Source organism: Protopterus annectens, chromosome 13.part0 (genome assembly GCF_019279795.1).
Source record: "Protopterus annectens isolate FY-2018-M chromosome 13.part0, PAN1.0, whole genome shotgun sequence".
Lineage (NCBI taxonomy): Eukaryota > Metazoa > Chordata > Ceratodontiformes > Protopteridae > Protopterus > Protopterus annectens.
Window position 1 is genome coordinate 128,964,563 of NC_056747.1, and position 144,179 is coordinate 129,108,741.

Below are 144,179 nucleotides of genomic sequence, written 5' to 3' on the forward strand. Positions count from 1 at the left end.
GGAAGCACATTAAAACATGAGATTAAGTGGGGGGCTTCACCCCCCCCCACCTCCCCTACTTAAATATACCAACTCCAAGAATGCACTAAAGTGCCGAAAACAGCAAAGTACGAAAGCGGCAAAGCAAATTCTTTCGCAGGGAAAGAATTCACTTGCCATTTCGATATTTTGCAGTTTTGGTTTTGTCAGTTCAACCAAGACGCATTCGAAAAGATGCATCTTTGGTCTGCTGATAGGAACCCTCTAAATAGGCTATGTTGACATCATTGGTTTCATGGGTAAATTGTAAAAAATCAGTTGTAGAATTAATATATTCTATACACAATGGTATCTTCCCTCTTTTATCATCCCATACAACAAAGATGTTATCCAGGTATCTGATAAATAGTTTGCATGAGGTCATAAAACTACTATTAAACAAAAATCTTCTTTCCCACAAAATCATTGTGATGTTAGCAAAAAGAGCCTCACAAGCAGAGCCCATTGCTACCCCTTTACTTTTCAGATAATACTGCCCTTCAAACATAAAGAAGTGATTCTTTAATACAATTTCCATCAGGCTCTCATATAAGTTATTTCTTTCTTGTGGAAGCCCTTTCTTAAATAGAAAATCAGCAAACCATTCTAGTCCAACAGTATGTGGGATGACAGTATAAAGGTCCTTTACATCAATAGTGATAAACGTGTGACTGCTGTGTTTTACCTTTAAGGCTTCTGACATAGCTGTAGAAGGTACTGTTGTTGTCTTTAGCCTAAAAGGCTATCTTGACTTCATAATTGGCCTTGTTGCATTTAATTAGTACTCTATTTCATGTTTAGTTTAATTAGTGAGCTCTTGTCATTATGGGAGTGATTTTGGCCATGGCTTTTTTTCCTTTTGTTATATACTCTGTTAAGATTAGGATTCCATTGGTGTGGTTTGTTTTGGGGGGTTTGTTTTTTTTGCTTATTTCTAGCAGGTACAGCAGCCTCTATGCTGCCATTTACATGGTTGTACAAGATTTCTGTGAACAATTTATCATAGGTTGCTGTAAACTCAGGGTTTGGAGGGGTATTGAATGTTGACAAACTGTCACTTAATAGGATGCAGTTTGCTTTAGAAAAGTTCCTAACTGTTACAGGTGTTTCATGTTGATTTTTATTTTGAAGAGGACAGCTTTGTAATCCAACTTCCCAGTGCGGATGTGAGACGGACAGTGCAATGCTCTTCCACACTGTAGTGAGTAGTAGATCTAGTATGTTTGAACCTCTAATTGGAGTGTTCACTATCTGGTCAAGGGTATTTGTGTTAATAAGTCCAGAAATGTTGTGCCTGCAAGTTGGAGGCAGTATATATTTCCCAGTCTATAGATGGGTAGTTGAAGTCTCCCTTGAATAGGTTATTTAATTGGATGGTGAGTGCTTCTAGCAGGTCTAGGTATGAGTTATGGGATGCTTGGTGCATAGGGGTCTATATTATAACATCGAAATCTACAAAGATCGAATGTTATAATATCGAACCCTAAACACAGAAATCTGCAAACATCAAACAGTCAGAATAGCGATTTTTTTTCCCAGGGAAAAAAATCGCTATTCCGAGAAACATACACACAACACAAACACACACAAAAAGCAGCAATCCACACACATACACTTAAAATTCTACACCTAAACCTAAACTAAACTTTACATACACTACTAGCTATCAACTTACCTTAACCTGACCCTAACTCTAAGGTCCGTCACTATCGCACACTCACCTCACCCGTGCCCTAACACTAACTCACCTAACCCGCCCCCTAACCCTAACCTACACACAACCGAACACTTACCTGACCTGCGCCCTAACCCTAACTCACCTAACCCACCCTCTAACCTACACACAACCGCACACTTACCTGACCCACGCCCTAACCCTAACGTCCACACAACCGCACACTTACCTGACCCGCTCCCTAACCCTAACTCACCTAACCCCCCCCTTAACCTACACACAATCGCACACTTACCTGGACCCAACCCGTAACGTTCCTACATATCAAACACTGAAAACAATGAAGCCACAGCAACGGCCCACCGAATTCTTTCTTTGGGAAAGAATTCGGTGTCCTGCATCTTTGTTGTTTTCAGCGTTCGACAAAACTGTTTCGATATTACAACATTCGAACTTTATAAAATTCTATGTTATAATATAGACCCGATGCATAGATGGTGACCTATAGCTTCCTAGGATATAGTAAGGGACTTTATCGATGGTAATTTGCACATCGCACAGGGATTCATCCTGTTTAACCAACCTAGAGGTATACTTTTTGCTATTGTAGATGAGACACCACCACCTTTAGTCCTTGTCTGCATGGTTAATTGTCTTAATGTGTGGAAGGCACAGAAGCCTTCACTGACAGAGTGTTTCTGTGACTTTAAATCATAACTCAGGAATGGCACAGTTGTCTATATTCTACAGAGTGAGGAGAGTTTGAAAGGGTAGAGCTTCTTGTTAAGTCTCCTAGCATTTTGCAGCAAAATCTTTAGGGTCTTTTGGGTTTTAAAAGTTGGTAATTCTGTCAATTTGGCATTGCCTAAAAGAGTCTTTAAGGGGGTGAGTAAAAGTTTAGCCAATATCTGAAAGTCCAGGGGGGTCAGGTGCAGACCATCCTTGGCAAAGCAACATGGTCTATTACCCATGTCCTCCCGTGCTGACAAATGTTGAATCTACATGGAATGACACCAGAAACTACGCCAATTGTTAAAGTCAATCATTTTATGTTCATACTGTGGCATTATCCTTAGTGAAGGCAAAATGCAGTTCAGTAGGACCATAGGAAGTTACTAGGCTAATGGCCCTAGGGCTCTTATAAGCCTAGCCAAGTTCTACCCTTATTTCCATGATTAGTACCTATTACTCCTGTTCAAGAGGGACACAGGTGGAACCACCAGGGTAAATTTACGGTTACCCATCCAATCATCCAGAGTGTGTTTGAAGAGGGCTAATGAAGTGCTCTGTTTGACCTGAAGTGGGACTCTGTTCTGAAAGTGTGGTAACCTCTGGGAGACAAATCTGTCCCTCCAGCAGGTTCTATTAGTTCCACATACTAGGCTAAGTTCTTTAGAATGAGTAACCTGTGTACAATTTGACTTATACAGCATTTCCAGTAAAGCAGGACCAGAGATTGCCTTGTATGCAAGACAGAGATTGCTTCTGAGTAGTCTGTATGAAACAGAATAAAGTGTCAGTGATTTCATATGATCCACATAGGACAGATGCTGAATTCCTTGAATTTTCCTTATAAAGAACCTTTGTGGTCTGTCCAATTGCTGCAGGTGCTTGGAAAGGTACATACCAAAAGGGGCATTGTACTCAATTATTGGCTTGATAAGGGAAGGGTACAGGGAGGTTATAACTTTTTTTTTCTGGAGGCAATTCCCTTACTTATGACATGAGCAATATAGCATGCCCTTCTTTCCACCATGGACACCTGGTGGTCAAAGGTAAGGTTGCTGTCAACCTGTGTGCCCAGGTCTCTCACCACTGAGTGTGTACTTAAGGTGTTGCTATTGTTGTGGTGGTTAGCAGGAACATTGTTACTGAAAGGGATGATAATACTTTTTTCCATTGAGTTTAAGGCAATGACTTTGGCACCAATCATTTGTTTGTGTAAGACCCTCCTGTGGAATGTTCACATCATTTGAAGATTCTATGACCACTCCCAGTTTGCAGTCATCAGCAAACTTTGTCAGCTACAGACCTTAAGTTTTGCTTGTACTTCAAAGAAATAGATTCCAAACAGTAGAGGTCCCAGGACTGATCCCTGTGGAACACTACTGGTTACAGGTCTGCTGTTGGAGTCCCCTATTTTGAGTATATGGGTTCTATCAGTGAGCCAGTTAGCGACCCATCTAATGATATAAGAGTTGATACCTAGCTGGGTGAGTTTGTTAATGATGCCTGAGTGGGCGATAGTGTCAAACACCTTGGCTAAGTCTAGGTAGGCTGTATGCACAGATTTCCCCTCATCCAGGGCCTTGGTGACTGTCTCGAAGAAGTCCAATAGGTTTAACAGGCATGATCTCCCTTTGACAAATCCAAACTGAGTAGGGTCAAGTGTTTGGAGATTACCTATATCTTTGTTGATAAGGTCCATGATAATTCATTCCATGGCCTTGCAGATAAAGGCTAGTCAGGCTAATAGATCTATAGTTCCTGGGGTCAGTGGAAGCACCACCTTTCTTCAAGGGAATAACTGTGGCAATTTTCAATTCAGCTGGGATAAAGCTGGTGCTTAGGCTAATGATTGAAAAGAGTACCCAATGGTGTTGCCAAGTCTTGTTGGAGCCCATGTAAGACGCAGTCTGGGATGTTATCAGTTTTCATAGATGCTGTGTTTTTGGCCTTAGGGCATTTACAACCTGCTGTTTAGAAATACAAGGTAGGGGACAGGTGGTATGGATGTCATGGGATACATGTGGTGGGGATAGGGGATTGAAGTTTTCACAGAACTGGTCAGCCAACAGTTAGCTATGTCCACAGGGTCAGTGCATGTGGTATCATTAACTACCAGTTTGACACAAATCTGGGCCTTTCTTTTTAGGTTACAGATGTAACTAAAGAATGCCTTATGGTTATCCTTAGTTGAGGAAGCTAATTTATATTCGTAGTTTGCTTTGGAGTACTTCACAAGAAGTCTTATTTGCTTGTTTCAGCTGAGGAAGGAGTTTTTCCAGTTTAGGGCTCACTCCCTCTTACTCTTGGTCAGCAAATTCTTCATCTTATTATAAAGCCTCTTAATGGCAGTTGTCCCCAGGTAGGTTTGCTCTTTCTTGGAGTTTGTTTGGTCCTATGAGGTACAGCTGAGTCAATGCAGTTATACAGGTGTTTGTATAAAGCATTAGTATAGAATTCATCATAGTTGCCAGTTCCACCTGAAGGCGGAGGTGCAGTGAAGCTGTTTATAACATCCTGTAAGAGGTTATAATATGCTTTGGAGAAGTTTTTTATTTCAGTTGCTGTTGGGGGGGGGGGGAGTCAGTTGTGATAGTTTGAGACTGATCTGTGGTCAGATCTCACCAGCAAAGACCTCACTGAGGGGGGTGCTACAGTGGTCCCCCATATTGGTAAACACCAGATCCAGGATGTTGTCACCCCTTGTGGGGGTGTCAACCAGTTGGTCCATGGCACTGGAGGTAAAGAAGTCTAGGAACCTTTGGGTGAGTTTGAGCACGAGTAATTTACACAGTAAATTTAAAGTTGCCCAAAACTATGGTGTTCGGATGTATCTTGATAGACTCAAGTAGATCCAAATAGGCAGAGTGGGTGTCCTGATTCATGGATGGGGTCCTGTAGCTGGCAATGAGTTTAATAGGTGTCCTACCAACAGTTAATTGCACCTGGAAGTATCTCCAGGGAATCATACCGTTTAACCAATCTGGAGGTGGATTTATCTTTAATGAATATTGATACAATGCCTCCTTTAATTTTCACACCTTCAGTTTGTGGTCTGAACATGTTGAAGGAGGTGTAACCTGGTATGGTTGGGGTGCTCTCCACAGCCTTGAACCAGGTCTCTGTGACTGCATAAATGTCTGAGTCTTCCAAGGTGAGGACTGCTTCCAGTGAGTGAGTTTCATGTTAAGACTTCTAGTGTTTAGCAGCATAACCTTGACGTTGTTTTTAGATGGAGTTTTTATGTCAGGAATTTTGTCCTTGAGACACTGCCTAAAAAAGGCACTATGGGGGTGGAAAGAGCCTTACACAGTAGCTGAAATACCAGAGGTGGCAGATGAATACCATCTCTGGCAAAGCATCGAGGTCTGTCGATCATGTCATCCCTGGATGACAGATAGTGGATCCCCTTAGAATGACACCAGAAACTAAGCCAAGTATTGAAGTCAATCATTTTCTGTTTGTATTGAGGCATCATCCTAGGTGAAGGTAAAATGCTACTTAAGGCTATGGACATACCAGCCTGAGACACACAGTCTGAGTGCACAGTCATGTCTGTCTTCATATAGTCCAGTGAGGTATGTCTCAAGTTGTTCACACCAACAAGGACTATGACAGAGTCATAATAGTGCCTGTTGCTGAGAGACTTGAGTGTATGTGTGATATGGTGGATCCTGGCACCTGACAGACAGCTGACTGTGACCTTTTCCTTATCCAGCCTGCTGAGAGGGACATCTGTGTGTCTCACAATGGAATAACCTATGACTAATATGTTTGGTTTTGTGTTTTGCCTCAAGGGCTTGACAGGTGAAACACTGGTGTGTGAGCTGTTGTGTGTATTGTCTTCTGCAGAGGAAGTATTATGTGTAGTATGTTTGTGTTTGGAAGGTCTCTGGTGTTTAGGTATGTTTCTGGTGAGGACCTCCGCATATGTAGGTATGTGTGATGTGGGTTTGGGTGGAGTAGTAGGTGAGCTGTACATGCTGATAACCCGCTCATAGTCATAAGTACTGACTAGTGTGTGCTAGAGCATGGATTCAAGGTTCTTAATATAGTTGCATCTCTCACATGTTGAGTTTGTGTGGACTAGGAGTAGAGGGTTGTCGGTGAACATGATGCTGTTGCTACACTGCATCAGGATGCCCATGTCAACCAAGCTGGCTAGAGAAACTGTGGGATATTGTCCATCCATAGTGTTAGGTAAATTTATATGGTCAGGAAAAGAGGTCACACCTAGGAATGGCTAGTGGGTGAGAGGTGTGTTGGTACCTCTGAGGCTAGGCTTAGTGTTCCACCTGACACTAGAGCAGGGCTGTGAAAAACCTCTGGAGGACCACAAGCAAAGTGCTAACAAAAAATTTAGCAAGCAACATGTTTACATCTATAACCACCAATGGTAACCACTGCTAAGTGGCAGTGCACGATGGTGCGCTACATGCAAACAAGCAAGCAAGCACAAATGTGGGGCTTAAATAAAACAAGAAATAACCATTTTAACTCAAACTAGCCAATAAGGATACTCTCTCTGAGTTCTAGTCTGATCACACTTGATTAGATGGGACCCAGACAGCAATCTCCTTCCACAAGGGTGCAGAAGGGCCGTCACCAACAAAGAGGCTTAAATTTGATGCTCAGAAGTTACATAACAGAGGCAGGAACAGCAAACTTGGAACTGGGCTATGCTACAACTGAACGAGTACAGTATACAGTAAAATGTTGAAAAAAACCAGTTCAGACAATTCAAACAGGCAGTAGAATGCAAATACAAATTAAAAGGGCACTATAAGAGCAAATCAGGCACTTATAGTTAGCTGGAAGCAATGGATGCCTCATATCTTTCATTATCTCAGTGAAGAGCTGGTTTTAGTGCTCAGGTGATACCAAACAGTCTAGATTCAGCAAGTCTGAATCTAGCCTATGCTATAAAATGCAGAAGTACTAGAAATTCAAAGTGCAATGCAAGGCACATACCTCCCTGAGGCACATATTCAGAGAGATCCAGAATCTCTCTCTTCGTATAGTCCCATGAGGTATGCCTCAGATCATTTATACCCACATGGACTATGATAGAATCATACTGGTACCTGTGGTGCATTAACTTGAGTTCATGCATAACCTGTGGGATCCTTGCTCCATATAGACAACTAACCATTATCTTGTGTTTGTTCTGTCTGGTGAATGGGACATCTGTGTGTCATACAATTAAGTCCCCTGTGCCAAGAGTCTTGAGTAAAGTGTTTGCTTGCCTTATGGGCTTCATTCTTGGAGGCCCATTGGGTGTAGGTGCATGTGTGGTGTTTGGTGTTGCTTTGGTGAGGATAGGCATTGCCATTTGTAGGTTTAGGAGGTTTTGAAATTTGGAAAGATTGCTTTTTAGTGTCTCAGCATAAGACGGTCTATCTGTGTTGTGGATGTTAGTTTGAGTGGTCATAACAACCTTGTCTGTAAGCAAGATTGTTGCCTCCAAGGAAATTGTGTAACTGCATCTGTTGCATAGTGTGTTAGTTTCTTTAAAGAATAAATTATTGTCTGTGAACATGAAACAATTCCTACATTGCCTCAGGATTCCCATATTTACCAAACCGGCTATGGAGATATTTGGAAATTGCATATCTATGTTGTCCGGGCCTGTATTAGGGTAGGCTTTTTTGGTTTGAGGACAGGGTTATACAGTTGTCAGCATTATTGTATTGTAGTACCCCACACGGATGTGAAATAGGAAGGCTGACACAAAACCCACCCACTATCCAACACATTTTTCTTCTGAAAACCAAAAGCTGCCAATAAAACATAAAGAAAATGGAAATCAAAGTCTAAACTGACCGTACCTGAAGTACTGAATATTGTAACAGAGATACAAGAACAGGAAGTGGGATGTTTAGAAAAGGGCAGGAGCAAATTACCTAGGGAAAAAAACAGAAACTGTGGTAACAATGCATGCAGAAAACATTGTGGAGGAATGAGGTTCAAGGAAAGGCAGGAATTAAACAATGTATGTAATGTTACATGTTATTATATTGTATGGAAGAATATATGTGATGTATAATGTTTGCAAATGTGAACTTTTAATATGGTTTGTTTACTGTTATATAAATGTTAGTTTGCCTTTATCACAAGTGAAAATTCAATAAAGGAGTTTAAAAAAGGAAATGCAAAAACACTTTATATTTAAAAATACAGAAAGTGTAATAAATAATTAAAAAATATGGAAGTAGTCTTCAGAAATAATAAAATGGCCTTCTGCTTCTTCTCTCACCAGGAGAAAAATAGAAGTACCCAATCCCAAGCTAATTCTAAAAAGCAGTCCCCAGGCTCTCCAGTAATTGGTAGTCTCGTCCCAGGTGTTACAGATTTAAAAAGTAAGCTGGAAAGAAGGGAATAAAACTCTCAGTATTGCAGTGTGCACTAACTGAGTGGAGTGATATGAAACAGGTTAACATATGCTTTAAGAGTTTAAGGGAAAGGCCTTCCCAGTTTGATCTTTCAGTGCTCAGTAGAATGAGTGGATGAAATAAAATGGGGAGGGGCTTCTAATGCTAAATTGAGAGTAAGTTGATTTTAGTAACCTAAATTTAGAGGGGTGGTCAATTAAAAAGCCACCAAGTTTACAATACACAACAAGAAATGGGTGGGTGGGAAAACTTCAGGCCTACAGATTTCTCAAAACTAGAAAACAAAGTAGTAACTAAATAAAAAAAAAAAAAAAAAAAAAACAGAACAGACTCTGCAGGAGGTAGATCTAAATGGCTGAAAAATAAGTGCAGACACAAAATCAAATAAAATTACCTCCCTTGTTTATTTTCAGTTTTTAAAAATCTGGCAGGGGCCCAAATAATTGTTTGCTTGCAAATGTAGCCCAAGCTGTATTGAAAGACCAGGCCAGGATACAGAGTTGTGTATTAAATACCAGTCAATGAAGCAAAACAACCAATGAAAAAAGCAGTGAACTATGAAGCCCAAGTGTTAAAAGTTTTCCCTGTATCAGCAATATATCAAGCTCACACCTAGATATACACAATCTCAGGCAACCCCAAAACTTCAGGCCTACATATTTCTAAATAATTGTTTGCTTGCGAATGAAGCTCAAGCCTTGTGGATGTGCAGGAGATTGAATAGACTTGGATCTTTCATGACTCAAAAAAAGGAAGCAAATGTGTGGAAAAGTGTTTTGGATTTGTTCGTGAAACAATGAAATTAGAGTACCAAAGGAATATTGAAATAGTCTTGCATTTTTTAAAGTGATTTCCTTTTGAAAAGAATGCATGGTGTTTATAAAACTGCCATGAAGGTGAGAAATAGCTGAATGTCTCCAGCCTACAGGAAGGGGATAGGGCAAACTATAGTCACTTGAAAAAAAATACTTCATCAAACAAACTTTAGTACTCCTCCAAAAGATCGAGAATGTTGTTTGTCTTTTCCTGGTTAGGGGTCGCCACAGTGAGTTGCCAGCCCGATGCCCAACCTTCAGCGAAGGCACACCCATTCACGCATGTCTTTCGGAGGCCACTCGACTGCTGGGAGGGCATGCAGACTCCACACAGAAGGCACTCCAGCTGAGAATCGAACAGGAGAACCTCTTGCTGTGAGGCAACAATGCTACCGCTGTACCACCGTGGCTTTCCAAAACATCGAGAATAATAACATTTATTTTTATTTGAAAAGAAGTGCTCCTCTGACAGAAGGTAAAACACCTTGTAAAAGCTGTTTCATTACTTTGTTCTGCCACCCTTTTTGTTTGTGTGTGTGACAGAGTGAAGCTCTAATAGCTTTTAAAGGCTGTTTTCCCTTCTGTCACTGTTTTTTTTTTCTGTCTAGCACTGTCCCTAGCAGGAGACCAGATCTTTTATTATGCACCCCTAATGATGTTACAACCGGATCTTGTATTAGGAAGGACTTAACAACTTTACCTTTCCCCCTGATATTAAAGTGTAATACAGGTGCTCCATGCACTACATAATTATTCAATAACTGCAATAATTTGTGCATAGATAAGAAAAACAGTCACCACTGCTTTCCATTAATGAAGTCAAAAATAGTCCCTTGATGTTTATGTAAATATAACCGTAAACCTGTCATGCTGATTGACATAACACTGCATCCACTATCGGCACTTCAAAGTGTTTCCTGTTGTCCTTACACCTCTTCTGTGCAGTTTAAGTTGGATATGCTCAAAGGATCTGGAGACATCTATGTCATGCATGATTTAACAGCACAACTGTAGGCTCATAAAACATACAAAATCTACATTTAACACATACAGGCAGGCTGTAAACACCCATCAAGCCATCCATTTTAATACCCATTTTAATGTATAACATGCTTTTTTGTCCCATACCCAAAATCATCCCGATGGCATTTCTACCCAGTGTGCACATCCATGCAAGGTCTACCAACTGTTGCTAACTATCCCAGCCTTACTCTGTATCTTATGGGGCCAGTTGTGGATCCTAAGGCCATCCAGGGATTCTTGGCTGTCCACACTTTGCTTGGAGGGGTTTATGACCTACCCAATTTCCCGCCCCCTGCTCATTGTTTATGCTCAAGCACAGCTTCCTTTTTTGGACCATGCCTCCGCTTAAGAAGGATCATCAACAAAGTCACTCCCCCATCCCTTGCTGTTGCTCCAGCTGCTAGTCAAACCTGTGTTGCCTGGGCTGCAGTCAGGGCTGTAGCCCTCTATGCCACCGTAGCGACTAATGTATAAACTTTTTTAGCAGATAACAGTGACGGCTAGGAATGCTAAAGCATTTATATTTCTCAGTGGGGAAGACGGAAACAGTCATGACAGAAACTTTTCTATGCTTCTCAAGCTTTGAATGGCCTGATTACTGGTCAGCAGCTGTGTTATGGAGGACAAACTACAAGAGCAGAGAGATTCATGGAAAAAAAAATCTTTGAAATATGCTAGTAATTATCTGCATCGACATCCAAATTTTTCACAGTTGTGAATTTTCTGCCTTACATTTTTAATTTGCCCATGAAATTAAACACTCATTTACTACTTTGGATAGTATTTTAAAGCACAGATGTAGCTAGCAATTTCTGATGCATACATTTATTAAAATATTACCAGTAAGTCGTGTATTTTTTTAAACTCCTTGTTGAAGCAGCCATGTTAAATTATATGGCAGTACGGTCTATAGGGGTATTCTTTTTCTGCCCTGCCTTCAGATGTAGCAGAAGTTTGCTGAGTACATTAGCACAGATGACAGAATCTTATTATTAAATCATCTTTAATACCACAGTTTACCATAATTGCTTATTAATTGTTGTATGACAGTAAAATAGTTGTCTTTTTAATTTTAGACTGAATTAATCTTGATGAAATGTCCTACAACTTTTGTTGTACGTCAGATTATCTGAGTACCTTGTTTTCACTTGTAGTTACATGGTTTTGCTTAGGGCACACTATTGTCTATGTTGTTTGCGTGTTATTTGGAAATATTTTTTCATGGAATTCCAAAAAGCAGTATTTCTCAATTATCCAAATACAGTCATCATATTTTAAAAACTCCCACACACACAGCATTTAGTTTCAGAAGTAAATGCAATCAATTTTCACATTTAAGTCAACAGAGGAACTTGTTATGACAATAGTTTTACAATGCCAACATCTCTGAAACCATCCTTACAAAATACAAGTGAGTCATTTCAAAGAGTGAATTTAAAAACAGCACCTGTCCTGGAACCTACCTGGTTGTGGATCCCATGGCTTTTCAGTTAAAAGTCAGGGAAGGTACTGAGGCCAAGATGAATAAAATCAGAATCCTTTTTGCACCATCTGAACTTTGCATATTCTGTCAGCTGTAAAGCAGAGAGTACGTTCAAATAGTATTCAAACCTGCTGTCATGCTACTTTGTACTGTTTCCTTAAACTTACAAAAATGAAGGTGTAGATACTGTAATTTGTAACACTGCATAGCTTTGCCCTTAACGTCTAACTTGCATAGAGATTAGAAATTACACATGCGCGCATACACACACACTTTTCCCTTTTGCACAGAAATTAGAAATTACACACACACACATATAACATGTTGAATATAGGAACTAGTTATTTTTTATTTATTTATTTAACATTTGTTAACCGGGAAAGTCCAACTTGGAACGAAGCCAGTTTTTAGCGGAGGCCCAGGGAGAAATGCTCCAGACGCATGTATTTGTAATGTGGGAGGAAACCCACACGAACGCAGAGAGGACATGCAGACTCCGCACAAAAGGCACCCCAGCCGAGAATCGAACTAGAGAACCTCTTGCTGTGAGGCGACAACGCTACCGCTGCACCACTGCGCCGTCCATGCTATTAAATGTGTGCCACAGTGTAGAGTTTTAGTCAAGAATATATTCTGCTTTATTCAGTAATGAACTCATAATTACCATTTACCATTATTATTATTATGGAAGCAAGCTCCATTCCTAAGACCTTCAGAAAGTTAGGTCATCATCTGGACATAAGACTCTGGAAGTGTGGACTACATCAGCACACTTGGGGCTAAGTTATGAGACACTGGAAATGTGGAGTACATTGGCCCACTTGGGGATAAGTCATGGAACACGAAGTGTGGAGTACAGAGGCTCACTTGGGGCTAAGTCATGGGACTCTGGAAGTGTGGCATAAATCACCCGCTTGGTGCTAAGTCATGTAGTATAAGGGGAACACATCTGACCGAGAGCTAAAACCGAGGTTTAAGGGAAGCCTGCAGTGTGAACATCCTATAACAGCTTATATTCTGGTGAGGTTCTGTGGACTATATGAAGATACCAGAGAGGTACTGTCTTATGGAAATGTAAGCCAAAGGGCTGTGTTTCTTTTATTTAATTTTTGGGACTGAGACGCCAAGAAGTGCTGTTGTTTTGATTTCATGTTAAAATAGAGAAATCAAGAAGTGTTGCTATTTTTTTCATGATTAGATGTATACAATAAACCTATAGTTTTTGTGTAACTTAGTGGCACACACACACACACACACACACACACACACACACACACACACACACACACACACACACACACACACACACACACACACACACACACACACATTATGCATGTGATAGGAGAGAATGGGCTTTGATCTGATTAGCTCAAACAACCTGAACTGCATAAGAATATCTATGATCCTTTTCACCTTATGCTATGAATCACACTAGGGAGATTTACAATGCTTTACTTTATAAAGAGCATACTTTCCACATACTCTTAGCTATAAAGCACAGATTACATTCAAATAGTATGCAAAACTATTGTCATGGTATTTCTTGCTGTTTCTGACTATATAAAGTACTGATTTGTTTCTATGGTACAGGACTATGAGACATGAGTACCTGCTATAATTCCAGTACCCTAAAATTTCAAGTTCAGCATTTTAAATGGGGCCTCTGATTCATTCCTTAACAAAAGGTGCATCAGGCTTGGAGATGGTATATTTGGAATACATCATGTAGTTCTTGAATTGATTTTTCTCAGTTTCCACTTGCAATGAGTGACTTGAGCAAGTCAGTTAACCAGACGATACTCGTCAGAGTGTAAAAAAAAAAAAAAAGTTGGTGATATGAGGGTGAAGCTCCACTCCCTCATAGGGGGATGGAGGCATGGTTGTCCAGCAAGAAAAAATATGGAAATAGTTTTAATTTGATCACTTGATCACATTGCAATTATTAGCAGCATTTGAAACACTCAGCCACTTACCAAAGAAATATTCCCTCAGCTTACCAAACTAGTTTAGTTTGTTACTGCCCTGACATTAAGAATTGCAAGTCTTTCAGTCTCAAAAAACAAAAAGTACCCCTCCCTACAAACCACAGACATTTTATTTTCAGCATTCGTAAATGCTGAAGACATAACAGGATGCAAGCAATGGAGAAATGAAAATGGCATGCAAGTGTGGAAGAGAGATTTATTCTAATGAAGCAGAGGTTGGTGGATAGAGAAATGCAGTTCACTACATTTGGAATAGTGTAGGTTGATCCTAGCAAATGGCACAATGCTTATTTATTATTTATTTATCTAGTTATTTTATGCTTGTTGACCAGGTTAGTCCGACTGAGCTGAAGTGCCCTTTTCAGTGGAGGCCTGGGGAGAAAACCTCCAGTACATTATACAGTAAAATTAGCAGAAGTAATTTACATAAAGATTACAAAGAATTATTTACACATCATAATTCCACAGGTGGTTGTGAAGGCTGCCAGCCCAGCTAGCTGGAATTTTGTATGTAAGTCTATGTCATTTATGAATAGTAATATGATTTGTATGCTTGTCTTACAAATGTAAGAAAACTATATGTTATGTGTATATTAAACTGCTTGTGCAGAAGTGTGTGTTAAATTCTATGTTATGTGCTGAGCTTCAAGAATGTAACCACAGTGTACCCTACTGGAAAAGAACAGAGTTAACTTTCAACTCTAAGAAAATAAATGAATTGTTTACAATGGTATTTATCTCAGCTAGGATATAGAATGTCTGTAGCTAGAATTTCTTTCTATTGTCTGGAAACAGAAATGATTGCAGGTTTCAAAGGTAAAAGTGTGTAACTGTTTTACGACTTGCAGTTCCGACAAGCTTCTAAGAGATAAGTATTTTTGACACAGAGGTGCTAAATGTTAAGTTTCTGTTAGCCTGGAAACTGAAGGCAGAGGTGTCAAAGAATTATGTAATCTGAGATAACCCAGCAGAAATGTTTGATAGTAATTTAAGAACTATATCAGAGAGTAAGTCAGTGCATTTTGTATTTGTCTTTGGACCTAGAAACATTCTCTCATCAGCACATCTCATCTGTATTTGCCTTGCTCTGTAACTAAGTCATTTAGGGCATAGTATCTCTTAGATATAGATAGGAATACAGTAAAGATTAGTTTAGATGTTTTCTGCATTTATGTGAGACTGTCCTGCAAAGTTGTTTTAAAGTATTTCCTGTGATTCTGAACTCTGTTGTCACTGTGTTAAGTTATTGAGTATTGTCTTGTTCCTTTATTATTTATTGTTAAATATATTTAAACATTTTAATTGTGGCTGGTTTGCTTAGAGATATTTAAGCTCAGAGTACTTGCATATGTACTTGGTGACACTGTACAGGCCACTCTTAAATAGCCTTGCTGTTGGTCACACTTACCATTTGGATAACAGTAACATTGCACAGTAGAACTGGTCACCCTTTTGTAAGGGCTTTATAGTAGCTGATATGTAAGGGTAGTTGGTGACAGTGATTTCTACTTTATAGTATGGGCAGAAGGGGGCATAGCTGGTGAACCTGTGCCCACCTTCCCCAGGAGTGTCTGTGTGTTTGTATATAAATCAAATCTCAAAGTGTGTGTGTGTGTTTGTGTGTGTGTGTGTGTATGTGTCAGCTACTTGGACAAGGACATAACGAACTGGTTGGACAGAGAGGGTGCTGGAGGTTTTGGCTTGACCACTCAGCTGACATCTTAACCCTATAGCTGTGTCAGTGGGGAGTCTTACTGGGGATCTGGAGAGAGATGAAGAAACCATCCCCAGACTGATTGTGATCTCTGTGTGCTTTTAAGGGAAATTGTACTTTACTGTGTGTGTACTTGTCATCCTCCCAATGTGCATGTCACTCATTGGTGTTAGTGATAAATCAAGGCTAATTGATTACTGGGCCAGTGCAGGGGCATCACAGTGGTAATGAAAATAAAAACATATTTATACATTTGAGAAAAGCAATAAATTCATTTTAACATTGGTTACTATCAAGTGTAGACATAGAGGAGATAAATGAGAGATGGTTAGAATGAATATTGGACTAAGGCGTAGAAAGACTGAGGTTTGAAGTGCCCGGTATTAGACTTGATTGGAGGGGCAGAGAGTATTGGCTGATACCAAGACTATGAGATGGATAAAAGGTAGTGGGTGAAATAGAGGACAATTTAGGGGCTAATTTAAGGTTTAAGGAGGGTCAGTACAGTGGCATTACCAGACAGTTTGTAGGTGTTCTTTAGCAGCAACTTTGAATTGTTTAGGTTGTTTTAGTGATCTAATTTGTAGTGGGAGCCTGTTCCAAGAAACTGTTGGATGATCGCTATAGAGGTTGCATCCAATTTTAGTCTTGGGTTTAGAGAAAAGTAGGAGGTCTTGGTTGGAGCTACGGAAAGATTTAGTGAGAGAATAGCGGGAGGTAAGAGGAGATATGTTTGGACAGTAGGAAGGCTGGTAAAGGATACAGTGTATGATTTGAAGCCAAGAGAGAAGAAGCTGGTGAGGTAGTTCAAGCCAGTTTAAGTGAGAGGCAATGATGGGTTTTGATAGTGTGGTGTGCTGAGAATCTAGCTACCTTGTTGTAGATTGAGTCTAGTTTAGCTAGGACTGTGGAGTTAAGATTTATTAGAATTTGAGAGCCATATAGTAGACTGGGTAGTAGATAACTATGAGAGAGGGTTACTTTAGCTTAGGAAGTGAGAAACATTTTGTTTCTGTATAGAAGGCTTAGTTTCTGATGAGTCTTTCTGATACAATTGTTGATGTGTAAACCAAAGTTAAGTTGATCATCTATAGTGATGCCTAAGAGGTTTGTGTTAGGTTCCACTACAATTGGAGTGTTATTGAGAGACAGTATAGAGAAGGTAGGTTTAAGATGGTTAAAGTTTTAGGCAGAAAGAGCAAGAGTTTAGTTTTTGGGGGTGGGGTTCAGAATTAGTTGGTTATTGGATAGCCAGGTTTCAATTGATATAAAGGAAGCCTATAGTAGCAGAGAGGAGTTTGGAGGGAGAGTCAGAGATGGTGATGACTGTAGAGTCATCTGCATATTGTACAAGGGATGACTGAGGGCAAGAAGTATAGAGTAGATTACTAAAGATATTAAACAGTAATGGGCCAGGAATATCTCCTTAGGGAATGCCCATTTTGACAGGGAGACAAGGGGAAAGTGCAGAGTGCCATCTCACTGATTGTAGTCGGTCAGTGAGATAGCTAGAAAACCAAGCAACAGTAGTGAGGGAGAAGTTAAGGTTGGTCAGTTTTGTCAGAAGTAGAGAGTGAGAGACAGTGTCGAATGCTTTTGAAAGATCAAAAAATAAGCAAGAGATGAGTTTGTTGTTATCTCTGGCCAGGGAAATAGTGTTAGTAAAGGAAATAGGGCAGTGGTAGTACTGTGTTTATGTTGAAAGCCATGTTGTGTGGGAGTGAGCAGGTCTTTCCTAAAGTAGGTGTTGCATGGTTTGCTTGTGAATGCATTTTTCCAGTACTTTAGAGAGTGGTGACAGGATAGCAATGGATCTAAAGGTAGATATTTCAGTGATGTTACCTCCTTTATGAATAGGTACAGTGTAAAATTCTTTCTAGATACATGGGACTTTTGACTTCTAAGATAGAGAGGTTAATCAAGATGGATACAGGGAGAGCAAGAGAGTCAGCTGCTTGCTGTAGAAAGAAGGGAGGGATGTTGTAAGTTGATGTAGAGCACGGTTTTAATTTGGAGAGCAGAGATTTAATAAAGATAGTGGATACAGGTTTGAGGTGAAAAGTATTGGAGGAGTTGATGGTAAGAGAAGGTTCCAGAGATATTAGAAATGTTAGTTGTAGAGGGGTTAGTGTTACTAATCTTAGATATGGATTCAATAAAGTAGGTGTTAAAGATGGAGGCAGTTTTTTCAGGTGTCTTGTTAGGGTAGGGATTAGGGGAAGAATGGTTGCCAGGATGCAATGTTTGGTTGATTGAATTCCAACATTTTTTGGATTAAATTTTAGTGCTGTAGGAGGGATAAAGTAGAAATCCTTTTTGTCATTAGTAATGTGTTTTTGTCAGATTTCTGAGTTTCTTGTATTTTTGCAAATCTGGAGGGAGCTTGGTCCTTAGTCAGGTTTTCCACATCCTGTCTCTAGTTTTCATTAGGGTGTGAGTAGCCTTGGTTAGCCATGGGGATATATTGGATTTTATACGGACTGTGCGGAGAGATGCTAGAGAGTTAAGTATGTTAAAGAAGGTAGCGTTGAATGATTGGACTGCTTCATTGAGGGGAAGTTCTCTAAGATAATTCCAGGTAATGTTCAAGAGGAGGGTTTTAAAAGTGTCAGGGCAGAAGTTAGATAGTTTGCAACAAGTTATGTATCTATGTGGCCTGGTGAAGTGAGGAGTGAATCTAAGGACTTTTATTGGGGAGTGATAACTTAAGGAGTTGTGTAGGGTTTCTGGGTTGTGATATTTGGAGGGATCAGAGACTAGTATCAAATCTATTAGAGTGTATGGATGTGTGAGTCACTGGAATAGGTAGGTTCTATGATTAATTGTGTAAAGTCATGTAAGTTAATGCAGGAAGTAGACTTAGGGGAGTTTACAGTTAGCCAGTTAATATTAACATCCTGTAGGATTATGGTTTCATTTGGACAGTGTTCAGAGAGGTATGAGAGAATGTTTTCCAGAAGAGGGGGGGGGGTATTGTCACCTGGAGAAATATATATAGCTGCTACAGTGATGGTAGAATAGTTATTAAGTTTAAAGTTAGCTTCCAGGATTTCAGCTGGAGGGAAAGATGGGTTCATTAAGACAAATGAGGGTTAGGTGATTGGAGTAGACAATGACAACTCCACCCCCTTTTTTCTTTTGGCAAGCTAGGTGAAGTATATTATAACCTGGGGGAAGTATTTCTCTATCAGAGGTGTGTGGTTTCAGCCATGTTTCAGTTAGGGTGATTACATTTGGGGTATGGTTGACAATCCAAGCATGGAATTCACTAATTTAGTTTTATTTAGTATACTCCAAATGTTCATTGAGTAGAATGGGATGTGTTTTTTGGGAGGATAGGGATTGGTAGGCTAGGAGAGGTAGCATTGCTGGTTGGGGAGGAAGAGATGAGGCCTGGATTAGGATGAATATCACCTGATAAAAGTAGTGCCTCTGAGAGGAAGTGGAGCTTGTGTTTGTGCAGGTAGTAGCAGAGATATTTTGTTTTAATTTTAGAATAGATGTAGTGGGAGGGAGGAATTTAGATTTTTGGGAGAGGAGTATTTAGAGGGAAGATTGATGGGGAGATGTCAAAAGACTGTGTAGATGAGAAGCCATAGGCTTGAGAATTTGTAGGGTCATTTGTGTACTGGAGTTAAATGGGGATAAAAGGAGGTCAGAGAGGAAAGGTGGAGTAGTGGAGGCAGGCAGAGAATAGAATAGGTTGAGACAGTCATGTTAGGTGTGGTGAAGGAATCTCTCAATTTAAGATATTAGTGGTAGAGTCTTATGGAAGATATCAGTTACAGAGTTATAAGAAGGCATGAGGAGATTATAGGGATGTAACTAGTAGGGGGAGTTGGTGTAAGTGAGGAGTAACTGGTGCAGTATTAATACAGGTGTGGGAGAGAGGAGGAGGAGAATTTCTAGGAGGTGCTCTGGAAGATGGAAAGGGGTAGGATTTTGGTTGTGGGGTGTGCCTGGGGGTTAAGTACAAAGGAAATGATATGGGGGTGGGTGGGAATGAGGGTGGGTAGTGGAACGAAGTGAGCTGAAGCATAGCTGGGTTAGCACCAAAGAAAAACAATCAGTTGCCGACCTGAAAGTGCTGTAAAAGGATAGAGTCAAGCTAGTGAGGAAGCTCAGAGAGGGTGTGATTTAGCAGAGAAATCACAGCCAGCCAGTACCTTCCAGATTTGCAGGCATTTAGAGTGAAATGGAGATTCACAGTAAAATGATAGACAGGCAAGCAGAAAGACTTGGGGAAAGAGTGTAGCAGACAGGAGCAACTATAGAGGAGTCAAGGAAAAAGGACAAAGAGAAATGCGAAAGCAGAAGGCTAATGTATTATAGCATAAGTCTGTAACAACAGGCAAGGAATAAGACAGGCACAGAGTTATGAGCTGTAACGTAGAAATGACAGAGTAAGAGTAAAAAGAGAGGGATGGCGCTAGGCTGCTGGCAATCCTGGCAGGGAGTGAAAAAACTGCCAAACAGGGACAAGGATATTATACTAAGGACTCTTGGGATTCTTTGACAAAACTTAGCGGAGTCAACTATTCAAAAGCATTATGTTTTGTAACAGTTGATGTTAGTTTATTTAATGTTATTCCCCACCAACAGGGTCTTGAATGGTTTAGGGAATTTCTAGTGGATTTAAGAACTTATTCTTTTGATGAAATTGACGTTTTAGTCACATTGATGGAAATACTTTTAGACTATAACTTTGTTTATATTGAAGGACAGTATTTTAAGCAGAAAAGGGGTTTAGCAATGGATCCGGCTTGCACCCCCCCCCCGTATGCTAATATAATTATGGTGCAGTGGGAAAAACAGTACATACTGAGTAACCCAAAATACAGGCATTAAAAATCTATGCCAGATTTTTGGATTATATTTTTTAGCAGGGGAAATGAATGAAGAAGAAGCAACTGACTTGGTAAACTATCTGAACTCCACTACCTCGTTTTTGAAATGTACTTATTCCTACAGCACTGAAAGCATTAGCTACCTAGATGTGCTAATAGCTAAAGATCATGTTAAGGAGAGGCTTACTACTGACATTTATAGGAAACCCCACTATTCAAATTCCCTCTTGCATTACACAAGTTGCCACCCTTGACATGTTAAGAAGGGGGTGGTAAAGGGACAATTTATTCGTCTGGCTAAAATGATTTCTGATGACAATATGTTTGAGCAAGAAAGTGACAAACCTCTTGACATGTTCCAGGCAAGAGGGTATCTTTTGCAACTGATTATTAGTATTTGTAATGAGGTTAGTACTAAAAGTTTAGAAGGCACCATCCTACGTCTTTTTAGGGGTTCCACTAAGATTATAGAGGATGTTAGTTACAGATACGCTATAGGTAACAATACTAAAAATTATGGCAAGGCATTTGTCACAACTTACACTGGACAGTGATGCAATTGGTAACATACTATGCAAGAACTGGAAAATATTTTCTTGTTATGGGAAAGATTTTGAGAAGTTTGGTGATAGACCATGTATAGTATATTGGACAGGGAAGAACTTGAAAAAACTGTTGGAAGTCATTGAAAAACTTGCTTCAAATTCAGCCAAGAGATGGGGAACCTACAAATGTAGACTCTGCAACCAATGCAAATTTATTTTTGAGGGTAACACATTAGTGGTAGGGACCCACAAGTTGGTTATTCCATTCCACTGGACTTGTAATTCAATGGGTTTAATATATGTGGCAAAGTATGTTCAATGTTTGTGTTTCTATGTAGGAAAAAACAAATGGAAATTTAAAGGGAGTATTTATGAGCACAATCTAAATATAAGGAATAAGAATGTTAAACACTCTTTATACAAGCATGTGGAAATGCACCCTGATCATTCTTTTTTATTTTTTGGACTGGATTTTGTACCCCAGAATATGAGGAGAGGGCCATGGGAAGATCTTATCGAATATAGAGAAATGATGTGGCAACTAAGATTGAATGGTTGTGTGCCCCCTGGCCTTAATGAATGTATTTCAATCAGTAGTGTACTGCATTTAAAATCATACAAAGTGTAAGCCCTGCACCTTATGTTCTAACAACTACCTCCTATTGTACTTGATAACACAGGGTTAACACATTTGCTTCGGTTGTTAATTGATGTGGTGTTCATGTGATTTTTTACTATTTAAATACTGTAGACTTTCTTGAATTTTTACATTCTGATGAAATCTTGGTTATAGACTGATGAAAGCACTTAATCTTATTGGCTCATTACTAATACATTTTTCAACGTCTCGCTGGTGTCTTCAGTACCTTCAGTTTACGGATTGTCTGTGTATATATTTAAACTTGGTTATTATTTCACTTCATTGAAGAAAAAAGAAACCAAATAAATTATTTGCAGTTTTTCAAATAAGTTGCTTGTATATAATATGCCTTGATTTCATGGCAGTTTAAGTGTCATTATATGATGTAGTTAGTTCAAGCAGCAAGAAGTGATTTATGCTTTTATATTACCAAATATTAATTCTAAACAAAAAAGTATTGGTTACAAATATGAAAGAAACAGAACTCAAGCTATGATGTGTACTTCCGTTGCATAACTTGTGTAGTTTGTGAGAATATCAGTGTGGTAACAGAGCTATATATTTTTCCTGTGATGCTCTATAATGTTGAACAGAGATTTAAATAAGGCATTACAATTATCCATTAGAGAAACACATTAATCCAGTTATTTAATGGGGGGGCATTACCAGATTTTATTTTTAGATTCATCAATTGATAGATTCTTATTAGACAAAGATTGTATGAAGCCTAACTGTAAGCTCTTGTAGAATATATGTGAGTGCCTGTAGGTAGGAACAGCTGATGAATTTTTTGTGCCCATAGGTGAGAAGAACTAGTTAATTTTTAGATGTGTACATGCTTCCGATATCCATAAGAGACAAAAGTGCTAAACTGTGGGTGAATTTGTGATTTCCCATCTATTCATCCAAGCTGTGTTTGAACAGAGTAAGAGATGTGCATTGCTTAACATGGAATGGAAAGTGGTTCCGTAGAAGCAGCATTCTTTATGATTTATACATATCACTCCAGAAAGTGTTTTGTGTTCTGATTGTGATGGGCATCTCAACAAATACAAACTGAAGGGGGCATTTAACTAAATGGTCGGCATAATGAATGCTGAATATAATGGAGTATTGACATGTCTGGAACCAGGCACCATACCTTTGAATATAAATTATGTGATGGAAATGGATTTTCGTACAATAATGGATATATGGTAATGAACGGATAGGTCATTGTCGATATAGTTTCCCAGACCCCTAACTACAGGATCAACTTTCAGGAGTACGTTCTTAATGTGATAGTTGCACAGGGTGTCCTGTTTGCTGAAGGCTATGATTGTATATTTCTTGGCATTTAGATTTTAGTCCATAGTTCTGACACCAGCTGTTCATTTTGGGACAGACCCTTTTGGAGGATCTTAGTGTCTTTGGGGGAGTTTGTGATGGTTCCAAGTTTGCAGTTACCTGCAGGCTTTGTCACCCTTATGCCCTCTGCACTGGCTGTGACCAATGAGAAATGGAAGCCAAAGAGGTGTGGCCCAAGGACTAAAACCCAGGCACTCAGCTGGTGATAGGTCTTCTGGAGTTGATGGAGCTTCCACCCTTTTGTTCTGGGTTCTGTTTGTGAGCCAGTTCAGTATCCAATGTGTTACATGAGTATTTACATTTAGCTGTGAGATTTTCTGATTGAATGCCATCGTGTTTTCTAGAAATGCAATGTGTGTGCCTTTGCCCTCATCCTTCGTGTTTGTTAGTTTTGCAAAAATATCTACCAGGTTAAGTAGGTAAGATCTGTCCTCGACAAATCCATACTGGCTTGTGTCAAGAATCTGTAAGTTCCCTATATCACTATTTCTTAATTTTATAATGATCTTTTCCATAGATCTATAGATGAGGCTGGTCAGATGTCTGGGTCTGTAGTTACTTAAGTCTGTTGAGGGCGCTTTCCTTTGTTGAGTGGGATAACTGTGGCGATCCTCCATTTGTCTGTTACAAAGCCTGTTCTGAGGCTGATATTGAATATATTTTGCAAGGGTCTGACAGTCAGATTGTGTCAAGATAACCAGTAGACAGCCCTCTATGTTGTCCAACCATAGACTTAGTGCTGCTGATATTTAACGCTGCCTTAATAACATGTCATAACGGGAAGTTGTGTTGTGTGAATACGTAGTGTGCAGAAAGTTGATTGCATTTTGCGTTTGTTTAGATTTTATTTGTGTGACATTATACTGACATAAGACATTGTCTCATTAGTTTTAATCATTAAAATAATTTCAATAGTTAATTCATTGTTAATTTTCACAGCCGTATCATGTGTTATTATGGTGGACACTGAAGGACAAGAGAGTGAAGAAGAGATTCAAGAGAGTAAAGGGACATTTGAGGAAACTGCTGAAACGGACGCTGACACCCCACCTAGGAGAAAAAAAAAACTGAAAAGACAGTGCACTTTTAATAATTCATGGAAATCAGTTTACAGCTTCATGACAGCATTAATGGAAAACCTCACCACGCACACTGTAAAATGTGTCGACGTGAGTTTGGAATAGGCCGCAGAGGGGAATGTGACATAAAAAGTCACATGGCCAGCATGGGTCATACGTTGACAGAAAAAAGCCTTAATCAAGTTTAATAACCAAATTTACAACATCCTCAAAAAAATACAACAGAGCAGCAGGAAGTAACTGCAAGTGAATTGTCAATGGTTTACCATTCAATTATACACGGTCACTTGACTGCATAATGAAACTGTTGCCAGTCATTTTTAATGATTCACAGAAAGCTGTGAAAGTTTTGTGCGGCCAAACTAAAGCAGAAGCTATCTTAACAGACATTTTGGCACCACACACCATTGAATTGATAATTAATGATTTACAGAATGAACATACATACTTCAGCATAGCACCATAGGTTCATAGGTTCATACTAGGCTATCTGCCCAAGGTGCTTGCCGCTATGGTAGCTAGGGGGGCAAACTTGTTTTTTCGAAGGAATGACTATATTTTTCTGGCATTTTTTTTTTTTGCCATGGCTGGCTCTGGCACCAGTTATCCGTTGGCCCTTCTGAAGAAGGATATCTGTGTGAAGTGTTTTTCTACTAGAAGATGCGCCCAGTTTGCAGCAAACTGTCACTGTCAACATAACCCTCCTGTGTTTGTTGTTTGTGTAAAGTAAGAAAGTAGATGCAGAACAAGAGTGGACAGGACTGAGCCTGACAGACACCACTTTGTGACAGGCTTTGAGTCTGACATGGGGCCCCACTCTGACCCCCCTGTGGGTTTAGTCATTTTAAGACAGTTGCAACCCATCTTGTGATGTATGGGTTTACATTCAAGCTGATGAGTTTTTGAGTGATACCTGATGTGGGTATTTGTGGCAAGGCCTTGAGGTGGGCTGTATGGACTGCCTTTCCTTCATCAATGGCCTTGGTGACTGTTTTGAAAAGTCAAAAAAAGTTTAAAAAAGTTGAAAGCCTTTCTGCAAGCCAAAAAAGGTTGTTTCCAAAAAAGTCAAAAAGTTCCCTATGTCTTTCTTATGAGTTTATGATCCTCTCCATTGGCTGCTTTGCGCTGCTCTTGTGGCTAATGGACGGTCCCAGTTATTGTCGGTGGGGTGGAGTGACCGTGAGAATGGGACCAAGTCGCCGTACCACCTCGCGTCGCCACTCCTGAGGTATGTATATATGATGATGCTAGAGCTGTGTTCCATGGCATTTGAGTTTATGAACTCCAGAACCCTTGCAGCTAGAGTGTTGGGCTTGGAGTGTTTCAGTCTTATATTGGGTAGTTGAAGTCACCTAGTATATGATGGTGTTTGGATACATTTAATCCCTCCAGTGTTTTCTGAAAGGCCATGTGGTTTCTGAGTTTTTGAGAGGTGGCTCTAACATGCTAACTAAATTGCAGAGCAGTTGTGGCCTATAGTTAGTACCTGGAATGGTCTCCTCGTGCATTGTGCATTGCCACCAATCTAAGAGGTGGTGGTGTCCTGAATATGGACACCCCCCCTCCTTTTTTGGTGTTGTCCGGATTTTGGGGCCGGAACGCATGATATGAGGTGAAACCTGATAGTGCTGGGGTGCACCCTTTTTCCACTTGTTCTGAGATACTTCAAGCCAAATTATGGGATCGCAATGCAGCTGTTAGACTTTTCTGATGATGCTGATGAATCTGCAGCCAGTATTCATGATAAAATTGTTAATATTTTTGACATCAATGGGCTGAACACGAGTATGATGTCTGCTTACTCTGCAGACAATGCTAGTGTGAATTTCGGCAAACATCATTCAGTGTTTCAATTGCTGAAGGCAGACCACTGGGACATTGTTGCTGCTGGTTGCCCAGCATATGTACTTCACAATACCACTAAAAAGGCATCAGACATGCTAGATTATGATGTCGAGAGTCTTATTCTGAAAGTGTACAATTTATTTTCTGTATCAGCCAAAAGCTGCAGTGAGCTGAAAGAATTTTGATTTTGTTGAAATGGAGTTGGCACAACTTTTTCGTCATGTGCCTACATGATGGCTTTCATTGGTGCCAGCAACTGATCAACTCTTGCGAAACTGGCTAGCAGTTACCGCATTTTTCCAAAGCTTGGGTCGCGATGAAACTCCCAAGGCTATTTGGCCATACATCCAGTTCGAGAGTGGAGAAAGTGAGACTGACGACGAATCGTGCGTACCAGCCTTGTATCTATATTTTTTACAGAACTGTCTTCCAGTTTTCCACAATGCCGTACTCCAACTAGAAAGGGATACCTTAGCTGCAACCGACATTTACAACATAATGTTCTCTGTAAGACACAAACTAAATCAGCGTATTTGTGACAAATTATTTGGCTTCGCAGTCAAAAAGGCTCTCAGAAAACTACCCAGCCAGACAGTTCATAAACTGGAAGACCAATTTTGTTCATTCTACCAATGAGCTGTTATGTATCTTTAACAGTGGTATGATTTTCCCCGAGAATAATTATTTGTACCACATGCAGTGTTTCAATCTGAAGAAACCTACTGAGTACCAGAATCTGTCAATTGCTGTAGAGAAGCTCAAGTTGCAGAAAGTAATATGCATGGACAAGCTTTATTTGGAATTTTGTGATGTCCGTTCTGTACTACAGTCGCACACCAATGCCGACAACAGGAGTTCTGCATTTTCATCTGTCGAAAACATTGAAACTGAGTCTGTTGACAGGAAATGGGTTGCCATGTTTGACAGTGTGGGAGTTGACAGTTTGCCAAATTTGCTTAAACTGGTCTCATTTGTGCTGAGTATTCCAACATTGAACGTACCTGTCGAGCGAATTTTCAGTTTAATGTGCAATTATTTGACAGATGTGAGAAACAGGTGTGCAACTGAAGTAATAAAGGCTGAGTTACAAGTCAAAGTCAATTATGGATTGGATTGTGCGGCATTTTTTCGGTTCGTCAGAAACAATGGCAAACTGCTTGACTGCGCATGATCAAATAAAAAGTATACATTTAAACATGCTGCAGGGAGCAGCTAACTGAACTCATTACAGTTTTCATGTTTCTAAATGCATAGTTATCTTGCATTATGTTCATTTAGTAGTTATTTTTATAATATCACATGTGTATCAACCTGCTCCAGTGACACCGGTGTTAATGTTGATCTTGTCGGTCGAAGCCATAACCGGAATTTGTCTGGACTGTCACAGAATCTCAGTTGACAAAGGTAGTAACCCTAATGCAACCTGATGTCTCTGCCAGTGTTGTGTCCATCTTTTAAACTGCATTTGCAGTTTAGTTGCAGGTTTGCGTGGATGGAAAAGAGGGCACTGCTACAATTGTTAGAGGAGGAAGACATGAAACATTTATGGCTTTGTTGTCTCATTAGTCAGTTTAAGACCTAGAAGTAGGTACACCTGTATAAACTACCCATAAGCAGTCAGGGTTGTTTAGAAGGGTGCAGGTGCAAAAGCCCTTGGAAATGGCAGTAATGAGGTGATGGGCTCTGGGTAATAAGCCAGGCAGTGACAGTCTCAGCAGTCAATCATGTCAATAAGTCATTCAGCTGACAATAAATTTGTTCACTATGAAGAGATCAATATGAGTTCCAGAAATTCTGTGAGGAACTCTGTGGGAACTCCATTATAACAAATGTTTCCTGGGAAATTAAAATTAGAATTTTCCTTGTCAGGGCCAAGCTTCAACAGGTAGGCTGTTCTAGGATCCAAATGCTTCCTGCTTCAAGTCAGTATTCATAAAGCAGGAGCAGCTTCTTGAGATGTCCAAAAGGGAAAGCTCCGAGCCTAGATGATCTATACGGCAAGCTATACTCAGCTCTTGGAGATAGACTATCTCTCTTTGGTTACCTTGATGTTCCAGGCAAATCAGAGAGATAAAACCATGAACCCTATGATTTCCCTGTTGACAATAACTGTCATTCCTAAGCTGGGGAAAAGCAACTCAAAAGTGGGCAATTACCAATCTATATCCTTGATCAATGTCCACAGGAAAAAACATTAAAATAATGTCTGGATTAACAAAACATCTGTGGCAGTTACTCCCGGTATTAATTGGTGACTTGTCTAGTATAAGTTTGCTGTGCCATGACCTTGATAATACAGATATTACAATAATTATATTACAGGATAACCTTGACCCACACATGACAGTTCAAGTCACTTTTGAAAAGGTATTTGACTCCATCAGCTGGGCTATCAAAGAGATTTCCAGTATGATGAAATCTCAGTATGACCAATTAAGTGATAGACATTTTGCAGGCAGACATTTATATCAGACTTTATCTCTGCCCCCTATGGCCTGCTTTGTTTCTTTTGGTGAATGAACCATTGAGTAATGGTACTAACTGGCGCCGTCTGCCTTACTGATTGAAGGTGTTGGGCATGGACGTTAAGACTTTTCCATTAGCAGAACACAATCATTTACAAAAAGAAGAGCCAGTAAAAGTTATTTCCATCCAGTCTGACTTACTTCATGAATTTGCTAATATTTTATGACTAAAGGCTAATACATTTAAAACTATTTTTTTTTCCAGGCAGATAGTCTAAAATATGAGGACATCCTGTTAGAATTTGGCTAGGGTATGGACAGTCCGCAGTATCTAGGGAAACATTCTTCACAAGAATGCAGCCCAGATGCTGTGTATGAATATATAGCCAATTTGGCAGAAGATGTTTGCCTGTTTGGCTTTTCTAAAGAAGCAATGATTTTGTCTAACTGGATAACAACAATAAACTTGCCAAAAGATAAACTGATCAAACATGCCTGGAAGGAAAATAAATAGGTTCTAAGGTGTATAGTAATTCTAACTCTGTAATGTATGGGTCACAAAATGGGCACTGTGCTTCAAATACAATTGTAAAGGCCAATAAAAAACTATACATGCACACATGAATTATGTAAATAATCAAACATTTTTTAAGACCGATTACTTCTATAGCACAAACCAGACAGAATCTTTACACTGTCAAACAAAGGCTGCCTGGAAACACACCATACTTCTCAACTGTCCAGCATTTTGTAGAATGTCCAGATTTTTGCCTCATATTTTTGGTCTGTTCTTCATAATTTTTTACTGGCAAATGATTGAGGATTGAAGTCACTAGATAATGACAGACATTTGCATTTCAGACTTAATATCCTTTATTTAAAATCAGTCCCTGAGTTACCTTTGTCCCTGCATTATTTTTAGCTTTGTACAGAATTCTTGCACTAAGAGGTTGAGAGTTATAAAACACAATGTCGATACTCTACAAAAGGGCCTTACAGAAACAGATGCTTGGTGCCAGAGCCATGGGCTCAAGCTCAATGCCAAGAAATGTATAGTTATCCTCTTTGGGGAAAAAACATGTACCCATGAATTACCACATAGGTGGCAGTACACTAAACACCAAAAGTGTGATAAGATATTTAGGGACACAGGTGGACAGTGGTCTCACCTTCAATAACCACATCGCCACAACAGTCAGGAAATCCTTCTATGTGGCACACCTCATCACCAAGGGCTTTTCATCCAGAAAAAAAGAGGCCATTGTCCCACTGTACTCATCCCTCATTAGACCCATTATAGAATACAATCCCCCATTTGGTATGTACCTCTCAAGACATCTGCAAAAACTGGAAAGGCCGCAGAAATACCTCACTAAAAGAATCACAGGCTTAAAGCAGATGTCCTATGCTGACCACCTTAAAAATCTCCAGCTATACTCTGTCGCATATCGTCTACTCTGAGGCGATCTCTGCTTAACATACAAGGCCATGTCAAACCCAGAGCTGTTGGACATGCTACACTTAAAGAAATCCCAATCCCTCAGAGCCACATGCTCCAGGGATCTAAACCTTGTCATCACAATAAAGAAAACATGCTGGAGGGATAGGTTCCTGACCCAGAGACTCCCCAGACTCTGGAGCAGACTGCCCATACATGTCAAGCAGAGCACCTCTTTGGCCCTCTTCAAAAGGAACCTTGATGATTGGATGGGAGCAAGGAAATTCACCCCAGTTATCACGTCAGTCGCCCTGCTAGACAGGGGTCCAGGGAAGTAAATAGCCAGGGAATTGTTATGGCTAGGCTTCTATAGGCCCTAGGGCTGATAGCCTAGTACCAACGTATGAACACTAAGTCTGAGCCATCCACTTAGAAGAACAGTTACCTACTATTTACTAAAGTCACATATACCACTATTCGTCAGGCAAGATACCTCATCAACAAGAAACCAGGCCAGCACTAAGCAAACAGGAGAACCAGGTGGATGATATGTGTTGGTGGAGGAATAGAACAAGCATTCACAGATACCAACAGTGCAGTGTCGATTCATGGATGGGAGCTGTAACCCAAGAGAGTACATTATCAGAAAAGTTTACTGTTAGGAAAAAAATGCAGTGTGCAATGGTTTAAAACTTCATCTGTCATGTGCCACAATTTTGGAATGAATTCACCTGACAGATTAACAGGAACTCCTCCAAATCAAAGGAAGATGACACCTGCCAATCTTTAAGCCAGTCTTTCAACATTCCAGATGCCTTACCTATATCCACCAGGGAGTAAAGTAACATACAACTATTTCCCAAGTCACTGGAGCATAAGCCAAAGTGCTAGCTCACATCTCAGTAATTTCCACACAAATGTACAAGATTTCAAATTTTAGGAATTCCAGATGGAAATAATAAAATCTGGAATTCTCAGTAAAATGTCAAGAAGTGCTCCAGCTAAAACATAAAAATTGAAGCAAGTGTTTTAGAATCTCAAAGACTACAAAGTCATACTCTCCCAGATAAAGTGAGTCATCATGAAGTGCTGAAAGAAGCCCCGTGGAAGCCTCTGTCCATCAAATGCTCTAGTTATTTTGCCTCACAGCTGTTATCATGCAACATAAAGCTAAAACAGTCTTCGAAGAGAAAGACTAACAATTTGTGTAGCTGAATTATACAGGCCTAAGAATGAATATAATGGAGATCAAATACCAAGCAGGCACATTCTAAAAGGAGCTTTTTAGAAAACAGTCCCTGGTGAAGCTGAGAAGAGGATGGCAGATATGACTGCTGTCAAAATCCACCAGAATGACATTAAAAAAAGTCACTCATGCTACCAGTGTGACTTTCTGTTTTATCTGAGTTCCTTGTGTGCATTTTGTGGCTACATGGGTAATTCCATGTTCCTTGTGTGCATTTTGTGGCTACATTGGTAATTCAATGCACCTTTTCCATAATTTCACTTGTTTAGCATTCATGTCTGTTTTGTGAAGGCACATTATTGTCCAGGTGGTCACATGATCTGTGTTGTTTGTTGACACACTAATACTTGTATACATTAATAAATATGATTATGTGTGTGTGTATGCATGTATGTGTGTGTGTGTGTGTGTGTGTATATATATATATATATATATATATATATATATATATATATATATATATATATATATATATATATATGGGTCTACTTCATATGATCGAAAGACCATTTGATCGAATCCCATTTAATAGAAAGTTCATTTGATCGAAAACCAGTATTCAGGGCATAAAACTTGGATTTGTCCCCCTCCCCAATGTCGTGCGTCCCTGGAGTTGGTATATATAGTTGGGGGGGGGCACAGCCCCCCACCTATTTTCCTTTAAAATCTGTACTTTTTGTTTTTTCTTCTTTTAAAGGAAACTGGGTGGGGCTGCTCCCCCCTTAACTATATATACCAACTCCAGGGTCGCACAACATTGGGGAGGGGGACAAATCCCAGTTTTATGCCTTGAATACTGGTTTTCAATCAAATGAACTTTCGATCAAATGGTCTTTCGATCATATGAAGTAGACCCATATATATATATATATATATAGAGTCTACTTCAGAAGCCTGACAAACCAAAAGACTGAATCCCAAAAGACTGAAAATTCAAAATACTGGACATGTTTTTAATGCAAGGGACTATGCCCCCCACACCCCCTACTTAACTATATATACCAACTCCAAGATCGTACAATGGTGGAAAAAGGGCAAAGTCCATCATTCAGTATTCTGAATTCACAGTCTTTTGGGATTCAGTCTTTTGGTTTGTCAGTCATTTGAACTAGACCCATATGTATATGTGTGTATATATATATATATATATATATATATATATATATATATATATGTGTGTGTGTGTGTGTATAATATATATATATATATATATATATATATATATATATATATATATATATATATATATACACACACACACACACACACACACACACACACACACCAGTCTATTTATATATAATATACATGAGTGTCTCATTGTTTACTTAACTATCAAATCAGTGAATACAAAAATAGTATTTTTAGATTGAATCTAAAAAGACTGAACCAGTAAAAAAAAAGAGCAAGAAACAATATTTTTGCAGGGGTGAGCTCCCAGAACCACCCCCCTTTGGTGGCGCTGTGCCAACCACCCCTCATCCATTACTAACTTGAAATACCTACACAACAGTAGAGCTTAAAGGAATAGAAGATCCACTTTATTGTTAAACACTCCCTTTCTGTAGATGAACATCTCCTTAACGCGTTGCTTACATACCTCTCAACTGTACAGATTTTTGCCTCATATTTTTGCTCAATTTTCATAAAGTTGTAGTTTTCTGGCAAATTAGTGGCAAATCATTAAAGACTAAAGTTGGAAAATAATGACAGATGTTTGAGTTTCAGACTTTATAGGCTTCAGAAAAGTCAAGCTAATGCAAAGGCTGTTGTTCTATCAACTTTCTAAGTTTGTAAAGAAATATCTAAAAAATGTCCCTATTTATGGGCCTTTGACCGACTCTTTTGTTATGGCTTTGTCCAGATTTCTTGCTCTAAGAGGGTAAGAGGTATGATTGCTTAACTTTTTGCTTATGTAGCATGCAGTGTTCCTCGCCTTTAATGTCTTGAGAAAGCATTGTACCAAGCTTTTCTCGGATACAATAGTATAAAGGGTGAGCTCTTTAGTAGAATTAGTAGTCCAAAACACAGGTGCAGAAGATAGGCTCCTTTTTAGCTCATTGAATTCTCTGTCTGACTCAAGAGACCATTGCACATTGCAAGGAACTTTCCCAAAATATTTATTTATTCCTAATTATTTGGTTTCCATAATACACAGTTTACTTTTCTTAGCTTTCACATTGAAGTCTACCACACACATTCTGCTGTTTTGATAATTGAAATTGTCATTCCTCTGAATAAATGGCCATGTCCTTCAGGTATGTCACAACATATCGGGAGTAAGGCTTCAGTATTTTGTCCATCCTACTCTGAAAGATAGCTGGAGTTCCATGTAGGTTTGTTGATGAAAATGTGCATTGAAATAAACCATCAGAGATCACAAAGGCAGTTTCTTCCTTAGTGGATGGGTAAATGGAATCTGCCAGTATCTGTTTACCAAGTCAAATGTTGTCAAGTATCTGGCCTTTCTTAGGTTCTTTCTCAACTTACCAATTACTTGTCTGTAATAGCTACTTGGATATGCATTTAAGTGTTCTAAAATCATTAGAGAATATGGTACTTCCATCAGGTTTAGGCAGTGTTTGTCAATATGAAAATGATGGTAAACATTTTAAGGCTAGTTTTTCCATAAAAACAACTAACAGAATAAGAGGTAATGGGTTTGAAGGAATAATATTCTGGACTTTTGAGTCCTTCTTAAAAAAATGAGAAAGGAGAGAACTAGAAATGGTCTCCAAGTTACTTCTTACTTTGGCACAAGAAAAATCCTTGAGTGAAACCCTTTGCCTCTTTACCTACCTACATGTTTTCTGTCTTTTTTTTCTTCTAGCTAGCAATTTCTCTGTGGCTACACCAGCCAAGACAACCCTCACTGTACCACAACCACTCCAGTCCTCACCTCTGCATGCCAATCAAACGTGGAGCCGCTAAAAAACTTCCAACACCTTACTACTGTGTATGTGGATATTACTATCTAGTACAACTTCTAAACTTGACTGTATGTATACCACCGAACCCACTTTGTGGTAGCCCTGTTTTTACTTTTTCTTGTCACCCTGTTAGCTCTCTAGTTGTTTTTGGTGTTATTGGACATCTGAAAACTGCTATTATAGCTAAAGATGTTGTTTGTCTTTGAGATAATGGTCCAACTAGAAATTAAACTCCCTTTCTTTTTTGAATCAGTAAACCTGTGTCATTTTAATCTAATAGCTATATTATATGACCCCCCACTTACCCATAATTTCACTGATTGTTTTATTTGTGTTTGTTCTTAGCTGGTATCAGCACATTTCTGTGGCTCTTGCTTCAATCCGATCCATTCACCCTTGCTACGCTTGGGCTCACTCCGCTCCCCTACCCCCATTCCCACCCACCCCTGATATCACCAGATTTATACTCTATCCTCATTAGCTACACCCCCTCCGCCTTTCACCTCCACTACCCAGTCAGAGTAATTTACCAAACCTCAAGCCGCTCCTCTTCCCTCTTTTTCTACTACCTATCAATTAATCTCAGCCCTGCTAATAATCTCAGACTCCCCACTCCTCAAACTCCATTCATCATGTCTCACTTTTATCTAGGCATCCCACTCCTTATTCTGCTTATACAACTCTCCACTTACCACATCCCCTACATTTCTCACTTACCTCTCCTACTCTTTCCTACTCTGTCCATGACTATAACATTACCTACTCCTACAACTCACCACCACTCTTTAACACTTCCCTGGTGGGAGGGTGGCCTAATGGTTAAGGTGTTTGCCTTACAAATACAAGGTGCAAAGTTTGAGTCTCCCAAGGGATAATTGGCTAGGCTTAAAATGGCTCGCAAGGGCAGTTAGCTTAGTACTACTAACATATGAACCTATGAAGCATTTTACCTATACAAGACAACATCTCTCTCTAACTTTCACACACCTGACAAACTAAAACTACTCCTCTACAGCCTAACATCACAACACCCACACCTCCATACATCCTCCATTATATCTCTCCTCCTAGCTGGAGATGTACACCCCAACCCAGGACCTACTCCCACCTCACTCCCCCCTCACTCAGCCTAAGGACTCACCGCTTCCCACCCCTTCCTCCACCAAACACATCCCTACATACTCTACACTACTCCACTCACAAAACCCTAAACCTTTTCTCACTCAACATACAAAGCTTTCCCAAAAAAATCACTTTCTTACACTCCTGGATAGCTCAACATTCTCCTCATATTCTAACTTTAACTGAAACTTGGCTAAAACCATATATAGCTAATAATGAAATCTTACCCCCAGACTACAACATATTTCAATTAGATAGAGAGATACAAGAAAAGGTGGTGGGGTTGCAATCCTCTTTTCTGATCTACTAAATCTCTCCCCCTTACCTACACCATTACCTAGTTTTCACTCTGCTGAACTACTTGTACTAAATTGTCACCTGAACTCCCACAAAAAGTTTGCTATAGCCTCAATTTACATCCCACCAGGAAACAACATCCCTGTTCTTGAAAATATACTTCCATGGCTGACAGAAAACATTTCCTATGAAAGTATCATTCTGGGAAATGTTAACATTGACTGGGCAAAACTAATCTCCAACACACACAATATGAGTATTAATCTTCATGGATTTAAACAACTTATTACATCCTCCACTGGTATTAATAAATCTACTGGTACCAGTTCTATCCTTGACTTGGTACTTACTACAGGTGCTAATCTGTACAACAACCCCCGCACCCTGCCCGACTCCCTTAGTGATCACCTACCTATCCACATCCAAAGACTCTAATCCCATACCCAGATCCCACATATACAGAGACTGCCATAAACTATCCTCATTTCATGCTGATTCCTTTAACTATAAACTGTCATCCATTAACTGGTCCTTCCTTCAATACCCTCCCCTTAATGAAGCCATAGAAATATTCAATCAGATCTTCCTCGACATCCTAGACTCACAAGCTCCCAAAGAAAAGTTAGGATAAAAGTCTCCTATGCACCTTGGCTATCAAAAGAAACATGCTCCATCATGCACAAAAGAGAGAGTATTTGGAAAACCTGGCAAATAAAACAAATCCCCAACCCTACTACAAAGCTATAAGGAAATCAGAAACCTAACAAAAAAACACATTTATCAAGATAAGAAAAACTTCTACAATACTGCACAATCCATACACCTCTCCAATCCCAAAAACTTCTGGTCCACCATTAACAATATCCTACACCCCGGCAACCCCTCAATCCCAAATCCATTCCCTAATAGCACTCCACTACAGATTGCTACCATGCTCAATAATCACATCATAGACACCATCCACAAAATGACTCACTCTGATCATAACTCTAGCCAGCCCCAACTTTTCCCCCTCTTCCCCCTCTTCTATGTCCTGTAACAAAACCCCATTCTCCCTTAAACCCATTCCCACCTCCTTCATCCAAATCTCTTCTTTGTAAACTTAAACCTTGCTCCTCATCTGCTGATAAACGACCTCCCTCTTTCTCAGGCTTGCTGCTGATTCCATAGCATTTCCCATTTCTATTCTAATAAATCGGTCTATTCAACAAAACACTGTTCCTAACATCTGCAAAGCCTTCTATACTATTCCACTGCACAAAGGAGGTAACTCCACGGACCCTTCTAACTATCGACCTATAGTCATCCTTTCACCTCTTTCTAAAATTCTAGAAAAATGTATCCACTCCTTAAATACCTTATACAGAGCAACCTCCTAACTCCTACTCAACATGGTTTAGGCCTAACCACAGCACTGCTACAGCCCTCTTATCTTTTACTCATACAGTTGCTGATGCCAGAGATAATAACCAACTTATATCCTGTCTCTTCCTTGACCGTTCCAAAGCTTTTGATACAGTATCTCACACTAAGCTACTAACAAGACTAACTGGACTCAACCTCTCTCCTGACACCATGCAGGAATTCTCCAGCTACATTTCTAACAGATCACAATCTGTTCGATGGCTCGCTTCCTGCTCCCCTTTCTTGCCTGTAAAAACTGGGGTCCCCAGGGTTCTATCCTTGCCCCCCTTCTATTCATTATCTTTACTAACAATCTCTACACTGCTTGCAACCACTCTACTCTCATCCACTATGCAGATGAATTCACCCTCATCACCTCCTCTAATAACATGTCCCATCTCCTTTCCCCTACTCAAAACACATTTAACTCCATCAAAAAATGTCTTAATGAAAACCAGCTTATCCTAAACCCCAAGAAAACCAAACTCCTACTCTTCCTACCTAAATCACTGTCTGACCACAAGTCTTCCTTTTTCATCTCCTCACTAGATAACAGCATCATCACAGCTGACCTTCAAACAAAACTTCTCTGCACTATAATAGATGACCAGTTTAAATTTGACCAGAATATTCACCAATGTATGAAAAAGACACATCAAAAATTAGGATTACTGTATCGTAACAAAAAAATTCCTTACCCCTGAAGCTAAATTATCCCTAGCTAGAGCATTCCTACTACCTGGCCTTCTTTATGCTGCTCTCATACCTGCAAGCATGCAATCCACATTAATCTCACAGCTAGAACAAACCCACAATAAAATCACCAGATTTTCAACAAACCAACCCCACAGATCTCACCATTGCATAGCCTTAAATACAACCGCAATGGACTGAATTCCCCAAGCAACTCCTCCTAGCACAACTACAAATCACCCACACTGTCTTATACAAACCTACTGCTTGCCCCTCCCTCTCTTCTCTTGTCTTCTTCTACACCCCCGCCAGATCATTTAGAAGTTCAGAGCAACAACCACTTCATATACATAAACCCAACAGAAACATAGTTAAACTTTACTACAACTACAATGTGTGTTTAGCCTGGAATAAACTTCCAAACTCCATTAGAAGCACCTCAAACACTGCTCTATTCAAAAAGCAACTAAAACTCTTCCTCCTAAGCTCAAGGATTTGTCCTTGCCAAGATCCTACCTAACCACTTCCATCCTTCCAACTTTACCTCATAACTTTTTTCTCTCCTTCTATGATCAACACCACAGCTACTTGGTCATTCAGAGTCCCTCTGTTCTGTAGTTCTCTATACCAATAATATATCATCTCTTCACCCACTGCCTCTTCTTTCTATTAAACAATATGACTGTGTACGTATGTATTCTATGCTATGTACTTAACTTGTATATTACCTGATATTTTACAGATACTCTCAGAGGTCAATCAGCTTATTTGACCTATGTTGCTGTTCTTACAAAACAATCAGCTATAAATTATTGTCACATTGTCTATGATGCCACTTCCGGTAAAATGTATTCTCTCTTGTAACTGCATTTGTTGGTCTCTTGTAACTACATTTGTTGGTGCTCATTTCAGTTTTTATTTTTGTATTACCTCCTTGATGTCATAATTTTCTCTCTAACTACTATGTATAACAGCATTATATTTTACTGTCAGTTTTAATTATGTATTGTTTAAATACTCTGGAGCTTTTCTCCTTGGGCCTCCACTGAAAATGGGCCTCTGGCCCAGTTGGACCAACCCAGTTAACAAATGTCAAATAAATAAAATAAATCTGGGAGGAAGGCACTGGTTCTATGGCTATTTGTTCCAAAACTGGCAAAAACATGGATATTTTCCCCTAGAAAGGAGATAGGGAATCTCATTGTCAGCTGTAAACCTGTCAAATGACTTTCAGGACCTACTTGTCTGAAATAATCTGATGCCACAATGGAAGATATAGATTCAGAAAATTGGAGAGAGAGAGAGAGAGAGAACCTGAAGAGGCACAACATCATTCTGACTTCTTGGACTGTCCTTGATTTTGAGAGGGTTTACCATGTTTGGAGCCTCTTTTTTATTACTGTTTTAAATCCTGTTTATTGGAACCTTGCTGCTTAAGTTGCTTTTTGAAAAAGGGAATTAGGGTGCAAAGAAAATGTTTATCTTCTTTAAAAAATGAAGGTTGGAAGATTCAACAATTGGTTAAGCTTCTGGTGTCATTCAAAGGGGATCCAGTATCTGTCTGCCTTGAATGACATGATCGACAAACCATGATGCTTTGCCAGAGATGGTCTGCACCTGTCACTCCTGGGATTCAGGTTACTGGCTAAAGCTCTTGCCACCCCTATAGTGCCTTTTTTAGGCAAGGTTCAAATGACAAAACCACCACCATAACAGATACAAGCATGCAAAATCTGAAGGTAATGCTACTCAATGCTAGAAGTCTTAACCTCAAAATGCGCTCTCTCGAGGCACTCCTAAAAATGGAGAACATCGATATCTGTGCAGTAACTGAGACCTGGTTCAAGACTCCAGAGAGTACCCCTGCAATATCAGGCTACAACTCTTACCACACTTTTCGGCCACCAAACCAAGACCAAAATACTAAAGATGGAGGAGTGTCCATATTCACCAAGGATATACACACGTCCAGGCTAGTTGCCCAACACAATGTATCTGAAATTTTCAAGGTACAACTAACACTAGGTAAGACTGCAATCCAAATTGAGGCTTGCTACAGATCACCCACCATGCCTCAAGATTCTCACTACACCTTTCTAAACATACTGGAAAATATTAAGATACAACCAAACACCCTAATACTGTGTGATTTCAACTACCCTGCCATTAACTGGGAAAACTACTCGGGTACCAACACCTTTTCCCAACAGTTCTTGGAATTCATAAATTCTAATGCCCTGGATCAACTAATCCATTGTCGCACCAGGGACTCCAATATCCTAGACCTGGTCATTACCAACATGGGAGATAGATGCTCCACACCAGTGGTCATCCCCTCATTGGTCAGGTCTGACCATAAGCAAATCATCCTTGACATCCACATCCCACCCCCACCCCCCCCCAGTAAGGAAACCTCTGTAAAAAACTTCTCCAAAGCCAACTTCAATCTACTTAAGTCAGAAGTGACAAACTTCATGGCACCCATGCAGACAGGAGCTGAAAGTTCGATTTCTGAATCCTACACTAAGGCACTGTATGAGCACATCCACTCGTGCATGAATCGTGCCATCCCAAATAGAACCAAGAAGCTCTCCTCCAAAAAGAGTAAGCCAATCTGGTGGTCCCCTGCCATAAACAAACTATACAACAGAAGGAAGAAACTATTGCAGAAAAGAGAAAAATCCCAGGATGCAAAAAAACTCCCTTACCAGGCTCAGTAAGAAGTTGAGATCCCTCATAAAATCTTCCAAAGCTAGTTACGAAAATAAAATTGCCAAAGATTCCAAAGACAACCACAAGGCATTCTATAGTTATGTCAAGAATCTAAATGGTAATGCTCAGATCTAGGTAAAAAAATAAACCACTGGTACAATGAACTGTCAAAAAAGTCTACAAGTTTAATAAAACAAAACTGTTTTAAGCACTTTTCGTTTGCCTATCCAGCAAACTTCATCATAAACAAGTTCAAAAAGAAGAAACTCTTCATTATATAGAAACAGCTGGTTAACATTAACCAATTATAACTCATTTAGTTAAATGACTTAAAGGCACCATGACGTTAAACTAGCAACTTCATATAAAAGTTAAAAACAACAATTCACTAGTCTATAATACTGACTCTAAATTTTTTAAACACTCTACATTTACTAACTAATAAAAACATAACCATAAAAATGGCAAACCCCAAGTAAACATCTAAGAAAAAAATCAGCATTTCACCTCTTCAGACTTTTTAATTTCAATATACTGCTGATAGAACATGTATTGTTTAAACCAGGTGGGTTATAGGCATTCAGCCTAACTTGTCAAGTTAATTCAAGTTCTTCTAATTTTAGGGGTCTAGGACCACCCCTACTATCAAACTTGACTTGGTCAATAATAATAAACTTAAAGGCATGATCTTTATTAATAGCAATATGCTTGACTAGGGCATTCTCTAGTTTATGTTTATTAATTGCATATTGATGCTCGTAAATTCTGTCACGGAGCCTCCGCTCCGTTTTTCCTATATAGAAAACAGGGCAGAATTTGCACCTAGCCAGATAGACAATAAAACTAGAGTTACAATTAAATTTGTCCTTAAGTTTATATTGTATACCATTAATATTGAAGTTATTAGTAACCTCCACAAATTTACAATAGTTACAGTTTTCACACTTATTCATACCACTACAGCGAACTATTGAGGTACATTGTTGTTCCAAGAGGGTCTTTAAATTCTTCCCTCTTCTGAATGTCACCCTAGGGAAAACACCTACTTTAGTGTGTATATTTGGGTTTGTTTTGAATAATTCCCAGTTTTTCTGTAATATCCCATTACATGAATAACTATGCGTAGTGTAGGTGGTAGGTGGTGATAAAACTTAGCATAACATCTTTACCTTCACTATTCTGAGTGGTAGGACTTACCACTAAATTCTCCACAACATTGTAACAGTTATCAGAAGAAGTTGGTAAAACTTTTAACCTTCAAAAGTGGTGTATACACTTTGTCTACTCTCTTAGCCTTAACTTCTTTTATAAGGCCATCTAAAAGTGATTCAGGGTAGCCATGGTGCATGAACATACTTTTCAAAAGGGAACATTCTTCAAAAAAGTCTTCATCTAGACTTATCATTCTTGAAGCTCTCACTAATTGACCTTTGATGACTGACCTCTTTTGATAAAAAGGATGGCTACTAGAAAAATGTAGGAACGTGTTAGAATATGTACTTTTCCTATATATTTTTGCTACAAAACAACCTAGATCATAATTTTTTGCTAGCCAGATGTCTAAATATGCTATAACATCCGTGTTGAATGTAGAAGTAAATTGTAGGAAATGAGTTGTACTGTTGAAATAATCCAACACGTTCATGCTAACACGTTCTTCTCCATTAATTAAAATAGAAATATCATCAAGGTAATGTGTATAGAAAACAAGAGAATCACAGATCGTGTCGTTCTTGAATACATATTCCGATTCCCAATATGCCATGACGAAGTTCGCTATACTAGCTCCGCAAGGTGACCCCATCGCTACCCCCACTTTTTGCAGATAGAATTGGTCCTGGAACATAAAAAAATTATTAGATAATACTAGATCGATAAGTTCCATCACCAAACTAATTTCTGCAACTGTAGCATTATTTTTCTTCAACATTAGGTCTACCCATTCTATAGCAATATTGTGGGGAATACACGTGTATAAATCTCTTACATCAATAGTAAGGAAATTAAAGTCCACGTTAAATTCTAGGGTCTCAATCTTTTTCAAAAATGTCCATGAGTCCTTACAAATTTGGTTCTCATGAATTAAGTATTTCTGCAAATTAGCATCTACCACTTTAGTACAAGAGTATGTAGGTGAACCTCGACTATCGACCAATGGTCTTAGTGGGGGGTTTTCCATACTCTTATGAATCTTGGGGATGCCAAATATAAACCGATATCTAGGGTAAGTTGTTGACAAATAATTATAAATCCTCTGTTCGATTCTGCCTTCTATATACATATCTTTTATACAGTTTTTAATTAAACTGTATGCCTTATTAACCCCTGAACGTGAACTCACATCATACGCACTAGTATTCAATAATACATTTATACGTTGTTGATAGTCACCATTGTCAAAAACAACTAAACCCCCACCCTTATCCGGTTTACAAAAGCATAAACCCTGTGACTTGATGTAATGCAAGTATTCACGTTCTTCCCTACTCATATTATGGGAACCTTATGCTTAAACCCATCTTTCACAGCATGTTTGATATCCAATTCACACAATTGTTCAAACATTTGTAAAACTGGATGCAGTGGTTATACGTACTAAGAATATAGAATTTATCGGGATTATCAGTGTTCAAAACATCAATCATAATTAAATTAAAATTCAGCTTCCTAGTAAAAGTTTTAATATCAACTATAGTGTTAACTACATTCAGTGGCTGAGATGGAACAAAAGTAAGGCCTTTAGGCAAAAATTCAACAATATCTGAACAGATCTCAGTAGATGAAAAATTATACAATTTAAAGTCCCCTGTTTTATTCATAACATCATCATCTTTCGGCTTTTCCCATTAGGGGTCACCACAGCGGATCATCTCTTTCCATTTCTTCATATCCTCTGCATCTTGCTCTGTCACACCAACCGCCTGCATGTCCTCTCTCACCACGTCCATAAACCTTATCTTAGGCCTTCCTCTTTTCCTCTTACCTGGCAGTTCCATCCTTAGCATCTTTTCCCAATATACCCATCATCCCTCCTCAGCACATGTCCAAACCAACGCAATCTCGTCTCTCTTGCTTTGTCTCCAAACTGTCCAACATGAGCTGACCCTCTAATATACTGATTTCTAATCCTATCCATCCTAGTCACACCGAGTGCAAATCTTAACATCTTTAGCTCTGCCACATGCAGCTCTGACTCCTGCCTTTTTGTCAATGCCACTGTCTCCAACCCATATAACATAGCTGGTCTCACTACCCTCTTGTAGACCTTCCCTTTCACTCTTACTGGTACCTGTCTGTCACAAATCACTCCTGACACTCTTCTCCACCCATTCCACCCTGCCTGTACTCTCTTCTTCACCTCTCTTCCACATTCCCCATTACTCTGAACTGTTGATCCCAAGTACTTAAACTCGTCCACCTTTACCAACTCTACTCCCTGCATCCTCACCATTTCTCTACCCTCCCTCTCATTTATGCACATATATTCTGTCTTAGCCCTGCTGACCTTCATTCCTCTTCTCTCTAGGGCATATCTCCACCTTTCCAGAGTCTCCTCAACCTGATTCCTACTCTCACTACAGATCACAATTTCATCTGCAAACATCATAGTACACGGGGCCTCCTGTCTGATCTCATCTGTCAACCTATCCATCACCACTGCAAATAAGAAAGGACTCAGAGCTGATCCTTGATGTAATCCCACCTCCACCTTAAATGGATCTGTCACTCCCACTACAGTCCTCACCACTGTCACACTACCCTCGTACATATCCTGTACCACTGTTACATACTTCTCTGCCACTCCCGATTTCCTCATACAATACCACAACTATTCTCTAGGCACCCTGTCATATGCTTTCTCCAAGTCTACAAAGACACAATGCAACTCCTTCTGACCTTCTCTGTATTTCTCCAATAACACTCTCAGAGCAAACATTGCATCTGTAGTGCTCTTGCCTGGCATGAAACCATACTGCTGATCACTAATCATCACCTCCCTTCTTAACCTAGCTTCTACTACTCTTTCCCATAACTTCAAGCTGTGACTGATCAATTTTATTCCTCTGTAGTTACTGCAGCTCTGCACATCACCCTTATTCTTAAAGATAGGTACCAAAACACTTTTTCTCCACTCCTCAGGCATCTTCTGACTTTCCAAAATGTCATTAAACAATCTAGTTAAAAATTCCACTGCCATTTCTCCTAAGCACCTCCATGCTTCCATTGGGATGTCATCTGGGCCAACAGCCTTTCCATTCTTCATCCTCTTGATAGCTGTCCTTACTTCCTCCTTGCTAATCTGTTTCACTTCCTGATTCACTATCCCCACATCATCCAACCTTCTCTCTCTCTCATTCTCTTCATTCATCAGCCTCTCAAAATACTCTTTCCATCTACTCAACACACTCTCCTCTCTTGTTGAGTACCTTTCCCTCACTATCCTTTATCACCCTTACTTGCTGCACATCTTTCCCAGCTCTGTCCCTCTGTCTAGCCAATCGGTACAGGTCCTTTTCTCCCTCTTTAGTGTCCAATCTCTCATACAACTCTCCATACGCCTTATCCTTAGCTTTCTCCATCTCTCCCTTTGCCATGCGCCTCATCTCCTTATACTCATGTCTACTTTCTTCATCTCTTTGACAATCCCACTTCTTCTTCGCCAGCCTCTTCCTCTATATACTCTCCTGTACTTCCTCATTCCACCACCAGGTCTCCTTGTCCTCCTTCCTCTGTCCAGATGTCACACCAAGCACCTTTATAGCAGTCTCTCTTACTAGTTCTGATGTAGTTACCCAGCTATTCGGTAACTCTCCACTGCCTCCCAGTGCCTGTCTTAACTCTTCCCTAAACTCCACTTCACAATCACCCTTTTTTAACTTCCACCATTTAATCCTTGGCACTGCTTTCACACTCCTCCTCCTCTTCTTGATCACCAACGCCATCCTACAGACCATCATTCTATGCTGCTTAACTACACTTTCCCCTGCCACCACTTTACAGTCTCCAATCTCCTTCAGACTGGCCCTCCTACATAGGATATAATCCACCTGTGTGCATCTTCCTCCACTCTTGTACGTCACCCTATGCTCCTCCCTCTTCTTAAAATACGTATTCACCACAGCCATGTTCATCCTTTTCGCAAAATCCACAATCATCTGACCTTCTGCATTCCTCTCCTTAACACCATACCTACCCATCACTTCCTCATCCCCTCTGTTCACTTCACCAACATGTCCATTAAAGTCCGCTCCAATCACTAGTTTCTCACCCTTGGGTACACTCACCACACTTTCATCCAACTCACTCCAAAATTTCTCTTTCTCATCCATCGCACACCCAACTTGTGGAGCATATGCACTAACAACATTCATCATTACACCATCAACTTCGAGCTTCATAAACATCACTCTGTCAGACACTCTCTTCACGTCTAAAACACTCTTGGCATATTGTTCCTTTAGTATAACCCCTACCCCATTTCTCGTGCCATCCACACCATGATAGAACAATTTGAACCCATTTCCTAAACACCTGGCCTTACTTCCCTTCCATCTGGTCTCTTGCACGCACAATATATCAATCTTCCTTCTCTCCATCATATCAGCTAGCTCTCTTCCTATACCAGTCATACTGCCAACATTCAAAGTTCCTACCCTCACTGCTACATTCCTAACCTTCCTCTTCTCTTCCTGCCTTGGGGCATGCCTTCACCCTCCTCTTCTCCTTCGGCCAACAGTAGCCCAATTTCCACCAGCACCCTGTTGGCTAACAGTACTGATGGTGGTCGTTGTTAACCCGGGCCTCGACCGATACGGTATGGCAATATGAAATTTTTGCGCCATAAGTGATGTGGCAGAATTTTTACGCCGGATGCCCTTCCTGACGCAACCCTCCATATTTATCCGGGCTTGGGACCGGCACAAAGAAATGCACTGGCTTGTGCATCCCCAGTGGCTGGGTTTATTCATAACAACTGCTGGATATTGTTGACCACTTCGGCCATCTAAGGTTACAGGACAATCAATGTCCGATTGTTGTTCATCATGTAGAACCTATTAGTTCATTGTTAAACATTGATGCTACGTCAAACAGTTCAACCTGATGATAATGAAAAAACTCATTCAAGTCTTGTTCTGATTGTATTTCTGCTTGACCGTGTTTGGATTCGGTTGAAAGTTTTTCTGTTTTGTCCTGGCTCCTGTATGGGTACCCTGCTGAAAATTCTGCTGTTGGTGAGAATAAACATTGTTACTTTGGCCCTGATGGCCACTCCGTAGTCTCTCACTCCATCGGGCCTCACCTTGGTCTGCAGGATTGCTATTAACACTAGTTGAACTGTGATGATTGTCAGAAGTGGAACTACCTCTGTCCTCATTGTGGTTAGACACCACATTAGAATCATTGCCATGGTTATTAGTAACAAAGTTATTGCCAGAGGACTTTTGCATTTGGCCAGGAGAAACATTATTTTTTCTCCAAACCTGAGCTGGTGAAGGGTCTGGGTATGCAGTACCAAAATGGTACGCTTTACAATCCCTTCCGAGTTTCTTAAGTTTATTCATCTTCAATTTTGACATATACTGATCGATACTTGTAAAGACTCGACCATACTCATTTATATCTAGAGAACTCGAGATCTAATTGTATACTTTTATCAAGTTCAGTTACTAAATGAGATAACTCATCCACCCATAGACTATAATGTTTTACCATCAATTCAAGTAACTCGAATCCTTGATGATCGAATAACTTAATTAAGTCATTATGAAATGCTGAATTAACTTCTAAACCTGTAGGGTAAGAGTGTCGCCGTAGCCCTTTCGGCACAACCTTACGTGTTAAACATTCACGGAAGTATGAAATTTCGAGCTGTAACTTTCTTAATTTTATTAAGTAAGTATCAAAAGTTTTAAGTTTAGACACTATATTATCAGAAATTGAGTTGTTACCTTGATCTAGAACTTGACCGTTTTTATCAGTTCGAAGCTCTCCTGATAAAATAAACCTGTCTGCTAACCATGAAGCCAGTGACAGACAATCAATACAGCTCTCAATCTTATTCGGTGCCAGTGCTCCTTGTTGACCTGGATATGGGGTTTGTAAATGGTTGTCAAATTGGCCTATCGTCACGGATGCTAGAATATTAGGCCTATTTGTTTCCACTAAGCAAGCTTGAACATTTGAAACCAAGTTTAGAGGCTGTTGTAGCTGGTACGAATGCATTTTCAGAAATTAAAGCATTAGGTACCGTTCTGTTGTTCCATAGTACGTTCTCCACAGTATTCTGCGATTCGTTTACTTGGTCCAAACTTCGAATTATAGGACCATTAGATAACCTTCTTGGATTCGCTGATACATTGTCACTAACCATGTCCGCTTGTGTGACCATTCTCACTTCCAAACGATCACTATTAGTAGGAAAATTATGTTACCATGTTAACTCAGGTGCAAAAGATAGAGACTGGTGGATTTCTCGTTGATCCGTATCAAGCCGATCCATTCTCATGTAAATAGATTCGATTTTACCAAATAGAGAATCCAACATGCTGTTAGGAACCAAACTCTTGTTAGAGTCTACCAAGTCACTAATAGTATTAGCATTAGTTTTTAATACCTCCAGTGTTTCACGTGGGTTCAAAGGACTTAGAATAGCAGGCGAACCAGATGCCATACCAAACAAATAACAGAAAAAACAGCAATCAAACTAGGTAAAAAATAAAACACTGGTACGACGAACTGTCAAAAAAGTCCACAAGTGTAATAAAACAAAACTGTTTTAAGCGCTTTTCGTTTGCCTAACCGGCAAACTTCCTCAGAAACAAGTTCAAAAAGAAGAAACTCTTCATTATATAGAAACAGCTGGTTTACATTAACCAATTATAACTCATTTAGTTAAATGACTTAAAGGCACCCTGACATTAAAGTAGCAACTTCATATAAAAGTTAAAAACAACAATTCACTAGTCTATAATACTGACTCTAAAATTTTTAAACACTCTGCATTATTCTATACAACAGAAGGAAGAAACTATTGCAGAAAAGAGGAAAATCCCAGGATGCAAAAAAACTCACTTACCAGGCTCAGTAAGAAGCTGAGATCCCTCATAAAGTCCTCCAAAGCCAGTTACAAAAATAAAATTGCCAATAATTCCAAAGACAACCACAAGGCATTCTATAGTTATGTCAAGAATCTAAATGGTAATGCTCAGATCTGCTCTGGGCTACAACAGAATGGCATTAAATATACTGATCCCAAGGATATTGCCAATATCCCGGCAGATCGACTTAGTGCCAACTTCACCCCCCTCTCACCCCCTAAAGGGCCCATCTCAGTACCAAAAGATTGCCAAATTTCGGTAATCATGGCTACACAAGTAGAAACCGCACTCTCCAAAGCTAAGAATACAGCATCCACGGGACCAGATGACATCCCGGGCTGTGTACTACATGAACTACAAAATTAACTGGCACCTCACCTAAGTGTCATGTTTAATCATAGCCTCACCTCAGGCTTCGTGCTCACCGAGTGGCACATAGCTACAATTACCCCACTCCACAAGGGGGGGATCCATCTTGGATCCTGGGAACTACTGTCCCATCAGTCTGATGAGCCTGATCTGCAAAGGCATGGAGCGCATTATCATGGAACTTATAAACAAAGACATTGGCAACCTTCAAGCACTGGACCCCACCCAGTTTGGGTTCATAAAGGGCCGATCTTGTCTCCTGAACCTGATTGACTTCTTCAAATCAGTCTCCAGAGCTGTGGACGAGGGTAAGGCAGTCCACACAGCCTATCTGGACCTCGCCAAGGCCTTCGACACCATCCCCATTCTGGAATCAAAGGCAAACTTATGAAGCTGGGTATAAATCCCTACATCACTCGATGGGTTGCCAACTGGCTTACTGACAGAACCCAGACTGCAAAAGTAGCTGACTCCAAATCCAGCTCCAGATAAGTGACAAGTGGAGTACCTCAGGGTTCAGTCCTGGGACCGCTCTTGTTTGGCATCTACTTCTCTGAAGTACAGGCCAACAGTAAGGGACTCTGGCTAACAAAGTTCACAGATGACTGCAAACTGGGAGTTGAATCCCCAAATTTTGTGGATATTCTACAAAAGGGCCTTACAGAAACAGATGCTTGGTGCCAGAGCCATGGGCTCAAGCTTAATGCCAAGAAATGTATAGTTATCCCCTTTGGGAAAAAAACATGTACCCATGAATTACCACATAGGTGGCAGTACACTAAACACCGAAAGTGTGATGAGAGACTTAGGGACACAAGTGGACAGTGGTCTCACCTTCGATAACCACATCGCCACAACAGTCAGGAAATCCTATGTGACACACCTCATCACTAAGGGCTTTTCATCCAGGAAAAAGGAGGTCATTGTCCCACTGTGCACACATTATACACATGCCCAAGTATACAACCCCTTTGGGAAAACAGAAAGGCATTTAAACAGAAGGGTTTATGAACATCTGTATGATGTTAGTAAAGGGAAAGAAACAAATGCCTTTTACAAACACTCTCAAAACTGTAAAAATATGTTTTTAAAGTTTTTTGTTTTGAAGCAAGTTTGTATAGATCCCCGGGGCGGCAGCTAGGAATCTAAACTGGAGTATAGAGAGCTGCTTTGGCAACTCAAATTAGATGCGAGGAGAGCACCGGGTTTAAATGACAATATCAATATTAGCAGCGTTTTAAGACTTAGAGCTGCTAGATTATGATTATGAGGGATTGTAATTATGTACACCTACTAGGATGGTAAATTGTTTTTCCTGTTTCAGGAACTACACGTTGCGTTTACAGATAGATTTTGTAGGATTTTGTATCTTTTTCTTTTTCTTTTTATTCTATGTTGTGTACTATTTACTTATTTTAGTGGTCCAGGTCTCGTTGCATAGCATTGTCAGAAGTTTTTCTTCACAGAATTACATTTTTAAAGAAATGTTTTAACATTGGATTTTAAAAGATTTTTAAAATAATTGATGACTTTTTGGGTGGGGTAGTCACATGATGTAATTTAAGCTATTCAAGCTATTTAAGGGGATTGATTTCATTGCACTGAGTTCTGAAGAAGCCTGGTATTTGTACTAGGTGAAAGCGCTTAACTTTACTGTGTCGTGTATTGGTCTGCATTGGATTCATTAAAGAAGTTCTTTTCATTACTGCTTGAGTTTTGGTTGTTGGAACCTTCCTTGGTCGAGTGCTTTTTGTATTGCTGCTTGTTTCAACCTCACTAAAAGAATCACAGGCCTAAAGCAGATGCCCTATGCTGACCATCTAAAAAAACTCCAACTAGACTCGGTGGCATATCGTCTACTCAGAGGTGATCTCTGCTTAACATACAAGGCCATGTCAAACCCTGAGCTGTTGGACATGCTCCACTTAAAGAAATCCCAATCCCTCAGCCACATGCTCTAGGGATCTAAACCTTGTCATCACAATGAACAAAACATGCTGGAGGGATAGGTTCCTGACCCAGAGAATCCCCCTACTCTGGAATAGACTGCCCATACATGTCAAGCAGAGCGCCTCCTTGGCCCTCTTCAAAAGAAACCTTGACGACTGGATGGGAGATAGGAAATTCACCCTGGGGATCACGTCAGTTGACCTGCTAGACAGGGGCCCAGGGAAGTAAATATTATGGGAAGAAATATCTGGGGAATTGTTTGGCTAGGCTTGTGTAGGCCCTAGGGCTGATAGCCTAGTACCAACCTATGAACCCATGCTTTGAATCAGCTTTGTGCTCTCATCAAATATTTTAAGAGCCTTATTTACAGAAAGGCCAATGCTGCGGTGGTACGGCGGTAGCATTGTTACCTCACAGCAAGAGGTTCTCCTGTTCGATTCTCGTCTTGGCTTGGGAGTGCCTTCTGTGTGGAGTCTGCATGTCCTCCCCGCTGTTGGGTAGCGTTCGAAAGACATGCGTGCGTAAATGGGCGTGCCTTCATTGAAGGTTGGCCATCGAGCTGGCACCTCGGCATTTCTTAAAAATCTACTACCAATCATTAGCGGACCGGAGTTCCGCTGTGGCAACCCCTTACCGGGAAAAAGCCGAAAGACAAACAACATTTACAGAAGGGCCAAACAGGACCTCCTTGTCCAGGGGAGAATTTAATCTTAGTCTTAACATCTTCTGGTAAATTCTGGAAATACAACCAAGCAAATCTTCTTATGACTGACACAGAAGCAGCATCTGTGAAGGCAGTGTCAGCAAGCATAATAGAAAACACCTTAGCAAATGTTTACATACATGAAAAGCAGATAAAATTAGAGACATTCAAGAAATACTACATCACAGAAGAAGGAATGTTAACAGTTAACTGTTTCATGTTCTCAAAAGACAAAAGTAAAAACTTTTAAACTGGCAGTTTAAAATTCTGTATGTTAAAGTTGCAGAAGAATATAGTTTTTTTCACAAAACTTTCAATAGCTTTTCAACCCATATGAGGATAACTGGGGTTAGCCTTAGCGTTCTGTTTAACAAAAGTAGTTGTAGATAAGGAAATCACTGTAGGTTTTGCTTTAGAGTGAGAAAACAGATATTTGTTAGTCTGAGGTACCATGTCTAACTTGTTAGACCATCTTGGAGCAGGGAGTTAACTGGCAGGTAAACTACAAGCTGTCTTTAAAATATCCTCAAAATCAGATAAAACTGAAGAGGGACAGCTGCAAGCTGTGGAATAAACAACTGTGATAAATCATAAAATGATTAGTGGGAAAGCATGAATTTTATTTTGTGCCAAGTAAAATACTTTCATATAATTAAAGTCTCAGAAATAGATAGGTCTTCTGGAGGGAAATCAGTCGTAACACTTTCCTCAGAATCTGAGATTGAATTTGTGAGGAAAACACTGAAGGGCAGCATTCTTCCCCCAGTCCAGTTCCTGTTCTTTTGACCAAAGCTCAGAGCCAGAAAGATTGAAAACTTTTTCTGCCAGAGGAGCAGTTAATCAAATTAATAGCAGAAATTAATTTCATAGCAAAATCCCAGTACGTCTTCCCTGTCCATAGAAATCTTTAGCAGAAGATGAGATGTTTTCAATTTTATGTTTTCTTTTCCTTGGGGAGCCCTGGAAAAAGACAGATCCAAGATAGGCACACCAATTTAGGATTCAGACTCTCTTCCATGGGTATGTACATAGCCGGCATTAGGTATAGGCCAACTAGGCGGCCGCCTAGGGCGCCAGTCTAGCAGAGGCACTTTTCTAGTATTTATCTGATGTAGTTAGACCAGGATGGGGGCACCAGGTAGTGTGGTGGGGGGCACCGTGGAGCCCTTTTGCCTAGGGCTCCAGTTGACCTAAGGCTGCTGCTGGGTATGTAGTAGACTTTCATCTGCTCCTTCCTCCTAAACCAACAAGAATGGCCATCCCATGCTTACAGAGGACACATCCAGCTCCTGGCACTTAGTTCCTCAGACGACTCATTTTTTTTTTATCCCTCTGGTGTAGCACCTTCAACCACTAAGTCCAGCTACAATAGAGTCAATCACTGGTCTCTAAGGTAGCAAAGGCACCAGTCTGACAACCAGAGACTCCCTACCAAGGACCATAGTGACATAATGTTTTGACTTTTGACAAGATATGTCAAAATGCTGTAAATAATATTGTTGTGTTTTGTATATAATGAAACACTTAAGAACCACAGGAAGTTCAAGGGTAAGAAGTAATGTGACCATTCTGCTTTGTCAGTTCCCAACCTAGATTGTTCTCCTTTGTCGAGGAGGGCTACGCCTGTCATGCTCTACATGAATTTATAAATACTCATCCAGTTATCCAGGTACCATAGTGTATCACCATCCTTTTATCTACAGGAGTCTATTCCAGAGGTGAGGAGACAATGAGACAATGAGTAATAAATCCATCGCTGCACCCTGTTTTACTGATCTGCTGAGGGAGGTGTAGATCTGTTGTACTAATATTTCTGGGACTGTTTGAGTTGTGAAGGTACAAAAGACCACACACTACTATATCCCTCTGGAGCCTGTGTTTCTCTTTGTTATGAACCTCTGGAGTCTTTCCAACTGTTTGATATAACTGGTGAAGTATATCCCAAAAGGGAGATTGTATTCTATAACTGATCTAACCAGTGCAAAATACAAGAAAACAATAACCTTTTAAGATCTGGAAGATATACCCTTGTTGGTCAACTGCAGTAAGTTAGAAGGATTTCCTGACAACCATTACTACATGGTCATCAAAGAAGACCATATTATCAGTCCAGATTCCCAGTTGTCTGACCACATTCTCATTTTGAAGTTGGACATTGTCAAAGCTATATGCTGGCGAGGGTGCGGTCAGCTAAATGTGACAATGTTGCATTTTTTAGCATTTAATTTAAGCTCATTTTCAATAAACTTGATATTTATAAGTTTAAGTTACTGCTGGAGGGCTTATGTGGTGTCAGAGGGAGCTTTGACCACGACATCCAGTTTGCAGTTATCTGCAGACTTGGCTAGTCATAGGTCTTGTTTTTTTACTCTATAGTTCAGAGAAATAAACACTGAATAAAGGTGGTCCTAGTACTGAGCCTTGTGGGTCACCCATGGTCACCTTCATGTTCTTTGAAGCGGGCCTTACCACCTGCATTGTGTGGGGTCTGTCCTTTAGCCAATTTGTTATCCATTTTACCACATTCAGATTTATTTATAATGCATTTAGTTTATTAATTATGCTAAAATGGGGAATGGTGTCAAATGCCTTAGCCATATCAAAGTAAGGTGTGTGTACATTGTGACAGCTGTCAGCAGCTTGTGTTACTTTCTCAAAGAATTTAACCAAGTTTCTTAGACAGGATTTACCTTTTACTAAACCATATTTCTGTAGATCTAGCCAGATGGTGTTTTTAATGTTGATATTAATCAAGGACTACCTTTATGGAGTGGCATCACCAGTGCTATACCTCCAGGACTGAGACTGTATCCAAGCTCAGGTAAAATAGCTTAGGTACAGGTTGCACCAGGCATGGTTATCAAACAGTCAGGTATGTTATCTGATCCCATGGAAGAAATGTTCTTAATCTTGGACAGCATTTCCAATATATGTTCTTTAATGATGGTGGATGGTTTTAGAGCAAACCTGGGATCACACGGATATAAATCCCAATAGTGGAATCTATTTTCTGGGATATTGTCAATGTCCACTGGGTATAAGTAGATGTGCTTACATTCATGGCTGCAGTATTCAAAACATAAGGGTTCCCCTTTCGGAAGTCCAAAGTCTGGCCAGTCTACTAAATACTCTTGTTATTTTACTGGCACGCTGAATGTCACCAAATGCTCCTGGGTAACATAGGGCATAAAGCTGACATTCAGGCCTACAAAAAACAGAACTTCCTTGCTGCCAGTCTGAACATGTCTTTTACATCATCTGTCTGTTTACCTGAGTCCATTTTCTGCCAGTTGAACGTATTTTCATTCTCCAGTCACTAACACCTGTTTACTGTGCTTGCAAGACAAATGCCCTGTTGGGGGGTTTATTTTTTTCTTGTTTTTGTATTCCTTAGGGTTAAAGTCAACCAGGAATAGTAAATGCCAGTGTGGTAGGCAGATTCCCCATAGAGACTACAACAATAGGTGTCTTTTTTGTCTAGATGCTTCTCTTGACCATACGTCTTGTTCTATTTGTCAGGTGTTTGTCCCATAAACCCCTCACAGTACACTTTCTTCCCTTATCTTGTATCTTGAGAACCCATGTCTTAAGCCACTCGCTAAAGATACAATGGCAGGAATCTCCTGCTCTGAGGGTCAGCTGTTAGGGAAGAAGAAGGTAAAAAAGGTAGAACCAGAATCTTCTGCCGTCCAGTCACTACCACGTGTTTCTCCTGAGATCATTATGAACTCTGAGACTCACCAGGCTGTGTTGTTGGATTTCTTTGCTGAGACCATGTTGGAGGCCGGTGAGGATCTGGCTGGCAGCACATCCAAAGAGGCTTTGCGGATGTCTGTCTCGATGTTCAGAGGGAACCTCAGTTGATTTTTTCCAAGGGGCCTAGGGCAGTTCCTCAGGTTTTGGTTGGGGAAGAAGTTCCTGCTGTGGTTCTTGATTGTTGTCCTGCTTCTGAGCCTTATTAAGATGTCCCCTTAGAAAAGAAACAAAAAATTAAACGTTTCTTCTGCTTCTAGGGATCCTTAACGTGAGTGGCAGGCTTTTACTCAGGGGTTATTTTCTGCCTTAATGCCCTTAAAGCCTCCTCTTGGGGTTTCAGTTCCTACTCCTCCTTGGTCCTCTACTCCTCTTAGAGACCAGGCCTAGAGACCAGAATTCTTCTGAATATGAGTTGGATTCTCCTGATGAATCCCTGACTTATTCTACTCACATTCCTTCTTCTTTGGACTATGGGTCAGAAGAGGAGGATTCTATTAGTCCTGATGTTCCTTCAGAGACACACTCTCTAGGATGATGGATTTTTTCCAGGAGGTACTATGGGTTGCTGCAGTTGGAATCTCCTAAACCTGCAGCTATTCCCCCTGTTTTGCTGGCTGTACTGGATGCGTTCTCCAGTGTCTCTCCTGCCTCTGATTCTTTTCCTCCTACTCCCAAGAAGCCTGACAGGTTTTTCAGGGTTCCTGAGGATCGTTCTTTTTTATATAAATGTTCTGCTGCTGACCCCTCAGTAGTGTGTTAGCCTCTGATAAACCTTCTGAATTACTTCCTTCGCCCATGTTATTGCCTTCTGACAAGGACAGCACAACTATGGACAGGCTGGGTAAAAAGGTTAGCATTTCTGCTACCCTAGCTTTTAAGGCTATTAATTATTAGACCCATATGTCTAGGTACAGGTTGGATCTTCTTTCTCAGGCCTGTCAACTTATTTTTGATTTTCCAACCTCTGAGAAGTCTTTCATCATTCTATTAAATGTAGTTATGATGCAGCAGGTGCCTTTTCTAGGATTGATGTTTTTGGTTCAGTTATGAGGAGGTATTCTTGATTTAGGCTTCAACCTCTACCAGATGATATTAAGGATAAGTTGATGGATGCTTCTCTGGATTCTAAGCTTTTGTTTGGGGAAGCAGCTGCTGGTTTAAGTCCCTTCAGGATAAGGGTAAGGCCTTACAGGAACTTAAACAAGTATTTGTTTCTCCTGTTCCTAAACTATCACACTAAGCCTGCCTTTGTTTGTAGGCCATCTCGCCCTTCTACTAAAGGTAAGAAGAGTGGCAAATGGGCTCCTCGTGCTAAGGCTACTCAATTTTCCAGGACTCTGAAGCCTTCCTTTCTGGACAGAGCATGCACTGTGTGACTCTCCGTCTCTTTCTTTTTCTTTGTCTTTCTCTTTCTCTGCCATTTGGCTTCAGATCAGTCAGGATTCTTGGGTTCTGTCAATCATTCGTTAGGGGTACTTCATGGTGTGGAAATCATGTCCTTTTATGAGCATTCCTCAACCTTCTCAGGAACAACTTCTTTTTTTACCAGAGGTTCTTCAAGATCTCTTCTCTCAGAGTACTATTCAAGTGGTGTCCCAAGGGGGGAAAGGTTTCTACTCCAGACTGTTTCTGTCCAGAAAAGAGGGCACTTGGAGACCTATTCTAGACCTCTCTCATTTAAACACTTTTCTAAAGAAACCTTCCTTTCGAATTTTGTCCCTTCAGATTCTGTTTCCTGTCTTGCTCCCTCAGGCTTATGTGGTGTCTCTGGATCTCAAGGATGCGTATCTTCATGTTTTGATCCATCCTCTTTTCAGGAAGTTTTTACTTTTTTCTGTTGTCTCCTGGCATTTTCAGTTCTGCTTTGCCCTTTGGCCTTTCTATTGCACCAAGGGTGTTCACCAAATGCCTTGCTCCTGTGAGTGCTTTTTGCAAGCTTCAAGGGATCCATATTTTTTTCCTTATTTGGATGACCTGCTGATTCAGGTGGCATATCTAGAGACCCATTTCCCTTCTTCAGACCGTGGGGTTCACTATAAATTTAAAAAAACCTTCTCTGACTCCTTCTCAGGATCATGTTTTTCTGGGTAGCAGGATTCAGACGGTGCGAGTCTTACATCCTTGCCGCCTCTAAAGGCCTTAAATCTCATTTATTTCTTTCACGCTCTGCTTCCTCTGGCTTCCATTACCGCCTGGGAGTTTCTGAGAATTCTGAGTTTCATGGCATCCACTATTCCAATGCTCCCTCTGGCAAACTTCACATGAGAAAGTTTCCGTGGTTTCTGAAGTCAGTGTGGATTCAACATGCTCATCCTTTAGAATTTGTAGTTTCTGTTCTTCCTTGTCTCAGACAGTAACTTCACTGTTGGATTCAACAGTTGTCTCTGAATCCATGGATCCTTTTCACCCCCTCTTCCTTCTCAGGAATTGTTCACAGATGCTTCAGACATGGGGTGGGGGGTGGCTTTTGGTACTATAAAGGTAAGGGGGTGTGGTCATCTTATTAGTAGAAGGGGGCATCAGTGTCAAGACATGAGGGCTTTTCTGCTGGTTTTTCAGGCCTTTCAGTCTCTTCTTCTCCTAGGCCTTTCAAGATTTTAACAGACAATATTACAGTGATATGGAATTTCAACAAGCAGGGAGGAACGAAATCTTATCTTTTTTTCCCAGTTGGCACTTCTGGTATGGGATCTTGCTGCCAAGTGACTGTTCAGGCAGTTTATAGCCCTTCTGGTCAGAACTCCGTGGCAGACACTCTGGGCAGGTGCTTAACTCAATCCCATGTATGGATGCTTCACAGGCATGTGTTTCTGGATATTATCCACCAGTAGGGTACTCCTCAAGTGGATCTTTTTGCCTCCTCTCTGAACAGACAACTTCCTCGGTTTTGTGACAGAGTACCAGGTCCTTAGTATGGAAGATGGACGCCCTCTCATTCTCTGGGAATGGGATGCTTCTTTATGCATTCCCTCCACTTCCTCTTATTCCGAAGGTTCTGTTCAAAATTCAACAGGATGCTCCCAAAATCTTGTTAGTGACTTCCTTTTGGTCGTGACAACACCAGTTTCCACTTCTTCTGCATGTAGCCAGGGCAATCATTACAAGTTACTTCACAGGGTGGATCTACTCACAAGATAAGGGATCTCATATCCATCCCTACCTGTCCACACTTCAATTGATACTGTGGGTTATAGAATAGACACCTAATAATGCAAGTCCTGCAGGAGGCCAGGAAACCTACAACTAGGAAATAATACTTATCCAAATGGAAGAAGTTTTCTTTATGGTGTCTCTCTCTCTCTCGTAACCTGAATCCACATAGTGTGGATGCTTCTTTGGTTCTCCTTTATTTGTATGAGCTGCATAATCCTGGTTTGGCCTAGTCTTCTATTAAGGCCCACCTATCAGTTATCTCTGCTTGTCTCCCTTCTTCTACTCCTTTAGCTGTTAGATTTGAGGTAAACAGTTTATTAAAGGCGTCTTTAATATTAGACCTCCCAAGAAGCCTGTTCCTCCTCCCCCTGGGATCTTAATTTTGTTTTGGAGAAGTTGACTCAGGTTTCTTTTGAGCCTGCTGCTTCAGCTTCCTTACAGCATTGTTTTTAGAAGACTGCTCTTTTGTTAGCACTCACTTCTGCCAAATGGGTGTCTGAGTTGCAGGCCTTTATGGCTTGTCCTCCTTTTTTGATTTTTCATGAGGACAGAGTGTCCTTGCACACTAACCCTTCTTTTATGCCTAAGGTGGTTAATGAGCTATCACTTAATCAGTTTATTAATCTGCCTACTTTTTTCCCCTGTCCGCAAGGTGCCAGTGAGAGGGTGCTGCATAATTTGGATATGCATAGGCAACTCAGGGTTTATTTGGATATGACTAAAGCTATTAGAAAATCTGATCAGTTATGTTTCTTTTCATCCTAGGTCTTTGGGACTTGCTCTATCCAAGGAAACTATTTCTTTTTGGATTTCGACAGCTATTTCTTTTTGTTACACATTTCATGGCAAAAGCTTTAATTTTTCAACTGTCTCATTTTACTAGAGCTATGGGTTCTTCTGGTGCTTTTTTCAAAGGTTTAAATACTATTTATTTTCTTGAAGCAGATACCTGGACTTCTGTGCATACCTTTACCAAGCACTGCAAGTTGGATGGTATCTCTAGAGCTAGGGCTGGTTTTGCTAGCTCAATTCTTCATGGCTTTTTAGGGGACTCTTCTACCCCTTCCTCCTGCCAAGTTTCCTCTTGAGCTTTGGCACCTTCCCACATGTTTTGAATACTGCAGCAGTGAATGCAAAGACATAGTACAGTTGTGTAAAATTTTCCATAACCCTGTAGATGTCCTTGTTTTCACTGCTGCAGTATTCGCTTCCTCTCTCCATCTCCCTAGTTCTTTATCTTCCTGGATGTACATGTCACCTCTTGGGTTCCTTGGACTGGTATTCCTCCTGGGGCAATCAGTTCTGTTTTTGGTAGGTCTGAACATCACCTTTATGCCCTACAGTATGCAGGGAGCATTTGGTGATGTTTGGCATACCTTTAAAATAACAGGAGTCTTTAGTAGACTGGCTGGACATCAGGCTTCAGCAGCAGGGGATCCCTTGTGTTTTAAATACTGCAGCAGTGAAGGCAAGGGCATCTACTGTTACGGTAAGATGTTGCACAACTGTAAAGTTTTGTGAATTAGTATAAGTTCTAGAATTGTTGAGTGTTGTATCTTAGTTCCCTGTCCTAACTAAAGAAGGATTTGTAATTGTCTTTGGCTCCAGGTACCAACCTGAACGGTGAACCATGAGCAGGCTGCCTTAGTAGATGTAAAAGTCTTTTTAAAATTCTTAGTCAAACTCCTAAATAATATGGTTGTAAACAGTGTTGTACAAAGAGCACTTTGTAAATGTTGTGTTACCCTTTCAGGTACACAGGGGCATATTTTTTATCAGCTAGAAAGGTTCTCACAAAGAACATAATTAACAAACAATCAGCTAGGGTGGTGTATAAAAAGTGCTAACACCCTGATAATTACCTAAGCTGGCTTCTTAGTGCATTTATTTTTGTGCAGGAGGCAAGCTCCATGCACACCCCCCCCCCCATGTGCAGGTCATGGTTCCCCAGCATTTCCCTAAATATACCAAATCCAATGTCATACTAGAGTGAAAAGAAGTGAAAAGTGCAATCCCCTTCAGTGAGAATCACTGGCTTCCTTAATACAACAGCATACAGTTTTGACAAACCATTTAAAAAATAAATTGCACAAAATTCATTTGCAGAAATGTACACCATCTGCTTGAAGGTCAGTAGGTTGAAAGATTGACAATGAACGGGGGTCATCAGTGGTGCAAACAGACATACCGTATGCACCACACCTTAACACTAAAGATGCCAGATGGTTAGAACTGCCTAATCACCTTACTTTCACAAAAATTTGAAAATGACCAAAAAATAATTCAAAAACTATGCACATGCCCTTCTCTGCAAAACATTTTCCAAGCACTACTTACCACCATGTTGCCTTTGCTCAGGTGATCAGAGCCTACTAATAACTTTCAAATGCTGTAATGCAACTGGAGACTCATTGTATTCGTCTTTTGTCACCAGACAGTGGAACTCCCTGCCTGTGCCAATAAAACAAGACAGCTGTGCATCTAGCTTTAAGCACAACCTAAAACAGCACCTAAACTCCTCCTGGTTCTGTTACTGTTCAAACCCTGACTAAAATTCTCTCTCTGTCGCTATCTGTCAGATCTCTAGTCTATCACCAAGCCCTAACTCTCCAGCTCTCCTATCTTATCCTGTAAATGATATAAATAAATCTACATATGTAACTATATATACTGCTTTTCATCACTATTATATAAATGCAATTTGTATATTGCTGTATATGTACACTCCTACAGAAATCGAATTGTATCAACTATTGTCTTGATTGTATTACCCACTGCATGATTCTAAAACTCCATTTCAACTGTTAAGAAACTGAAATTCTTTTTTCCCTGTATTTTTTTAAATTTTTGTAAGTTTAATGGAGTTTTTCTTCCTGGGCCTCTGCTGAAAATGGGCCTTGGTGCCCAGTTGGACCATCCCAGTAAACAAAAGGCAGTAAATAAATAAATAATCCCCCTGCCCCCAGCAAGCCAATTAGGGCATCAGATCTGAATTGTGCAAAGGGGTTCCTTCTGCATGGAGGATATTGGTGGAGTTTAATTCCTTATTTAATCAAGACATTCTCTCCAGCATTTTTCAGTATTGGTCAACTGTTGCATTAACTGCTAGTGTTTGTCAAAATGTTTCTCACCTTAGTTATGTCTGAGCATAATAAATCAGCTATATCATAAAGCCAATACGTAGAAGTACAGTAAAATTACCAAGTGTGTCTTAAAACTACAAGGGGAAGAAGACGAGAGGCAGAGACAGAGAGAGCAAGGTAAAAATGCAATAAGAAGAGAAGTCTATTGAACAGCTGATGCATCTTAAGCCGACTGTGGCTTTACAGTTTGTGTTACGTTCTTTTTCTAGCAGAAGTTGCATGAAAGAAGTATGAAGAACAATGTTTTATATATAGCAGATTGCAGATGATCTTGTTCTTGTCTCTTAAAATCAAGCAGTTAAACACACAAAAAGACAATATAGTATACAATATTTGGAAAGCATCCAGGTATTTCAAGTTACTGAATATCCATGAGACTTTTAGTCTTCCGAAAGTCCAACATGACTCATATATATATATATATATATATATATATATATATATATATATATATATATAGGTTTACCTTTGAATATTTGAAAATCATTTAGTCGAGTAGCTGTTTTTAACAGGATAGTGGAAAATCCTTTTATGACATATTTTGAACTTCCCTGTACACCACATAAATCCAGTGCATATAGTGATACATAACTGATCCCAGACACCTGCCACTGTAAGACAAAAGTACTGTACAGAACAGCGTGATTCCGTAACAAGTACGTTAAATGAATGTCACTTCGGCAGTTTAAACAGGATAATGAAAGTGCAATCACATCTATGTAACAACCATTCAACCTCCAGATATGTTGTATACGTTTATAATGCAATGAGTCAAAAAACTTTACAAATCACTTGAATCAGAGCACTGTGTTTAAAAGGAACAGTGTTGTGCAATTAACTTCACAAATCCCCGTGCCATAAATTCAGCCCTGTTACATAACAGTCTTTCAAAAGAAGTTTCCTTATCCATCAGTCGTTTCCGTTTAGGGGACGATGGTAAACACAGCTCCGTAGATCATCTACATGGTTTTGCTCCAACTGGATGGCATGTAACACATCTGATAAGTACAACTGTTTCTTTCCCATTAAACTAAGTAGCCTTCTATGCCATCCTTCAATGGCATTTTGACTACGGGGATAGCCCATTGTATGTGTCATACCGATTCCAGAAGGCTATTTCAAATATTGGTGGCAATCTTTCAGAAGTTGTTCCATGCATTCCATATCTATGTGGGCAACCTAAAATGTAATTCTCTTTGAAAAAATTACATAGTGGCTTTCCATTCTCTGGCATATCTGTCTCAATTTCGGCAAAAGTGCATGTTATGTCTTCTGGGGAAATAAATGCTAGCGCTGGTATTTCCTTGTAAACCATAGCAGAAGCAACATTACTGCCAAATTCAATGGCTAAATGTACTTTCTGAATCTGATGCCAGACAATCTGGCAGAAATGAAACCAGCAACCCTTTGCAGCAGACCTGCTTAAATGCCATTTGATACAATTTAAAGGTGCCCATTCAAAATCAGTGAGGACCACATTTGGCAACAACTGCAGATCATTACACATGTATAACTCCAAAACAATAGTCCAAAACGTATCATAACACTGCTCAGATTTGTTAGGCAAAATGCCATACACCACTGTTTCAACTTTCCGACTATTTGTATTATCCAACGCACAGTGTATACAGTATACTTGGTGACATTCCAAGGTGCTTATCAGAAATGTGCCATCTGCCATTATGTATTCAGAACTACAATGCATTCTCAAGTTATCTAAGGTAGTTATGACTACTAAGTGACTAGCACTCTCACTATCACTGCTATGCTGTCTAAGGTAGTTATGACTACTAAGTGACTAGCACTCTCACTATCACTGCTATGCTGTCTATGGTAGTTATGACTACTAAGTGACTAGCACTCTCTATCACTGCTATGCTGTCTATGGTAGTTATGACTACTAAGTGACTAGCACTCTCACTATCACTGCTATGCTGTCTAAGGTAGTTATGACTACTAAGTGACTAGCACTCTCACTATCACTGCTATGCTGTCTAAGGTAGTTATGACTACTAAGTGACTAGCACTCTCACTATCACTGCTATGTTGTCTAAGGTAGTTATGACTACTAAGTGACTAGCACTCTCACTATCACTGCTATGCTGTCTAAGGTAGTTATGACTACTAAGTGACTAGCACTCTCACTATCACTGCTATGCTGTCTATGGTAGTTATGACTACTAAGTGACTAGCACTCTCACTATCACTGCTATGCTGTCTATGGTAGTTATGACTACTAAGTGACTAGCACTCTCACTATCACTGCTATGCTGTCTAAGGTAGTTATGACTACTAAGTGACTAGCACTCTCACTATCACTGCTATGCTGTCTATGATAGTTATGACTACTAAGTGACTAGCACTCTCACTATCACTGCTATGCTGTCTATGGTAGTTATGACTACTAAGTGACTAGCACTCTCACTATCGCTGTTATGCTGCACAATAAAGGAACCATTCTTAATCGGTAACATGTCAGGACTCAAATCCCTCAAAGAGTGCATTGCTTTAAATGTGGCTGCTTTCTGTTTAAAACTATGTCTGGTAATAGTCTGTTTTAATGCTTTGGTGTTAGGTAATTCATTAATGACATGCAATGAGGTAGTGGCTAGCACTTCAGAAACCACCTTGCATGGGTCTTCTATAGAGTGTTCTACTTGTCATTTCAGTTGGTTGCGAACTCTGAATATTTCTGTTTTAAGTACATGAGAGGCATGATAGTGCTCAGTGCTTTTTAACAACTTGTATCCATCACATTCTCTTTCTGTAACACACCTGCCTTTACATCTTTCTTTATTTTTTCGTATGCAGCACCAATATTGCTTGTAATTTACAGTCTTTTCCAGATAATATTGATAACCATCTAGTACCAACAGCGTCCTTCTTTTTTGTGTAGTAGAGGTTAAATACACAGCATTAATTATTCCCGGTGTATAATCCACCATACCTGCTTCATCAGCCTGTAATAATATACATGACATACTGTTGCGTTATACCCTGTGTACGTATTTACTAATTTACTTCTGCTATTTACCTGCATTTTGTTAGAGTCACTTGATAAAATTTCCAACTCTGTCAGCTACGCTATGGAGATATACAAATCTATCTCAGATTAGGTTAGTGTACCGGATATATGTCCTTTATAGTGCAACACTGCTTTTAATCGCATGCATTTGTGCGAATCGTAATTGTGCAATTTACATTACCCAGTTAATTAAATGCAATTTGCACAATTTGTTTCTCAATGTATTGTACTTTTGCAGACGTACTGTTGATAATGTGCATGTCGATCTTTTGCCATTCTACTAAGTAAAGGTAAACCATATATATACATATATATATATATATATATATATATATATATATATGGATCTACCTGACAAGATAGAAAGCTCACAACACCAACAATCACATGGCCGACACCACATCACCGAGCCCCAAAATCTCAATATTGGAAAAAAAACATGAAAAAGGAACATAAAATTCCCTTTCAACTGCTAGCAGGGGGGCTCCACACCCCTGCACCCCCCATGGGGGGCTCCACTCCCCATACCCCCTGTAACTTTAATATACCAACTCCGAGATCGCACTACAGTGCAGGAATGGAAATCTTTCCATTCCGCACTATAGTGAGATGCCGGTTCCAGTTACAGTTATTGTAAGACATTCCATTTATTCCTATCAGCATGTGGAAAAACGTTCCATTATGCATGGGCTACAGATTGACAGAGGTGTCTAGTTGTCTTACATTCTTCAGACATCCTTTGTGATGATCCTTTAAATTATCATGCCAGGATTTACCATGACCCTGCTTTTGTGGATGTACCAAATGAAATAATTCTTAAGTTGCCTGCAAAGGATTTCCATCAATTAAGCAATTGGGCTCCAATTTGACAAGTGAAAGTACTGCTGAATAAATGAATTTATCGGTCAGTCAGTCAGACTAATCTACTAAGAGGCAAGTCAGTGCCACACCATTCCTTAATCAGGTTGGGTACCTCATAGATTTGGCCTACTCTTTCAAATCATATCACACTGCAAATGGGAAAGCCAAATTGGGTATGTCTGTACTTTGTCAATAGATCAGTACTATAAAAAGTTTGGTTTGATTTACAAATATACAGTAGCAGTTCAGGCCATCTGCAACACTTTAAGAGAAACTTGCTCAGCAAAGCATATCACTTGCACTCTTACAACTCTCTCCTGTTTTCTGCTTGACCATTACTGTTAGCACAATTTGTATTATCACACCTTTGGAAAGAAACAAAACTGCACCTAGAGACAACCTTATCTCTGATATTAATGCCTTGTAGCTGTTACTTTTTAGCTTTCTGCTTTCATAGCTCATGGTGAGATGCATACAGAATGCTCTCCATCAAGAGAATTGTTTGTTGCATTATAATATTCCTGTGTCCTAGCCATCATTAAATAATTAAGCATATCCATTTTTCTTGCATTTTTAAATCTTTAAAACAGAAATTTATTTACACATATTTATTGTACATTTAAATCATTGTAGTGGCTGACTGACTGCCTTCAGGTCAGTATAACATGTTCATAATTGTGATGCCCCTGCACTGGCCCAGTAATCAAGGAGCCTCAGTCCTCACCACTAGCACCAGTGAGGGACGTGTACACTGGGATGATGACAAGTGCACACACAGTAAAGTACAATTTCCCTTAAGAGCACACAGAGATCACAGTCAGTCTGGGGCTGGTTTCTCCCTCTTTTTCCAGATCCCCAGTAAGACTCCCCACTGGCACAGCTATACAGCTGAGTCCTTAGCCAGGGTTCAAAGCCAAGTCCTCCCAGCACTCTTTCTGCCCAACCAGTGTTTCATGTCCCTGCCCAAGTAACTGACACACATGCACACTTTGAGATTTGATCTATACAGAAGCACACAACTGAGAAAAGCTGCTACAGGTTTACTAGCTATGCCCCCTTCTGCCCAGACCATAAGGTAGTTAGCACTGCCACAAGAACCTCTTATCAGCTACTTTAAGGCTCTTCCCAAAGTGTGACCAATCTTACTGTGTAAAGTTACTATTATCCAAATGGTAAGTGTGACCAAGACTTGAAGGCTATTTAGGAGTGGCCTATACAGTGTCCCCATATACATATGCAAGTACTCTAAGAGCTTAAATATCTTTAAACAAACCAGCCACAGTTAAAAGGTTTAAATATATTTAATAATAAATAATAAAAGAACAAGACAATACTCAATAACTCAACAAAGTGAATACGGAGTTCAGAAACACAGGAAGTATTTTAAGACAACATTGCAGGACAGTCTCAAATACAGAAAACATCTAAACTAATCTTTTCTATATTCCTATCTGTATCTAAGAGAAATCACTGTACCCTGATTACTTACTATTAGCAAGACAAAGGCAGAAGTGCTGATGAGTGGGATGTTTCTAGTTCCAAGACAAGATACAAAATGCACAGTATTTCTCTGAGAGAGTTCTTAAATTAATATCAAAACATTACTGCTGGGTCAGCTGGATGCCATCACTATTTGTCACCTGCCCCTAGTTCTCAGGCTAAACAGATACCAACATAATTAAGTATTTTTCACAGAGAAATGTTAATCACTCAGAAGTTTGCTAGAACTGGAAGTCGTAAAACTATTAACACTTTTACATTTGAAACCTAGTAAGTATTTCTGTTTCCAGACAATATGAAAACCTCTAGCTTTAGACATTGTGTCTGCTTGCTGCACTGAAACTAACTTTTTTATAGTACATCATTAAACACTTTTAACTTATTTTCCTGAAGTTTTGCAGATTAACTCTGTATGTTCCAACGTCTGCTATTAATATAGTTTATATAAATTTCAGTTTTTTTTCCAGTAGGGTATACTGTGGTTACAATCTTGAAGCTCAGTGCATAACGTACAGTTCAACACACACTTCTGCACTAGTAGTTTCATATCCACATAACATATAGCTCTCTTACATTTGTAAGACAACCCTATGGATCATATTACTATTCACAAATGACATCTGATTATTTACAAAATTCCAGATAGCTGGGCTGGCATCCTCACAATCATATAGATCACTGCTGCAGTAGCCTTAGCTATATAGGTTATATCCTGCAAGAATATAACAGCTGGCCACCTTCCAAAGCTTCAGGGTACCCACCACATGCCCAAACTGTTAGTCAGCTTGAGCTGAGCTGAATAAAAAACAAATTGGGGTGCCAAACCCTTCAGAGCTTTACTTCTACCAAAAAGTACATTCCTGATCAATTGCTGGCTTGGTGCTATTCCTTTTCTGGGCAGATAAGTTCCCTTTGGGGAAAACCTGCCACTTTCTAAATATTTTTTTTGTGTTTTATCATATTCCACTACAGGAAAGTTATTTTAAAGCTAGGTGTTTTGTGGACTGCCATGACACTATCATACTATTAAACTGGAGCTCTCTTTTTATTCCTGTCAGTTTAAAATTTGTGTAAAGCAACTGAAAAACATTTTTCTGCAGTGAAATTGTGTTTATTTTACTTTTCTGTGACTGGCAAAGTGTTTTAATATGTTTTTTATTGTGGTTTTCTGTAAAAAAATGACTTGTAAAGGCTTGTAGTTTTTACCAGCATTTTACCTGCTTTTGAAAGAGGCATCATTTTTGGCTTGACCATGGAATAAACTACCAATCTCATGGTAGGTCCTTCTTCTAGCCACAAAAGAAAAAGTTAAGCAAACAGCTTTTGCCAATACAGCAGGCCTCAGCCACAGGTAGATGCTTCTCCTGTGGCCATTTGTTGTACCTCTGACCACTCATCTTTTATTCTGGATAATTTTGGTATAGCACTTACAGTCACTATGAACCTGAGGTTAGTCAAAGCCTCTGCAGCTGTTGGGGTCTACTCACTGTGCAAGGGAGAACCATTTTTGTTGGTTCTGGGAGAATGAACAAGGAAGGCTTCCATGTTGTGTCAGTATGCTGTGCCCATCCCTACAGATTCTGCTGTTGCCATTAGTAATGTGATGATGTGAGATAGTGCCAACTGTGCCAGAGGGAGTAGGGCAGTGCCTGTGTAACATATGTCAGCATAGCTAGCTGGAGTTTTGTAAATAATTATATGTCATTTGAATATCAAACTGATTTGTATAGATTATTGTGTTAAACATGTATTTGTAAAGCTGCTTGTGTGAAAATGTATCAACGGTGGGTCCTGCTAGCCAGAAAAGAAATATACATGTGTGCATTGTTGTAACTGCAGAAATGTATATATTTTAACATAGTTCACCAGTAAAAGGGGAAGCCACTAGTTCAGGTACATGGCCAGGATCAAGGTTTAGATTTTTTAAATATAACCAGAGGGGCCATGTAGCATACAAATGTCCATTGAAGCAAGGTGGGGAGCAAAAGGTGCAGGAGCCAGCAAGTGGGAATAACAGTATTCCAGTGGTAAGTTGCCCTGGAGACAACAGGGGTACCAAACAATCACCGGAATTTGTATAATATCTTAGTGGATGGAAAACAGGATACTGCTAAGAGAGACACAGCCTCTGGCATAACCATTGTGAAGCCTGGATTGATTAAAGAGGAGCAGTACTTGCTTGGGCAGAACACTCCAGTCAGAGCTTTAGGAGGGACCACATTCCAAATACCTTTGGCTATTGCTCACCTTTACTGAGGGATGGAAAAGAAAGCAAACAAGTTGGTGTGTTTGAAGATATCCCTGCAGATACCTTGATAGGGAATGATTTTGATAATGCAATACCTTGTGTGCATGCACTTACACACAGTCAGGCTTGGAGACAGACATGTGGATCTGGTAGCCTGGGGGAAATCCAGACAGACCTCACACATGAAGGTGGGCTGATGATGTGGCTATTTCACGGGGGAGCTACCCTGTAGCAGTGAGCCTGAAGGTGTCACAGCTGCTGATATGTACTGATGTTCCCTTGGACAGGGTGACTGCAAAGGCAGAGGTGAGTGGTAGTAAACAGGCTGACAGTGAGGTACCACTGTCAGGAGATACCAGACTTCCTGTGGAATGGGAACTGGGAAGGGTCATAAAAGTAAAGTTGAGACAGGCTCAGCTCTCAGACCCTACACTACAAGCTTGAGGGAGGTAGCTAAGGAGGCACCTGATTCTTAAGGAAAACGGGAGTCTGTATACTGGAACAAAGAGTTACTGCACAGAGAGTGGAACCCTGAAGGAGGTCTAGAGGGTGAGGTAATACAGCAGTTGGTAGTGCCCAGAGCCTACTGTCTGGCACTTGTAGCTGTATTCCATAACATTCCTTTTGCAGGTCATATGGGCATAAAGCATACAAAGAGATGTATTATTGCAGAACTTTTATTGGCCTGGGATTGCAAGAGAATGTAACAGGGTATTGCAGAACATGTAAGCAATGTCAAAAAGTAGGCAAGGCAGGGGACTAGGTCAAGGCTCCTTTGATGCCTTTGCCTGTGAGGAGCCATTTCAGAGGGTAGCTATGGGTATTGTGGAGTCTCTGAGTACCCCAAGTTCCACAGGGAAGAAATATATCCCATTGGTAGTAGATTATGCTACTAGATTCCCTGAGGCAGTGGCTATGTCCTCCATCAAGGCAGAGATGATGGCAAATGCTTTGTTAGAGATTTGTTAGACATTTTGAGCAGGGTAGGTTTCCCAAGAGAAATACTGACTGACAGAGGTGCCAATTTCATGTTAGACCTACTGGCTTGTCTGTGGGAGCACTGTCGAGTGAAGCACCTAAAGATCACCTCCAACCATCTCCAGACTAATGGTTGTATGGAGAGGTTAAAGTCAACACTGAAGATCATGATAAGGGCATTTGCATACCAGTTTAAGAGAAAGTGGGATAAATATTTTCCCCATCTGCTGTTTGCATACAGAGAGGTACCCCAGAAATCCACAGGTTTTTCACCGTTTGAGTTGCTGTATGGGCATAGGGTGAGGGGACCTCTAGATTTGATTTGAGATGAGTGGGAGGGTGAATGAGAATCCCACAAAGAGTCTGTTGTGGCATATGCCATAAACCAAAGGACCAGGCTTAGGGAGCTCATGGGCTTGGCCCAGGAGAAACTGGCAGGAGCCCAGCAGCAGAAAAAGGTCTGGTATGACAGGAATACCCAAGGCCAAGAGTATGCTGTAGGGCAACGGGTAATGGTTCTCATTCTTGTCAGACACAATAAGCTGCAGACAGCTTGGGAGGAACCTTTCAAAGTGGTAAGGAAGATCAGTGATGTTAACTACATGGTAACCCTGCTAGACAGGAGGCAGGGGCACAAACTGTACCATGTTAACATGATGAAGCCTTACAATGATGGGGAGACCCTTGTGCTGAGTATTTGCAGTGGCTGGCAGGAGAAATCTGAGGGGGATCTGGGGACTGATCTCCTCAGTGAGGCTTGGACTGACACCTCAGTGGAAGCAATAGCAGTGTCCCAGTGGCTATCCCCTACCCAGGTTCGAGAAATCCAAGCAGTGTTACAGGAGTTTGGGGACATGTTCACTGGGAAACCTGGGTGCACCCACCTGGTGCAGCACCATGAAGATACAGGACTCCAAAGACCTATCAAGCAGGCCCCTTACAGGATTCTTGAGTGAGTCCGACAGACTCTGAGGGAGGATATACAGGAAAGTTTGGAACTAGGAGTAATCCAGGAGTCGAGCAGTCCCTGGATCTCCCCAGTGGTGCTGGCACCAAAGAAGGATGGCAGCACCAGGTTCTGTTTGCACTACAGAAAACTAAATAGACACTCAGAGTCAGATGCTTACCCCATGCCTAGGACAGATGGAACCTTAGAGCAACTAGGTGGGGCTAAGTGTCTGAACACTCTTGATTTGACCAAAGGCTAATGGCAGGTGCCCTTGACTCCCACCACTAGACAGAGCTCCATTCTTTGTGGCAACTTTCAGATTATGCGAGTTCACAAAGATGCCCTTTGGGATGAAAAATGCCACAGGGACCTTCCAGAGGCTGATAGATCATATTCTAGCAGGAGCAGGAAATTATGCCTTTTCATACCTGGACAAAACTGTCATCTACATCCATTCCTGGCAAGAGCACCTTCAGCATGTCAAGGAGGTCCTGGGCAGACTTCAAAGAGCAGGGTTGACCATCAAGCCCAGTAAGTGTCAGATGGATATGGCAGAGGTCTCCTACCTGGGACATAAAGTAGAGAGTAGTAACATCAGTCCAGAACCTGACAAAGTTGAAGCTAATCAGGCATGGCCTGCCTATATTATCAAAAAGCAGGTGAGGGTATTTTTGGGGACAGCAGGGTGCTAAAGAAAGTTTGTTCCTAATTATAGTGCAATAGCTGCTCCTCTCACAGACCTGATGAGGAAACCCAGGCCAGATAAAGGTGTGTGGACCCAGCCTGCAAGCAGGCATTCCAAAAGCTTAAAGGGGCTTTGGGAGGATCCCCCCTGTGATACAGTCCAGATTACAGCAAAGAATTTGTTGTGCAGGTGGATTCCTCAAACCGTGGGATGGGTGCTGTACTCAGCCAGGTGTCCTCAGAGGGAGAAGAGCACCTTGTTGTATATGTCAGCCATAGACTCCAACACAGGGAGGCATTTTATCCAACTGTAGAAAAAGAATTTCTAGCCATAGTATTGGCAGTGCAAAAACTTCAGCCCTATTTGTATGGAAGGAAATTCACTGTGGTTATAGACCACACATCCCTTAACGTGGTTACACTGAGCCAGCTAGCAAAATGCCAAGTTATTAAGATGTAGCCTAAGGTTGCAGGCATATGACATGACAGTGCATTATTGTAGTGGGGATCAGTAATGCCCATGCAGATGGGATCTCAACACAGGGCATGGGTTAATGTGTTCCCAGACAGGCCCATTTCTCTCATGCAATGTTTCTCCAGGGTCACTTGAGAAGCTAGCTTGAGTTTTCAAAGGGGATAGAGATGCAATGATGTGAGGGAGTGCCAGCTGTGCTAGGGGAAGTAGGGCAATGCACATGTAACATATGCCAGCATAGCTAGCTGGAATGTTGTAAAGAATTATATGTCACTTGAATACCAAACTGATTTGTTTAGATGAAAAATAGCCTGAAATTAAATGACTTAATTTAAGCCATAAAGAATCTATCTCACAGTTCTGAATGCAGCCAGAGACCCAATGTCTATGAAAAGCCTTTCTGCAGGAAGGTTAGAAGTGTTGGAATTGTTTTAGAGCTTTCAGATGCTGTATTAAGCCTTTAGCTAAAATTCTGTGTGTGTCTTGTGACACATCCATGCCAAATCCTGGCTCTGTATCTAGTGAGAGGGTAGTGTGGGAACCAAAGAGTCAGGTGACCATATGTGACATCATCCTGTAGCCAGCACTGAAATTGTATTTAGATACTAGTGAGAGATGTATCAGTAGCACTCAGCACTCTGTTATTGGAACTGACAACAAAGACACTCATCCATTTCATCTTGCCTTGCACTAGCAAGTAAGGAAGGAACAGTAATTCTTCAGTTAGTTAAGAAAATATAGTGTGATTAGTTAAATAATTTTTTGTATCTGACTGAATCTTTCCATCTGTGTTATTTTTACATTTCTTGTGAATTGAAGCTCTGATGTTTATTGTGAATAGATATTCAGTATTGTGTTTTTTTATTTTTTATTAAATATATCTAAACCTTTCATTGTGGCTATTCTTTTAGAAAATATTTTAACCTTTGACAGCACTTGCATTTATTTAGTGGCACTGTGGCTTCACATTCCTGCAAGCCTTCTTGCTTGGAAACACTACCATTTGTATAAATATTAATTTTACTAAGTATAATTAAGTGTCATGGTAATAGCCTTAGACTAACTGGCTTTGGGTGTTCTGGTGGCAGTATCTACCTTATAGTCTGGGTGAAGGTGGTATAGTGGATAAATCTGTAGCAGCCTTTCCCGTGTGTGTGTGTGTGTGTGTGTGTGTGTGTGTGTGTGTGTGTGTGTGTGTGTGTTTGAAAATCAAATCTCAGAGTGTGTGTGTCAGCTACTTGGAACAGAGACACAGCACTGATTTCACACAGAGGATTGTGGAGGACGGGTTGGAACACCCTGCTGAGGACCCAACTCTGAGGTGGTCAACATGAAGTCATATTTGGGGTCTGGAGAGGAACTCCAGCCCCAGGATTGGAGTGTGCATTCCCTTTGTGCTCTAAAGGGAAATTGTACTTGGTGCAGATAGCTGCATCTGAAAATACTGTGTGTGTCTATTATTTTTCTCAGCAAACATTTCCCACTGGTGTCAGTGGTGAGGATTGAGGATCCTTGATCACTGGCCCAAACGAGGGACATCACAAGTAGCATGGTTGGCCTCATTTTTCCTGTCAAAAAGAAGCAGAAACCTAAGCATTATCTACACCTTCTCAAGTTTCCTTACACAGGAGTAGTTTACTGGGTCTATCTCAGGGTTTAATTCGGGCTATTGATACTTCATGTATAGGAGTTTCTGGTAAAAGAAATAGGGCTACCTCTTTTTCTGAAGAGATTTAAGACTCTGAATCTGAATAAGAAGATGAAGGGACAAATACAGGGTTGTCACCTCAGATTTCTAATTTGGATTCAGAAGAGAGCAGAGTTTTTGATTCTCTAAGACTATTGCTAGAATGTGCCAGCATTTTCAGTTGGACAACACTGAGGATTTTCAGTCCCTGAGAAAATACTGTGAGCTTTTAAAACAGGAACTTCCAGAACCTACAGGCATACCTCCTATTCTGTCTGCTTTAGATTGTGTGTGTGTGTGTGTGTGTGTGTGTGTGTGTGTGTGTGTGTGTGTGTGTGTGTTAATACTTGCAATTTTCTGATAGTCAGCCAGCTGCCCCCAAAAAAGGCATATAGGATATATAAAGCTTCCCAGTCTTTTTAATTTTTTTATACACCACTCCCAAACCTGACCCAACAGCTATAGCTTTAGTTGACCCCATTGCTGCTAAATAGTTAAATCCAATCTTTTCTCATAAGGATGGAAAATTAATTGATAAGTATAAGAAATAAGTATATACTTCTGCAATTTTGATTTTCAAAAATTTGAATGGTTAGGCTCATAATCTGATTAAGTATGGAAGTATAAGAAATGTTTAGTGCAGCTTTTTCTTGTGAAGAAATATATGCTTTAAATTATTTAGTTTCTTCTACTGCACATTATATATTTGTGAGCACCTGAATTTGTTTTGTTTTTTTTAAAAATCATACACTGTTTGTTTCATATTTTTCGACTTTATTGTGGATCAGATTGATTTTTCTGTTTTTTTTATATATAGTTCTATATGTAGGAGGTCAACTATTTACACTATTTTACTTTAGACTACATTATACCTCACTTTTTACACTGCATGTTGGATAGTTAATGAATAACAGTTAGTAATTACTCTTTGGAACCAATCCAATGATGTGCACCAATTGTGTGAGTGACCTATTTAAACAGAAACTGATTAATGTGAGACTAGTGCTGATGAAATTCTTGAATGAATGAAGACTCAACTTTATTTTTAATATTTTATTAAAGTATTTAAACCTTGTATTTCGTGCTTGAATCAACTGCTTGCTTCTGCTGACTATGACACTTTTTTGATTACTTGTTATGGCTTTTGTGTCAGACTGTGGTGCACTTTTTCTGGTTACTAGTTGTTCTCTATTTTACAATATTTGTGTGAGTTACTATTTTATGGCCTTTCTGTCAAGGTTCATTTATCCATTTCAACATGTCTGCCCAAGGATTCTCCTCTTTCAAATCAGTCTCATATCAAAATATCTTGAAATGGGTTTTATAGAAGAGGCCTCCAAGTAAACCGGTGGCCTCTCCTTGGGATCTTAATCTTGTGTTAGATAAGCAAACACTTGCTCCATTTGAACCAGTTAACCTGGGTGACTTGATGTTCTTAACATGGAAAACAGTTTTAGTGATTGCCCTACCTCTGCAAGAAGGGTATCTGAGTTGCAGAGTGATCTTATGGTGAGTCAATCCTATTTTATTTTATTTTCCACAGAGACAGGGTTTCTTTGAGAACTAATCCTTCTTTTATGCTTAAAATGGTATCTAATACTTTAAGCCAAACTATACATCTCCCTGTTATCTTTCCCAAATCTAAAAATGATGGAGAAAGGATATTGCATACTTTGGGTGTCCACAGACAACTCGGCTATTATCTTGACAGAAATAAATCTTTCAGATCTTTGGATCAATTGTTAATTTTTTGTGAAGGTAAGAATGGACAAATGTTTGTCTATGGCTATTATCTTTTGTTATAGTAACTATAACAAAACTATTCCAGGCAGGGTCAGGGCTCACTGTACCAGGGCCTTGGCTTTATTGATGGCTTTTTGGAAAGGGTTAGATCACAGGATCATAGGAAGTTACTAGGCTAATGGCCCCAGGGCCCTTACAAGCCTAGCCAAGTTCTAACCTTACTTCCACGATCAGCACATAATGCCAGTGTCTAAGAGGGGCACATGTTGAACCCCCAGGGTGAATTTATGGCTACCCATCCAATTATCCAGATTGCGTTTGAAGAGGGCCAATGAGATGATCTGTTTGACATGAAGTGGGGAGTCTTTTCCAAAGGTGTGGTAACCTCTGGGAGACAAATTGTTCCTCCACCAGGTTCTAGTAATGTCATATACCAGGTTAAGGTCTTTAGAGTGAGTAACCAGTAAACCATTTGGTTTATGGATATGCAGCATTTCTAATAAAGCAGGGTCAGAGATTGCCTTATATGCAAGGCAGAGATTGCCTCTGAGTAGTCTGCATGAAACCTAATAAAGTGACAGTGATTTCAGATGATCCACATAAAATAGCTGCTGAAGACCTTGAATTTTTCTTGTGAGGACCTTTGTGTTTTTTTTCCATTTGCTGCAGGTGCTTGGAAAGATACATACCAAAAGGGGCATTGTACTCAGTTATTGGCCTGATGAGGGAAGAGTACATGGAGGTTATAACTTTTTTTTTTCTGGAGGCAGTACCCTTACTTATGAGATGAGCAATATGGAAGGCCATTCCACTTCACTCCCTCCACTGTGGAGAGATAGTGATCAAAGGTAAGATTGCTTTCAACCTGTGTGCCCAGGTCTCTCACCACTGAGTGCGTACTTAGGGTGTTGCTATTGATGTGGCAGTTAGCAGGAACATTGCTCCTAATGAAAGGGGTGATAATACATTTTTTGCATTGAGGTTAAGGCCAAGACTTTGGCACCAATCATTTGTTTGTGTAAGACCTGCTGGTAGGATGTTGACATCATTTGGAGATTCTATGTCCTGATTTGCAGTCATAGGCAAACTTTGTCAGCCACAGACCTTTAGTTTTTGCATGTACTTCTGAGAAATAGATTCCAAACACCAGAGGTCCCAGGACTGATCCCTGTGAAACACCACTGGTTACAGGTCTGCTGTTAGAGGTGAATTCCCTTATTTTGACTATATGTGTTCTATCAGTGAGCCAGTTAGTGACCCATCTAATGATATAAGGGTTGATACCTAGCTGGGTGAGTTTGTCAATGATGCTTGAGTGGGGGATAGTGTTAAAAGTCTTACATAAGTCTAGGTAGGCTGTATGCACAGATTTCTCCTCATCCAGGGCCTTGGTGACTCTCTCGAAGTCGTCCAACAGGTTTAACAGGCATGATCTTCCTTTGACAAATTCAAACTGAGCGGGGTCAAGTGTTTGGAGATAATCTATATCTTTGTTGATAAGGTCCATGGTGATTCGCTTCATGGCCTTGCAGATAAGGGTAGTCAGGCTAATAAGTCAATAGTTATTTATTTGTTTATTTTATTGTCATTTGTTCATTTGTTAACCAGGTTGGTCCAACTGAGCCAATGGACCATTTTCAGTGGAAACCTGAGGAGAAAAGCTCCAATTACAAATACAATCATTCCAAAAAGAAGTTAGATGTCAAAAAAAGAATTTATACAGCACAAGATGTTAACACCATTACATTGTTTTTGTACAGATTTTTGTATACATGAATTTATGTACAGTATCTCTATAATGGTGTGGAAGCTAGGAGAAAAAAAAGGAATAATTTACACAACAGAAGGAGTAGGAAAATGTTTTCCAAGTAAGAGGAGTAAGAGGAGAAGAAAGAGAAAAGTTGGTGGGTATAAGGAAGAGGTATAAGGAATCAGGTAGGAGCACAACAGAGACAGGACCAGGTGTTCTGAAGGTAGTGCTTGAGTGCTAGTTTGAATTGGGACTTATGGGGGATATTTCTTATATTATTAAGAAGGGAGTTCCAGGAGTGAGAAACTGAGTATTTATATAATGATTTGCCAATATTTTTAGATGGTTTGTATATGTTCAGCAGATGTTTGTCTGATGAGCAAAGTTGACTTCGGGTCTATAGTTCTCAGGGTCAGTCGAAGTATAACCCTTGTGCAAGGGAATAACAGTGGCCATTTTCCATTCACCTGGGATGAAGCTGGTGCTTAGACTATGATTGAAAAGAGTACCCAATGGTGTTACTAATTCTTGTTCGAGCACAAGTAGGATGTAGCCTGGGATGTTATCAGGTCCCATAGATGCTGTTTTTGGCCTTAGAGAGGGAATTTACAACCTGCTCTTTAGAGATACAAGGTGGACAGCTGGTAGGAATGTCATGGGGCATGCGTGGTGGGGACAGGGAAGTGAAGTTTTCACAGAACCAGTCGGCCAACAGGTTAGTTATGTCCACAAGCTCAGTATATGTGGTATCATTAATTACCAGTTCGGCACAAATCTGGGCCTTTCCTTTTAGGTTATGGATATAACTAAAAAATACCTTATGGTTGTCTCTAGTTTAGGAAGCTAATTTGTGTTCATATTTTGCTTTGGAGGATTTCACAAGAAGTCTTATTTGCTTGTTTAAGCTGAGGAGGGACTGTTTCCAGTTTAAGGGTCTCTCCCTCTTACTCTTAGACAGCAATTTCTTCCTCTTATTGTAAAGCCTGTTAATGGCAGTTGTCTACCAGGCAGGTTTTCTCTTCCTTGAGGAGCTTGTTTTGGTCCTATTAGTTACGGCTGAATCATTGCAGTTATACATCTGTTTGTATAAAACATTGATGTACAGCTCGGCATAGTTGCCAATTCGGGGGGGGAGGTGTAGTGAAGCTATTTATACCATCCTCTAAGATGTTATAATCTGCTTTAGAGAAGTTTTTAGTTTAGTTGCTGCAGGGGGGGGGGGGGAGTCAGGTGTGATACTTCAAATGAGGCTGATTTGTGGTCAGATCTCACCAGATCTTCGATTCTAGAAGCTGTCACTTGTTCCTCTGTACATACTCTTCCAAAGAACTATAAGCTTGATTCCTTCTCTATGTCCAGGTCAGTCTTTTCTAGGACCATTCTCAAGGGGCTCCAGGACCCTTCTCCTTCCACCTTCCAAATGTAGTTAGCTATGGTAATCTACCCATATAGTAAGGCTATTGCAGCAATTACCAATATGATGAATACAGTACAGTTGTATATGTAAACTTATCATAACAGTAGATGTTCGAATGACCACTGCTGCAGTAGCCACTCCATACCCCTTGTTTTTTGGTGTGTTTTTACACCCGAATATGGACATTTATTTTTGTTGTTCCTAGCATTGTCCTTTTGAAACTCAGCCTACTCTCTTTGTTGGCACAAAAGATCTGAAGGTCTTTGCACCCACACTAGTCTTTTAGTCAGCTCAGTTCAAGCTGACTGACAATTTGGGCATGCAGAAAGTGCCCTGAAGCTTTGGAAGATGGCTGGCTATTATATACTTGTCAGGATATAACCCATATAGCTAAGGCTACTGCAGCAGTGATCATTTGAACATCTACTGTAATGGTAAGTTGACTTACACAAAAGTACTTTCTGTTCTTTAAGTATTGTAAACTAGAAATTTGTCCTTAGGTTCACGGAGTCATAGCTTATTACTTGGCATCTGATTTTGTGTGGGTCATCTGAAACCTAGCAAAAGCAATGGACACTACATATTACACTTTCCATGTAGGGAACAGCCCAGACATATGTTTTCAGTTTCCAATCTATTCTAAAGACCATATTTGAATAGGGTTGGGAGCTACTTTTTATTTTTAATAATGAGAGTGCGTCTTTTTCAGAGGATGGAGATTCATTGGGAAAGGTAACTATCATGCTGGTTCTGTTTTATATTGCGGCGGAAGTTTAGATCTCTAGTATCGGTGTTTGTGGTGTTGTTTTGTGAACTGGTAGAAGGTCACATAGGCAGGGTCATTAGAGGTCTTGTAACCTAGGCAGAAGTCACCATGCAGGAGCCTGTATAAGAGTGAAAAAAGTGAAAGAGCAAAGGAAGCATTATATTCAGTTATGGGTCTAATAAAGGTAGAGTACAAAGGGAAAATAATAATCCTGGCTCTAGTAAATATATTTGTAAATCAGCTGGGTTAGGCAGGAGGACTTTCTAATGGTTACAGGCACAAGTCTATTGGTTTATATTTTAATAGGTTCATAGGTAAACTCTAGGTTATCTGTCTACAGATTATTATAAGTCTAGCCAATAACCAGAGGTCAAACTCAGACCCTGTACCTTGCATCTCTAAGGTAAAGACCTTAGCCATTATGCCAACCCTTCCTCTGTGGTTGTCGAAGGGAAGCTTGCTGTTTGTGAAAGTGCCTCGCTCTCTAATAAATGTATCAGTTTTGATGGGGTGTCTTCTATATGGTAGGTACAAGGGTGCCTGTATTTTCCAAAGGGGACACTTCTCTACTTTTCTGCACTTAGTCTTAGGCCTCGGTCCTGGCATGAAGTGTTTGTACATGATCTTGTAAGATTCAGGTGTTCTCAAAAGAGTTGGCAATGGCTCCAAGTTTGCAGTCATCCACATACATAGACAAAGACCCTTGACATCAATTTGGCCATTGCAGAAATAACTACCATATAGGATTGGTCTCAGTACAGACCTCTATGAGACCACATTAATAAAGAAGAGTGTGCTCTCAGTCCTAATTTGATATTTTCTAGCTGGATCCGGTTTGCTCTCCAGTGGATTATGTGTGAATTTACATTTAGTTTAATTAGTTTGTCTATATGTTATAAGTACAGAATGGTGCCAGGCCTTGGCCAGATCGAAACATATTGTGTGCACTGTTTTGTCTTCTCTCTCTTTCCTTATTAATCCCATCAGATGACTTGCACAGTCTGTCATTTGCCCTCATAGTTACCACACACATCCATCTCCGTGATCATTTTTGGAACACTAGCAAAGTACTATAACTAGGGTGTCATGAAAGGGGAGCCTGCTCTGGGTGCAATTTATTGGGGGCACATTTGGCACCGGAGAAGATTTGCTGACCAGGCATGAGCGAATTACTACAGTCATTTAAGCATCTGTGGCTATCACAGCTGCTTAAATGAATGTGTTTACTTATTTGCAGTGTGAATGTATATTAATAAGTGTAGCACATAGCTAGTTTCATCCTCAATTTAACATTACCCTTTTTTGGGAGGGGGTCCTAACATCAGTTAATGGAGGCACCACTCTGAGGATTTCCAAGATCCATTTGACCTAAATATAGTTCTGTACTGACAAATCTCAATTTTTCAAACACAGACTAAGTGTAATACTTAACCTGCATTTTTATTGTCAGGAGGGATCGAACTTACTGAAAGAATCCCCTAGGCAGACACTTGGCAAGACATTCATAGATGCTTCCTGAATTACAAATTAAGGATTGCCAGTTAACATGAGGTTTTTAAATTAATCTCTGATACTTACTTTTACCTCTTACCCACAGTTCTGCTGCAGAGTAAAATTAAGAGACAAGTTAAGCCTGAGCATGCCTTACTGCACAAGTGCCGTACTGTTCACTGGTATTTCAAGTTAAGTTAAAGATTTACCAGTGCTGCAGATGTTCAATGTTTTCCTGGAGCATTTGCTTTTTACTGACATGGTGCCTGCAACAGCGGTATGCAGTTGTTTCACTATAAGAAAAGTTTCCTGTGGATGTCATATAGGATAGCATTCTTCCGCCTCTGTTACATGCATAAAATATAAATAAGCCAGAAAAACTGCACTCATGCAGATAGTCAAAGCTCTGAGTGAGGCAAAATGGTTCTGCAAACTATGGCTTAACCGGAAACAAGAGTTTGCCATCAGTTTAACGGGTAACATTCACTAAGCTGGAATTCCAGCTGCATTTCTCAGCATACCTACGGACACTGTTAACACCATAGAAGGACATGGGAATTTGCAGTCCCCTTGTGTATTCACTGCAATGGAATCTCATACTTTCAGCCTTTGCTTATCACACAAGAATGCTTTTGCCCTTATCTTTCTTTCACGTATTCAGGAAGGAAAGACTAAACATCATTCGGAACAGGGGTGTAAGAAGCAGTTTCTATGTTGTACTCCCAATCTCCTAGTGCTACCCCCCCCCCCGCACCTATCACTTAAAAATGGACACATCTCTTAAAATACTGCCCCCCCTCCAGCACTTAATAAGTGAAAGAAATATTTTCAGCTGTTCCCCCTAAACCTAACAGAGATATTGTTTTTTAGATTAGCAATATTGCACCCCTTGCTAGAAGCATTCAGTTAGACAGTTGTAAACACAATATGACCTGAAAAAATGTTCAGAAAAAAAGTACTTGTAGAATACAAAGAGAATGCCTGGCTACATCCTTGATTCAGAATATTAGAGTAACAGAATAGTTCATAAAACTGTTAATACTGTTACCATGTCTGGGCAATCAGTAATTAGAAGCAGTGGGATTTATGATTAAAACTATATATATTCTCAGTTTGCATCATATTAGTAGCCTTTAGTAGCTTTGGAATAGCATTCTGGTATAAACAAAAATGAACCATCCCAGTCACACAAGTGTTGGCTATAATGGTGCTGGTAACTACATCAGCAGCCTGAATTCGGAAACTGGCAAGATATTTTTTTTTTGGGGGGGGGGGGGCGGGTACAAGAACAAAGCATTCCAAGACTTTATCTTCTTCTGCAGAGGATGTGAAAAGGGAGGATAGGAAGTTTGTACTTTGCTACATGACTGCCACTTAGTGGTGCAGATATAGTTTGACAATTAAAGACAGGGGCAGAGCTGGTATAATTCTGAGGGACTGCATTGTCAAGTGTGTATGTGTGTGTGTGTGTGTGTGTGTGTGTGTGTGTGTGTGTGTGTGTGTGTGTGTGTGTGTGTGTCTGTTCGATGGATCTCTTTTCTTTCTCTGTATCAGTTTGACTGTACCCATCTTTGTTCTAGGATGTTTCCACAGGTTTACATGCACTACAGGTGAAGTCATCAACATACCTAAAAAAAAAAAAAAATAAATAAAAGCTGAACTCCTGTAAGAAAATACTCATTAATATGTTACTTATTCCTGCTTTCATTATTTAGGTCCTATAAGTTCTGTAAGATGCTGAAATATTTCACAAAATGCTGCATATAAAATAATCCTAACAGCTCTTGCAATACAAATCCATAGCGAAAGAAACCAGTTTCACATTCTTCATGGCACTTATACATACAGGTAAAAAAGTGCCACCTCTTATATTTCACTAAACGTTTCCAGTCCAACACTTTATCTTACAATTCAGTTCAAAACCATACCAAGAGGGGGCAATGTTCTGATCTGAATTACACACTGTCCATTATATCCAGATTTGCTACCATTAGTATACAAAAATAAAGACAGGTCTCACTGCAGGTTGTGTTGGGGTGGAATTGGGCTGGACAGCAATGCTGCTAAAGAGAAGTAAATTGTTTTACAGCAGTCTTGAAATGCTAGAGTTGCCTTATAGAAATGTAAACATTTATTTGCTGATAACGAGCTTGCAGTTACATAATTTATTTACTGATAATGAACTTGCAGCTAAAGCCCTTGCTACATAAATGGATTTCTAACCAAAACAAGTGGTTACTACAGTTTACTGGTAATGCACACACCAGCAACTAACTTCCACAGGATAAAACAGCTAAAGAAGACTGCAGGTAATAGTACAATGTTCCTGTCACCTAGCAGGCAAACTATATCACAGTTTCAGTAAGGAAACAGCAGATTAACAGAAATATTTACAAAGAGCTCCAATAAGCCCTAGCTGCCAAAACTGAGCATATTTATACTATGTTAAGTATGCTATGATGACACAGCCAGCCCTGCCTTGGCCTAGGCTACCTTGAATCACAGCTGGAATTCTTAATTGAGCCTCCTAGAAGAATAATGTTTACTAAATCCTTAATTTCTTTGCCAAGGCATGTCACCCTTACTCTGAGTTGTTGTGGGGCCAATCATACCTCTCACCTTTTTAGAGCAAGAAATCTGGAAAAAGCTATATGTAATGGGGGGACAAAGGCCCAAAAATAGCAACACTTTTTAAATAATGCTCTTACAATCTTAGAAAGTTGATAGAATAACATGTTTTGTATTAGCATAAATTTTCTCAAGGGTATGAAGTCTGAAACTCAGATGTCTGTCATTATTTTCTGACTCAATGATTTGCCAATTATTTGCAAGACTACCACAATTTTATGAGAAACAGACCAAAAATATGAGGCAAAAAATCTGGCCATTCTGCAAAAATGTGTACATTTGAGACGTAGGGGACAATGTGACTTGGGAGGGATGTGATGAAGACAGGGAAACTACATACTATGTTCTGCCTCGGCTTATCTGCTGTGATAAGTAAACAAAATAATGCCAGTGGAAAGAGTCAGCTGGGAAGCTGCTGTCTGGTTTTATTTACTCATGATTTCTGCTGTACTGTGGAGATGATATTATGACGAGTTTGTTTTTGACTGAAATTCCATCTTCAAACAAGTGGCTTGTGGAACTGTGTTGTGTCAAACAATGAGACACCTGTGCAGATTAATTATTTGTGACAAAATATTTGTAGTTCATGCATATGTACACAAAATTAAGAACTGCAGCATCTAGGATGACAGCACCAGGTCAGATACTGCTGCCTATTGGATTTATCCACAACAGCTGTGGTGGTGAGAAGACATTGTACAGGGAGTCTGACAAGGACAAAAAGGCAGGGCCTGAAGGGATATTGCAGGTACAGTTTGGCTTGATTCTTTATAATAAACTCTGAATGCTAGTCCAGAAAATTTTGGAACTAAAAAAAAAAAGTAATTGGAAAGTGTCTGTGCACATTAATGGTACATTTTGTTTCGCCACTTAAGGATGTATAACTATTACTGCACAATCACATTCAAAGTTTAGCTTCCTTAGTGATGCTGTAAACCTTTAGAATGCCATATAACAGACTAGAAAGATGCCAGCACAAGAACTTCAAAGGAAATAGTAATATCAAAAAAGTCCATGTACCTCTATAATGTATTTACTGAGCATGGGACTTTTGCATTTATTGGTTCCCATTTACCAATAGCAGGTGATAGCTAATGCCATATCCCTATGCACACATCATATCTATAACCCATCACCCCCTTCCCTTGACATTTCTAAGAAGTGCTTTCAGTATATATATATATATATATATATATATATTCACCCACCTAGACTCAACATAATTTTAGTGCTATAGTTTTTTTACACTTTTGCTCTGCTTTTCGAAGTGTATTCATTCTTTGTTTTCTAATTACTTCATTATGGGAACATTTGTTTTAAATACCTGTTCTATACATTTCTTCTTTTTATTTATTTATTTTTATTTTACGTTTGTTAACTGGGTTAGTCCAAATGAGCTAATAGCCCTTTTTCAGTGGAGGACCGAGGAGAAAAGCTCCACAGAGTTACAATTTAATTCAATAAAATGCAAGATAATATGAGCAATAGCTGATAAAACATATCAAAAAATAAACAAAGCACTAAAATGGATGCAGTAATAAACAAGAATACAAAAATGTAACAAGTTATATAAAAAAGGTGATAATACCAATTTAATAACAATAAGAATAAGTAGAGTCAAGATAAGGACAGGCAGTGAAGTTATTAAATTGGCAGGTAAGTTGGGGGGGGTGCACAGATAGGATAAGAATCCTTTCAGGTATTCTTTGGTAGCTGTTTTGAACTGAGTGAGTTGTTTAATAGACCTTATTGCTAATGGTAATTTGTTCCAGGAGCCTGAAGGATTAAAGCTATAGAGGCTGCGACCAGTTTTTGTTTTCGGAATGTAGATTTGCAATAGGTCCTGGTCTGAGGTGCGATGCAACCTATTTGGAGTGTATAGGGAGATGAGGGAAGAAAGGTTAGGACAGTAGAATGGCCAATATAGGATGGAATTTTATTTTTTTTTTTATATTTAACATTTATTCAATGGGAAAGTCTGACTTGGAACAAAGCCAATTTTCAGTGGAGGCCTGGGGAGAAATGCTCCAGATGCATGTCTTTTGTAACATGGGAGAAAACTGGAGCAGTCCGAGCACCCAGAGGAAACCCACACAAATGCAGGGAGGATATGCAGACACAGAAGGCACCCCAGCTGAGAATCGAACCGGAGAACCTCTTGCTGTGAAGCGACAATGCTACTGCTGCACCACTGCACCGGAATGAATAATCTGAAGTTGTTTGAGAATGAGCAGATGAGGAAATTCTAGCCAGTTCAGGTATTTTAGGGAGAGCAATGGTAGGAATTGTAGGTTTGGTGTGCTGCAAATCTAGCCACTTTATTGTAGGTTGCTTCAAGCTTAGCTAAGAGGAGGAGTTAAAATTAGTTAGGATTTGGGAGCCATATAATAAGCTGTGTAGGAGATAGGCTTGAGAGAGAGTAACTTTAGCGTTATTAGTGAGGAACGTTTTGTTCCTGTAAAGGAGGCCGAGTTTTTGAAGTGTCTTCCTTATGCAATTGTTTACATGCAAGTGAAACTTAAGTTGGTCATCTATGGTGACACCTAGGAGTTCTGTACTAATTTCAACATCTATATGAGAATGTTTGCTTGAGATGGATGAAGTTTTGGGGAAGAAAAAGTAAGAGCTTAGTTTTCTTAGGCTTGAGAATAAGCTGGTTGTTAGAGAGCCAGGTTTCTACTGAGTTACAGGAAGTCCTGGTAGCAGAGAGAAGGTCACATGTAGTATTAGCAGTAGTGATGATAGCGGACAGGAAGTCCCTGGGGGAGGAGGGGACAGGGCTGACTGCCACCTTACTGATTGAAGTCGGTCAGTAAGGTAGCTAGAAAACCAGGCAACAGTGGAGGTAGAGAAGTTAAGGTCAGTCAGTTTAAGGACAAGAGGGTGAGATACCATATCAATTGCTTGTGATAGGTCCAGGAATAAGCAGGATACTAGTTGTTTTTGGTCACTGGTCAATCAGATGGTGTTAATGAAGGACAGGAGGGCAGTGGTGGTGCTGTGGTTTGGGAGGAAGCCATGTTGTATGGGTGTGAGCAGGTTTGTCCTGTAGTAGGTGTTGCATGATTTGTTTATGGATGCATTTTTCAAGCACTTCAGAAAGAGGATATAGTATAGCAATAGGTCTGAAATTAGATATTTCAAGGAGCTACCTCCCTTGTGAATAGGCAGACTGTAAAATTGTTTCCAAATTGTAGGAACCTTAGATCCGGTGATAGAACGGTTTATCAAGATAGATACAAGGATAGCAATAGAGTTTGCTGCATCTTGGAGGAAATCAGGAGGGATATTATCAGTGGATGCAGAACAAGGTTTAAGTTTAGAAAGTAGAGATTTAATATAGTTTGTAGGCACAGGATGTTCTTGTACTGTTGTAAGGTAAGCTACAATTGTTGTTACCTCTGTGTAACATTTATCATGGCTTGAGTGGGGCAGAATTATGAGTGGGTTACAAATATGTGACACATCTCTGCAGGTTAGTCTTTGGAACAAAATGTGTGCGTACATGTGCTCACCTGTTGCTATGTTCATGTTGTGAGAATTGTGTGCACACTCTTGTTTAGTTTTGGTGCTGCTTATTTCTCTGACATTTGTAGGGGAAGCTTAGGCATGAGAACAGTAGAATAGTCAGTCATATGCCAGATTTCCGAATTGTGCTATCAGCAAAAATAAGACATGCTACTGTGAAACCCTGAAGGGGCTTTCCCCTTTCCCACAAGGTTGAATGACTTGTGGTCAGTTTTATTAATTAGACAGTACAGAATGCATGGCTGTATGCGGAGGTGGTATAGCAGAAAGGACGTTTTGGCTTAAGCTGTCATTATGTGGCTGATAACACAAATATCCCACCAGCCATGCAGCTGAGCAATAAAACCCTTGTCCGAAATGTCCTTTCAGTGTTAAATGTTGGACAGTCAATAAGAATAATATATTACCAATGCGTTCTTTCCATTAGTAATGAGAAGTAAAGTAATTGTATAAAAATAATTGTGCTAGTAAATGTCAACTAATTTCAGATACTGAAATTCAATTTATTTATTCATCTTTGTTGACTGGGAAAGGTCCGACTGGGTAAAACCCATTTTCATTGGAGGCTCGGAGAGAAAAGCTCCACATTTAAATTATTCATGATGTACATTTTTAATTGTAGAGTAAAAACATCTATACATGAGCTTATTTACATGATTTTTAAATGTTTTTAAATATTTCTTACATGAACATAGCCTTTTAACACAAAACTGAGAGAAACTGACATAAACTGATTAATTATTGAATAGAAAAATGACATACAATAACAGTTAAATGTATTAAAAGCATGACGGCTGCAGGGAAAGGATTAAACTGGGATGATTTTCAGTTTAGTAATAATTTACAGACAGACAAGTAGAATGTAGCTTAAAAATGATAAGACAGATAGGAAAAGTAAGAGTTTAGGAAACAAGTGCAGTATGGGGAGCGATAAGGTACAAAAAGGTTGGGAAGCAAAGTGGTTGTAAGAGTTGGAGAAAAGTAATCTGAGTAAAGCTAGTAGGGTGACAAGGAGGAACAGAGCCATCTTTGGCATAGGTGCTGTTTAAGCAAAGCTACTGCCAATCATTAGCAGACCGGAGTTCCACTGTGGCGATCCCTAACCGGGAAAAAGCCGAAAGACAACAACAATAGCATCTGTTCTAACTGTGTGGGGATTTCATTCCAGAGTTTTGACACATAATTAGAGTAGAGAGAAACTCCAGCAATGCTGAATGTCTTACTGATACAAAGTAAAAGTTTATTGCTAGAGCAAAGGTCTCTAGTGGGTGAATAGTTCACTGGAGTATTTTGTAATGCTGGGCATTTGTCTGAAGAGTACAATAGGTTGTGGGCAATGATTAGTTGGGAGTATGCCACTGGTTTGGGAGTTCAAGCCGGTTTAATTTTTTTAAAGCAAGGCAGTGGTACATCTTAGAAGGCTGGTTGTTGGTTAACATTTTAGGTATTTGTAGCAGCAGGAGGATAGTTTAGTTTTATACATAGTGTTGACATTTGTAAGAATAAGGGAAGCATATAACAGAAAAAGAAGGAGGAATGTTGCTGCTAAGGTAATCCTTGCTTGATCTGGCAGATAGTGTTTGGCCCTATACAGAGAGATGAGTTTTTGGTGAGTTTTCTTGATGAGATGAAGTATGTATGTGGTGATCAAATTTGAGGTAGTCATTTACTATGACTTCTAGTAGCTTATGGTTTCTATTTTTGTGTTATTACTTGAGGTAATATGAAATGTGTGTTTCTGTTTAATGTGTTGTTTTGGAGTAAACAGCAAAAGTTTTTTTTTGTTGTTTTTGCATTAAGCAGCAAGTTGGAATTTTTTAGTCATATTTCAATGTCAGTGAAAGATTTTTGAGTGATTTCCTGTAATTTTCTTATGGGCTGGGCAGAGCAGATAAGGGATGAATCGTTGGCATATTTCACGGGAGTGGCAAGTGTTTATTTATTTATTTATTTCCAGTTTGATGACCGAGGAGGTCCACTGGGCTCAGGGTCGCCCGTTCTCAGTGGAGGCCCGGGGAGAAAAGCTCCACATTCCATAGTAAAAATAAACAAAGTATAATAGAAAAGTTGCAAAACATACATTACATTTCAAATTAGAGACAAGTTGCACATTGGTTACATAGCATCTAAAATTGTATGATGGCAGTAAAGTGAATGGTTCCCAGAAAGGGGGGAATAAAAGGTGGAAAGTAAACTATTTACAATATATTCAGTCATGACATTGACTTTAGATTATATTATATTCAGAATGAGGCAGATGTATAATAGAAAGAGTTGCAAAGCATACATTACATTTCAAATTAGATTCAAGTTGTTCTTTGGTTACATAGCATCTAAAATTGTATGATGGCAGTAATGAGAATCATTCCCAGAAAGGGGAGATTAAAAGGTGGAATGTAAACTCTTTACAATATATACATTCATGATATTGATGTTAGATTACATTATATTCAGAATGAGGCAGTTGTTCAGAAATTCAGTATGGAGTAGAGTTACTAGTAAGTTAGGTAGAGAGAGAATGCAATTGCATTTCCAATTAGAGGAGAGGTAGGCATGGAGCTGAGTGTTAAAGTGTTCAGAAGTTCTTAGAGATGGAGGGAGAGGATTCCATTTTTTGGTAAAGGAAAAGGATAGGAGAAGCTGACCAGCGGGATGGTTCGGTTTGTGGACAGTGATTAGATTTTGGTGGGCAGATTTTAGAGTTCTGTGCGGGGTGTATGATTGTAAGATGTTAGTTGATTTAAATATTAGCTTGTGGGCTGTAGTGACTTGGAGGTAGTCAAAGTAGTTGGGGAGTTCTAGCCAATTTAGCAGGTGGAGGGCAGTACAGTGGTGGTAGGAGTATTTGGATTTTGTGGCAAATTTTGAAATTTTGTTATAGCAGATTTCCAGTTTGGAAGAGATAGAGGAAGATAGGTTGGTTAGTAGGGGAGCACCGTAAAATAGTGATGGTAGTAAGTAAGTAGTGGTGAGGGTTTGTCTTGTAAAAGGAGAGAGAAACTGGAAGTTTCTGTACCGCATGCCAAGTTTTTGATGTGTTTTCTTAATATGTTGCTGAATATGGGTATCGAATTTTAGGTGTTCATCTATAGTTACCCCAAGAAGTTTAGCAAAAGAAATGGCTTCTATGGTGGAGTTGGCATGGCTGATAATTTGGAAAGAGTTTTATCGAGAGGGAGGTTATTTTGAGGGAGAGAATAGTAGAATTTTGGATTTGCTGGCATTTAGAGAGAGGTGGTTTTGAAGCAGTTCTCAGTGGTTGAGAAGGCAGTTTGAGTTTTTGTTTGGAGCTCGAGGAGGTTAAAGGCGGAGCAGACTAAAGCTGAATCATCTGCATATTGTACAATCTTAGTGTTAGGAATGGCTGCATGGAAGTCATTGATAAAGATATTAAACAGCATTGGACTGAGTCTGGATCCCTGGGGTACCCCAGTGGGGGTAGGTAGGAAGGTTGAGGTGCCATTTCATGGCCTGAGATCTGTCAGACAGGTAGCTTTTGAACCAGGATAGGGTATTCTGAGCCACCTTTCTAAGCTTAATCTCTCTCAGATGTGTATGGGATACTGTGTCAAAAGCCTTGGAGAGGACCAGAAGCACTGCAGATACAATTTCTCCAGAATCACAGACATGGTTTACTATGTCTAGGAAAGAGAGAACAGCAGTTATTGTGCTATGGCCAGGTTGGAAACCATGTTGTGTTGGAGTGATAAGTTGTTTTTTGGTAAGGAAAGGCATGAGCTGGAGGTGGATGCATTTTTCAAGAATTTTTGAAATTGGGGAGAGAATGGCTATGGGGTGGAAGTTTGAAATGTTATTATTTTTACCTCCTTTGTAGAGGGGTAGAATAAAGGCTGCATGCCACAGTTTGGGGATGTAAGATTCCTGTATGGCCCTATTAATGAGAATGCTAATGGGAATGGCGAGTCCATCTACGGCAATTTTTAGAAAGAGTGAGGGGGATAGTGTCAAACCCAGCCACTGGGGATGCACAAGCCAGTGGATTTCTTTGTGCCGGTCCCAAGCCTGGATAAATGGGGAGGGTTGCATCAGGAAGGGCATCCGGCATAAAACTTAGCCAAATAATTCATGCAGACACCAGTAAATATTTATATACCGGATCGGTCGAGGCCCAGGTTAACAACCACCGTCACCAGTACTATTGGCCAACAGGGTGCTGGTGGAAATTGGGCTACTATTGGCCAAAGGAGGAGAAGAGGCAGAAGGCATGGCCGAAGGCAGGAAGAGAGGAGAAAGGATAGGACTGTGGTAGTGAGGGTCGGAACTTTGAATGTTGGCAGTATGACTGGTATAGGGGGAGAGCTAGCTGATATGATGGAGAGAAGGAAGGTTGGTATATTGTGTGTGCAAGAGACCAGATGGAAGGGGAGTAAGGCTAGGTGTATCGGAGGTGGGTTCAAATTGTTTTATCATGGTGTGGATGGGAGGAGAAATGGCATAGGAGTTATCCTGAAGGAACAGTATGCTAAGAGTGTTTTGGAGATGAAAAAGAGTGTCGGATGGAGTGATGTTTATGAAGCTGGCAATTGATGGTGTAATGATGAATGTTGTTAGTGCATATGCTCTACAAGTTGGGTGTGCGATGGATGAGAAAGAAAAATTTTGGAGTGAGTTGGATGAAGTGGTGATGACTGTACCCAAGAGCGAGAGAGTGGTGATTGGAGAAGATTTCAATGGGCATGTTGATGAAGGGAACAGAGGGGATGAGGAAGTGATGGGTAGGTATGGTGTTAAACAAAGAAATGCAGAAGGTCAGATGGTAGTGGATTTTGCAAAAAGGATGGACATGGCTGTGGTGAATACATATTTTAACAAGATGGAGGTGCATAGGGTGACATACAACAGTGGAGGAAGATGCACACAGGTGGATTATATCTTATGTAGGAGGGCCTGTTTGAAGGAGACTGGAGGCTGTAAAGTGGTGACTGGGGAATGTGTAGTTAGGCAGCATAGGATGGTGATTTGTAGGATGATGTTGGTGATCAAGAAGAGGAGGAGGAGTGTGAGGCAGTGGTGGCTGGTGACTTCAAATTAAAGGAGGGCTGCAGGAGACAGCTAAATGGATAGGGCCAATGGGAATGGGTGTGGCCAACCAGAAAGGGGTGGAGCTATGCTCAAAACTACAACAACTGGAACTTTAATTAAATACGCTGCCCTGGGTGCCAAGCAGTCATTACAAAATCCAGACAAAATGAAATGTAAAAGAAAAAAAATATTTCAATGCATTGGCTACATGACAACTTACTTAATATCCAGATGGAAACAGGTTGTGAGGCATGAAAAAATAAATTACTTTTTAAATACATTACTGGAATGCCAGTCAAAATCAAGTATAAAAAAACAAACAGCACTCAACTCAAACCACTTCTCCTTGCACTGCAGTTCTAATTATAATTTATATTCAGCTTTATTAAAGTACCAAGTAACATGCTGAAAGTAGCAATCTCTATGATACCCCCACTTTTAAAAATGTTTCTTATCCAAAAAAGACCTGCTGCCTGACAACAACTATCTACTTGTTTCATGGGGAAGACATGATCAAAGTAAAAAAATGAACAGCAAACAAGAAACAAGCTCAAGATAAATTGCTTAAAGGATTCCTGCACAAGTTATGGACCACACATGATAGATTGGCATTCTGTTTAGTTTACAGGTAAGCCTGCAAAGATGACTGCAATTCTCCAATAAATGTAATGAGCTTTTGAAAATATTGTAATCCTGTCTTTTTATTACAAATACTGTCATATGCATTTCAATACCCAAGGCTTATACATTATCTAGTTATGTAAATATTCTCTGCATGGCAACAACGAAAAGGCTTTCAATGCTGGTAATTCTTTAACAGTATACTTATTAAAGCTTACTTGCATCTTACAATCTCCGACAAGCTTACCTGATGCTCATTAAATCATTGTTACTTAAAGAGAGCAACAGGGCACTGTGACAGCATGCATTTCCTGAATAATAAGAAGCATAAATCAACAGTATAAAAATCTGACAGAAAACCAGAACATTCTGCAAAATCAAGGACAGATGAAAAGCCATGGTCGTACTTGTGGTCTACCTTGGATGGGGGAATACTCTGCACACTTACACTGCATAACTGCTCCTTGCCTTTCTTGGACACATCCAGAGCCACTACAATGGGAAGTGGGGTGCAACAAGTATGTCACAATTTGAAATGTCTCTGGCTGACAGTGATGGCTCTGACACTCATACCTCTCAACTTCAGAGCAAGAAATCTGGACAAAGCCATACATAGAACTAGAAGTGGGACACAGGCCCAAAAATAAGGACAATTTTTAAATATTGCTCTTATTAACTTAGATAATAGAACAGTAGTAGGTCTTGCATTAGTACGAATTTTCTGAAGGGTATGAAATCTGAAACTCAAATGTGTCATTATTTTCTAACTTCAATCTTTAATGACTTGCCACTAATTTGCCAGAAAACCACAATTTTATGAAAAACAGACCAAAAATGTGATTCAAAAATATAAAGTTGCCACACAGTACAGCTGGGAACCTGTCAAAAAAGGGACACCTTTTTAATATTAACACTGTTAACTTGAGCAACTAATAAAATAAGAGCATCTACATGCATTTTGAAATAAAAGTAATATATAACTCTGATCATTACAGTTATATATAATTGTAAACCCTCCACATTTTCTTCCAAAACTGCCATTTTGAGGAGGGATTATTAGGGGAGCGCAACATTTTGAGCCAAAATTGGGGACAATTGAGAGGTTTGGATATTCCTAATTCTACAAAACGATTTGCATGTACCTCTCAACCTCTTAATGCAGGGAATCTGGACAAGGCCAAATATATTGGGGAAACATACAAACACTACTAAAAATTGCTCTTGTATAAACTTAAGGCAGTTGATAGAATAACAGGTCTTGCATTAGCATGCATTTTTCTGAAGGTTATGACGTCTGAAACTCAATGTCTGACATTTAGTGACTTCATTCCTAAATGATTTGCTAAAAAAAACACAAATTTTATGAGGAACAAACCAAAAATAAGAAGCAAATATCTATTCATTCTGCAAAAATATGGACCACTGAGAGGTATAGTTCAACCGGGGCTGTCTGAGTTTGCTACCCTTCCCCCCTCACAAAATCATGGTTGAATGGAGCCTTCGCCCTGCAGCCATTCCAACTTCCCATTCCTTGGTTATTTTGCCCCATTTACCATAAACACTGTAATGTGCATACTGCATTACTTCTGCGATGATTTAGATTTCATTTGAAAGTTTTATTTTGCATTTTACAGCACAAACCCTAATAGATATCTGTTAAACAAAGCAATGCAGTCTCACAATGAAAATAGACTTAGCATTAAAACTTCTCTGCCCTTGAAACTCGCATGCATTGAAACAGCACTGAAACCCACATTCAAAGAAAATACATTTTGCCAGTGGCAGATAAAGATTAACTCTGGGCTGTTTTCAAAATCATAGGCCCCTTGAACATGAAACATACACATGCTCTGTGATACACCTTCCTGACTGTATTACATTATATTCCTTGTACAATACAGTACAGTTGTTAGAGGGCATTTTAAATTTATTGTTTTGAACATTTTTCCAGTAAACAATGAAACAAAATGAATGCACCAATGACAAAACTGCCCAATTCAGAACATTTCCATCATAAAACGTCTACTTCAACCTTCTATAGTCCACCAGTATCCGTAAATATGCACAATCTCTAAAGTAGTAAAATCTACATTAAAGAAATCTGTAACTAATAAAAAGGTTGCTGCTAGCAAACAACTTTATATGTCATTGTTTCATCTACAATTAAAGTGCCTGTTGCCCTTGAAGAATAAATTGCCTATGTTGCATGCATTAAAAAATGATAAGCTAGTAATACTGCAATAGGGAATGGATAGCAAACTGATAACAGGTTCATAGTTACTAGGTATCTTTGCCAAAAAGGACTGCAGCATCCACCCCCTTTACAACACAGTACAGTATCAGCAATGCATATATCTACTGTGGGAGTAGAACCCACGGCCTTCTGCATCAAAAGCAAGTACATTACCTGTTGTGCTATTAACAATGCACGCAGACTTAGTGAATTCAGTTCTCACCATAGCTCTCAACCTTAACACAAAATACCCGGCCGAGGCCAATAATGGGGTGTTACAGTCCCAAAAATATGGGCAAATTTCAAATATCCATGTTATAAATTTAGACAGTTGCTAGAATAAAAGGTTTTGTTTTACCAAGTACTTTCTGAAGAATATGAAGTATGAAATTTAAATGCCTGTTATTTTTAAACATTTGTTAACCAGGACACTAGTCTGACTTGGAACAAAACAAAGCCAATTTTCAGCAGAGCAGGAAGAAACACTCCAGACACATCTTTGTAAGGGATGGGAGGACATGCAGACTCCACACAGAAGGCACCCCAGCCAAGAATCAAACCAGAGAACCTATAGCTGTCAGGCAACAATGCTACCAGTGCACCACTGCACCACAAACCTTTGCAAGGAAATATAAAGATACAGAAACCACAGATTTTATGAGGAACAGAACAAATATGAGGCAAAAATCTGTAATGTTTTGCAAATAGTGGTGGGTAGGGAATTCGGGTCCTTGCCACCTGCATCCAAGGTACAGGGTTCAAGCCTGAGTATTTCTACCCACCACTATGTGTTAACAAGGGCATTACACACACACACACACACACACAGACAGTCCATTACCTGTAAATGGGTCTGGAAGCAGTAAACCAGGTCCAACTCCATTGTCTCGAAGCAGCAAACCCACATTCGGCTTAATGCTTCCCTGCAAGAGCTTAGAACTCAACTTACCTCACTCCTGATTGGTCCTGTGCTTGAATCCCTGCTCACCTCTCTCCTGATTGGTCCTGTCTGCAGATCAAGCAGTCCGGAGCTCCTCTGTTCTGTGCAGGCGTCTACCACACAGATTCCTGGGCATCTGCAAGGCAGTCTGAGTGTGTCTGCGCATGCGCAGCAGTTCCGGTACTTGTTAAAAAGAATTTTTTTTTTTAAAGTTTATGTTTCACGTTATTTATTTATTTTATTTCTAGGTAGGAGGGCTGCAGTCCTGCAGTCCGATAGCATGAGCCGCCCCTGTCCATTCTTCTTAAAGTTTATAATTACATTATTCAGTTTGGTATATCGGATTTATATCTCAACAATTCCAAGACCATTTTTATACCAAAATCAAATGACAATAACGTTAGCACAAATGACTACCATCCAATTGCCTTAATTAACACTGACACAAAAATTTTATCATCTATCTTAGCAAATATAATGCATGTCTGGCAGAACTGGTGGCCTACAAGTAAGTGTCAACTCAAAATTATACAAATTATACAGCATGTGGATGATTGGCTTGGAAAAAATCGGTATAACATGGAAGTCCATCCATGACATAGCAAGGTTAGTATTAGCAATCTTTAGCCAAAAGGCAAAGCATTTTATTTAGGGGAAAAGTTGGCATGCAAAATAAAATAACAACAAGCAAGGATGTTGAATGCTGAAAAACATTAATAAAGAAGATTACTGAAAGTTGAATTTGATTTGACTTGTCAACATATGACGAATACATGCGTTTGAATAAAGTCTGTAGCCTGTCAGTAAGCGGTTAATAAACAAGTCATAAGGCATTATTAAATGGTGTAGTTATTTCAGGAGAGGAGAGAAAAAGGAAATTAACAATATACAAATAAGGCTATGAAATGTGATGCTGGATTTGGTATGGTCCGCTATATATGGAATAAGAGGAAAAGAGAGAAAAAGATATTAATTCTCATGAGAGAAGTGGTAAACATTATAATAAGGAAAGCACAATAGGTAGACTGGCCTATCTGTGATACAGGAATGCTATATCATAATGTGAGGAATAGACAAGAGTGGGATATTTTAGAAAGCTATTGGATGAGAACTGGGATTGATAAGAACAGTATAAAGAAACTGTTTGCCAATTACATGTGTAAATGGTTGAGTTACCTCATGAATGGATATGTACTGAATCTGGTAATATATGTTGTCAGAGAGTCTTGCGGTAAGAAGACAGATAATGAAGACAGGAAATGGTTGAAGCTGGATGTCTGACAATAGCAGTAGCATATGCAGATAATTTAGTTTTAATAGCAAAAAATGGTATGTGGATAATGGATGTCATTAAATAAATGGAAGGATGCTTAAAGAAGTTAAATCTAAAACTGAACAGAGATAAAAGTAAGGGTTTGGCTGATTAACTCAAAAATGGGAATTGGAATTGCACTTTATAGAATCATTAATTTTAGTATTAGCTTTATCATGTGGAAAAAGATTGTTTTCAATGAAAGTACATGAAAAGCATATACAGATATAAACAGTATTATAACTTTGCGAAAATCTTTCAGAAAGCTTAATTAATAATTCATGCATTAATGGGTACTGTTGGGTATTAGGAAAGTGTTTTTTTTTAGATTGCTAACAGATAAAAGAAAGGACATACTGGTCAGTTTTTGTGGGTGTTGAGACTGAACCCCTTAAAAATAAGGATGAAATATAACAACATGGAGAAAATAAGGTTAATGCATTTGAATCTGATGGCATTTTTAAATATTTATCTTGTTTTACTTAATGTCTCTTTAGAAAATAATTGCGAGTCAAATAATGTATAGGACATACCAACAACACTGGAAAGTATATAAGGCAGGAAAAAAATTGTGGAAAAACATGAAGTAAACAATATGAATGGAAAATCTTAACATGAAAACTAAAAGTAGAGGAAACAGTTGAAAAGAAGGAAGCATGACATTAGAGTATTATGCAGGAATATTATTGGTTGAATGGATGGATATGGTTGGAAAAAAGAACAGGAAAGGAAAGGACTGATAAGGATAAAACGAGTATAGGTGTGTGATGAAATGCTGAGATTTCCTGAGAAAACTTTATTTAAATGAGTTCCAAGTAAAGGGCAAATAAGGTATGAGAAGACAGAAATAATATAACTTCAGACATTATGATGTAGATCGGTGATGTTGATGCTGATAACTAGTGACTTCATTTCATGACCAAAGGGTTGGGGCGTCCTTGCCTTTTATTTGAGGAGAAGTTGGGGTAGGGAACAAGCGATACTTATAAGTTGATACTCTCCCATAGTGTTAGAACAAATCACAGACCAAGAAAGGACTTATGTGAGAAGAAGGAAAGTTGAAACCAATCAATGCGCATGAAAAAAAAATGGAAAAGAAATGAATAGTAAAAGAAGGAGTAGCCATTTGCAAAGGAGAGTCACGTCAACGCCTTGGACTCTACCAAGTAAAGCGGGGAACAATGTGGAGACCAAGAGGCTCAAAACAGATGGTAGAGATGGAAATGAAAGAATTATAAAAGAAGTTTGTTTTTTAAGACAGTTATGATGAAGCGTAAGGTGGGGGTTAGGGACGTTGCATGAGATTTCTATCATTTTCTTAAGACAAAATCAGTTGTGCTACTTTACTTCTTGAAGATAAAGAGTTAGATGAGTTCCAGTGGAGTAAAATCAGAGTGCAAATACAGCTAAACAAAGACAAGGAAATGAACGGAAAATAACCCAAGAAACATTGTATTACTGAATCATATATAAAGGGAAATAACATAAAAAGGAGTACTGTGATGAATGGCAACTGAAAATGTTTCAGGTTTTATATTGCCACATGAAACAACAGTTGAAAGATGATGTCTTATGAAAAGGAAGGATGCTTATTGCCAGCTTCTGTGCATCTGCAAACATATTGGAAGGGATATCACTTACTCTAGTATTTTATAGGTTTTAAAGCTTTTGCTCAGTAAGGTAAAGATGCTGTTGCTTCACTTGCATATGGATTAAACAAAATATTAAAGGCAGTTGTATCCTACAAAGCATTAAAGAATTTAAGGAACTAATAACATATCTCTTCTTCGATAATATAGAACAAAAATAGCCTTTCAGTTATTGTTGGAAATGGATAGTTTGAGTATGGCAAGATATAAGACTTAAGTATATAAACAGGAATGGGAATTAATACAGACAAGAGGCATACTTTCACGTTACTACTAAAACAATATCTAAGCAAAAGTTGGCTCTGCTCCTGCTCGGCTGCCAGATAGAATTTTTTTTTTTGGCCCCATCTGCTACCTTTTCTCCAAATATTTGTCTTTTCTACTTCCCCTTTTTTCTCTATCTGTCTACAAGGGTTGACTTTGTTTACATAAATTATATCAATCACAGGCTTTAAATGACAGGACTCAATCTCTTCTTTCCTCTAATTTGATCACCCACTATCTCTCTGTACTCCCTCTAATACAGTTTCATCTCTCTCTCTCTTGTCATCTATCCAAAACTAATACTCCTTATAACAGTACAAATAGCCCCAACCATTGTCCTGTTCATAATTACTTTACTTCTCCATCTTAAATGTAATGATCCTGTCATAGTTTCTGTACTGCTAACATACCATACTATATTACATTAACAACCACTATCCATACTTTCTAAAATCTTCATAACTAAGCTGTCTATTTTTTCATTGTTTTAATTACTAGAAAATGCTGGTGATATTAAAATATCTTTTGCAATATTGTATCTCTCTTTGCAATACACAAGCTCATGTCTATTTGTAATGAATGTTCAACAAAGTATATACATGTGCAAGCTATGTTCACATTCTGTTTCTAAATGATGTTTAAGCTATTGTAAAGCACTTTCTCTCTTGTATACGCTTACCTATATTTTCTGTTTCTTCTAATATCATTTAATTGTATTTTATGTATATGTCAAAACTGGTATTAAATGTGACATTTTCAACCCAGGCCTCCACTAAAAATGTTTTTATCCTAGTCAGACTTTCCTGGTAAACAAAGATAACTAACAAAATAAATAAGAAATAAGAACTGACACTTTGAATAATGCATTTCAAATGATAACACTAAAATATAAGTTCTGGGATACAGAAAGAATCCCAACATGGGCAGTAAGATCTGTAGTCAAAAGTGGCTGTTTCCATGAGCTGCGAAAATGGATCGCAGTGACATTAGCTGCAATGAGGAAATAGCTCATAATTTACTAATCTGCATATTTTTTACTTTCCAGTAAGTATCATGAATGCTAATTAGCACTTTCCTGTGGTAAACATATCTGGTAGTCCACGCATATTATTATTATTTACTCTCTAAAACACATGCACACATTCAAAGACATCCACACAAAACCCCCCCCCCCCCACCCACACACACACACTTCATTACATCCATAGCTGTCCCTCTTACCTGGAGCAACACACAAGCCCTTCAGTAGATCCCCATCCATAGCGACTCCAAATCCGGGCCACGAGATCCAATCCATAGCGACACCATTAACTCCAAATCCCTTGGGCCATTAAATCCATAGAGACACCACCATGTGAGATCCCCGACGAGACTCCTGGAGCACATCCACCACGCGAGTGATTTGTGACAGACAATTACCAGTAAGAGTGAAAGGGAAGGTCTACAAGAGGGTAGTGAGACCAGCTATGTTATATGGGTTGGAGACAGTAGCATTGACAAAATGGCAGGAGTTAAAGCTGGATGTGGCAGAGTTAAATATGTTAATATTTGCACTGGGTGTGATGAGGGTAGACAGGATTAGGAATAAGTATATTAGAGGGTCAGCCCAGGTTGGAAGGTTTGGAGACAAAGCCAGAGAGGCATGATTACATTGGTTTGGACGTGCTGAGGAGGGATGCTGAGTATATTGGGAAAAAGATGCTAAGGATGAAGCCACCAGGTAACAGGAAAAGAGGAAGGCCTAAGATAAGGTTTATGGATGTGGTGAGAGAGGACATGCAGGAGATTGGTGTGACAGAACAAGATGCAGAGGAAGAAATGGAAACAGATGATCCACTGTGGTGACCCCTAACAGGAACAGCTGAAAGAAGATGATGATGATGATGATAAGGGGGATAGTGGGGGAATTGGACCATGGCTTTAGTTTAAAGAGACTTTTTTATGTTTGAGGTAGAGATGATTTTGAGATGAAATATGGGAGGAGGGTTAGGGATGGAAAGTTGGGTAGAGGCTGGGGAAGAGGGGTTGAGTTGAGGGGAGGGGTTGTAGTTTGGGAAGGTCTTGGTGAGTTCTGCTATAGAGTTGGTAAAGAAGGAGTTGAATATAGCGGCTATTTCTGGGTCAGATTTACTGGTGTCAGGGCAAGGATTGTTTTGGGTACCTGGCTGGAGAAGAGAATTGATGGAGTTCCAGAATTGTCTGGGATTTTTGGAGTGGTTAGACTGGAGTTTAATATAATATGATTTTTTTTTTGTCTTTCATAATTTGTTTTTTTAGCTAGGTTGCAGAGTTGTTTATATTTAAGAAGGGTGTTAGATTTCTTATTGCGGTGTTTCCAGGTCTTGTCTCTTTGTTGCATAAGTCTTTTAGTATCTTTAGTTAGCCATGGGGTGGAGTTGGTTTTTATCCTTTTTGTTCTTGGTGGGGCTTGGGAGTTCAGGGTATTTAAGAAGGTTAAGTTGAAGAATTCTATGGCATTGTCTAGAGGAAGAAGAGTTTTTAGATTGTTCCAGTTTGTTTGTTTGATTGAGAGAATTAGAAAAAGTTGTGGGGTTGAAGTTTGTAAGGTTTCGTGTGTGGATATATTGGTGTAGGTGAGGAATGGAGGGGGTTGCTCGATGGATGAAAGCTGGCAGGTGGTCACTAATGGAGTCTGGTAAGATGCCTGTGTTTGAGATTTTATTTGAGTGGGTGACTAGGATCCAGTCAAGAGTGGAGCCTGGGGAGTTGCTTTTATTGGGTCTAGTAATGGAGTTGTTTGGTTGAGTGAATTTGAATAGCTTGATAGATATGGAGAGATTACAGTTATTAATTTTGTTCCAGTCTATGTTCACATCCCCTAGTATGTAAGTCTCAAGCTTAATATTAGTTGAGGCCCATAGAAGAATTTCTTCAAGTGTTGTGGCATTGTTTTCTGGGGGGATATAGAGGGCCATGATACAAATGCTTTTATAGTTATTCATTTTAGTAGACATATGACAAGTTCTGCATTGTTGAACTGAGGAATGGGGTTTTGGTAGGGATTAATGGAGAGTAGGCTAGAGTAAATTAAGGCTACTCCTCCACCTTTTCTATTTAGGCAGTCATATCTGAGGGCTTGAAACCCAGGGGCTAGGATTTCAGAGTCAGAGATGTAGGGTTTTAGCCACATCTCAGAGATAGCTACTATATCTGGTAGGTTATGATATAGCCAGGCATGAAAGTGGCCTGTTTTGTTTTTTAGACTCTGGGCATTAATGGTGAGTAACTTGATATATTTATGGTTGGTTATATTGCTTGTGTCTGGGGGATTAGGATTAGTGATAGTATTAGGTCTGGGGTTGGGGTGTATATCTCCTGCTAAGCATAGGCAGTTAAAGAAGGATGGAAGCAAGAGATTGGGTTTGCTCTTTGAGTTTTGTGGAAAATGTAATGATAGTTTAGGTATATGATGTTTTATTGAGGAGGGTATAATTTTTGTCTGATGTAGTGGAGTGGGTTGGGTTGAACTAAAGAGGAGGATATAGTGTGGAAGTGAGATTTGGTAGGGTGATGATGGGGGTTGAGAATGGGGGTGTGCGGCAGGAAGGAGGGGGGAGTTGGCAAGTGGAGTAGGAAGTGGCATGGAATAGAGGAATTAGAAGAAATATGCTGATAGATGGGATGAGAAGGGTTTGTGGAAGTAAAGAACGCATGGTCATTTGGTGTAAGTTAGGTATAAAAGGATTGTAGGATGTTAGGGATTGTATTTGAGTTTGAAAGAGGGGAGGGGTTTAGATGTGATTACAGAACTTTATGGTGTGGGATGGGGTGGAAGTAGTTGATTAGTGGTGATGAGTGGGGGAGGGGATAATGTGAGGAAGTGACTGGATTGGCTGGGAAGAGGAAGGGGAGGGAAATAGTGGTTAGAATTAAGGTTGGAGTAGTGGGGGTGGGTGGGAATTGGGGGAGGGTAAAGGAGTGGAGTGAGCCCGGAGGGCAAATGGAGCGGGTAGAGCCAGAGAGAGGGTGGCTGTCAAGAACCAATCAGTGGGTAGTGGCAGGAACAAGGAAACTTGGAGGGACTAAAGGGGCAAAACAACAGAGGTGAGTCTATGCTGTGGATAGAGGAAACAGAAAGAAAAGTAAAATACACTTGCCAAAACAAGCCAGCAAAGTAAGACTTATAAGAAGGGAAGGGGTCTGTTCAGGGGAAGTACAGGTTTACCGTAGTGTTTATTTAAAGACTATAAGTGGGTAGACAGTGCCACCTAGTGGCAAAAGTTGTGAATAGCAGCTTGAGAACTTAAATGATGGGTGTAAAATATAGGGGAGTTTGAGGGGAAAATAAAGGATCACCTTAGGCTGCTTAGCAGGCATGGAGAAAGCACATGCGCTACTGTATTGTAAGCACAAAATAGCAGATGATTTCAAGTACATACATTTTACAATATGGTCTTGTGGGAGGTTATCTTGCAAAAGCACTTCAGGAGTTCCAGTATGGATATCCTTTTGGGGGAGGTTTCTTTGAAGAAAATTAGAGAGGGATGGAAGCACCCAGAGTTGACGCTCTGCAGGCAAACTTTACAAAAGGGTCTTGTGGGAGGTTATCTTGTAAAAGCACTTCAGGAGTCCCAGTATAGATATCTTTTTGGGGGAGGTTTCTTTGAAGAAAATTAGAGAGGGATGGAAGCACCCAGAGTTGACGTGCTGCAGGCAAACTTTACAAAATGGTGTTGCAGTGCTATGAAGTTTATTTATGAAAATATTAAATAGAAGGGGGCTAAGTACTGATCCTTAAGGTACACCAACAGAGATTGTTTGAAATGCTGAAAGATTTTGTTGCTATTCAGTTGCCTGCTGATGACTGCATACATAACTGTGAAACAAGGAGAGGGCGGGGTAAGTGAGACCTAGAGTTGCAAGCTCAGAGAGGAGCTTTTGTTGGGATACTGTGTCATGTCCTTTGGAAAGGTCAAGGAAAGGTGAAGAAACAAAGTTGCCCTCATTTCTGTATTGGTTTACTATGTTGGTGAAATTGAGAAAGGCAGTAGTAGTATTGTAGTTGGGCCTGAAACCATGCTGAGTGTTGGAGAGGAAGTTGCGTTTGGTTATGTTTCATAAGCTGACAGTGAAGGATTTTAGAGAAAAGTGATAGGATAGCAATAGGTCTATAGTTTAACTCTATTGAACTACCTCCTTTGTGAAGGGTTAAAATAATGGATGTTTCCAGATGGATGGGACATAGGTTTCAGTTATTGACTGGTGGATTAAAATGGAGACAGGGAAGGCTAATGCTTCTGCACCTGTTTTGAGGAATTCAGTGAAAAGGTTACCACAGCTGAGGCTGTTGCTCTTAATTTAGATGGTAAGTTTTTTAATGGTTGATGTTTAGACAGGCTGGAAACTAAAAGATGGTGTCTTGCTTTTGAGAACAGATGGAAGTTGGAGAGGTGAAGTGATGTGGTCATTGATTAGTGATGGAACTGACTGGATAAAATGAGTGTTGAACTGAGTGGCAATAGACTCTATTTTGTTTGAATTAGGACAGGGTATAGTGTTATGCCCAGTGTGAAATAGTTTATTTAGAGAAAACCAAAATAACTTGGGGTTGTTTTGGTGCTTTTTTATGGCGATCACTGTAGTATAATTTCCTGCCAGATTTAACCAGAATCTTGGGACAATTTCTGAGATATCTAAAACTTTGATAGGCATGTTATGTTTTATTCTTACACTGTTCTTTCCATGCTTTAGCTCTTTGCAGAATGAGCTGTTTGGTCTCTTGTCAGCCATGGTTCTGTGTTAGATTCACCCTTCTTGTTCTAACTGGTGCTAAATCATTAAGTATTTTTAGGAAGCTGTAATTGAAGTGGGTAACTGCTTCATCTAGGGGCATTAATCATAATACATTCCAGTTGTAGTGGGACAGTACTGTAATAAATGTGTATTTGTCAAATTTGATGAAATTGCTACTTGTTTATAGATTATTTGTTTGGGTGAACTATGTTGATGTCTGATTACACAGGATGGGAGGTGGTCACTTATAGCATCTGGTAGCAACCAGAAGATTTTATATTATGGGGTTTATTTGTTAATATCCAGTCCAGTGTGGACTGCCTGTTAGGGCTTTTGTTGATTCTAGTGGTGGAGCTTATTAGCTGGGTGAAGCCAAACAAGCGAATACAGTCCTTGGGATTGCTGCTCTATATGGATTGCCAGTCTATGTTTAGGTCACCTAAAATGAAGGTTTTCTGGGGGGTTTTGTCATCAGATGGTGAAGGATATTTTTGGCTGTGGTGTTTAATTATATTGAAAAAAAATGTGTAAACTGGACCCAAACAAACCAAACGGATGAGTGCCGGCAAGCTAAAAAAAGGTTGAAACTCCAGGAGAACAACTCTCTAACATTGTTTTTCTCCTATAAACTTATTTTTTGCAGCAGAAGACGATCCTTTCTGCTTCCTCAGATGTGTTTGGCAAGCCCCCATACCTACTGAATTTATATATACCAACTCTGAGATAGCATACCTTGGAGAAAAGGGAATATTCCTGGAAATGGCCATCTTGTATTTGGTATAAGTAAGTCCATTTTTCTTTGGTCATTCAGTCTCCATGTTTTAGAAATCTCTCTAGTGGGTCCCAACATTTCAAATGGTTACTTCTGAAAACACTTCATTGTGAACATATATCTGTTGTATCTGTTATTCACTAGGTCGTTTAAGTATAGGGAAATTGTACAAGATTGGAGATATATACTTGTTAAACACTTCTTTAAGGGAAAGGGGAATAGAACAAACCCAGGGTCATATAGATCCATGCGTTTACTTGTCTCAACTGTCCAGGTATTTGCAGAAAGTCTACATTTTTGCCTCATATTTGTGTTTTTTCCTCATAAAATGTGTGATTTTTCTGGAAAATCATTGACGATTTAAGATAATAAATAATAACATAGATTTGAGTTTCAGACTGAATATCTTTCAGAAAATGCATGCTAACACAAATCCTGTTATTCTAGCAACTTTCTAACTTTAGAAGAGCAATATTTAAAATCTGACCCTATTTTTGGTTCCTTGACTGTCCCACCATTATTTTAGGCTTTGTTTAGATTTCTTGCACTAAGAGGTTGAGAAGTACTTTCTTGTTGTGGAAAAATAACAGAAAAACTTATTTTGGGTAAATTAATGACAGAATTGGAAAGGTTGTAACTTGAAGTCATTTATCAGCATGCATATGTTGAAAATAGATCTATAACTGCCTGTATCATTATGATATTTAACAATATAATACCAGATATAATGAAAAATTGTGCTGTGATGCAATGTATATAGATATAGCTTCAGCCTTTAATAGGGGCACACACAAACGACTGATCAATAAATTAGAATAACTAGACATTAATGTAGTCTTGATAAGATGGATAGCTACATGGCTACAAATAGGACATGGCAAGCATCATGCAGCAATTGGACACATGACATTTTAGGTTACAGTCAGGGTGTCCTACAGGGCTCTGTACAAGACCTGCACTTGTTTACAGGGTATCTTTCAGATCTATTTTTTTCATCACTGATGTTCTATAGTTTGTATGTGGATGACTTGAAACTAGGTAAACTGATTATATCTGTTACTGATAGGCCATGTCTGCAATAGAAGTTGACTGCACAGAAAAATTATAGGCTCATAAATATATTAAAAACTAAGCCTTTCAGATTTTGGAGACATAGATTGAAGGATGAATGCTTAACACAGCACACAGTGATTGAAATATTTAAGGACCTGGGTGTATGGGAAGGTGGAGCTTTGAGCTTTCCTAATCATATCACCAAATGGATAATGAGCGAATGATAAAACTTCTACAGGCTGTATCAAAAAGAGTTCTGAAGTCTAGGAAATCAGAAATGATGAAGTCATTGTAAGTTACAACAGACCTAAGTAGAGTATGTAACAATAATAATAATAATAATAATAATAATAATAATAATAATATGGAAACCTTGTAAGATTATGGGTAATCTGCAAAGAGTTTAGCAGACATATACCAAGGGCAACCATGAATGTGAAAGTTTAAGTTATTATAAAAGATTCAAATATCTGAACTTGTACACTTTCTCAGATAAATATTTAAGAGAAGACCTTATTCAGGTATATAGTGTATTCAGAAACAACTACCTCTGTGAATGTTTTGGGTTATCAAAGAGTAGAAGAAAATCATCAGACAACGTGTGTAGGAGATTATATAGGAATGAGAGATGTACTCATTGGTTCTCAGACGCAGTAGATGACACATGCTAGACAGTACAAATATTAATGAAAGCATTAGTTTAGATATTTTTAAGAATAATTTGGGCATTTATTACAAGATTGACTGTTTGGGGATACTGGCAGGCTAGAAGGGCATTATTGCCTATGTCTGAAATATATGTACGTATATTTGCTTATAATCATTTTTGAGAAGAGTGCACATGGCTATGACTGGGCCTATAACATTTAAGATTTATTACTACAAATAATACAATGAAACATAAATAATAATAATAATTATAATAATCATGCAAATGAAACATGAGATTGTTGCTAGCTTCACCAGTTTTGACTTTCAGACTATGCAACAGTCCATGGCAGTTTTAGATGATTAAGGAGCTGTTAACAAGCTGTTTCTAATGGTCCAGAAGTGCAAGGTTTGATTCCCTCAGCCTCCATTGGTTAACTCTGTGATTCTGAGCAAGTCACTTAACCAGACACCTGTCCTGGTCTGAGTTTGAAAAAGGTCTATGGAGATCAGTGCGCCACCTGGGAAAACAAATAGAAATAAAATAAATACTGTGAGGAAGGCAGACCAGATGATACTTTAAGATTCAAATAAAGGTTAAAGGGACCAGCACTAAAATTTTAACATAATTTCACACATGTGCAGACAGACTCACGCCTCTACATATGATTGGATACACTGCCCAGGTCCTACAACCAAACTAGTGGAATTCAAGACTGTTTTTTTTTTTTTTTTAATGGGAAGGGATTAATGTAACATGCTAGACTGATAAAAACAAGAAAATGTATAAACATTTTCATATATAACATATATCTTGTTCATTTACTTCGTACGTTTTTTGTTCAGATTGGTCACTATGTGCATTTAGCGAGAATCTAGGTTTACTTTATATAACTGTTTAATGAAGCTGGCTGTTGGAAGGATCTTGTGTATAAAATGAGTGGACTAAACTTACATCTTTAGGAAGGTAACGCCTCATGGACAGGATCAATATCATGGTTAAGCAAGGCCTCTAATGGGCAATTCATGGACCCGGAGGTGGAGCGTGCAGTCAGGACTCGGGATTGTCTCTGGTGAAGATCCCTGGAGTTTGATAAAAGTAGGCAGGGGAAACCTTGTTCAAAACTGTGTGTGTGCCACAGACCAAGATCAAAAAAGGCTTTCTGGCAACAGTCCTTGAAAAGTGGAAACACATCTTTAGACATATCTAGAAAGGTACTGTGCATATTGTGATGCCCCACTACTGGCAATCAGTCCTCACCATTAGCACCACTGGGGGATGTACATTGAGACGGATGACAAGTACACACACAGTAGTCCCAGATACAGCTCTCTGCATCAAGTGCAATTTCCCTTAAGAGCACACAAAAACCGCAATCAGTCCAAGGCTGTTTTTCCCCTCTTTCTCCATATCTCCAATAAGATTCCCCACTGGCACAGCTATAGAGTTGAGATCCCAGCTGAGTGGCAAAGCTAAGACCTCCAGCACCATCACTGTCCAAATAGTACTTTGTGTCCCTTCCCAAGTGACTGACACACACACACTGAGATTTGATTTATACACACATACCTGGGAAAGGCTGGCACAGGTTTACTAGCTATACCCCATTCTGCCCAGACTATAAGGTAGTTTTTACTGCCACCACCCATGTCCTTATCAGCTACTTTAAGGCCCTTAACAAAGGGTGTCCAATCTTACAATGTAATGTTACTATCAATACAAATGGTAGTTTGACCAAGAGCAAGGCTATTAGGAGTGACCTACAGTGTCACCAAATAAATATGCAAGTACTCTCACAGAACTTAAATATTTTTCACAAATATCAGCTAAAATGAAAGATTTAAATATATTTAATAAATTATAAAAAGAACAAGAAAATACTCAGTAAATAATCACAGTTACGTCAGAGTTCGAAATCACAGGAAATATTTAAAATAACATTGCAAGACAGTCTCAAATAAATGAAGAAAACATCTAAGCTGTACTTCACTATATTCCTGACTGTATCTAAGAGAAATTACTGTATCCTAGTTAACTTACTTACAGAGTAAGCAAGCAGATGTGGTGAGTGGATGTTCTTGTGAGATCAAAGACAAAATACAAAATGTCAGTCTCTCAGAGTTCTTAAATGAATGTTTCAAATATTACCGCTGGGGTAGCTTGCAGCATGGCATAACTTCTTGTTATCTGACTATCCCAGGTGAGAACCCCCACTGCAGCTGGTAGCATTTAGCATCTACCTGTGAAAATATATAGACCTCAGATCTTTTAGCAAATGGTGGAAGGTGTAAAATAATTTACATTCCTCCACATTTAAAGACAAACAAAAAACTTCTAGTTCTAAACATTGTGTCTGTTACTGCACTGAAACTGAGAGTTAGCATCTTTTGTTTATGGCCCAGCCATAAAGTAACTTAATTTCAACTATTCTTCTGAAGTTTTGCAATATAATCTCATGTGTTCCAGTTACCTTGTTAAAATACACACATCTAAACAGTTACAATCGTGTATATACATTTCTGCTCAGTTTGTGTCTTTTGGCTTTTTCCCGGTTAGGGGTCACCACAGCGGAAGTCCGGTCCACTAATGATTGGCAGTAGATTTTTTACGTGCCGAGTTTGCCAGCCCTGACGCACAACCTTCAACAAAGGTACGCCCATTCATGCATGTCTCCACACAGAAGACGCTCTAGCTGAGACTCGAACCGGACAATGTCGTACTGTGAGGCGACAACCCTACTGCAGCACCACTACCGCAGACTATACATTTCTGCTAAGTACTTTACAAAATATTTCTTCAGCACACATGTCTGTGCAATATGACATACGGTTCTAATACATCTGTAATACAAGCATCTTACATGAAGCATGTTGACATTCACAAATGACATATAATTATTTACAAAATTCCAGACAGCTGTGCTGGCAATATCTCCTTTTGTTACACTTCTTCCCCCCTTGAAGACTCAAGCTGGTTTTTCAAGTGACCCTTGATAAACCTTGCTTGAGAGGGTCGAGCCTATCTGGGAATACCTTACCCCATTCCCTGTCTTGAGATTCCAGCTGCCTATGCATTGCTGACCTCAGTACAGTGTTGTACTGTCCTACCATATGCCTGCAACCCTGGGCTTCACCATAGTAATTTGGGATTTGGTTGGCTCCCTGTAGCCAAAGTTCCCCCTCAGACTTCTCCTGCCTGCTATTGCCAGTACTTAACACCAAGGCCACCCTATCATGGTAAGGTTTCATCATGTTAACATGGTACAGTTTGTGCCCCTGCCTCCTGCCTAGCAGTTCTATCATGTAGTTAAGATCACTGACCTTCCTTACCACTTTGAAGGATCCCTCCCAAGCTGACTGCAGCTTATTGTGTCTGACAGGAATGAGAACCATAGCCTGCTGCCCTACAGCATACTCTCTAGCTCAAACATTCCTGTCATACCAGACATTTTTCTGCTGCTGGGCTTCTGCCAGGTTCTCCTGGGCCAAGCCCATGAGTTCCCTGAGCCTTGTCCTGAGATTTAGGACATATGCCACAACAGACTCCTTGTGGGATTCACACTCACCCTCCCACTCATCATGAATCAAATCTAGAGGTCCCCTCAGCATATGCCCATACAGCAACTCAAAGGGTGAAAAACCTGTAAATTCCTGAGGCACCTCCCTGTAAGCAAACAACAGATGAGGCAAATATTTGTCCCACTCCCTCTTAAACTGGTCTGCAAATGGCCATAGCATGGTCTTTAGTGTAGAGTTTAACCTCTCAACCATACCATTAGTCTGGGGATGGTAGAGGTGGTCTTTAGGTGGTTCTCCCCACAATGCTTCCACAGACAATTCAGCAGGTCTAACATGAAACTGGCACCTCTGTCAGTCAGTATTTCTTTTGGGAAACCTACCATGCTGAAAATATCTAACAAAGGATTTGCCACCTTTTCTACCTTAATGGAGGATAGGACCACTGATTCAGGGTATCTAGTAGCATAATCTACTACCACTAGAATATACTTTTTTCCTTGTGGAATGTGGGGTACTCAGAGGCCCTGCACATACTTCTCAACCTCTTAGAGCAAGAAATCTGGATAAAGCCATAAATAATGGGGTTACAAAGGCCAAAAAATAGGGACAATTCTTAAATATTGCTCCTACAAACTTAGAAAGTTGATAGAATAACGGGTTTTGCATTAGCATGAATTTTCTGAAGGGTATGAAGTCTAAAACGCAAATGTCTTTCATTATTTTCTGACTCCAGTCTTTAATGAATTGCCAAAGATTTGCCAGAAAACCACAATTTTATAAAGAATGCATCAAAAATATGAGGTAAAAATCTGGCTATTCTTCAAAAATCTGTACAGTTGAATGGCATGGTGCTCCCACAATATCCATAGCTACCCTCTGAAATGGCTCCTCAATCACAGGCAAAGGCATCAAAGGAGCTCTCACCATGTCTCCTGCCTTGCCTACCTTTTGGCACTGCTCACAATTCCTGTAGTACCCTGTTACTTCTCTGGAAATCCTAGGCCAATAAAAGTTCTGCATAATATATCTCTTTGTATGCTTTATGCCCATATGACCTGCAAAGGGAATATCATGGGCGATGGATAGAAGTGTCAAATGGTAGGCTCTGGGCATTACCAACTGCTGTATTCTCTCACCCTCCGTCAGGGGTCCACGCTCTATACAGTAACCCTTTGTCGCAGTATACAGATTCCCCTTTTCCTTGAGAATCTGGTGCTTCACTAGCTACCTGTCTCAGGCCTTGTAATGTAGGGTCTGAGAGCTGAGCCCATCTCAACTCTCTCTTTGTAACCCTTCTTAGCTCCCCTTCCACAGGAAGTCTGGTATTCTCTGAAAGCGGTGCTTCACTGTCAGTCTGGGTACTACTACTCACCTCTGCCCTTGCAGTCACTCTGTCAAAGGGAACATAAGTACCCACCAGCAGCTGTGGCTCACCTTCAGTCTCACTGTTACATGGTAGCTCCCTTGCTGAAGTGGCCACATCACCATTCTTGACTTCAGGTGTGGGGTCTGTCTGGGTTCCCCAGGTACCAGACCCACATGCCTGTCTCCAAGCCTGACTGCATATAACTGCATGCACACAAGGTACTGCATTATCAAAATCATTCCCTGTCAGGACATCTGCAGGGATCTCTTCAAACACACCTACTTGCTTGCTTCCTTTTCCACCCTCCCAGTCAAGGTAAACCCTAGCCAAAGGTATTTGGAATGGGGTCCCCCCTAAAGCACTGACTAGAGTTGAGTGCCCAGGCAAGTAGTGCTCCTCTGTAACCATTGGAAGCTTCACAATGGTTAGGTAAGAGGAGGTGTCTCTCTCAGCAGTGGCCTCTTTCCCATCAACTAAGATCGGATATATCCTCTTGTGGTAGTTTGGTACCCTGGTTGTCTCCAGACAACTCACTGCTGGCATTCTGTCATTCCCACTTACTGGCTCTCCCACCTTTTGTTCCCCACCTTGCCTCCATGGACATCTATATGCTACATGGCCCCACTGTTTGCATTTAAAACATTTAACCCTTAGTCCTGGCTGTGTACCTGAACTAGTGCTTTCCCCTGCTACTGGTTGTCTTTGCTTGGGTGGTTTAGACTATCCACCATGGTTTCCCTTAGATCCATAAGCAGCACTGAGCATCCCTTTCCTGTACAGTGATGCCCTGCTTACAAGGTATAGTTCTCCCTTTTTCACTAAATCATCTGTGGTATTGCATTGCCTATCTGCTAACCAGATTCTCATGTCTTCAGTCAAATTGCTAAGGGCTTGTTCCCTCACCAAAGGGTTTGCCAGCCCTTCAAAAGTGGTGGCCTGGCACCCACTCACACACCTATGAAAATAAGTGCATAATTCAGCAATATATTCACACACACTTTCATCTGCCTTGCGTCTATGCTCACTAAACTTTTTCTTATAAGCTTCGGGTGTTAACTTAAAACACTCTAACAGACAATTTTTAACAGTATTATAATTTAAGCAATCAGTATCAGACAATTTAGAAATAGCAGTTACAGCCTTACCATGGAGTAATGGGGTGAGGAACTGTACCCAGATCCCTTGGTCAACATTATGCTGTTTATATACCCTTTCAAGCATATGAATAAAACTGTCAAAATGATCACCCTCTGTAAATTGTGGAAGTAATTTATTGACCTTTGTTGCTTCTGGAGTTCATTTACTCCCTTCCCCATTACCTCCATAACCCTGGCAAAGAGTCAGCATCTCCTTCTCATGTTGCCTCTGCCTCTCATTCTCCACAGCTTCAAAACATCACAATTTCTCATTTTCCTCAGCCTCCAGAAGTCTCAGTCTGTCAGCTGCTTCTATTTCCAAACATTTGGCCTCCAGCTCAAGTCTCTCTAACTCCAGACAGATTTTTAAGTCCTCTGTGGAAAGGTTGAACTGTCCATTTTCTGAGGGTTGTACCTCCACAATGCCAGTCTGATTGTCCTCCTGGTTGCTGGTCTGTGATGCATCTGTGACTAAAGCTGCAATCATCTCTGCTTTAGTCAGGTTGGCATGCACCAGTCCTTTGACTTGGGACATCTCAGCTAACTGGCTTCTTGACAGCTTGCCATACTCCTCTGCAAACATCCTAGCCTACTCTCCTTGATTAACTAAGCTAACAAAAAAATAAAACTATTGTGATATGAAACACTGAATGTTCACTGTGTGGCTGATTGAGAGTACAAACACCTTCCTAAGTGACCACTGTTTACAGGCTATTCACACCACTGAATCCTAATATGTGGATATCCCACCACTGCCACCAATATGTGCGACACTTCACCACTAGCAACAGTAATCAAGGAGCCTCAGTTCTTACCAATAGCACCAGTGGGAGATGTACATTGGAAAGCATGACAAATACACACACAGTATTTCAAGATGCAGCTCTTTGCATCAAGTGCAATTTGCCTTAAGAGCACACAGAGACCACAGTCAGTCTGGAGCTGGTTTCTTCCTCTTTCTCCAGATCCCTAATAAGACTCCCCACTGGCACAACTATAGAGTTGAGATCCCAGCTGAGTAGCCAAGCTAAGAACTCTAGCACCCCTCACTGTCCAACCAGTACTTTGTGTCCCTGCCCAAGTAGCTGACACACACACTATTTGAGATTTGATTTATACACACACACACACCTGGGAAAGGCTGGCGCAGATTTACTTACTATGCCCCCTTCTGCCCAGACTATAAGGTACTTTTTACTGCCACCAGCCACATCCTTAGCTACTTTAAGGCTTTTAACAAAGGGTGTCCAGTCTTACTGTGTAATGTTACTATTAATCCAAGTACAGTTTGACTAAGAGCGAAGCTATTAGGAATGGCCCATGGTGTCAATAAATATGGCCCATGGTGTCAATAAATAAATATGCAAGTACTCTCAGAACTTAAATATGACTCACAAATATCAGCCACAATGAAAGATTTAAATATATTTAATAGCAAATAATAAAAGAACAAGAAAATATTAAGTAAATAATCACAGTTAATTAGAGTTTGAAATCACAAGAAATATTTAAAACAATATTGCAGAACAGTTTCAAATAAATAAAGAAAACATCTAAGCTATACTTCACTATATTCTTGCCTGTATCTAAGAGAAATTACTGTACCCTAGTTAACTTACTTCCAAAGCAAGCAGGCAGATGTGGTGACTGGATGTGCTTGTCAGGTCAAAGACAAAAATACAAAATGCCCAGTCTCTCTCTCAGAGAGTTCTTAAATTAATATTTCAAATATTACTGCTGGGGTAGCTTGCAGCATGACATCACTTCTTGTCATCTAACTATCCCAGGTGAAAATCCCCACTGCAGCTTGTAGCATTTAGCACCTATCTGTGAAAATACATAGACCTCAGATCTTTTGGCAAATGGTGGAAGTTGTAAAATAATTTACATTCCTCCACATTTAAAGACAATACAAAAAAACTTCTAGTTCTAGATACTGTGTCTGTTACTGTACTGAAACTGAAAGATAACATCTTTTGTTTATGGCCCAGCCATAAAGTAACTTAATTGCAACTATTCGTCTGACGTTTTGCAAGATAATCTCCTATGTTCCAGTTCCCCTGTTAAAATATACACATCTAAACAGTTACAATAGTGTATATACATTTCTGCTCAGTACTTTACAAAATATCTCTTCAGCATATGTCTGTACAATATAACATACAGTTCAGCATATGAATCATGTTTGATATTCACAAATGACACATAACCATTTACAAAATTCCAGACAGCTGTGCTGGCAGTTATCTCCTTTTGTTACACATATAATGTAGTACAAGCGAACAACAAAAATCAGGCTTTATGCTTTATTTTATTGTAACCCAGGGAAATAAAGCTCTGATTCTTATATATTTAATTCCAGTGTGGCTCAAAAAATCTTTCTCTGTTTCTCTCTCTCTCCATGTATGTATATATATTTTTTATTACAGTCTGAATAATCAATATATAAAAATGCTGAACATGTAAGATCTGCATACATACTATTGAATGCCTAAAACACTGACCTTTCAAAAGATTGCTAAAAACAAAGAAAAATCATTTTACAATCTTTAAATCAAACCTCTACCACAGCATTCAGACCTAAATTGTCTGAAAAGCGTTAGTTTTAGGGAAAGGGTTGTTTTTCAGGTAAGGTGTAGGGTTATTGTTAGGGTGGGGTTGGGGAAAGGGTTGTTTTTAAGGTAAGGTGTAGGCTTATTGTTAGGGTGGGGTAGGGAAAGGGTTGTTTTTAAGATAAGGTTTAGGGTTATTTTTAGGGAGAGGGGCAGGGCAGAAGCAAGTTTAGGATTAGCATGCCGTACTAACATCCCTTGGATCACCTTAGTACCGCATGCTAATCCTAAGCCTAACTCTGCTCCTGTCCCTAACCCCTAACCATAGACCACACCTTAAAAATACAATTCTGTAATAGTATCACTACAAAAGACATGCTGAGGCACACACATGCAAAACACTAAATCTAGCCCCTTACCTAACCTTAATATGTGCATGTGCTTGTGCACACACAGGCACGCACACACATCTCTTTCAAAAGAAGAATATTTTCTTATCACTTGAGGTAGATTGCCGTCCATTGCATAAAAATTAGTAGCAAACAGAAATTTTTACACCTACTTGTATCTACTTCAGATATTATATGATGAAAGATTTTCACTACTCTAGCAGCAAGATTTTTATCAGATGTAATGCTGAACAACTAAGTTATCAGTACAACAGCAATACCTCAGTGCTGTTCAGATTTTAATGGTTTTTAGTCCCCAGGACATTTGAATATGTAGCTGACTTTCTCAGCCGTCCTCCATACCTCAAATACTCAAACTGAAGATTAGCTAGGCTATTTGGATCTCCGGGATGAGGCACTCATTTAAAATCTGTCAGTATTCATTTGACCTTTGTTCTATCATTATTGTGAAGACAGTCAATCAGTAATGACACACCTTTCAGTTTCAGACTTCATTCGCATCATTCAGGAAATACATGCTAGCAAATCCTAAGTTTATAAAATCAATATTTATCTGTCCCTATTTTTTTGGCCTTTGTCCCACCCCCATTAATGTGAGGACAGCAACTATATATTTCAGTTTCAGGCATATTTTAATCACATCCTTCAGAAAATGCATGCCAACAGAAATGTGTCCAAGTTTATAAAAGTAATATTTATAAACTGTCTCTAGTTTTTGTACTTGGCACCGGCTCACTATTAAAATGTCCGCACTCGGAATATTATGTGCAGACAAGCTGAAAAACAGAGTGAAAAAACTGAGAAGCGAGAATCTTAAAATTGCTCTTCCCCTTTAAACTTCTTTTTTCAGGGAGGCAAGCCCCCCCCCCGAAATCATATATATATATATATATATATATATATATATATATATATATCTATATCAACTCAGAGATTGCCATTCCTCGGAGAAAAGGGAATATTAAAAAAAAGAGGCATCTTAGACTTAGTATATGTAATTCCAACCTTTGAGCCATTCATTCTCCATATTTTGGAACTGGTTCTAGCAGGTCCTGACATTTCGAATGATTACTGTTGGTCCCACTCCCACCACCACTATTACTGTGAATGTGAAGTCACTATATAATGACGTATATTTCAGTTTCTTACTTCACATCCTTCAGAAAATGCATGCTAAAGAGAAATCCTGTTATTCTGGCAGCCTTCAACATTTATAAAAAAGCAGTATGTTTTAAATCTGTCTCTGTTGGTTGGCCTTTGTTCTACTACCAGTCCCACCACACCAGCATTTCTACAAAGTAGCGAGTCACCAGATACACAACCTGTCCTGAAGAATGGTCGTGAACTCATGGTCTGTGCGACTCCCTGCTGCTAGACTTCTTAGACTGTAACTGGAAGTTTGAACAAACAAAGTGAAGCCATCAGGCTACAGCAACTAAAAGCAACAAGGCTGCCAATCCAAAACTTTTATTTATTTCTTTTATAAAATTTACTTCAGCAGTTCAGATTCATAGACCACCCTCAGTGAATGCTTTATTTTAAAACAAAAAAATAAGCCAAGCAAAAGCAAATCGCTATGCACACTGCGGGTGCCAAAGATAAAGGCCTCTTATTGCCTTCATTGCACCGCACCACCTACTGTACAGCCAATCCCAGGTCTTTGGGGTGGTGCGCATGAGTGATGACATACATGAGGCAGGAGGCATGCTGGAATGTCTCAGACATCAGTGTAGGACTTTTGCTGTTACTTTCTTTTGCCCATAAAGGGAAATAAAAAATATTGTAATCAAAAAATATAGACAAGACAGCACCCAGGGTGATTGACCTTTTTGCCTGCAATTGCTATGCTGTTGTACTCAGATTCTGAGGTCTACACTTCCAGTCCTAATGCAGCAAGACACTAGATAGTCACTCTGAATATTCTAGACCTTGATGAATTCTAACCTCCTTGTCAAGTCCTTTTAGAAATGCCTCCTGGGATACCTCTTTGGATATCTCTCTGGGCACTTTTCTGAGTGTCATTAACAGAGTCTTTACATTTAACAGTTATGGGGATTCAGAAAGAACCCCAGTGCTTTCAGTAAGAGCTGAGATAAAAAGGCTAAAAGGGGTTGTTTATCCAATGAAACAGTTTGTGATTCAGCAACATGTTAGATAAAATGAGGAAAGCTCATGTTATCAGCTAATTAGCATGTCTCTGAATTGCTCTTAACTACCACAAGTGTAAATCAGCACTTTCTCATGGTAGTTAACACTGGCCGTCCATGTGTTGCATTGGCAAAAGCACCCCCATCATTCACTCTCCTACACACATACAAATACACACATAATCTGACATAACATCCCTGTCTCTCTTTTTATGGTTTTGTTCCTGCTCTCATAAATCGCAAATCCTTACAGTTAGTCAATTATGCCAAGCATTAGAGTTAGATATTTTTTAGAGTTCATCATTTGCATTGTGTTGCTAAACCTGTTGCTCTATTAAGTTTTAAACTGACATCCCTAGCAGTTTAAATAATAACAGTGGTGTTGTCTAGTGTTTCTCCTAGCTTTGCACTGAAGCCTCTCCCTGTACAGATGCATCCCTATTCCACTCAACTGTCTGTCCCTGATTTTGCAGGATGATCTTGTTGTTTCTTGTTCTAGGTAATAATAAAATGACTTTTTGAGTTTATCACTTTATTAAAACAAATCTATTTTAATACAGTGGTGAACTAGTTTTCTCTGTACTTTTATAAAATAATACCTCTCTTTATTTATTTTACATTTGTTGACTGAGAAAGTCCGACTAGGACAGAGCCTATTTTCAGTGGGGCCCAGGGAGAAATGCTCCAGGCACATGTCTTTAGAATGTGAGAAGAAACTGGTACCCAGAAGAAACCCACGTGAGTGCAAGGAGAGCATGCAAACTCCTCACAGAAGGGACCGCAGCTGAGAATTGAACCCGAGAACCTCTTGCTGATAGGTGACAATGTTAACTGTTGCACCACTGCACTGCCCTCTCTTAGGTAAGCTGGTCCCTGTCTCATAATAAACTGTTGCAATCAGTGAATCACGCCAGATGTTAGAGTTTCATACTTCATCTTATCTGAATAATAATAATGAATAGGGAACAACTCGGTTTACTATTGAATTGGCAAAGTGCCTGTGCTTGACCAGCATGTGGTTGAAAGGAACTTTTCCAATGGGCAGAATGCTGAACCAGAAAACATTGACTACATTATATAGGTAGTGTAGGTCAGTTATCTGAGTTTGGCATTGTGTACGGAGATTGCAGTTCAGTGAGGAACAAGGAATTAACCTATTTCCTCACTGTAGTGCGATCTCAGAGTTGGTATATATAATTTGCAGTGGGCGCAGGGGGGCTTACCTCCCTGCAAAATAGTAAAATACACTTACTGTTGACTGTAGCATGTCACGGTATGTTAAGTTGCATAGCATGGGTGACTGACATCACCTCCTGCCATGTCGAATACATTGAACTACGGATGTCGATGTATTCAGTTTCGACTTGGCTGCCTTTTCAAAGGTATAGATTCGGCATTTTGGGTCGACATTTGACCGGTCAACCAATGCAGTTTCATCAATTCAATAGTAAACTGAACTACACCTGTGGTTAGTGGGGAAAAGGTATATAAAAGAGAAAGACAAGGAAGTTTGGGGAGGTGAATCATTACATGTGAGAGAAGGAATAGGAAGAAAGGAGGAAGAAGAGGTTTAGGAATGAAGGAACATGAAGAAGACAGTATGAGATTCTAGAAAGAATGTGAACCTGCTAATCATGAAGCAGGAATGAGAGTTACCTCTCATGGCTGGCAGGCATGTGCACAAGTTGAAGTGTACGAGTTACATGAATGTGAACCGGAAGACACTGGCAAGGAAGTAGAGGAGAAGCACAAGTCAGTAATAACAGGAGACCTAAATCTGACAGGATTTAAGTGGAGGATATTAGTTGTCCTTCTTTTTTCTACTTCAGAAGGAAACTGAGAATGTGGAAACATTATTACAGGCAGAAGTATAAGAAATGGTCTAGAACCAAGCAGGAATAGCATACCAAAGTTGTAAGAAACTCAGAAGTAGAGGAGCAAATGTGTGGAAACAAGATATAGGCTTACTGACTATAAAAATGATTTGGCATTTAACCTTCAAGGAAAATAAAATTATTTAAAATGACATCTCTTTAAATACCTTGCAAATTATTCAATAGAGCACCTACCTGCGTTTACACACAGTAATTAATTAAGGTACAAAGCAACATCATTCTCACATTAATTATTTTCAATTACTTCTACAATCAGACCTTCATGAATTAAAATACCGTACTTCAAAATTTGTCCCTCTTAAAGGTGATATTGATATTGATTTGAGTGAGGCTAAGAGGAACGTGAAGGACTTGAATCAGTCGACCGATGAAGAGGTTCAGTGACAATACGTTCGCTCACTAGATTAAGGGCACATATAGAGGAAAGGAGAGCACATGGCATGTGTCTGACATGGTGGGAAAATTCATTTTGTGGAGATCAGTGAACTTCAAGATATAAAGAGGCAAGCCTTGCTGGTTGCCTGGAATAGCGGGTGGTGGGGGCTCAGATGGTCAACAGACATTGTTATGACAGAATATTTTTTATTTCATTTAATTTCTCTATCCCTATAAGTAGAGAAAATAAAATAAATATATTTGTAAACAACACTGAAATAAAAGTTGTCATGTAACACAGAAGGGAATGCATCAGAAGAGACTTAAAGAAGATATCAAAGTGGGAAGACAGGAGGAAGCCTAGAACCAACATAGAAGTTGTAAGGTTTGATAGATCGATAAACATAAGACAAAATGTAATAAAGGCAGTGATGCATCAGGAGAGATGGAAGCCTGAACTCAGTACCAGTAAATGCAAAGCAATGCGCGTGGTCAGGTAACTCAAACAAAAAGTATGAACTGGAAAAGATACCATTAGGGAATACAGAACTGGACAGAAACCATGAGAGTGATATTTCCACAAAAAGATAAAAACACAGATTAGGGAATCAGGTAATGACTAAAACAAACCACATATTGAGGCATATTGCAAGAGGTGTGGACTACAGGGAGGCCAAAGTCATCCTTGAACTACACAGGACACTACTGCAGTTCCACTTGGACTACTGTAAGCAACTGGGGGAACCATACCTGTAAAAGGGCATTAGGATGGTAATGGTACTGAATATTTGCAAAGGACAACAACTACATGAAATTCACTAATCAAGTAGGTATTGCATCCCAACTCTAGAGAGGGGATCAAACTATTGTGGAAAAAGTGTTACAAAAGAATGGCATGGTTAGTTGCATGGGATGATGATGGCATGGATAAGTACAGCAAATGAAAACCGTACAAAGGGGGGTCTATAGGTCAGTTGTATTCTCCTTGTTGTGTATTCATATTTTATACAAACACCACATAAGTTTCAGTGGTCACATCTCTGCATCCATTGTTGCGTTTCAATACTGTTATCCCGCAACTATACTGTGGGTTATTTAGTTTGATTTTTGCTACTGTGATATAAGCTATACATCAGTTACTGTCTAGCTGTATTATCTTACACATACGTGTGGTAGAGCTCTACTCTGCACCCCTGTAAACCATTATGTCTTTTATTAATTATCATTCATTTATCCTTACTGATTTCTTTATTTAGTAACTGCATAGATGAATGGACCCTATTTAGTTATGAACAGTAAAAATTCAGCACAGAATGCCCAACGAGTTACAGCACACAGGTTAATTCAGAGACAGCACACCACAAATGTTCTATTTAGTTATGACCCAGACTACAAGGCTAACTGTAGCACATATTGGAAATTTGCAATAGCCAATCAACCAGCTTGTTTTTGGAATGTGAGATGTAGGTGAAGTACTTGTAGAGAATCCATGCAGACATAAGGATAATATACATATTCCATGCACACTCTGACCTAAGCCAGGGACTAAGTCCTGGAGTCTGGAACTCTATGGCACAAAACTTAGCCACTGCTATCATTTGTCAATGTTATTACCTTTGTATATGCACAATCGGCATTTGACATATATGTTTGGTTACGTTTGTATCGATGCTCTGTCTTGTCACTTGGATATTTACGGTCTGTTGTATAGCATGTACATGCTTCCTACCATACTCTAAACACACCATTTTGGCTCACTTTATTACCCTACTTTAGCTACAGCGTGTGTCTGTTTTAGCCCTGTGTCTTTCCTTTCCTGTCATTTTAATAAAGTGGATGAGCAATCCCTGTGTATATATATATATATATATATACACATCCCTGTAGTCAACTGTCTGCTAGCCATGCACTGTGTTGGCCATGTCTTGCTTACTGCTGTTTTGCTGGTGTGCAATACATTATTATATCTATTCCGTAAAGCTTGCACCAGGTTCATGTTACACTGTGGCACAGAAGAGGGTTACACTCCATACCATGTTGGTAGAATGATTTTTGCCTTTGTGCCAAGATTTTCCAAATGTTTTACATTACATATATCCAGAACATTCTTGAATCTGGACTGGAGATATTTTTGCATGAATGTTGCCTATTACAGGTGTTGATATAGTCAGGATATCATTAAATATACGTACACTGAGCATGTTTGTCTGGAACTTTATCAGTAGCTTTCAAAACTGGTGCTTTGTTTTGTTTGTGCTTAAAGTTCTGTACATTGCTTATAGGTTTAGAGTGAATACTGGGCTAATGACCACTAGTGCCTTTATAAGTCTAACCATGCACCCCAAATGTATAGCATGAGTTATTGTGCCTTTAAGGTTATTCTAAAGGGTGTATGTTAGCTAAGGCAAGATTTAATGGTTTCCTCTGTCCATCAGAAACATAGGTGCCAGACAGAGGGTAAGGTTAGGTAAGGGCTCTGCTTCGTATGGATGGGACGTCTATTCCAGGGAATGGTAATTCTTTGAGGTACATACCTGTCCCTCCTGTTTATGTTGTAAGCAAAGTTTAGATCCTTAAATCTCTTGGTTCTGATGCATTTCATTCTGTGGATATACAAAAGGCCCATCAGAGTGGCATACAAGGATGCCTTATATACCAGACATAGATCACCTCTCAGCAGTCTGTAGGAAGCAGAATTTAGAGATAGGGCTTTGTTTCAATCTGTATAGGACATTGTGCTTATGCCCTGTATTTTTTTGTAGGGAAACTCTGAGGACATTCCACTCCCATCTATGTCAAGCAAAGTTCTTCATTAGCACTTTTCAAGAAAAATCTTGATGAGTGGATGGGAAATAGGAAATACACCCCAGGGATCACTTCTGTGTCTCTGCTCGACAGTGGCACAGGAAAACAACTTTCTTGGGTGGCATAAGCCAGGGAACCTTGTTAGCTAGGCTTACGAAGGCCATTGGGCCAATAGCCTAGTACCTACCTATGTTGCATCTGCCTGGTCAGGTACATAGTGAAGAGGGCATCATACTCGATGATGTGTCTGATGAGGGCTGAATACCATGGCATGATGACCTACATGGACCTAGATACCATGTCCTTACTTATAAGTTGAGTGATATAAAATGATTTTCTTACCACCTTGGACACATGTTAGTTGAAAGCCAGGTTACTATATACATGTGCTCCAACTCCTTATCTACTGGATCTATTCTTAGGGTACTGTATCAATGAGGCAGTTTCCCAGAGTGTCTGACATCCCAAATGGTACTATTATGCATTTCTTGGCATTATGTTTTAAGCCATGGCTTTAGTACCAGTCATTTGTTTGTGTCAGACCTTCTAGTAAAATATTAGTATCTTGGGGGAATTCCATGACTGCTTCTAGTTTGCAATCTTCTGCAGACTTGGTCAGCCAGAGGTCCTTGATATTTGCCTTAACTTTTGAGAAGTAAATGCCAAAGAGGAGTGAACTCAGCACAAAGCCTTGGGGATGCTGCAAGTGACTGGCCTCTTTATGAAGGTGGTCTCTCTGATCCTAACTTTGTGAGTCCTATCTGTGAGCCAGCTGGCTATGCAGCATGTTGCATAGGGGCTTATGCCTAGTTCTGTGAGTTTGTTTACAATGCCCAAGTGGGGTATTGAATTAAATGCCTTAACCAGTTCAAGGTAGGCAGTATGCATTATTTTGCCCTCATCCATTGCCTTGATAACCTCCTAAAAAAAGTCCACCAGGTTTAGTAGGCATGACCTGCTTTTGACAAAACCAGACCGGGTAGGGTCCAGTGTATGAAGGTTTCCTATATCATTCTTAGTCATTTTCAAGATAATTATTTCCATGGCTTTGCTTATGAGACTAGTCAGACAACTACGTCTTAATTCCTGAGATCTGTTGATGATCTGCCATTTTGCAGAGGGATGACCACTGCAATCCTCCATTCATGTGGCACAAAGCCTGTTCACAGGCTATAGCTGAATAGTGACTCCAGTGTTCCTGAGACATTGTATTTTATGCTATTTAGGAGGCACCCCAGGATATTATCAGGGCCCACTGAAGCTGTGCTCTTGACCATAGAGAGTGCAGTTAGGATTTGCTCCCTATTGACAGTTGGAGGGATTATGTCAGATGGTGATTCTTGGGAGGTGGCTTGAGGTGAGTGGGAGGTAAATATGGAGATAAATGTGTTGGCCAGTAGCTTTGCTGTATTTCCTGGCTCTATTTACAACCAGTTTGCCACACTGTTGTGTGTTGCTTTTGAGGTTTCAGACATGACTAAAAAAGGCCTAATGGTTGTCCTTGACCTGGGGCGCTATCTTTACCTCAGAACTGGATTTCTTGGACTTAATTAGCCCTCTTAGTTGTCTATTTAGTTTGAGAGTGTTTTTATATTTTTGGGTGTTACCATTCCTATGACTTTTTTCTTTTGTTGCACAACCTATATAGTTTTGGATTCCAACAGGGAGGTTTGTTTTGGGCTTACTTCTGGTAGTTACAGCAGTCTCTATACTGTCACTGATGTGGTTGCACAGAGTTTCCATGAAAAATTAGCATAGACTGTTGTGTTATCTGGGTTTGGAGGGGCTTGGAATTTTGACAGATTATTGCATAGTTCCTAACTGTTACAGGGTTTGCTGGGGTCACATAATTTATTTTTATTCCAAAGAAGACCACTTCCTAATCTGACCTTACCAGAAAGGACATAACGCTTGGGGGGTAAGGGGTGCAACATTCTTCCATATTTGGGGGGAAAACATTGTCTGGAGGATTCCTGAGGTGTATGTTTTAGATGTTTCAAGAGTTATGTAGCCAACATCATCAACAACTCTCTTTTTCCCATTTCCTGCATGGATTTGGGATGTTGCATCATTTCTCACCATCTCTCTCAATACAGTGCCACTTTTCTACATTCTTCAACAGTCATACTGACAGGCAAAGGTTTTTTCTCACACGATATCCATCCATCTTTTGCAGGACACCTTTAGTTCATCTTGCCTTTTTCCTGTCTGTCCCAAATCTTCTTCACCAGATTGTCTTCTGCTTTTGTGCACATATGTCCAAATCACCATAATCTGTTATTTTTGACCTTCTCTGCAATTGAAGCTACTTGGGCATTTGCTCTGATGACCTCAATTCTTCATCTGTGCTACAGTGTGCATCTTACCACCCATCCTGTGCACTCCATCTCCATCACCTCTAGCTTCCTCAACTGCTCTGCCTTCACTGCCCAGGTTTCTGTACCACAGAGTAGTACTAGCCACACCACTGTTTTGAATAATTTACTTTTCAGCTTCATTGGCATACTTCTGTCATATGCTACCACTGACAAACTGTGCCAGTTGGCTGCAGCCCCCCTGATTCTTATTTTGACCTCCTAATTCAGACTTCCCTTCCCTCAGCCACCCCTCCTAGATACATGAAGATGTGATCCTGTTCCACTATGTTTCCTTCTGTCTCAGTTTTCAGAGTAATCTGATTTCCTCCATTATTTTGCCATACCTGTCTTATCTCTGCTCAGTATCCTCCTGTGTGCCTTCAGTTTCGCATTTCATTTCCTTATCATTTGGTGAAGGTCCTGTTCAGAGTCTGCTTGCAATACCACATTGCCTGCACAGAACAGCAGTAAGGTCAGAGCTGATCCCTGATGCACACCCTCTTCCACTCAGAACCCCTCTGTGAGTCAGAATACTGTTTGTACTGGAATCACTGGGCCCTTGTACAATCTAGCAATGTTTCTGTGACTTCAGACTATCACTGGGCTGCCAAAATCAGCTTTTTTGGGACCTTGTCATATGCCTTCCTGAAGTCTAGGAAAACTCATATGAACTCTCCTCAGCTCTAGCTTCTTCTCAACTGTCTGTCTCATGGCAAACATCAGGTCTGTTGTGCTACATCCTGATCTGAATTCCAAACTGTTCTTCTCTCATCTTATATTCGTCTACTTTGCATATTTTTTTTACCAGTCACCCTCTCCAGCACATTCATGCAGTGTGACAGGAGAGTGATAGCATTACACTGCCCAGAGTTGTGGATGTTCCCTTTATTCTTCTGCACTGGCACTAGAATGTTTATCCTCCAGTCATATGTGATACACCTTTCTGTCCATACTACTGGGTGTACCCTCTGGAGCCGTTTTACCCGAGATCTTAAACGTACCCATTGTGACCTCATCTGAGCCTGCTGTTCTTCCTGACTTCATTTTCCTTCGTGCTCTTCTTCATTCTTCTAGGCTGGCCACATCTTCCTCTTTAATCACAGGCTGTGCTCATGACAGTACAGCTTCCCTGGAGTTTTCTTCATTCAGAACTCCTTCCATCTCTCTTGATGTCCTGTGGACTGGTGAGTAGGTTGTTGCCGGCTTCACTTATGGAGGGTGCCCGATGACTGTCTTCTTTATCTTTTTGTCTCAGCCTTGAAACTTTAGAGAATTTCTTTGTGCAATCTGCTGAATCACTTTAAAAAGCTGGTGGAGTGCCTCTGATGCCTTCTTCATAGGTTCATAAGGGGTTACTAGGCTATCTGCCTGGTGGTCATTTCAAGCCTAGCCATTTCATCCCAATGTAATACCCTAGATAACTCTAGTCAATACCCATGATCATGTTTAGTAATGACTGCCCATATTCAGGAGGGTTGTGGGCACTATCCCCAGAATGAATTTATGGTGCCCCATCTACTCATCCAGTTTCTTTTGAACAGTGTCATAGAGGTGCTCTGCTTCACATGAACTGGCCTATTGCAAAGATGATGCAGTCACTGGGAGACAAATTTGTCCCTCCAGCATGTCCTATTCAAGTCACAAGCCATATTTAGGTCCCTAGAATGGGTAGCTCTAGTCCCGTTTGATTTACAGATGTGCAGAAAATTGATTAGGTTTGAGTCAGAGATTTCTCTGTAAGCCAGGCATAAGAAGTCTATACGATACTGAGTATAGTGACAGGGACTTTAGTCAGTCTGTGTAAGGCACGTGTTGGAGTCCCTTGATCTTCTTAGTTAGAAACCTCTCAGGTCTCTCCAGTTACTGCAGGTGCTTTGTGTGGTACATGCCAAAAGGGGTGCTATACTCAATTATGGGCCTGATTAGTGACGAGTATAGAGGGGTTATAACATCTGTTGCTCTAGAGCTGATGCCTTTGTTAATTAAGTGTGCTAAGTAGAAGGTCTTCTTTACTACAGTAGACACATGGTGGTCAAAGTGAAGGTCGCAGTCTACTTGTGATCCCAGATCCCTTACCACTTCGTAGGTACATAGGGTACTATTGTTAATTTGATAGCATGAAGGGACTTTGTTTTTACCAAAGGGAATGATGATGCATTTCTTTGCATTTAGTTTGAGACCATGACTAAGACACCAGTCGTTGGTCTGTGTAAGACCCTCCTGATGTATACTGACATAATTTGGGGATTCACTAATTTTAACCAGTTTGCAATCTTCTGCAAACTTGGTCAGCCACAGCCCCTTAGTTTTGGCCCAAACTTCTGAGAAGTACATACCAAACAGTAGGGGGCCCAGCACTGACCTTGGGTCACCCTGCTGGTGACAGGTCTGCTGGTTGATGTGGAGTCACCCACTTTGAGTGTGTGACTGGTTTGTGAGCCAGTTGGCAACCCACCTTACAACGAAGGGGTCTACTTTCCATTTGCTAAGTTTATCATTAATGCCTGAGTGTGGGATTGAGTTGAAGGCCTTGGCCAAGTCAAGGTATGCTGTGTGCACATATTTGCCCTTGTCAATTGCCCTGGTCACATTTTTGAAGAATCCACCAGGTTTAACAGGCAGGCTCTGACCTTGATGAAGCCAGATTGAGTCAGATCCAGGGTTTGAGGTTGCCTCTATATTTATGAGGTCCATGATGATCCATTCCATAGCCTTACAGATGAGTCTGGTCAGACTTGTGGATCTATAATTCCCTGGATATGTTGCTAAGCCACCTTTATGGAGGGTAATAACTGTTGCTGTTCTCCATTCTGCAGGAACGTAGTCTGTAGTTAGGCTGTGATTCAATATGGTACTTAATGGTGATGCCAGTTCAGGTTTTAGTTTGTTTAGAAGACAGCCTGGGATGTCGTCTGGTCCCACAGAAGCTGTATTTTTTGCCTTAGACAATGACCTGCTCTTCAGATATGTATGGTGGTGGTGAGGAGTTGGGGACAAGGTTTGTGATACGTTTGGCAGGAATAAGAGAGTGAAATTTTCACCAGATCTGTCCACCAGCAGGTTTGCTATCTCTGTGGGATCAGTGTGTGTGATACTGTTCATACGTTCATAGGTTGGTACTAGGCTATCGGCCATAGGGCCTATGCAAGCCTGGCCATAACAATTCCCTGGCTATTTCTTCCCACAGTATTTACTTCCCTGGACCTCTGTCTAGCAGGGTGACTGATATGATCCCTGGAGTGAATTTCCTATCTACCATCCAATCATCAAGGTTCCTTTTGAAGAGGGCCAAAGAAACTTGACATGTATGGGCAGTCTATTCCAGAGTCTGGGAAGTCTCTGGGTCAGGAACCTATCCCTCCAGCATGTTTTGTTCATTGTGATGACAAGGTTTAGATCCCTGGAGCGTGTGTCTCTGAGGGATTTGGATTTCTTTAAGTGTAACATGTCCAACAGCTCTGGGTTTGACATGGCCTTGTATGTTAAGCAGAGATCGTCTCTGAGTAGATGATATGTGATAGAGTATAGGTGGAGTTTTTTTAAATGGTCAGCATAGGACATCTGCTTTACGACTGTGATTCTTTTAGTGAGGTATTTCTGCGGCCTTTCCAGTTGTTGCAGATGTCTTGAGAGGTACATACCAAATGAAGCATTGTATTCTGTAATGGGTCTAATGAGGGATGAGTACAGTGGGACAATGACCTCCTTTTTTCTGGATGAAAAGCCCTTAGAGATAAGGTGTGCCACATAGAAGGATTTCCTGACTGTTGTGGCGATGTGGTTATCGAAGGAGAGACCACTGTCCACCTGTGTCCCTAAGTATCTATTAACACTTTCAGTGTTTAGTATACTGCCACCTATGTGGTAATTCATGGGTACATAACTATGCATTTCTTGACACTGAGCTTGAGCCCATGACTCTGGCATGAAGCATCTGTTTCTTTAAGGCCCTTTTGTAGAATATCCACATCATTTGGGGATTCAATAATGGCTCCCAGTTTGCAGTCATCTGCGAACTTTGATAGCCAGAGTCCCTTAGTGTTGGCCTGTACTTCAGAGAAGTAAATGCCAATCAAGAGCGGTCCCAGGACTGAACCCTGAGGTACTCCACTTGTCACTTGTCTGGAGCTGGATTTGGAGTCAGCTACTTTTACATTGTGGGTTCTGTCAGTACTTGGGGTTCTGTCTTTGATTCTCTCTCTCTCTGGAACAGCCGAGTCTATACACTTATACAAGTGATTGTACAGGACGTCAGTGTAAGCTTTGGTGTAGTCACCACTTCCAGCTGGTGGTGGGGCCTGGAATGCATATATACATTCCTCTAGGAGGGTATAGTTTGCCTTGGTGAAATTTTTAGTCTGACTTCACCCTTTGTGTGAGTTCTGGTGTTAGTGGCAGTTCAAAGGTGACTGATTTGTGCTCTGATTTAACTAATGAGGGTCTGACAGTTGTGATACACCTGTTTGACATGTTATTAAGGACCAGATCTAGTATGTTTGCTCCTCTTGTTGGGGTTTGAACAATTTGTTCCAGGGCATTTGAGGTTAAGAAAGTGAAGGAACTTTTGCTGTAGTGAGTTACAGCTAGAGTAGGTTTCCCACTTGATAGGGGGATAATTGAAATCCCCCATGACCAGAGTGTTTTCCAATACTTGGTTTGACTTCAGTTTGGTCAAGTAAGCCTCATACTCATCATGATCCATGGAGGGGGATCTATAGCTAGCTGTGACTTGAATTGGGGTTGTGCTGATGTGAAGTACTGCCAGCTATGCCAGGAGAAGTAGAGCAATGGATGTGTAACATATGCCAGCACAGATAGCTGGAATTTTGTAAAGAATTATATGTTATTTGTATATCAAACTGATTTGTACAGATGCGTATGTTGAAAATGGATTTGTAAAGTTGCTTCTGTTAAAAATGTACCAGCAGTGGGTCCTGACTGTATTGTAACTGAATTAAAAAAAATTATATGTGTATATATATATATATATATATATATATATATATATGTGTGTGTGTGTGTGTATAGTAAGAAATTAAATAACTGGGCCTAGGCCATAAAGATGTTATCTCACAGTTTTGAATGAAGCTAGAGATGCAATGTCTGTAAGAAGCCTGGTTTGTTAGTCTCTGTAAAAGGAGTAGACGTTTATAATTCTTTTATGACCTTTAGAAGCTGCACCAAATCTGAGAATGCTCTTGTGTGTGTATTATTGATATGTAGGTGCTAACTCCTGGCAGATTCTAACAATGGGGGGTTGCATGGGAACCAGAAGTCAGATGACCAGGTGTATATGATGTCATTCTGTACAGAAATAATGTTTTAATATTAGGTGAGACATAAGTCTCAGGGTAGTCTGTTTTCTTGGAAGCTGACATAGAAGGATCCCTCACCACTTCATCTTGCCTTACTCTGGTAAGTAAGTAGGAACAGTAATTTTTTAGATCAGTCAAGAAAATTTAGTGAGAATAGTTAAGTATTGTTTTTCTGTAGCTGTTTGAATCTTTTCAGCTGTGTTATTTTTAATATTTCCTGTAATTGAAACTCTGATGGTTACTGTAAATAGATATTTGGTATTTTCATGTTATTTTATTATTTATTACTAAATATATTTAAACTTTTCATTGTGGCTGGTTCTTTAGAGAATATTTTAACCTTTGAGAGTACTTATATCTATTGGTGACACTGTGGACACTCCTGAAAGCCTGGCTTTTTGTCAACATTACTATTTGTATTAATATTAATTTCACTGAGTATAATTGTGTACACTTGTAAGAGCTTTGGAGTAGCCAGCTTTGGGGTGTCTGGTGGCAGTGTAACTACCTTATAGTCAAGGCAGAAGGGGGCATAGATAGAAAATCTTTGTCAACCTTTCACGTGTGTGTGTGTGTGTGTGTGTGTGTGTGTGTGTGTGTGTGTGTGTGTGTGTGTGTGTGTGTGTGTGTGTGTGTGAGAAAATCAAATCTCAAAGTGTGTGTTAGCTACTTGGAGCAGGGACACGAACCACTGGTTTCACAGACAGGGTGCTGAAGGACTTGGTGTGAACACTAAGTTGAGGTCTCAGCTCTATATCTGGTGCCACTGTGGGAGTCTTACTGGGGACCTAGAGAAAGAAGCAGATAGAGAAACCCAGACCCAGGACTGAGTGTGTTCCTGATGTGCTCTTAAGGGAAATTGTGCTTGATGCAGAGAGCTGGATCTGGAAATACTGGATGCACCCATTTTTGTTCCAAGTAAACATCCCTCTCCAGTACCAGTGGTAAGGATTCAGGCTCCTTGATTACTGGCCCAGAGAGCGGGCATCACAGCGGTCTTACTCACACCAATTTGAACTTGGAGTAACTCCATAGAGTTGTCCTGTTTATCTAGTGGGAGGTTAATTTATCTCTAATATGGATAGAAACACTGCCTCCTTTGGTTTTTCATACTTTTGTTTTGTGGTCTAAAGGTGTGGAAGGCATTGTAGCCTTGCAAGGCTGGGGTGATATCTGAGGCCTTGAACCAGGTTTCTGTGACTTCACAGACATCTACACAATCTGGTGATAGGAGTGCTTCCAGGGTGTGCAGTTTTTGGTTTAAGCTCCTAGCATTTAGCAGCATAACCTTTATTTTTTTATGATTGGCAGTTTTCATGTTGGCAGTTTTGTTTTTGAGACCTTGCCTAAAAAGGCACTATTGGGGAGGCAACAGCCTTTGCCAGCAGCCGAAAACCTAGTGGTGCCAGGTGCAAACCGTCTCTGGGAAAGCAGAGAGGTTTGTCAACTATGTCACCACAGGCTGACAGAAACTGGATCCCCTTGTAATGACACCAAAAACCAAGCCAGTTATTGAAATTGATCATTTGTTGTTTATACCGTGGCATCATTCTAGGTGAGGGTAATATGCTGCTCAAGGCTAGGGACATAACTGCCTAGGACACAAGGCTAGGGACATAACTGCCTAGGACACATACTCAGAGAGCTCAATCATATAGTCCAGTGAGGTATGTCTCAGGGTGTTTATTCCAACAAGAGCTATGACAGAGTCATAATGGTAATTGATGCTGAGAGACCTGAGTGCATGTGTGATATGTTGAATCCTGCACCAGACAGGCAGTTGACCATGACTTTCTCCTTCTCTAACCTGGTAAATGGGACATCTGTATGTCTCACTATGGAGTCTCCAATGACAAGAAAGTTTGGTTTGAGTGTTATGGATTAAGGGCTTGGTAGATGAGACACTGGTGTTGCTATGTGTCTTGGGTGCTGTGGGAACTGTGCTATTTGTCTTGAGTGCTGTGGGAACTGTGTTAGTTGTAGCAGTCGTGTTTTGGAGGTCTCTGGAATTTCGCTAAGATTTTTGAGAGAACCTTTGTGTATGTTGATTTATTTGTAGCTAGCAGCAGTAGCATAGTCCAGATACAGTTTTGCTGCATGTAGGTCTGTTTGTAGTGGCTGTTGTATTCTGAGCACATTTTCAAAGCCATCTTTGATTAAAAGGGACCTTTCTGCACCCTTGTGAGAAAAGTGTGTTGACTGGAACCTGTCTGCTGAAGGGTGATTAGTCTAACACTTGCAGTAAACACCCTCATTGGTTCTTTTGAACTTTTAAATTTTTTTAAGTTTTTGGATGCATATGATGTGCATGAGTAGTGGTAGGTGAGTTGACAACCTCTTCAGTATTACTGTTTCTAGTTCCAGAGAGCAGGGATTCAAGATTCTTGGTGTAGATATATCTCTTGCGGTTTGCTATCAAAACCTTGAAACTGCATATGTTGACCAGTCACATGGCTGACCCAAACTCTTGAATCCAGAACGGCGAAAATGCTACCAGGTCAAACTAAATACATCGACACCCATAGTTTGATGTATTCCATGTAGCAGGAGGTAACATCAGTCACCCATGCTATGCAACTTACCATACCATGATATTCCATAGTCAACGGTACATGTATTTTACTATTTTGCAGGGGACACGCAGCCTGCATCCCCCACACTCCCTGCAAATTATATATACCAACTCTGAGATCACACTACATTGAGGAAATGAGTTAATTCCCTGTTCCTCACTGAACTGTGATCTCCGTTCACAATGCCAAACTCAGATAATCGAACTACGCTACCTATTCCCTGTAATGTAATCAATTTTTTGAGTCAGCATTCTGCCCATTTGAAAACTGCCTTTCGACCACATGCTGGTTGACAGCAGTCACGTCACAGATTCAATAGTAAACCATTTCTTGCACTCTGTACTAGAGTGAGTTATTAGTAGACTGTTGTCAGTGTACATGAGACATTTGCTACACTGCCTCAGGAGACCTAAGTCAACAAGGCTGGCAGGAGAAACAATGGTAGTCCAACTGTCCATAATGCTTGGTTTGAAGAACTGTTATCACAAAGAGGGTGCTTTAGGACTGATTTAGGAGGTGCTCCTTAGAGGGGTGTTTCTGACAGGGTTTTTGGCTAGTGGTTTAATAGGTCACAGCTCACTAGCAATACTTCTTAGACTGGAAATGTACTAAAGATGAGGACTACACTAACGTACTACAGCTGTATTTAAGGGAAAAATTGTTAAAATTATTTGTCTAGCTATAGTGCACAATTGTGAGGCAGTGCAAGGTGTGAAGAAAACTGCTCAAACACAGGACTTAAATACCAGAAGCTAAAAACTTTAAAAAAATTTAAAAAGTTCAAAAGAACCAATTAGGGTGCTTACTCCAAGCCCTAGACCGATCACCCTTCAGCAGACAGGTTCCAATCAACACACTTTTCTTACAAGGGTACAGAAGGACCCCTTCTAATCAAAGATGACTTGGAAATGTGCTCAGAACAAACAGCCACTACAAACAGACCTAGATGCAGCAAACCTGTATCTGGACTATGCTACTACTGCTAGCTACACTAATTTAGGCAGGGAACACTAAAAAATGATTTAAACAGCAGAAAAAACACCCCTAAGGCAAGACAACATACCAAACACTTTAGTCATAGGTGACTCTATAGTCAGGCACACTGATGTCGTACTCACCAGGCTGAACAAGGAGAAAATTACAGTCAGCTGCCTGGCAGGTGCCAGGATCTGCAACATAATGCATGCACTCAAGTCACTCCACAACAAGTACAAATATGACTGTCATTGTCCATGTTGGAGTGAATGACTTGAGACGTACCTCCCTGGACTACATGAAAAGAGACATGGAAGCACTCTCTGATCATGTGGCCCAGGCAGGTATGACCCTAGCCCTGAGTAGCATCCTGCCTTCGCCCAGAATGATACCACAATATAAGGACAAAATTATTGACTTCAACAATTGGCTAAGCATCTGGTGTCATTCAAAGGGGATCCAGTATCTGTCTGCCTGGGATGACATGATCGACAGACCACAATGCTTTGCCAGAGACGGTCTGCCCCTGTCGCCCCTGGGATTCAGGTTACTGGCTAAGGCTCTTGCCACCCCTATAGTGCCTTTTTTACTCAAAGTTCAAAGGACAAAACCACCACCATAACAGGTACAAGCATGCAAATTATGAAGGTAATGCTACTCAATGCTAGAAGTCTAAACCTCAAAATGCACTCTCTCGAGGCACTCCTAAAAATGGAGAACATTGATATCTGTGCAGTAACTGAGACCTGGTTCAAGACTCCAGAGAGCATCCCTGCAATACCAGGCTACAACTCTTACCACACTTTTCGGCCACCAAACCAGGACCGAAACACTAAAGGTGGAGGAGTGTCCATATTCACCAAGGATATTCACACCACCAGGCTAGTTGCCCAACACAGTGCGTCTGAAATTCTCCAGGTGCAACTAACACTAGGTAAGACTGCAATCCACATTGTAGCTTGCTACAGATTCCCCACCATGCCCCAAGATTCTCACTACACCTTTCTAAACATACTGGAAAATATTAAGATACAACCAAACACCCTAATACTGGGTGATTTCAACTACCCTGCTATTAACTGGGAAAACTACTCGTGTACCAATACCTTTGCCCAATGGTTCTTGGAATTCATGAATTTCAATGCCCTGGATCAACTAATCCATAGTCCCACCAGGGGCTCCAATATCCTAGACCTGGTCATTACCAACATGGGAAATCGATGCTCCACACCTATGGTCACCCCCTCGTTGGTCAGGTCTGACCATAAGCTAATCACCCTTAACATCCACCCCCACCCCCCAGTAAGAAAACCTCCATAAAAAACTTCTCCAAAGCCAACTTCATGCTACTCAAGTCAGAAGTGACAAACTTCATGACACCCATGCAGATGGGAACTGAAAGTTCAACTGCTGAATCCTACACTAAGGCATTGTATGAGAACATCCACTCATGCATGAATCGTGCCATCCCAAATAGAACCAAGATGCTCTCCTCCAAAAAAAGGAAGCCAATCTGGTGGTCCCCCTGCTGTAAACAAACTTTACAACAAAGGGAAGAAACTCTTGCAGAAAAGAGGAAAATCCCAGGATGCAAAAAACTCCCTTACCAGCCTCATTAAGAAGCTGAGATCCCTCATAAAATCCTCCAAAGCTAGTTATGAAAATAAAATTGCCAAAGATTCCAAAGACAACCACAAGGCATTTTATAACTATGTCAAGAATCTAAATGGCAATGCTCAGATCTGCTCTGAGCTACAACAGAATGGCATTAAATATACTGATCCCAAGGATATTGCCAATATCCTGACAGATCAATTCAGTGCCAACTTCACCCTCCTCTCACCCCCTAAATGGCCCATCTCAATACCGGAAGATTGCCAAATTCCAGTAATAATGGCCACACAGGTAAAAAAACGCACTCTCCAAAGCTAAGAATACAGCATCCATGGGACCAGATGACATCCCGGGTTGTGCATTACATGAACTACAAAATGAAATGGCACTTCACCTAAGTGCTATGTTTAATCATAGCCTCACCTCAGGCTTCGTTCCCACTGAGTGGCACAGCTACAATTATCCCACTCCACAAGGGGGGATCCACCATGGAACGTATTATCATGGAACTTATAAACAAAGACATTGGCAACCTTATAACACTGGACCCCACCCAGTCTGGGTTTGTGAAGGGCCAATCTTGTCTTCTGAACCTGATTGACTTCTTTGAATCAGTCTCCAGAGCCGCGGATGAGGGTAAGGTGGTCCACACAGCCTATCTGAACCTTGTCAAGGCATTTGACATCATCCCCCACTCTGGAATCATAGATGGACTTACTAAGCTGGGCATTAATCCCTACATCACTCGATGGGTTGCCAATTGGCTTACTGACAGAACCCACACTGTAAAAGTAGCCAACACTAAATCCAGCTCCAGACAAGTGACAAGTGGAGTACCTCAGGGTTCAGTCCTGGGACCACTCTTGTTTGGCATCTACTTCTCTGAAGTACAGGCCAACACTAAGGGACTCTGACTGCAAACTGGGAACCATTATTGAATCCCCAAATTATGTGGATAGGGCCTTACAGAAACAGATGCTTGGTGCCAGAGCCATGGGCTCAAGCTCAATGCCAAGAAATGTATAGTTATCCCCTTTGGGAAAAAACATGTACCCGTGAATTACCACATAGGTGGCATTACACTAAACACCCAAAGTGTGATAAGAGACTTAGGGATACAGGTGGACAGTGGTCTCACCTTCGATAACCACATTGCCACAACAGTCAGGAAATCCTTCTATGTGGCACACCTCATCATTAAGGGCTTTTCATCCAGAAAAAAGGAGGTCATTGTCCCACTGTACTCACCCCTCATTAGACCCATTATAGAATACAACACCTCGTTTGGTATGTACCTCTCAAGACATCTGCAACAACTGGAAAAGCCACAGAAATACTTAACTAAATGAATCACAGGCCTAAAGCAGATACCCTATGCTGACTGCCTTAAAAAACTCCAGCTATACTCTGTTGCATATCATCTACTCAGAGACGATCTCTGCTTAACATATAAGGCCATGTCAAACCCAGAGATGTTGGACATGCTACACTTAAAGAAATCCTAATCCCTCAGAGCCACATGCTCCAGGGATTTAAACCTTGTCATCACAATAAACAAAACATGCTGGAGGGATAGGTTCCTGACCCATAGACTCCCCAGACTCTGGAATAGACTGCCCATACATGTCAAGCAGAGTGCCTCTTTGGCCCTCTTCAGAAGGAACCTTGACGACTGGATAGGAGAAAGGAAATTCACTCCGGGGATCATGTCAGTTGCCCTGCTAGACAGGGGTCTAGGGAAGTAAATAGTGTGGGAGGAAATAGCCAGGGAATTGTTATGGCTAGGCTTATATAGGCCCGAGGGTCGATAGCCTAGTGCCAACCTATGAAAAACAACAGTGAGACTCTAAGGAATGTTTTAGACAGCAAACAAATCAGTTATTTAAAACACTGCTTAGGAAAACAGAACAAACAGAACAGATGCTTAGCAAACACTGAAAAGTATCGGAACATTTGTGTTCTTATTTTTTTTTTTTTTTTTTTTTTAAAAAAACACTGAAAAACACTGAAAAGTAGCAACAATTACTGTGCAATCAGTGAAAATAGCAAAAAAGCTTTGCAAACAGTGAACACAGCAACAATATAAGATTTAACAGGCACAGTAAGGCAGACAAATGCAGTACAAACAGTACAGTTGAGTTTACAGTATTAAAATACAGTATTAAATAAGGAGAACACAAATAAAAGTGCAGTAAATACTATAATCAAGCAAAAAACAGGTAGCTTATGTTTTTTAGGAAACTCGGAAGCCTCTGTTCCTCTGAAATCTCAGCCCAGAGTTGAGGCTGGTAGTCCACCTCAGTTCAGCTTGGTTCAATCAAGGTGAACTGAGGTTTGCTATTTTGACAACTGCTCTCCTCCAAACAACATGGATTCTGGCCTTGATGAAGTACTACAACAGCACTAACTGATGAGAGTTTAAAAACGTCCTCACTTCAGAGATAAAATAGGATCCTCTCAATCAGAATCTGCACCTGTTACCAATGTTGTAACACAAAGATCCATTCTTGCCTTCCTTCTCTTCTCCATATTTATTATCAAAGTTCCTTGTGATCTCCCCCATTGCCCACTTATCCTCTATGCTGATGACATGGTCATTTAATGATCAAGTCACCCTCACACCACTCTTCAATACCAACTCCACTCAGGCTTATATGAGTTCCATCGATGGCTCATAAGCCATAAACTACTTCTCAACTATACAAAGATGGAAATTATGCTTTTTGGAACTCCACAGAAAATTCACCAAGCACCTGACTCTTTAACTATCTTTGACTTACACAACCATTCCATATAGACAGTCTCCACCTTCAAATACCTAGGACCATACCTCTCAACCTGGAAACATCAAAAATCTGGACAAAGTCCCATGAAAAGTAGGTACAACTGGCTAAAAATCTTGGTGCTGATTAACATAAAATCTGCATACACAATTATGTAACCCTGCCCACTCCAATGGAACTCTGGCATGCCAATATTTAAATGCAAATTGAAGAACAGACAAAATGTTAAACACAAAATATAACCAGAAGAATAGTGTTTTATTTATATTAACATTTGAACTTGTATCAAACTTTGAACTTGTATAAAACTAAAATGCAATTTTATTTTATAAAATTAACTGCTGGTAACATGTTTTTCTAACAACATTCCAACTTTGTTTCCCCCCATTATTTATGGCTTTATCCAGATTTATTGTGTTAGGAAGTTGAGAGGTATGACTAAAACCAGTATTTTCACAAGACGTAAGTCTTTTCAGGTTTTTTTTTGTTACCCTTGAGATAAGCCCAAGTATCCTAGAATAAGTTATGCTATAATTCATTATAAACTTCTTATACACCAGATAGACTTAGCAGAAGCAGTGAACAAGAAAGGGCTAATATCAGAAGATGTTCTGATTCATAGCAAACATAATTCTAACATAAAAATAGCAATATGGTGGTGGCAGAGAAGTAAACATAAAGAAATAGAATGATTGTGTTTGAAAAGTATTCATCATAGAACAAAACAGATAGGATTACTGCCTTGTAATATTGCTTTTCTCAGACAACACAGCCTGTTACCATGCATCACTTACATAAGTATAACAGTTAAACTGTATTATTAATTGAGTAGCTTTCTCTCCTTCTGCCTGCCCTAGCAACCACTTAGCGTGTGTGGCCCACATTTCTCTCTGCCTTCCCGTAGCTTTCCACTATAGTCATTAATGATGTACGAGTGCTGCTCTGTTTGTTTTTCTCTGTTTACTGTGATTGTGAATGCCTGAATATGCTTCTTCTTCTAAAAGGTGATGCACACCTTGCCTGCTCCCTTGTCTAAATCTCAGCTCCCCTTGAGGTACGTGAGAACCTTTTTGGCATGCTCAATGAAAATCTCTGCATAAAAGGAGCTCCATAAGCATACTGTATAATGGAGCCACTTGCTATTGTAATGCACACCTTGTCTGCTCTCTCGTCTAAATCTCAGCTCCCCTTGAGGTATGGGAGAACCTTTCTGGCATGCTCAATGAGGATCTCTGCATATAAGGAGATCCACAAGCATACTATATAATGGAGCCACTTGCTACTGTATGTGTCTACAGTGTAACTTGCTATTATTATTAAATAACCTACTTAAGTGTACTGGCTACCCATACATCACCACACTGCGATTATGTGCCTTGCCGTTCCATTAGTGAATTTCACTACTACAGCTTAGCTCTGCCCAAATAGTAGCCTCTCCACATTACATCTAGATTTTCCTCTGTCCGTGCTATCTCCGTGCCTCCCCACCACCCTCCCTTTCAACAAAGTACACTCTGCCCCTTATTACTATTCTATTTGTAATTCCGGTTTAATCTGCAGTCATCATTCCACTGTCAGTCCAAATCCTCCCTTTTAATCCTAATGTTTTAGCTCTCCACTCCTATCTGTGTAAAGCCCTTCAGGTTACCCTGTCCTCTAACTGCTTTCCCTCCATGGAGACCTGTTTCTGAGCTTTTCCCTAGCTTTGTATCCTGTTTTAAAAAAATGACATGACATAAACCAAGGATTGCAAACAACTTAGCTTACTGATTGTTTTTCATACATAGCTTCCACCTAGGTCCAACCTGCTCCATTCGCCCTCATTCTGGTCAGACTCACTCCGCTCTCCTACCCTACCCCCATTTCCACCCACCCTCACTTTCCTTAAATTTATATCTAGCCTAACCACATCTCTTACTCTCTTCAACCAGTCCATACCCATATTTTGAATTTCCACCATATCTGCTAGACCTTGCCCTCTCTGTTATATATCCCAATCACTTCCCTCTACCTACTCACTCAACCCCTCTCCTCTCCTTCACTTTACTCTACTGCTCCACCTATCTACCCACTATGCATCTCAACTATTCCTTAATAACCAATGCTCTACTACTCCATTTTCTTTACCTCACCTATAGCTCCACCTCCCTCCACTCATACCAAATCAGGCAGTTACACATCTACCATCCTATTTCCCCAACTTTCAGATATCACAAACTAATTAAGAAATGTAGACACCTTCTTCTACACTCTATAACACAAATTAAACTCCAAGCTGACATCCATCCCAGCCCAAGCCCCAATAATAACTGCTCACCCTCCCTAAAATCTTCCCCATCCACCACCACAACAAATTCTAATCAGTCTACTACTCATCCCCATCCCTACACCCCTCTTCCAAAAACCTCTAATACTGACCTGCTCTTAACCAATTTCATTCTCTGTAGTACCATAAGTAAAGGTAGTGAATTCCATGCTGCACTAGCTACCCACTTACCAGACATAGCTGTGATAACTGAAACCTGGTTAAAGCCCCACCTCAAAGATGTAGAAGACATAGAAGTTATCACATCCAGCTATAACATCATTAGACTTGACAGATTAAACAAAAAGGTGGTGGGGTCACTGTTTTGTTTAAGGATACCCTCAAAGTTGTACAACTAAACTGTGCTCCTCCTGACCTAGCCAAATCCGAAATCCTAACTACTCACCTTGAAATTAATCCAAACAAATCAATAATAATCATAGCCACCTATCTACCTCCAGACAATAACCTTCCCACCATTGAAAGTCAACTTTTTTGGGCATCTACGGGTTTCAGCCAAGAAACTATAGTTCTTGGTGATTTTAACCTTGATTGGCACATCTGCTTATCCAGTAACCCATCTAACTTCATAAACCTCTTCGACTTTACCCAAACTATAACCTGTTTAACTCACACAGATAAATTCCAAAAAGCACTCAGCATTAGACTGGATATTAACTAACAGACCCAACCTAAATTACTTAGTCAGTTGCCTTTCTGACTCCCTCAGTGACCATTCTCCAACCTTTCTATATAGAAAACATGTCCACACTCAAAGCAATATCATTTACAAACATATCCATAGCAAAAAAAGCTTCTCTTCCACTACATTTAACCTACTTTTCCAACACTGTGACTGGACACCCCTTAAAAACTATCACTTAGACCTAGGTGTTCAGTACTTCTAAAATACCTTCCTTAAAATACTTAACTTCACCCCCAATAGGAAAGTAGGCTCTAAAGCCAAGCAACTACCTTGGTTAACCAAAGGCACCAAACTGCTACTTAAACAAAGAGCTAGAGTCTGGTTAGCCTACCAGACCACCAAAGATAAAGTAAAGCTCATAGTTTATCAACAACCACAAAATCTAGCGAAGAAACAAATAAAAAAAGCAAACAAATTTACTTCCAAACCTGCCAACAGAAACACATTAACAACCCCCAAAAATTCTGGCAAAGCATTACCTATCTCCTCAACCCTGGTCGTACCCCAGCACCAATACCAGTCACCCCAAACAACTCTGACCCTGTTGCAGCTGAAATCAACTCTTACTTTATAAATACTATAACCTTCCTACTAGGCAGTCAGCCTAATCAGCCACTTACTGTTCCCTCCCCTACTCCAGTTAATGCCAACCCTTTCACTTCTACACCCATTCAAACAAGTTACATAAAACCTGTCCTAATCAGGCTTAAACCCTGCTGCCTTGCAGCTGACCAACTTCCTAATGAATTTCTAAAAATTGCCGTTCCTTCAATTGCCTACTCCATATTTATCTTGATTAATCATTCTCTTGCAGAACAATATGTCCCACTTCTCTGGAAAATATCACACATCATTCCCCTCCACAAAGGTGGACCTAACTAACTTCTGTCCCATAGCCATCCTTTCCTCCTTGCAAAAATCTTAGAAAAATGCATCCACAATCAACTCCTTAACCACCTCCTTAGTTACAACCTCTTATCCAGCTCCCAGCATGGTTTTAGACCTAAACATAGTACTGTCACGGTCCTAATAACTTTCACTAACACCATTCATCATCTCACAGATGAAGGCCAGCTTGTCTAATCCAGCTTTCTCAATATGTCCAAAGCCTTTGACACCATTTCACACCAACTACTACTCAACAAACTCGCAGCTTATGGACTTAGTTCATCATCCTTAACCTGATTCCATAGCTAGCTTTCCAATTGACAGCAGGCTACTAAATGTGAGAACAGTCTTTCTCCCATACTCCCCATCTCAGTCAGGGTACCCCAAGGTTCCATACTTGGTCCTCTCCTCTTTACTATAGTAACAACCTTAGTTCTGCAACTCAACTAGCTTCCATTGTCCAGTATGCCAATGATGCTACACTTATCTGTTTAGCCCCCTCACCCCCCACCACCAAGGAACATCAACTAAAAATTCAAACTGCTTTCTGGGACGCAGAAAACACCTCACCAAACATCAACTAATACTAAACCCAAACAAAACTAAGTTAATAGTTTTCAGAAACAAAAAATCCAAACCATGCCAGTCCCCTCTCACAATCCTCTCATCAAACGGAACCAAGATAGAACCACAAACCAGACTAGTCTGCTAGATGTCAAAATAGATGATGATCTAAAATTTGATAAACATATTTCTCTGATAATCACAAAAGTTCATTTCAAACTCGGCACCCTCTACCGGGCCATACCATACCTTACTCAA